The 122,670-nt window shown below is 33.5% G+C and overlaps 2 protein-coding genes and 1 long non-coding RNA gene across 3 annotated transcripts; 2 read left to right on the top strand and 1 right to left on the bottom strand.

Annotated features, from left to right (window-relative positions):
- Positions 1 to 40,987: 40,987 nt before the first annotated feature.
- LOC123542998 (uncharacterized) lies at positions 40,988 to 66,299 on the top strand. Its single transcript, XM_053531389.1, has 15 exons — positions 40,988 to 41,146; positions 43,423 to 43,534; positions 44,998 to 45,195; positions 45,888 to 45,978; positions 48,755 to 48,865; positions 49,957 to 49,985; positions 50,689 to 50,744; positions 52,561 to 52,657; positions 53,475 to 53,548; positions 54,559 to 54,709; positions 55,217 to 55,270; positions 56,129 to 56,281; positions 58,736 to 58,864; positions 64,189 to 64,341; positions 64,849 to 66,299. Exons 2-14 carry the CDS (start codon positions 43,459 to 43,461, stop codon positions 64,326 to 64,328), a joined length of 1,359 nt encoding a protein of 452 aa, XP_053387364.1. The 5' UTR covers positions 40,988 to 41,146; positions 43,423 to 43,458; the 3' UTR covers positions 64,329 to 64,341; positions 64,849 to 66,299.
- Positions 66,300 to 69,381: 3,082 nt separating this feature from the next.
- On the top strand, positions 69,382 to 72,709 carry LOC128551187 (uncharacterized). Its single transcript, XR_008368674.1, has 3 exons — positions 69,382 to 69,897; positions 71,377 to 71,518; positions 72,451 to 72,709. It is a non-coding gene; the product is annotated as an uncharacterized LOC128551187 (long non-coding RNA).
- A 30,498-nt stretch (positions 72,710 to 103,207) lies between these two features.
- On the bottom strand, positions 103,208 to 107,355 carry LOC128551280 (chitin synthase chs-2-like). The gene is made up of 4 exons (XM_053532051.1): positions 107,319 to 107,355; positions 106,794 to 106,990; positions 106,221 to 106,388; positions 103,208 to 103,378 (listed from the first exon to the last, which is right to left on the bottom strand). The coding sequence occupies exons 1-4, from the start codon at positions 107,353 to 107,355 to the stop codon at positions 103,208 to 103,210; spliced, it is 573 nt and encodes a 190-aa protein (XP_053388026.1).
- Between the last annotated feature and the right edge of the window lie 15,315 nt (positions 107,356 to 122,670).

The raw sequence follows: 122,670 nt of genomic DNA, 5'->3' as shown, positions 1-122,670 counted from the left end.
TTGATAATTTTAGCTAGAATATCACTGATTTGATAATTTAATATTAAGTTTTCGGTAAATTTATCATATTATGCACACAGTAGTCAGAGAGAGAGACTTTGAAGCTATATATCTTGGTTACATGGGAAGTAATAAATTGTTTCGTTGGCATTCATCTCGATTTTTTTCTAGGTTTAATATCATTATATATATTTGTATAACTTATTTATTTATGTTAAAACACACGTTGACTTGCAGTAGCATCAATGATTTTGTTGCAACCAAGAAAAAGCGCTACTATATTTTTTTACTACAGTTTTAGATAAATGGCATATCAGACTCGAAATTTTGTATAGAAAAATCTTGTATAGTTTAAAAGTAAAAAATGCCCTTAGGAAATATTCTGCGACGTAAAACCACTTTTCATGTATTAATTACGTTAAACCACAGTTTTCTATACATTATTTCTTAATTTGTATACTGTAAGTGTACTTATATCAGCTAAGCTAAATTTATGCGCAAACGCATTAAATCGAGTAGTTTCGACTCATTAACGCGTACTTGTATTAGCAGAGTATCAGCAGCGCTAAAATAATTTATTGGCCGTATGTGAAAAGCCGATTTCCGAAAACGAAATACGATAAGGCCCGAACGTGACCGTTGTATAACACATTTCTGCCCGTGACTAAATATACACGATTTTTCTTTTAAAATAGTACGTTATAAATTTTGTATGTGTATTAAGTCTTTTATAAATCAAAAGCAGTATACATGCATATATATTACGTATGTTGTTCTGTTTTCTTTTACATTTCATAAACTCATGTCTAAGGCTAGAAATGATTCTTTATAGATATATTTTTTTATCAAAACCATCAGACAATGGAGATTGATCGTACGGATACCACATTTACGAATCCTTATTCTTCGAACTTTCATTATGCAAAAGCTTTTGGCTGTAAATGTCCCGGCGGATGTCAACCATACCAAGGATATTTCAACATATCTACAGAAGGAACTGGACTCAGATTCAGCGATAAGGTGATATTCATTCAGAAAAGATATACAATCTTAAATAGTTGATTAATCTAAATCTTTCCTTTGCAGAAAACACGACTGGCTATGTCCTGTAATGTCAAAATTTCTTTATAAAATTTCAATAAGCGAAAAATGTACATGAAACAGAATTGTGTTTATTGCCTTGAAGCAGCCAACTGTGTTTTTGCAATAGTGTAGGTCTTAAAACTTCTATGTTCAATTAGAGTAATATGAATCGGAACGAAAAACCAAGTCTTTCCTTTTTAATGTCAATAATCTGCTTGATAGATTTTCTTAGTTCCATACAGTTGCTAAGTTTGAAAAATGAAAACAAACGGCTGTGAATCTGAAACGCATGCCTTTGCTTACATTGATGTTAGTCCTTTTTGACTGATGAAAATAACACACTGTCAGTTTAATGTATTATTCATAAATATTTATATACCTATTCATTGTAATTCGTTATACCCTTGCGAATTAGTAAGTTTTCATAGAAAAAATATATAATTTTTCTTGTCCCACTGTCACAGCTTATATATGAATATGATATGTCTGTATAAAGAAACTTAGAAAATAATCATATTCAAATATAGATAAATTCAGAAACCTCCTATACTTAAGATTTATTTTTCATGTAGCCGCTCATGCTATCAAGATGTTGAAAAATATTTAATCCCAAAGTGTAACTGGTTATTACGGGAATAAAATATATCTAAATGCAAAAGTTGTCAGATGCAAGCATTTTTTTTAGGTTAAAAAACCCTTTTCAATAAAATGAAATACATTTTGATCAACTGTTTGAGCTGAAATTTAGAAATAATGTAGCTTATACCATATGACATATGACATACCATACTTAGAAATAAGAAAGAGCTTTTCTGTCAGTATTTGCCATGAATATTGGTGTTACAATGAAATAACTTAGTACTGAGTGTTTAAGCGTACAATTACTTCATTGTCATTTTAAACTTGTGTCATACATGTTTATAAATACATGGAAGGTTAGATTATTATTTCAGTCACTGATTGATGATTTGTACTATATATGTTTGATTGATTCAAAGAAGTTTTTAGTTACTTGAAAAGAACGTTCTGAATTTGAAATCAATGGTTTGATTAACTAACATTGAAATAAAGATCACTGAAAATATAAAATTTGTCTGCTAATGTAACTGTTGAAATAATGAATGTTCAAACATTGTAAAATGCAGTAATATAAAGCAAAGTATTCATACGGAAGTAGACACTTGAGAATCGCGACAACTATAAATTTTGCTATTGTGAACAGGACATCATAGTCAAGTGAGTCCGTTAATAAATAGAAGTATCAGCAACATATACAAATACAGCAACAAGCTTGATGTAGCGATGGGCTTAATTAGACCGATGCAAATGAGAAAAGGTATTGCTTGCGCTATTTGAGATCAAGGAGCATTCATAACCAGTTTGTACTTATAGCAGTAAGAATGAAATGGCGTGTCCCCGTTAAGTCGATGAGGCTTAATTGAAACATTTAGAATATGACATGAAATAAAGCGTCCTGGTGAATTTTCGTTGCATAAACGTACTATAAAAGTTGTTTATTGAAAAAGAAAAGAAAGGAGGCAATAAGGGCAAAAACATTGACCGATGCAAACAAATCAAGTACATCAACAGTTGTTACGGACATGAATTTATATCCGGTATCAAACTGTATTGATTTTGATCTGAAGGTACAGTATCCGACATTTTAAATGCAGAAAAAAGTTCTGATATTCGATCATTGAAGTAGCGAAATGATTGATTGCAATAACCAGAATCGGAATAATACATGTACATTTAAATGACATTTTATGCATAAGCTTGCATTTAAATATAACATTTACATTTGTGTACATAATCCATTTTATTGAACAACTACACATACTCATTTATTCGGCATACTACGGGTTCATTTTGAGTCTTTTTCAATTTTTTTTTGTTTAAGACAAACCCGGAAGCCAAAGTTAATAAATAATTTGCAAAAAAGTTGATAATCATAAAGAAATGTTTTAGATAAGGTACTAAATCAAATTTTAATCATTTTATATTTATACTAGGTTAATTGGGTAGCTACTGGATGGAAACCGGGAATATCGGACTTCATGAGAAACAATGAGAGCACGATAATTTCTGCAAGATGCGGAGGATATTGCGGCGAATGTGTTCCTGACGGACCCTTGCGTCTGTATTATAATGATCGAGATGGTTAGTTAAACTAAAGAGTGTTTTCTTGTAACGATCAGAGCTATTGATTATACAGCTGCGTTAACTTTTTAATATTACCCAAATGTATTTCGAAATTAGTTGCATCAAACAATCATTTTCTAAGATGGATATCACTACAACGTTTTACCTTAGTTACGCAATACAAAGGTATCTGTCATCGTTTTATAAATACAAGACCTGTCCGTAAGACAGCCGGTGCTCAACTATTTGAAATATTGTCCCAGAAGCAAGCAGGAAAATATTACCCAAAATATTAAAAAATCTAAAGAGTTTCAATCCAGTACCTGCATTTCTAAACTTTAAATGGATGTTTTAAGTTCAAAAGAAGACATAATTTGACAAAAAATGCATGTGAAAGTTATGGGACTTCATGCAATCAACTAGTTTCATAACCAGAAGACATGTGTTAAGTTTCAAATTAATACCTGCATTTATTCTGCAGATAATAATTTGCATGCCAACGTTAACCAGAAGTCTAAATGGGGGCATAATTTGCCCAAAATATATGTCAGAGTTATGGGACTTGATCCAGTGAGGTTGGTTATTGATGTAAAAAAAAAGTTTTAAATCTATATGCCTTTAAGTTATAGCTGTATGTGCTTGCACGCAAAACTTTAACCAGAATTTTCTAACTCCAAAAGTCGGCATAATTTGGCCAAAATGCAGGTCAGAGTTATGGGACTTGGTGCTATCATCTAGCTTTAAAACCTCAAGACACAACTGAAGTTTCAATTTAATATCTGCATTACTTTTGGTGATAATAACTTGCATGTAAAACTTTAACCAGGAATTTCAAACAGAAGTCCAAAAGGGAGCATAATTTGCTCGAAATACATGTCAGAGTTATGGAACTTGACCCAGTGAGATTGGTAACTGACTTTGAAAAAGAAAAAAGAAATTCAAAGCTATATGTCTTTTATTAAAAGCTGTATGTACTTGCACGCAAAACTTTAACCAGAATTTTTTAAGTCTGAATGGGGGAATAATTTGCCCGAAATACATGTCAGATTTATGGGACTTGATCCAGTGAGGTTGTGAGGTTGTTAAATGATCTAGAAAAAAAGAAAAAATAATAAGTTTTAAACCAATAATGCCTGTAAGTTATAGCTGTATATGCTTGCACACAAAACTTTAACCAGGATTTTCTAAATCCAAAAGGGGACATAATTTTGCCAAAATGCAGGAGAGAATTATAGGACTTCGTGCTATCAATTAGTTTTATAACCCCGAAGACAAATGTGATGTTTCAATTCAATATCTGCATTAGTTTTCGAGACAGTAACTTGCATGTTAAACTTTAACCAGGATTTTCTAAGTCCAAAAGGGGGCATAATTTGCTCAAAATACATGTCAGAGTTATGGAACTTGACCCAGTGAGGTATGTAATTGACCTAGAAAAAGAAAAAAATAGGTTTCAAAGTTATATGCCTCTAAATGATAGCTGTATGTACTTGCATGCAAAACTTTGCCGACGCCAGGGTGAGTAGAACAGCTAGACTATTCTTCGAATAGTCGGGCTAATAACGGATATTCATATAACATTAAGCCTATCAAGACTATTTGTAACTAGTGACCTAAAATACAAAGCTTACAACCTTTAATTTTAAATGTATTTTATATACAAATCAAATCATAATATAAGAACTATAAAACTGTTTGTTTGTTGTATAAGATCGAAAGATCGTTTTACCGCGTCAGCTCCAGATGCCAAATTTCAAACGCATGGGGTATGATATCATAAGATATTGTTTGGAAGAGTGAAACATTTTCTTCTTTTTCTTGCTAAATAAGTCAAAGTACGTTTTTATACGTTTTTTTTTCGCTATGACTTCACCAAATATGCATGAAAACATGCATTAACTTCCATATTTCTATGGCTTTCAGACCTGTTAAAAGGAAGGATCAGTCACATAATAAATATATGCATAGATGGCTTTAAGAAAAATGTTCTTTGTGTCTAAGGAAGTGTCCTTGATCACGAATACATGTTCAAACCATAAGTTTAGAGATGAAACAGGCAGACACATGAATATACGCCGAGATGCATGGATCTGTCAGTACTGTGTAAAACACAATTATATCAGTATTGTAGAATATGAATTCCATGCATTTGTCCAATGCTCAAGATTCTAAGCAATTCGTAATGAATATCTATACAACTAGTACACATTCGGTACTACAATAAACGACGTTTATTAATTGTTAAAGACTGATAATTCTGAAAACAAAATAGCAGTGTTTGTACAACATATTTGAATACACATATACTAGGATGTGAATGTTAAAAGGAAAAAACTCTTTTAGCTCCAATATGCATTACCTAAAATAGCTGTATTTCCTTACAATGCTGGCTACACAACTACAATGTTTATGATTTTACTTGCATGCATATGTATTGTGGGTCGGTGGCCTTTAATTGCAAAATAAAACTTGTTGAGTTGAGTTGAGTGGAGTTACGAAGAAACTTGTATATGATTATGATTTTTGAATACATCATTTTAAAGAAAATGTTTCGAATTTTCAATTTGGTGTTTGCATTAATTTTGTCTTGTCAGTATCATGTATAATAACATGAATAATAAGATTTATTTTAAAAAACATTCACAAGAACGTGTTATAATCTTGTACAAGTAATTTTGTTTAAAAACATTATATACCCTAAACAGCGATTTTGTCGTTGTTTAAAAACCCTTGTTGGGGGTTCTGTTTTATAAAGGAGAGGGGATAGCACGACCCCCCAAATACGATAATAGGGATCAAAATTTGACGAACTTTTAATTTTTCAGGAGAATCCCCCCTCAAATGCAAAACCCACTTTTTTGAGAAACTCAAATTTCCCCGAGAAAATATGTACACCCTTTGACCCCTTCAACAAATATTTGCACCTGGGTTTTTTTTTTGTTTTGTTTTTTTTAAGCGCTTTTCCTTTGACAAATATTACAAAACCCAAGCTTTTTCCCGGTTTTCCCTTTTTTTAATAGAAAAGCACATCGGGTGGGTGTTTTTAGATAAATTTGATAATTTCTTTCAAAAAAACAAAAAAATTTTCACCTTATTTTTTGGGAACCCCACTTTTTCTTTGTATTAAAGTTTAAAAAAGACGACAGAGAAAGCTACCCCTAAATGAAATTTATTTTTAAAAGGGACATGTTGGGTTGGTAATAAAATTGCAAACTCGTCATTTTAATTTGGGTTTTTTTCCAAATTGTTTTATTGAAAAAACATTTGATTTTTTGAGTAAGGATGTTTAGTTTAATGTGCATTAATTGGAAGTGTATATGTAAAACTTCCTTTTAGTTTGAATACAACATTGTTTTTGGAAATATTGACTGGTGATTTTTTACAAAAGGTTATTTTTTAAAAAACCGATTAACTTGTGCTGTAGATATTTTAAAACACCACATCAATATAAAGTTATATTTTCCCTGTATATTGATCATAAAAAATTACGAATTGATTTGGATCGTGAATATGTGATATGGGGAAGGGGGTAAATGGTGTACGTTAAGGGCAAATCATGTTCTTTTAAGAAACATTGTCGGAGAAAAGGGAAAAACAATCGGAAAACAAATCGGGCTTTGTTTAAAAATCACTGATAAATTCAATTTTTTTAGGATGCAGATTATCTTGTCCTTTAAATTTTCCTTTGGTCAACGGGGAGACGACCTTTAAATTTAAAAATTTTAAATTGGTTTTTACATTTTTAAAAAAATTTTTGTATTACCCGGGACAAAATTAATAATTAAAATTTTAAACCAAAAGGTTACAAATGATAGTTATTTTGAAAAAACAAATGTTTTTAAAAAAATGAATGTATGTAAATTTTTTTTTTTATTAAGCGAAAAAAGATTTATTTTTTTGTTGTATTTTTGTATGTTGTTTAAAAAAAAAAATTGTAACATGAGTAATATGATTTTTAAAAGGGAATTTTGTAGAAATTTTTCCCCCCGGTAGAAAAAGGGGGGGAAAAAATTAGTTCAATATTGTCCCCCGTTTAAGATCTACGGTTTTTGTAAAGGAAACAAAACTTTTTTTTTAGCTTTCTAATTTTAGTTTTAAAACAAAATTTACACTGTTTCCATGTTTTGTTTTTTACAAAACGAAAATCATATAAGTGGGGTGTTTTTCAGAGAAGTTCTGCGCTTTGGAAATATTTACGTATTTCCCCTTTTTCAGTGAATACAAAAAGAGAAAAAAAATCGTGTGAAATTTTTATAATTATCTTTTTAAACCCTTTGTCTCCCCTTGAATAAAAAAATTATAAAATTGACACTAACCCCCATTAAAAAACAGTTTTGTGCCCCGCTGCTTTAGAAACTTTGAAAATCTTTTTTTTAATGAAAAACAAGGGGAAGTTTTTTGGGGAAAAACTTAAGTTTTATTTTTGGGATACCCAAAAAGGGGAAGTACTTTATTAACTACACCCCTTATTTTTTAAAATTTTATAACAGCCTGGACTTGATTGAATGTAGGACTCGTAAAAGGAAATACGTTTTCCCTTTTTGACTTTGTCTGCCCAGAACAAAGCAAAAAGGACTCTGTTAGAGGAAAAAGCTGATTTTTTAATGTGTCGGGTCGAAAAAGGGTAAACCCCAAACCAAATAAATAAATCTTTTTTTTTTCTTTCAATTTTTTTTGGCTTAACGTTGCACCGACCCCAATTATAGGTCATAGGGCGCCCTTTCCAGTTTTAATGGTGGGGAAGACCCAGCTGCCCCTCGTGCATTATTTCATCAAAGCGGGCCCCCTGGGTGAACCAGGGATTTTCCCGGGCCAACCCCGCAAAAGGGCCCTTCCCTCACATAAGAAAAATTTCAACGCCCTGAGTAAGGCTTGATGAGGGGCAATTAAATGAGGGGCAAGTGTTTTTTGAAGTCAGAAACCTTAACCTCTCTGCCCATGGAGGTTCCCTTAAATTTTTTCATCCCGGAAAAGGGTTCGGGCAGTACATAAAAGGGTTTAACAAAATTTGGACACCACATTTATATTTCTAGTTCAAAAACATTTATAAAAAAATTTAAATTTTTTTTCGGGCCCGAGACAATTTATGCCTCTTTGGGACAGGTGCCGTTTGGACTCCTCGGTTTTAAAATTTTTTCCCCTAAAATTTCAAAGCCCTTTTAAACCCCGTTCCCCAAGCTTTGGGGTTAAATTGTTTTTTCTCTTAATGTCTCATTTTGTCTCCCCCAATGAGACGGGGGAAAATTTTTAAATGCCAAAAAAAACCCGGCTTTTTGCTAAACCTTTACTGAAAAAAACTTTTGTAAAATGAAATTTTTCTTGATGTAATAATAAAAAAAGACTACTTTTTGGTTTTTTGAGTGGGGTTTAAATTTTATTTTAAAATATCTTTTAAACCCCTAAAACTAAAAAAATTTGGACTGAATTTTTTGAGCGGGCCAAAAATTTTTAAAAAAAATTCTCAAAGAGAGAGACCCGGGTTTTTGTTTTTGGCCGTTTTTTTGTGAATTGGATCAATTAAATTGACGGGGGAATATTTCCCGTGATTTTTTTCCCCAAAAAAAACCCAAAAAAAATAACCTTGAAACTAGATTTTCCCTTTTACCGGGGAAAAAAATATGGTTCTACTTACTGTTATATTTATAAAGTTTTATATGTACTATCGATGTTAACTCCAATTTGCATATCGTCCGCACTTAAGTTATTTTCTGAAGATATCTTATTTATCATTTTAGATTTAGCAACATCAACATGATTATTTTGATGATCAAGTGATACTGAACTCCGGTTTACGTTAAAAAATTTAGCTAATCGCAAAGTTTTTTGGTTTTTAAACCCCAATCCCAATATAAAAAAAGATTTGGGGAAGTAATTTTAAAAGGTTTAAGGATGACTAAAACGCCATATAAATTTGATAAATTTGGTCTTAGAAAACCATATAGTCACGAAATAATTTTTTTCATTTTTCGGTAAAAGGGGGGGGGGGAAAAAAAAAACAAAAATACCCGCATTTTTAAAAAAACAGTTTGATGGGGTTTTCTTTGCTTCACGAGTGGGAAAAAAAACGTAAACTAAATTCTGAAAAAAAACTTTAAATACAAACGCTTTGGGTAAAACAATTTTAATTTTTTCCCAGCCCATGAAAAAAAAAAAATTAAGGGCTTTGGGAACCATACCACCTGTGCACCCGGGCAGTCTGGACAGGACCCAAAACTTTTCATTAAGGGTTTTCTCAAAATTCTTAGTGTTTAAAAGGGAAAAACGGGAAGGGGATCCGGGCCAGCCCCTTGCAGGATGAAACGTCGGTCGGGATCCATGCTGGTCGCAAAAGCCCCTATTTTTGGGTTTTTCAAGGTTAAGCCATATTTAATAAAGTTTTTTTTAAAACAACGTTTTTTTTAAATCCTTTTTAACTTTTTAAATTTCAGATTTAAGAAATTCAAAAGGGTCTTTAATTTAAAAATAAAATGATTTTTTGGGGATTTTTTGCTATTTTTAAAATTTTTTTTTAAAATTTTTCCTTATAATATTGTTTTGTGTTTCTCCAAATTCCATCTAATATTTTTATTTAGAAATAAAATTCGTTAACCCAAAAAAGGGTTTAAAAAAAGTAAAAAAAAAAATTTAAGGTTTTAAATTACCCTTTAAGAAGAATTTAAAAATTTAAACTTATTTTTCTTTTCCATTATTTTTTTGGGGATTAAATTTTATCGGTTTTCCCTTTCCCAGAAATGTTTTTTAAACCCAGAATTAATACCAAGGTTTTTAGACCTGCAAAATTTGCTTTCATAGTTTTTTTTTTTTCCATTAGTATCACCGTGGGTTTAAAATAATTTTTTAAGGATTGTTTGGGAATATTTTTTGGTCGGGGACAATCCCCAAAATCTTTCAGCTTTTTCTCTTCATTAAATAGAAAAACCACAGTTTCATTCAAAAAAAATTTTTTTTTAAAAGATAAGGATCTATAACTTTTTTAATTTAAATCAATAACGTGATTTTTTATTTCACGCTAACATTTGACCCAATTTTTGATTAATAACTTTTCTTTTTTTAAAAACTTTCTTTTTATAAATTTTTGGGGTCGGGGGATTAATTATTTCCCCTTTAAAGTCCCAAGATTTTTTTGGGAACAAAATTTCATCTTTTCACCTTCTATTTAACCATCTTTTAATAATATACTTTTAAAAAAAAAAATTTTAAAAACGCACCAAATGAAAATTATATTAAATTTGGGGAAATTTTTTTTAATTTTAAACTAAATTTTTTAAATTTTTAAGATTTTAAAGTAATTTTTTTCTAAATTTTTAAATCAACTGAAAAAAATTTTAAAAACCTTTCTTAAAACTTTTCTTTTTAACCTTCTCGTGTAATTTTTGTTAGTTTTTCAAAAAAATTTTCAAAACCCCAACTTTTTTTTCCTTTCCGTTTTTTCTTTTTAAGTCCTTTTTAAAAATTATTTTTGGATGGGTTTTTTAAAATAAACAAACCCCATAAATTTGGGGTTTTTTTTCCGTAGGGTTTTTAAAATTTTGGGGGAACAGTTAAGAAAAGATTGTATACGGCCCACTGGGGGGTCATTTATAACACCTTTGTCGTGATTTGTTTTGAAAAAACTTTACTGTTATTTAAAATTAACCCAACTTTTAAAGGAAAAAGAAACACCATCAAACTGTTTAGCAGAAGAAAACTTTTTTAATAAATGTTTAAAAGTTTTTAGGAAAAGGAAAAAAAATTTTTGGAAAGGGTTTCCCTTGACCCCGAAAAGTTAAAAAAGGGTTTTATATAATTTAAAATTTTGCGAAGCGGGAAACCCTTCGGGCACGGGGATCCAAAACTTTTTGCCATTCGTAAATTGGGTTTTCTGGAATTATTTTTAAAATTGGGGATTATTTTCTTTAAAAATTTATCAAAAAAACGTATTTTTTCCTATGCAATTTTCCCTTAAACTGAGAAAATTTTTTTCCATTATAAAAAATATTTTATAAAAAAAAATTTTTAAATTAAAGTTAAACAACTTTTCTTTTTTTTTAATTTTTATATCCGTTAAGTTTAAAACCCCTTTCATATCCCTTTCAAGAGGGTTGAAAATTTTTTTTTCTTTCTGCATTTCTAATAGAAATTGGGTAAAAAATCCTGAAAAAAACTTTTTTTTTAGATCTTCTTTTTTTATTTTTCCAATCCGTGCGTTTATAAGTTTTTTATTTTGTGATGATGTGTTTTTAAAAAAAAATTTCTTGTCGTCAAGTTTTGTCTGTTAGTAAATTTTGGGAATTACTGATGGAACAGCACCAGAAACCTGCCTACAAATACAGGAATAGCGGGGAACAAGTACAAAGGGCAGCTGAAAAACCCAAAGAAACCGGCTGTAATATATAATGGAAATTACTCTCCCAAAAAAATTATAACTTTTTTCTGAAAAAGTAGCACCCTAGTTATTTTTAAGTGAAAAATTTAAATTTGGAGCTTTTGTTTCTTTTTCCATTATTATTAGAAAAAAATTTTTTTTATCTTTTATAAAAAAATTTTTTATTTTCTAAATTAAATTTTTTCAAGATCGCTAAAGGGAAACCCCAAATATTAAATTTTTCATTGAAACCCTTTTCCTTTTTTACAAAAAGTTTGGTTTTTTTTAGAGTCTTTCAAAAATTTTTTTCTTTTTCAAAAAATTTTCTTGTGTAGTAGGTAAAAGTTTTTTTCAAAAAATAAACCCTTTTAAATTTTTTTCCCCATCTTTTAAAAATTTTTAATATGTAGTTCGGGATTTTATTTTTAAATTTTTTTAAATTATAAAAAAATTCCTCTGCCCCTTTTTGGGGTTGTAAAACCCTTTTTTCAAAAGTTTTTTAATTTTTTACTTTAAGAAATTTCGTTCCACCTTTTTAAAAATTTTGCTTTACTTTTTGGGTATTTAAATCCCCCATAAAAAATTAAAGTAAAAAAAAAACCTTTTTTTAAGTTTTTTTAAGCTTGGGTTGGTGTATTTTTATCCTAGAATGTTTTTTTTTTGGTTTAAATTTATCAACCAAAATCCTTAAATTATCAAAAAATAAGTTTTAATTATTTTGTTTAAAATTTATTTCCACATTTTCTTTTTAAATTTCTTTTAAACCCTTTCTTTTTACTACAGCCTTTCCTTCTTTAAAATGTATGATACAAAATTAACTTTTTTTTATTCAAAAATGATTCAAATTTTTTATTAAAAAATTCTTTTCCTTCATTTTACCCATAATTTAGGGTAATCGCCCTTCTAAAATTATTTTTTCAACTGTTTCCAGTAACAATTCTCCGGTTTTATTTTTTAAATGGAAAAAAAACCCAAAAAGCATATTTCCCTAAATAAAATCAAAAACCGGTTAACAAGAAATTTACCCCCTTTATTATTTTTTGAAAAAGCTTGCATGCAATAAAACAGTTTGCCCAAAGTATCATAAATTAATTAAATATCCCCTTTCGTTTCCTAAATTTTTTTTTAAATTTGGTTTTTTTAAATTTCTTCGCAAATTTCCCATCCCCTCCAGCGGTAGTTTGGGTTTACAGGGGTTTGGGGGGGAAACCCTTCCCCCCTTTTCCCCTTTTTTTTGACTTTTTTTTTTTGTCAAGACCAAGTGTGTTTTTTCGGGGGGGGGGGGATGGGGTTTGGTTTTACAACTAAATTTTTTTGGCAATTTTTTCCCAAAATTTTTTTGGATTAGTTTTTTTTAAAATTTGGGAAAACATTTGCTTATCACATGTCCCCTTTTTTTAAACACCGGGCCTAGAAAAAATCATGGTCCAACATACGGCATCCATTCGTTGACCAGGGGGGTCCTTTAAATTTAAAGGGTTTTTCCCCTGGTAAAAAAAAATGGGTTAACCCGGGAAATGTTAAACCCTTTTTTTAGGAATAAAGGTAACTTTGCTTTGTAAATATCAAATTTAAACCCCTGTTTTTTAAAAAACCTTTGTTTTTAATTTTTCCAAAAAGATAAACCCAAGAAACCCTTTAAACTTTTTCTCCCTTTTTTTGGGTTGTAACATAATGAGGTTTTAATTACAGAAATTTTCTTTTTTTTCCCAAAAAAAAATTTTTATTCTGAAAAACCATCTATATCAAAAAGTATTAAAATTTTTAATTTTGGGGTTTTTAAAAAACCTGGGAAATTTTAAATTGGCCGGTATTGGTTATTTTGGGCCAAAGGGGGTTATAGGCCCAAGGGGGTTTCCAGATTTTTCCCAAAATGGGTAGTTCAAATATATTTGATTAAATTTGTTTTTCTTCTCCGTCTTTGAAAAAGTCTGGAATAGGAAAAATACAGCAAACAGTTTTTTGTGCGAATTCCCCAAACATTAGTTTAGTCTTTTGCTGGCAACTTTTAAAAAAATCAAGTCCCCTTTTTTACGGGGAGCAGGGTTTAAAGGGAAAACACCGGGATCCATGAAAACATAGAAAATTTTCGGGGCGATTAGTATCCCCCCGAGTGCTTTTTTTCGGACCCTTTGGGCCACAAATATTTTTTAAAAACAACCGGGGGAAATGCAAAATTGAAAACGGGAAAGCCGAAATGTATACGGGGGAAGGGCCGGGAAAATCGCATAGGAGAAGGGCCGAAATCTTTAAAACCGAGACAGTCGAAATGCATACGAAAAGCCAAAATCGCATAGGGGAGAACCCCCGGAATCGTATAAAAATGCCGAAAATGGGCTTTTACGGAGAATTAAAAATCGTAAAACGGAGAATGCCGAAATCGCATACGGATTTTTCCCAAAATGGGGATAGGGAGAATAGGGAAAACCCAAACCCAATTGCCATTAGGGTTTCCCCCTCCCAAAAACATTTTTTTTGTTTTTCTTTGAAAAAAAACGTTTTGAAAGTCAGTAAAAGACTTATTTTTATGCTTTAAAAACTGAAAATACTGTTTTTTTATAAAAGGAGAAAAAAAACCCCCTACCACTCACTGCATATCATTCCCCATAAACTATTTTTTTCCCGAATTCCTTGAAAAAGAGTATGAAAGAAAATTATTTTCTTAAAAAGGGGTAAAAAACTTTGAAACCGCACTTTTTTTTTGGAAATAGTATTTTTCTCAAATTCAAATTTTTTTATTTTAACTAAAATTTCATAACGTTAGGCAGCAAGAAGTAAAAAAAAATGGAATTTTAGCCCTGTCGTTTTTAACGCCCAAAACACTCTGACGCCCTGTTCGTTTACGCGCGCTGTTCCTGCTTTAAAAAATTAGAATGCGTTCCCAAAATGAATATCTAAACAAAAATTAACAAAAAAAAAAAAGAAAATGTGTTTTGTTTTTTTTAATAGGGAATATTTCTACAAAAAGGGTTTTTGGAATATTTAAAATTTTTCTCGCGTCATTTGAGATATATTCCAAATTCCCCGTGGCCCCAAAAAAAATAAATCATCTTTTTAAAAAAAATACGGGTGCAAAGCGTTTTTAAAAAAAAAACCGGGGTTTAAATGACTGGGTTATTTAACCTGATATTTTTACTGAAACTTTTTTCCAAAAAACACGAACCTGCCAAACGTTTTTTTCCCATATATTCTTTTAAAAAAGAAAAGGGCGTGTAAAAAGTTGCCGAACTGATGACATTTTGGGGCGTGGGGAAAACCCTTTTGACATCCACGTACTTTGCCATGGTTCAAAATTCATTTGGCCCACCTCTCTTTTTTTAGTAATCGGATCTTTAACAATATTTGTTTTTTTTCCCCCCCCAAAACCACTTTTTTATATAACTTTTTTCTTTCCCTTTCAATAGTTGTTTTGAAGATTCATTCGTATTTAGTCTTTTTTTTTGGTTTTATTTAACGCGTACCCCTTGAATTGAGTTTTGAAAAAAAGAAAAACATTTATCCATTTTAAAAATAATTTTTTGAAGCTACTTGAAAGGGCAGTTGATTTTTAATTTTAAAAATTTAGATCAAAAATTTTTTAAAATGCTCTTAGTCAACTTTTCTACCCCGCAATTTTTTTAGGACATTTGGGGAATTTCGAATACAAAGGGCCATGATATTTTTTCCCAATAGACGATCCAAAAAAGGGATTTCTTTAAAAGGTGGGCTAATTTTGGAAAGGTAAAGTTTAAAAAGAAAAGGGACCCCCGGGTTTATGGAAGAAAAAATACAGAACTAAAACCCAACAAGATCGGTAGCTAATGCCGGGAAACTTTTTTAAATTTTCTTTAAAAAAATTAATAAAGGATTTTTTTTGTAATTTTTAGGGGCCGGGTTTCACATGCCCAAAGCTTTTGTAACCAATGAAAGGCTGCCTTAAAAATTAAATAAAATTTTTAAGTAGTAGTTGAGGCGAAACCCAGAAAAATTCCCAGAAATAGAAGGTTTTCTGACAAAAAACTATTTTTTTTTATGAAAAAACCCCCCTTTGGCTTTTTTAAAATAAGTTTTGTTAGGGGTTTTTTGAAAAGGGGAATTTCATTTACTGTGACCAACTGCGCAATAATGGAATAAAAACATAAATATTTTGGTCCCAATTTCTCCCAAACCCTTCTCAACAAAAACAGCAGGAAAACCCCTTTTCGGGACAGCCCCCTACCCTTTTTTTCAGCTCTAAAGTAAAAACTGGAATATTTTGTATTTTTTTGTACAACCTATATTTATATCGCTATCAATTTTGGTAAAACCGAAAATTACTGTGTGAATCAAATTTTCCCGTATGTGGGCGTACTGAACGACATTAAAACCTTTTTGAATAACGTATTTTTTACCAAACTTCACACACTATTGGGTTTAGGAAAAATTTGGAATTTTCCGGGGGCCCAAGTCAATACTTAGGAAAAACCCAATAATATTTAATCCTCATACTTACGCTAAATTTTTAATTTTTTGCTAAAAGATGCTTTGGGTGAACATTTAAGTAAAATGTTTTGATAAATAAAAAACCCCTTCCCTCAAAAACTTTCCTTTATTGTTTTGAATAAAAATCACGGTCTTTTCTTTTAAAATGTTTTAATTTTTACCAGTTTTGGGAATTTTATAGTTTCCCACATTTTTTTCAAAAAAATGTTTTCATTTTTGATTTTTTTTTTTTTTTTGCTTTATAAATTTGGGTTTGGAAATTAAAACTATGTCATTTTAAAAAATTGTATTTTTCTGTATTTTTAAAGCCCCCCTTTTTTTTGAATAGATATAAATTTTGTTTAATAGATACATGTTTTTTTATCATTATAGGGGCCGTGCCAGGGAAAACCAACATAGTGGGTTTGGCGACCAGCATGGATCCAGCCCAAAGCCGCGAAAACCCGCAGTCGGGTCGGCCCCCAATGCGTTCGCATTTAAAGCCTTTTGGGAAATTTGGGGGAAAAAAACTGTTAGCGAACAGCAGGGACCCTAAACCAGACTGCGGGGAAAGCGCAGGCTGGTCTGGATCCATGTGGTCCACCCCAAATATTTTGGGTTTTTTCCCCATGGCACGGCTCATATGTTAATAAAATGTTATTGATTTTTTAAATGTTTTTCAAACCGGGGCGTGGCCGCCTTTTCCCAAAAGGGACGTAAAAAATTTTACTGTTAGAAAGCGCCTGGTTTGGGTTTGGGTTTAGTTCTAGGACCGGGGGTTTTTTTTTCCCCGGGGTTCGGGTTTTTAAAAAATTGTCCCGGTTGGGTATTGCCTCAGGGAAAAAAATTAGAAATCGTTTTTAAAATTATCCCCTTGAAAAAAATTTTTTTAGAACAAAAGGGCTAAAACACGCACGGGCAGGGGACTTTTTTAAGGCCCGCAGTACGTTCCTGGGCGGGGGCACGCACGGCAATGGGACACATTTTTCAAAAACTCATTTCACTTTTTTTTTCCAGGCACTTTTGGGAAAAATGATGTTAAATTTTCAGATTATTACCCCAAATCAGTTTCTTTACCTTTAAAGAGATAACCCAAAAAGGGGTTTTGTGAGAATTTATAAAACCCAAATTTTTAAACCAAATATTCACCTTTTTTTGAATTTTTAAGTTCTAACTATTTTTCCGGGTTTTTATATAAAAAAAAAAGGGGCATCTTCAGCGAGCATCTTGCAAATAAAGGTGACAGTGAGAACATGTAATTTAATAGAGAGGACAAGTATAGGTGTTTCGTTTAAAGGGGTTTTGGGTTTTGAAAAAATAACCCAAAAAAAACAACCCAAAATGAAAAGAAATTTTAGGACAAAAATTTTTCCGTAAAAATTAAACTACAAGAAAAAACAGTCAGTTTTTTTGAAAAAGTTACCCTAAATTTTTGGATGACAAAAAACAATAAAAGATAACATAAAATCACACTGATTTTTTTAGCTCACCTGTACAAAGTGACCCGGGGAAACTTTTTTTGATCCGGGGGGCGGGTTTTCCCTCGTCCTCCGTTCCCCTCCGTTCCCCCCCGGGGGGCGTCATCCGTAAACTTTTTTTCTTTTGACCCCTAAAAGGTTTACAAATTTTTTATGGGATCTTTATGAAAGTTGGTCAGAATGGTTTTATCCCTTTATGATATCTAAAGGGCAAGTTCGAAAAAGGGTCAGTGCCGTCAAAATCTGGTCAGTAGGTCCCCAAAAAAAAAAAAGCCTTTTGACCTTTTTAAGGCCATATATTTTTTAAAAGATCTTTTGTTTGGAAAAATTTGGGGAAAAAAAGTTCACCTTCATGATATCTAGGAAAAATTTGAAAGTGGGTTTGGCCGTTAAAAAAATAGGTCAGTAGGTCAAAAAATAAAAAGACAAATTTTGACCCCTCTAGAGGCCATAATTTTTTAAGGGGTCTGTATGAACGGTTTTGGCTGAATGTTCATCTTGATGATACCCAGGTTCAAGTTTGAAATTGGGGCAAAAAACGGTTCCAAAAAAATAGGGGCAATAGGTTTTAAAATTAGAAAAAACTTTTAAAACCCCTCTAGAGGCCACTTTTTTCAATGGATTTTAGAAAATTTTATTAATGTTTACCTTTAGATATCTAGGTAAATTTTGGGAAAATGGGTCCCTTTTGCCCAACAAAACTAGGCCAGTAGGGATAAAAAAGAAAAAAAATTGTGACCTCTAGAGGGGCCCTAAATTTTCATGAGATCTTTATGGAAAAATTAGTGAAAAAGGGTTTACCTTTATGATATCTAGGGAAAATTCCCAAAAAAGGGTCACGTACCTTTTTAAAACTTTGGTTTAAAAGTTCAATAAAAGAAAAACCTTTTGACCTCTCTAGAGATCAATTTTTTTAAAGGATCTCATGGAAAAAGGGGAGAATTTTTTTCTTGATAATATCTAGGGGCCCCGTTCAAAAATGGGGCACATGAGCTCAAAAACTAGTTTCCCCTAAAGTCAAAAAATAGAAAAAACGGAAAAACATACTCAAAAATTGGGCATGGGGAAGAGGGGAGCGATTTGGACCCCTCATGGTCCTCTTTTTTAAAAAAGTGGTCGAGAGTTTTTTGAACCGTGAAACGGGGATCGAAGTCAGACACCTTTTCCACCCCGCCATCGTGCATGGTTATTTATATAGGTTAATTTTTAAATATTAAAGATATTTTCAGGATCAGATATTGCGTTAAAAATATACTGGATATTTTTTGCCAACCACATTTTTTATTCTATTTTTTAATGAAAATTACCATTTTTACATAAGGTAAAACAGACATGTTTGCATGAAAAAATAAAAAAGTCCTTTTTTTTTCCATATAAATCTGTGATGAGTTTTACCAGAGGGAAAAAAGGGCCGTGACCAGATTATAAATTCTAAATCACAAATTTTTATGGTGGTGATCAGTAACCCAACCCCTCGGCCCCCTTTGTTTGTTTCATTTGGCCCTAGTTTGATCAGTGTTTTGCTAGCCCTAGAGAGAAAAATGAAGTTTTTTCGGGACAAAGCGCATGACCGACCTTTTTTAGTACTTTCTATAGTAGAGTTTTTTGCTTTCTATTGTCTGGACTGAAATTAGTTATATAAATTTTGGGGGCTTTCCCTTTCAAAATCCCCTATACATTCTTTTTATGAAAATCCCCCGACAATTTATAAATCATATCCCCTGTCAAAACAAAACTCCTCCGGGTTCATTTTTCCAAATATCTTTTAAAAGCAAGTAAAACCCTATATTTTAAACCAAAACTTGAAAAAGCTGGAAATCACTGCCCGTCCAAAAATGTTCAGTTTTTCCTCCATTTTGGAAAAAAAGAGGAAACCAAAGGTCATCCACAATTTAAAATACTTAAAAAAATTTTGTCATATTACCCTTTCTTGCTTGAAGAACCCCCCGGAAAATTTCAGGACCATCATTTGCTGGAAGTCGCCAAAGTGACATATAATTGTGTGTTTTAAAGTAAAAACCGAACAAAGAAAATTTAAAAACTAGATGGGCCCCCCGGGCAAAATTCGAGCCCGCCAAGGGGTTTTAAAAGGGCAGGAGAGGTTTTTACATGACACTTTATTTTCCCATTGAGGCCCAAAAATTTATGCCAAATAAAAAGGATTTCAAAAATTACAGTATAAATTAAATTTTAAATAACAACAAAAGAACGTAAATCTTTTAAAAAAAAAAAATAACAAAAAAATTCAGAAAGCCCACTGACATTTGACTTCTAAAATGTGACCTTTACCTTTTGATCCCAGGGGTCTGATCATGGGGCATGACACTCCGTCCCCATGGTGTTAACATTTTTTTGAAATTATATCAAATTCCTCCTTTCATGACGAAGAAAATGGGCTTCCGGACAAAATTTTTTATTCTCGTATCCTTTGATCTCAAGTGTGACCCTTTGGCCCCTTTGACCTATGGAAACCCGGCTCTTGCGCCAAAACACTCGTCTCGTGGCGGGGACATGACTAAAAAAACGTGTATACTTGTTTGGGTTTAACCCCCTTTTTTTAACAGTTTTTGCGTCCCCCTAACCCGGGGGGCAATTTTAAAACCCAAACCCGTGTTCCTGAATTTTGTTTCCATACAAAACCGTTCTCTGCTAGTAAAATGCCCAAATTTCCCCCACATAGATTACAGCGGGTTTAGGACGAATGATTTTTAGACACAGTGTCTTTTTTAAATCTTCAGGAGAACTACGCCCCCCCCCAGGGGATGAACTTGGGGGCCCCGCATTTCCCTAGACCAAAAGCTCTCCCACCGGGGCTAAGCGGGCGGCCCTTTTAAAAAAAACAAGCAGGGAATTTAAGGGAAAAAATTTATTTTTGTTCTGAAAACAAAAAATGCAGAATTCACCATGAAGATAAAGTGATGTTTTAAATTTTTTTAAACACTTCATTAATTTGGGGCGGTTGAAAGTGACAAAGAAATGTTTTTAGTGCCTCGGATTTTATTTTAAAAAATAGAATTTAATAATACAAAAATAAAATACAATTTTAGGGGGGGGATTTTTAAAACATAAATTTTTTTAAAATTTTAACCGAAACGAGGAAAAAAATTTATATTTTTTAAGTTTTAAAATATTTTTATGTTTTCTTTTTTTTATTTTAAAAAAAATCTGAAACATTTTATTACCTTTTTATTTTTGAAATTGTTTGTTTTTTTTTTGTTTTGGGGGTTTTAAAGCCGTTTTTCCACAGTATTTTAGCAATAAAGGCGGGGAAATTAAAACCCAACCGTGCTCCGGATTTTGTACCAGTAAAAAAACCCGTTTTTCCCCAAAGTAAATGCCAAAATTCCCCACAGAATTAGCAAGGTGGGGGACTAAAGGGGGGTTTTAGACACCTGTCGTTTTTCAAATAGTCACGGGGAACATACCCCCCCCGAGGACGAACTCGCGCCCCCCCGACCGAGACCAACGCCTTTCCCACTGAGCTAAAACGGGTTTTGTTTTTTGTATTGTTTGGTTTCCATAGTGTTTTCTATAAAAAAGACTGCATGTCATTTTTTTCCCGGTAATATTTCTCATGAAAAATTTCTACCCAAATTCTGTAATATGTAATCCCGTTTTTTTCAATGAACACCTCTTTTCCGATTTCCCCAGTTTTTTCTGTAAATAAAAAAGTTGAAAGTCAGCATGCCCCTTTTTTAATTATTAAAAATTGAAAAATTTCGACATCAAAATATAAACAAATTTCAAACTGGGCCAGGGGTTTAAAAATTACTTTTAAGGCAAGAGTTAAAAAGTCCCCAGTACTTTTTCGTGGGGTTTTTTTATTCTTTTAATTTTTTTTTTAGGGAAACCCTTTAAAAATAATACGTGAAAAAAATACTTTTCCAAAAAGGGCAAGTTTAATCAAGGCAAAAAAATTTTAAAAGTATTTACCGGGTGTGCACATTTTCCCAAAAAAAAAAAAAAAAATTTATAAATTTGGGATTTTAGGGAATTTGAATAGAATTGGGGGTCAGCAGTTTGTTTTATACCTATGTAAGGGAATTTGCGTTAAGCCGATGCTAGGGGGCCCTGAGGTTTTGTACTTTTCAAAACTTCTCATGAACAGACTCAAATTTTACTAGTCGGGTACTGTGTTTGGGTTGGGCATTTTGTTCTTTTTTGTTCTTTTAAAGGGCCTTTTACTTTTTGTTTTAAAAAAAATCATTAAGCTGAACGATGCCCTTTTAGTGATCTTTTGCCCAACAAAAAATTTTAAAATGAAGGACAAAACATTCCCCATGCCGGTTTTTCTAGAGTTCATCAGATATTTTGGGTTTTAAAAAAAATAATTTACCCTGGGGAAAGGGGATACATTTGTACTCATGAAATAGATTAATTCCGAAAATTAAAAAAAGTTTTAAAAAAAATGATGTTTTCATTGAAAAATTGGAAAAATGGAAAAATTTTTTAATCAATAATCAGAGTTTTTTTCACCCTTGTTTATGAAATGAAACCCCTTTTATTTTTTTAAAATTTTAAAAAACTTTTCGGTCTTTTTTAAAAAAGATTCGTTAATATTAAAAAATGAATTGAAATGAAAATTAAAAACTTCAGGTTTTGGGTTACACATAAAAAAAACTGCCTTTTAATTTTTTTTTTTATTCAAAAGGGAAAAAGCAAAAATCATGTTTGCGAACGACAAAATGATAGGGGTTTTTTTTGGTCGGCGAAAAAAACCCAAATTTGGGTTTTTCGGGGCAATGGTGATAAAAGTTTAAAAAAATTGGGGAAAAGGACCGTTTTTTTTCTTTTTATTTTTAAAAATTTTTTCTATAAATTTCTTAGTTTAAAAGGGGAAGGGTAGATTTGCTTCTCACCCTACATTTTTAATTTCCCCCATATTTCACCCGTATAAAAAGTACCATTTCAAATTTTTTTCAAAAGAGTTTGAGGAAGGACTTGCCAAAATTTCTCCGCGATTCTGCCCAAAACCGGGGGGTAGAGGGTGGACGGTAGCAAACATTTTCCCCGACCGTCCAAGGAAAAAGGCTCAGTCAAACCGAGCCTCAACATTTTTTTTTTGTTTTTGGGTTTAGCGACCGTGGAGTTTTCCCCATTTTATTCGGGTTTTAAACAAGTGACACGGGGCATCGAATGCAAAAAAAAGCTAAAAAATTTTTTTTCACAAAAAACCCCCCCTTTTATAATGAGTGGGGCATGAGGAAACAATGTCCGCTTAAACCATGTCATGGCAGACAGATATAGGGGGGAAAATTGGTACATAAACTCAAAAATGCATTTTTGAATTCGGGCCCCGGGGAAGTTTAAAAAATGTGGACCTGATAACATGGGTTTTGTGACCCCATAGTATGGAAAGTAGCGGTTTCTTTGGGTAAATTTGCAAATGTTTAAACCGGCGCTTTAAAATTTCAGCTTTCCCCCAAAAAAAAGGTGGTTAAATTTTTGAAAATTGGGGCGGCCCCCTTTTAAAAAATTTAGCAACACAAAAAGCCGGAGATGAGGAGGGCGCCCAATTACACTGGGTGCTCCCAAAAAACGAGCTTTTAACCGCACGTTTTTACCCCCGTTGAAAAACCACCCACTACAGTGACAACCCTGTATTGAGCAAAAACGCGTTTAAAGGACATTATGTGGGGCACTAGCATCCCGGGGCAAAAAATGGTAGATTTGTGGGAAATTTGTGAAGGGGAAAAATGGAAAAATATCAGGGGGGCTCTGGGGATGGGTTAGTATTCTCAAGGAACCCTTCCAAAAAAATTTCAGCCTCTATAAATAGGGTCTGGGTCCCGACAGATCGTGTTTGGAAATTTAAAAAACGGGGGTCCAAAACCCCAGGTGATTTATGGACTAATCGGGGAAGGTGAGGGTAAAAATACGGGGGGAAAAGAACATCCCGGCCCTTTTACGCCGGGTCTTGGAAATTATTTAACGGGGCCTATGTTTTTTGGGCATTCTTGGGTTCTAAATATAAACGAAACGAAAAATGGAGGGAAATTTTGCTACGCTACAAACCTTTAAAACTTTTAAAAATGTTATTTTTTAGATCAAGAATTTCTATTTAGAGTTTCAAGCGGATCTTTTTATAACCCCCCAATTTTTAAAAGGTTTTTTCATAACATGTTAATCAAGCAAATTGGAAACAACAAAAATTGGCTTTCACTTCCCAAAAAACCGGGCGGAAAATGGGCCCCAAAAAAAGGGGAACCCCAAAGACGGGAAAAGCCGAATTCAGAGAAAGCGGACGGGGAAAAAGTTTTTTTTGAGGATCAATACGGGGGTTTACTATTTAAATGGGCTGCTTTTAAATAGCTCCAAAAAACAAATGGTTTTTTTTCAATAGTTTATATTAGAGTGGGCCTCTTTTAAATTTGGGGAAAATTTTAAAGGGAAAGGGAAAAACCGGGACACCCGGGGGCTTTGCCGTGAACTTAAACATCTTTCCCAAAAAAACTACCGTTTCACAGGTAAGGACGTGCCCTTTTTGTCTTATTTTTTTTTAATGATGTGATGAAATTGGGCCCTTGTTAAAAAGAAATTACGAAGGGTGAAAAATTCACAGTTTCATGGTGGGGAAGAATAAAAAAATTATGGGGTAATTTTTAAATTTTTTAAAAAAGCTTTAATTTTTCATTCCTCCCGTAAGTTTTTTAAAAATTGTTAGACCTTTTTTTCAATTTTAAATTTTTAAAACCCAAACTTTCCAGAGACTTGTTCACCATTTTATGTATTTTTTTTCCCCTCAATAAACCCAAAAAAAAAGCGGGGAAAATTTATCAATGTTTAAATTTTATTGATCATGGGTTTTGTACAAATTTCCCAAAAAAAGGGTTTCAAAGGGAAATTTTCAAAGGGAGTATAAAATTTCAAAAACTTTTGGGGTAATTGAGAAAATAACTTTTCCAAAAAAATTGAAAAACTTAATATGACCCGTTTTATATCGAGGCCAGTCTCACCCAAAGGGGGCTGGGTTTTACAACATGGCCCAAAATTTTATACACAAAGAAGACCCAATTTTTTAGTTTTTCCCCCGGGCAGCTGAAACCCCAAAGAAAGGCCCGGGTTTATATTAATTGGGGAAGAAGTACCCATAAAGGAGGCCGATCCCTTTTTCCCAAAACGTTTTTCGAAAAGAGTCATTCATAAAAAAATACAGTACGTCATGAAATACTTTATATAGGGGAAAGTGGTCGGTTTGACCTTTAGTAATAGGTCCTCATGCCCAGTTAAAGATTTTTAAAAACAAACCACCACCGTTGTGAAAAAAGGCTAGAAATGGCCGTCCCTTTTGGGGGAAACGGCCATTATTAGGGAAAACGGCCCCCCTTTGTGGGGCCAGCCATGATATGAAAATTCATATATATGATCACCTTATATTTTTAAATCATATTAAAGTTTAAAACCAAAAATTGGTTTAAAATGAACAAAATTGAAAAAAGTCACCAAATCTAAAATTTAAGTGTGTGTCGTGGCAGATAAAAGTTTTTTTATTTTTGGGAAACCAGATTTCTTTTAAACTTTTCAAAACATTTAATGCGGGTTTTTATTATGAAAACCAAACCCGGATTGTATTTAAATTTAAAAATTTACCTCCCGGGAGAATTTAAGGAAGTTTCAAAAATTGCAGATTATCAAATAATTTAAATTATATTTTTATGTGTATGGGTTTCAAAATTTTTCCCTCCCGCAAGAAAAATAACGCAAAAAATCAAACTTATGGGGAAATTGTGCTAGTGTTTTTACCGGTTTTTTAAGGGAGAAGACCGTTTAAATTTTTTATATTGTATAGAGGTTTTTTTTATTTCATTATGTCCCTGTTATCATGATTTGAGAGAAATAAACGGTTTTAATTGAAACAAAATTTTTTAAAGACAGGCACTGTATAAAGCAGGCCCAAAATCCAAAAAACTACTTTTTAGACCCAAATTTTATGTTGGCAATATTAAACTGGCCATATTTTTTTTTTACAAAGTCAATGCTTTTAATTTGTAAAGTAGCCCAAATTTAAAGAAACTTTTTACACAATTTTGGATAAATTTAAAAAGAGATAAAAAAATATTTTTTATGGGAAAAAACCCAAATGTATTTCAGGTGTAAAAATTTTTTAAATTTTGTAAGAAAAAACAGGTAAAAAACAAAGCAATGATTTTGGGTTATTTTTTCCTTTGAGGGGAAAAATATGGGGTATGACCAAACTATTGGCGAGTTATCTGTAAAACTGGATAACGGTTTTCTTATAAAAAACTCTTTTTTTTTACAATCCACCAATGTAAACGGGGAAAAATCGTGTGCAAACAGGCAATTCACGTGCCGATTTTTTTTCGGGAAAGCTTTTCCCCGGGGAGTATATGTATTTTGGGGCAATGACATCTGGGAAAATTTCGTTTTGTTTCTTTATAAAAACCCCTTTTTGAAGCATGAAAGATGCAAACAAACCATAGAATGTTTTGCTGTGTCAGGAAAATAACGCCCAAAAAGTCCCCATTTCTTCCATTTTACTCCCCTTTAGAAATCGGGGCGATTTTAAAAATTTTTTAGAAACCGGAATGTTAAACAAAGCGGGCTACCAGTTCTATTCTTTGGTTTAGAAATCATTTTTTTTGATTTTTTTGGTAAGTATCATCGGTATGTTTTTTATCTAAATTTTTCTAAGAATTTTTATAAACAGCTTGGAAATTTTCCACTACGTTCGTAACATTGGTTAAATCCAACTGTGTCCGTACTCAAGATAAATCAAGTGTAAATTTGTTTTTTCTTGAAATTGTGCCAAGTGCACCAAATGTGAAGTAAAGAACATTTATGGGGCATTTTTAGGTTTAAACCACGAAGTGGGGTTTTGGGCCTATAAATTTTCCGTATTCCAGAGCTTTTCAAAAATTTAACCAAAACCCATTTTATTGGGAAAGAAGAATTTAAACCGCTGTTTAAATTTTTTTTTGCCCGTTTTTTTTTCGGGCTAATCGCCCGATTTTTTTTTGATATAAAAATGTTTTTTGACCATTGTTAACAGTCATTTAACATATGGTTTAAAACAATAAGTTTAAAGAATGCGTCCCTTTTGTAACAAAATTTTGTTTTTAAAGTCTGGGTTGGGTCCATGAGCATGGGTAAGTGAATAGCGAAGGTTTTATTTCCTTTTAAAAAACTTTTGAAAAAAAAATCCAACTACACCGGGGCCCCAAAGAAAAAATGCCGTGAAAAAATAGTTAAAAAAGTATAAAAAAAGATTTTTCTTTTTTAGCCTTAATACATAATCACGCGTCGGGGAATAAAAAAAGCATATGACGAAAAGAACCTTTTTTGTTGTTTAGGAAAAAGATTTGCCCCTGCCATTCTTCCCACCCCGTCCGGGTTTCGAATGACAAGGGGATCATGTATAGGAGTAAAACTAACGATAAACTGCTTTTTTTTTTTTAAAAGTAGTTTTTCTCACTGAATTACTTCCCTTTTTTTTATTTATCCTTATTTTTAAAAAAGGGTTTTTATTTAAAGACTTTTTTTTATTTTTCCCTTATTTTTTTTAAAAAAAATTTTTTAATGAAACCCCTTCAAAAATTTTTTTTATTTTAAAATTTTATTTTATCGGTTTTTTAAAATCTTTTTAAAATTTTATGTAAAAGAAGTCAAAATATTTATTTTAAAATTTACATAACAAGAAAATTTTTTAAAAAAACCATCAGGCTTTTGTTATTATAACTGTCTTTCCGAATCAATTTAAAAAATCCCTTTTCTAGAAATCAAATGCTGGAATTTTCGTTTTCCCCGACGTTTTATGTGTATAATTCTTTTTTATACCCCAAATCTGCATGAAAGTCGAAACAGCAGGATCTTTGGGGTGATGGCCACAGGGATAGTTTTTAGCTTTGGGAATTTTTCTTTTAATGTTTTTTTAAAACAGGGTCGGCGTTTGGACAAACATTTTTAAAAAGGTACAAATTTAAAGAAAAACAAACCCCTAAATAAAGAAGAAGGGGGTTTGGTGTAACGAATTTCTTAAGTCGTGCTCAGCACCCCTTTTATTTCCCAGGGGCGGTTTATTTTGCAGAAAATTTTAAATTATAGAACCCTTTTTTTCAAAAAAAATTTTGAAAGTTGGGGGGATTTTTGATTTTCGGGGTTAAATTTTTTAAAAAAAAAAAAGTTTTTTTATTTTACTCGAACTTTGAACATAGCTATATTGAAATACTTTTAAGCATGTTTTTACTTTTAGACTAAGTTTAGGAAAAGATTCTTATTCGGCAAAACATTTTTCTAATATCTGAAAATATGTTTAGGGGCCTGGTTTTTTTAAAACATAAAGGTTTTTCAAGAAAAACCGTTCACTCAAAATTAAAATTAACCCCTTTTTGAAAAGAATGGTGAACATAGCAAGCACTATTCATTAGGGCCAAGAAAGTGTTTTGGGTTTTTGCCTGCGGGAAATGTAAAAAGTTCTTTTGTTTCCGAAAAAGTATAACAAATGTATTTTTAAAAACCGACACTTGAATTAGCCCAAACATCCCTGGGAAATGAGCAAGTTAAAAACTTGGCGACTTTTTCGAATTTTGATACTTTGGGGAAGGAAACTTTTGGGGTCTTAAAATTTGAGGTGTTTTAATGTTTGGAGTTAAAAATTTTTTGTGTGTTGGGCCTTTCAGTAAGTGCATTCCCAAAAAATTTTTACGATGTAAATGGTTTTTTTTGTCTTCTGTTTTCCCTTTTTTTTCATTTTTCCCTTTTAAAATTTTCGCTTTAAAAAATTATTTTATTTTCTTTAACTATTACCAAAAATTTAGCCCAAATTTAGGGAAAAAAAGTTCAAATTACAATTACAGAGAAAAGTTGACACATTTTCAAACATTTTAAAAAATTTGGGTTTTAAAATATGTTTAAAACCCGATTATTGGATTTGGTTTGATACCCCCTTTTGAGCAGTAAGGGGCCCCAATTCCACTTTTTTTTTTTTAATTTTTTCTTGAAGGGGAAAACAGTTTTGGGAAAAAATGGTTGGTTTTTTCTTTTGAATAAACAGGGTTTTAAACGCAAAATGGGGATAGGTAAAAGCAGGGGGGAAAACAAATTTACTTTTAAATTTTCCAAACAGCTTAGCTAAAGTTTTAAAACCATATAACGTAGCTTAAAAAACCAGCGATATTTACTTAAAAAAAAGCAAAAAAATGAAAAATGATATTTTACATGAAAATAGGTTTTTAAAGGTCGGGAAAAATCTATTTTTAAAGTACTAAATTCGAAATAAAACCCCCCCTGGGGGATAAACCGGGGAAAAACCACCCCTGGCTTAAATAAATGCCCATAAACCCCGGACTTCAGAACAAACCCAATTTTTTACATTTCATATAGTCCGGTTTTATCGAAGTTTTAAAAAAAAATTTCCCGGGGACATTTCCGGGAAAAAAATCTTTCGGGAAAGGGGTTTTTCAAGTTCACGGGGGGGGAAGTGGGCTAAAATGCGAAGGGGAAAACCCAAAAAACGGACAAAAAAAACCCATTTTTAAACATTTATTGAACATACTGTCTTACTGAAAATTTGGGGGACCGGCCCTTCCTTTTTAAAAAGAAATTTTCGGGGCATTCGTTTTTGTTTCCAAAAAAAAAAGGGCCTGTGATTAGGGTTTTTGTCAGTAGTGTGGGAAATGATTATAATTGATTTGGGAACCATCATTTTTTGTTTTTCTTTAAATTTTTGAAAATTATGAGTTCACAAAAAGGGGTTTTTTAAATCAAATCCACATTTCATTTGGGGGGAAAAATTTCGTTAAATAATTTCCGCAAATGAGTTTTTTTTTTCCTTTTCTACGCGTTGTTTTTTTTCATGAATTTTAATTTAAATTTCCCCTAGAATAGTCTGCACTAGGGTAGGGGAAGTAATTTTGGGGCAGTTTAAACGGTTTTAAACAATATATCAGGGGTTTGAGGGGTTTTTTTAAAAGGTTTTAAAATTCAATTAAAAAAAAGGTTGAAATTTTTGCCCAAAGGGAAATTAAACCCTTTACAAAGGGGGCAAGTTGAAGCCAAATATTAAAAGGCCCCCTAAAAAAAATTTAATGTTATTTTAACTAACTTCTTATAGAGACTTTCCCTAAACCTTCTAAACCCCAAAGGGGAAAAATTCCCTTTTTTTAGGGGAAATTTTTGAGGGGGCACCGTTTTTTTAAACCTATTCCCGCCCCTTTTTTTCATGGCAAAGAAAAAAATAACCCTATCTATTTATAGATGTCATGTATGATTTTCACGTTAGGGAAACTAACCGTCTTGAAATTAAAATTCTTCCCATTTCTCATATTTTTTAAATAGGTTTTCCCCCTACTTTGAGCATGTATTTGGGAGTTGAGATCGTTTTTCTTTCCAACAGTAAATCTTTCAAAAATAATTTTTCCCAAATGGAATTCTTTGGGGTTTTTATTTTGTGAAACAATCGTTGTTTTTTGACAAAAACACCACAAAAAAAGTCCTACTTTTTCCCCCGGGCCCGCCCAAATTTTCTTGACCAAAAGTTTTTTATTCAGGTTGCTAAATTGGCAAGTATGCATGGGCTTTTTCATGATTAGAGGGAAAAAAAATGATAGTTTGCATGAGGTTTTTAGGGCCAAAAGTAAACCCAAGGGCCATCGTACCGGTTTTTGGGATTGCGCCCGGTTTTAGGCTGCATATTTTGACCTCCTAAGGTTTTTACTGGGGAAAAAGGTTTTTAAAGCTTTTTACACAAAATTCAAATTTTTAAAAGGGGCCCCAAATGTGTTCTAAATTTGTGAAAGACCCTTTGAAAGTGGATGTGGGAAAAAGCTTTTTCATTACCCTAGCTGACCTTTGAAAAGGGCAGATGCTTATAAATTCTTGTTCCAGCATTTTTTAAAACAACATACGCATACGTATACAAAAGATTGCCAGTTTGAATGCGAAATATGAAAGAAAACATTCTCTTGAAAAGAAAATGTTACTAGGCACGGAGTTGTTCATTCATCCGAACGTGAATATAAGTGTGATGATACTGACACATTAGATATGCTTAAAAGTGTCAATACTTGTAAGATAAGATACCTTAAAGTACAGTGGTATTTAACCACCCTGGCTTAGTGTATAAGAATTCTTATTGATTTTGCAAATAAATAATTTACCAGTATATATTCTGTTGACAATTGCGCAAAAATGGAATGAAACACATAAACATATAGCTACCAATTTCTGTTTTTACTATGATTTTGTTATCGGGTAAGTTTTCAATTGTTATCGGGTTACGTATGAAACAAAGATGTCCAATCCAACTGGTAGTGATAAATGTTATAGTGTGTCATAAAAACAATGCACTTTAAGTCTAGATAACGCACTGTCATATCTTATCAAATAATGATACTAAAGTTAAAAGCAATTTCATTTAATCAGATTAATTAGATATGAAATAACGGTGACGTGAAAAGAATATGCTTATGTTTCAATGATGAATGTCTAGAACAATGTTTTATGGACCGTAAAAATGTCACATTAGGGAACGAATTAGGGAACGAACTAATTAAGAAAGTACTACCTGAAGCATTTAAGACGTGTCAGAAAAGTCCCTAATATTAAAGCAATGCAATAAGGACTTAATTAATTTGTAGAAATACGTAAGAATACGGATACAAAATAAAATATGAAAAATACGTTGATGTTGTTTCATAGTAAATTATATTTTCAGAGTTTGCTAGAATATCCGCTGCTTCTAACGCCTATATGCCCCTGCTTAGATGTCTAGCTAGTCGGTTTGTGGAAGGGCGATGCTTCTAAGTACGTGCCTCGTTTTGTTGTGTCCGGCCAGGCAGGATATCAAAGGTTGCCTGAACAACAAAAACGACTAAATACGTAACCGTGTTCACGTAACAGAAAAACCGCAAACTACAATAGCTTTGACTAACACATTATCAGCAAATGATAGCAATATCTTTTTAAAAAAAATATATAATGTTGATGAGGTAGAGTTTATTTTGTTTTTGACCCGGATGTTCTCAGTTTTAATCAAAAACAATCTCAAAATTATCTATTTATCTTATTATCAGACAATAATGTATGTTCATTTACACACTCGATATTGTATGAAACAAAAGGTACAACATTACATTATATCACATACCATTCCGTATCTATAAAGGACGATGGAACAGCCCAACCAAACTGTGGTGTTATTTTAATTTTATGCTTCGAAAGTGAATACGAAAGGTAGGTAAATACTTTTTCTTCTTCTTCTTATCTTTTGAATAGATACTTCATGACTAGACAAACTATTTTATATGGCATTCACTGATATGACCGACGGAAAAGTGTAAATCAATGTTACTGTTACGGGCATGTTTCATCTGATATAAAAGTTCCCCAGTATTTTGACAAATACTGAAGTTTTGCATATCTGATACTATTTCATGCCCGATGGTTCTGGGACGATCTATGTATGAAAAGCATTGGAACTAATGTCATACCCTTGCATGATCATAAGAGACGACTCATAGGGTCTTAACAATTGTTTTTGTTGTAACTCAGTTATTCCAGCAGGTATACAGATTTTTATTTCATACCTCATGTTTTTATTTCGATGTAAATGAGATGTGAAACCAAAATGTGTAACATATAACCTATACTGTGATGGTGCGCCGTAAACCCCAAATCGAAAGAGAAAACATATTTCGTAAAATACAGCACATTATTCATTCTCGCATACAAGAGGTTTCCCTAGTTTTAATTTTGACGAATCTCTGATGGATGAAAATGCACTGTTTCAAAATTTTATATTTTTATAAAGTATACGGTCAAACTTGCCTTTACTGTTACTTCTATTAGGTAGCTACTTGTCTTAATCAGTCATCTAGTTAAGTTCCTAAATGAATATTTTGTTCTAATTGCCACTTAGCTTAAGCAGTCTACTTCTCTATGAAATGGAGTTCAACAAAAAAGGCGACATATGTTGAAATATATTTATTGTCAGTCTATTGGCTAGACTACCAAAATGAAATATGGTAGTTTCTATTGAGCTAGTCATGCAACAACGAAAAATACTTTACGAAACAAAACACCTATATAATACACTAGACTTAACGTTCGCAGAGAATTCATTACACCAATAATTTTGATTAAACAAAACTCTTCAAATGGAGGTACACTATTACTCCATTTGAGGTATTGAGAGATGCATAATATAAATAATGATGTGTTTTATTGAAAGAAATATTAAATAAACCTCTTGTTATTGAAAAGGTGTGTAAATAAGTTATCTAAAAGCAATAAGCTTGACTATTTTTATTTTTTTAAAAATCTACGTTGTTTTGTCGCCACTTGATCGTCAACGCCGGCCTCGCTGTCGATTTTTTTATCAGGCCTATTTTTCTAAAATAATGTAAGAGCTATATCTTAGGAAGTTGATTGACGTTTTTATGATCATAGATTAAGTTTGTAGGCTCAGACTCATAAATCTCAATTTCATTATGTCAGGACTATGGCTCTTGAAGTATTTTATTGGATAATTTTTGTTGTTGTTTTTTGTTGTTTTCTTTTATTTGTTTGTTTATTTAGATTCACTTAATTTAATTACTGTTTTTTATGATTATTTATTAGAGCCACAATTAAAAAAACTTTACAAACTTATTAGCCTAAGGTTAGTATGTAAAAAAAACACCTTTATTAAATAAAACGTGGGGAAGATTAGCAGCCTGGCTTGGACATGTCCAAATCGCTCAACATTTCCACTGCAGAACTCGTGCATATGTCTCGACACAAATCTGATAACCTATAAATGTTACAACCAACGATCAGAACACCGATAGTGCCACATGCATTAGTTTGCTTCTGCATGACATAGTTACAATCCCAAGAGAATTTTTTCTATGAAATACATAAATGTAATTAACATCTATATAATTACTGTAAACTGTCCATCGAAATCACCTGTGTTCCTTTTTAGAAAGACTGTTAGCATAAAACAGTGAATAAAACACAGTGAAGGGACTAGCATTCGTTTGTTTCCTGTTGCATTGCAGCATACACGGGATGATAGTAAATGTTATTAGTAAACGTTCTGAATCCAATTTCTGTTGATCCTTCTTTTTCCTTTTCATTTTTTACATGTTCACGTATTTTTCTATTTATTTTTTGTATGACTTAAAATGTTATTTAATATTTTTCTTTGCAGCATTAGTTTTCAAAATAGTATGGTAATACTTTGATATAGTGTCGCGTGATTTACAAGAAGATTGAAAACCGAAGCCGTTCATTCCATAATGAAGTCGCATTTCTACATGACGGTGTGAATTTAGGTCTGTTTTGATTGTCTCAGTTATTTTTAATATTCTCATAGTCTATTCCTTTTTCCTTTGTGATAATTGCTATAACTAAGTGATATATTACATATGACTTAGAATAGCTACAAAATGCTTTCCTGACCGAAACGCCTGGAAATACTTTTTTAATTTACATCCGCGTAAAGAACAAAAATCATTGTTAAAGTCCCTGTCACACGTACGGATTGTGATGGATTCGTCGATTATCCGTATCAGTCAGTAAAAGTTCGTCATCCGTGTCGAACTTTTTATCCGTACATCCGTTTTGTTTATGCTCACAATTTGTCCACGAATAAAAAAGAAAATCCATAAAATAACTGTATTCGTCCATCATTATCCTATTTTTCCAATATTTGATAACATTTAATTCGTACTGTATCCGACTGGTCTTACACGCATGAATAAATGATGGCATTTACGGTTTACCTACAGGTACAATGAGGACTAGGTACGACCTGTACGAGCACTCAAGATGTTCTTGGAACTGATTCTATAGAAATATAGCCGAATCATGACGGTTCTTTTACGGTTGTTGACACAAGTGTATCACAGTTTCACCAGAATTAATTTTGAGGCGATATCATGTTAAGTTTTCATGGCGTCCACAATTGACAGTGTATGGTACTTTAAGTAATTCTTTATCTTGCTTCCCTGTGAGTCAGATCATTCAACTAAAATGTATGATGAACTGATGTTACAGTGGCTTGTCATGAAATACCACACCGAAAAATCATGACTCATATGCCAGAAGTGGCAGTTGTCAGCAGTTCTTCTAGTTGTTTTGATGCACAATTCAATAACTGGCGGCTTATATTGTCTAAATACAGACAGTGTCACATCTGATGACAGCCTGGCTAAAACCCATAATTACCCATAACCAGCCGCTGCATTTAATATCCGACAAACCTCATCCTCTGCTTATTCGTTGAAATACCACAGAGACCTGCAGCACCTTGGTTTCCAGCTGTTTGTCATCTGCATGGTTTTTTGATTGACAAGTCTCAGACCTCTGCAAATCTGTATCAATTCGCAGCACACATTGGCCATCCGTGCAATGTGCAATGTGCATGCTAAATCCGTATTAATCTGCAACCAAACAAAACCTGCATTTATTTCCCGTATATATGTGATAGAGGCTTCAATAGTAATACCTGTATAATCCAGTTATATGTATATTTCCAGTCCAGCATGGCAGAAGGAAGCTCAGGGGCTCATAATGAGGTCATCACGCTTGCTGTTGATTCAAAAGCTGAGATAGAAGTGAAACAGATCAAAAAGATGTCAAATAACCCATCAATGTTTGCCGTTGTGATAAAATGGTTGTTTACCATAACATTTGGGATTCTTCTTCTAGCATGTCTCACCTTGAGCAAGACTTCTATTCTAGCTTTATCTGAAGCAATGAATCTAGACCCGAACTGGACATAAATCATGTTTCATTGGCAAATGTATGTATGAACTGGTATTGAATTTTCATTTTATTTGAATATACACAGCGAAACATGGAAACATGAAAACAAGACACATCTGCTTTGGCAATCAATTAGAGGGAACAAATATAGGCTTTAATGGTAAACATTGGATGTAACGAAACTGTTGCTTGAATATCACACCGTATACATGTGACATTATCTCCCATCCAATCACATTACACTAGCATCTCCCACACTCTAAGCTAGGCAACTAAGCTACATAGGCATTAAATGATACAGTTTACAGTTAATTAATCAAGTCAAGGCCCAACAATCACAATAGTAACAACTATCAGATTTTTATTTCAAACATGATAAACAGTTGTTGAAGTAACTGGTATTGTGGAGGATTATCTAAAACATACCTTTTTTTCTTAGACAGCTGTTGATCATACAATGAATCTATGCAGTTAGTATACAGTTCAAAAGCTAAAGCATACTATACAGTCATTCAAAAAGAGCCGTTTATCTTACTATACATATCTGTTACAGACTGTATCCAAATTACATTTATATTGATTTCAGTCGAAAATCTAATTCCTAATGTTCTCCATTCTATAATGATTTAACTTTCATAAATCATTTTTTTTTTCAAGCTGAAAGGCAATATTTAAGGTATTAGGCCCCTCATAGTAATGTTTAAGAAATGGCCTTTGCTTGGTATATTCTTACAGTTGACTGTGCTTTACATTGTGTTGTAAATTTGTAAAAACTTTTACCGTGCCGTTTGTAATAAATTTTGTATTATTAATGGTATTTCCTCAAGCTCAAGTGGGGATTCCAAATGATGGCCTTTATTTAAAACGTTTACAGAAAATTCATTTTACCATTATTTTTTATGAAAGAAACATCAAACTATTGGTAAACATATATAAAACTTAAAATAAAACTGTCAATATCATCTTTTTAGGGTGCCTCAAGTAAACGGGTTTAATGTGACAGAATTCTAACTCAAACATTGAAAAAATTAAGATCGAATGATGTGGGTCTGTTTTAAATTTTCTTTGCTTCATTCAAATATAACATTGGGGGCAGAAGTAAAACCTACCTAAATTTCTTCCACAATATGTAATCTAAAGATTTAAGGCAAAATAAAGGACTTTTACCGTATGTAACTCAGTATTTTTTAAGATGTCCAACTCTACCCCTTCTGTTTTAAGAGGTAAATTCACTTTGAACAGCAAGAAATCGCGTATCAAATGATTTTTCACATTCTTATGAAATAAATCATTAACAAGTCTTGAAAGAAATGAAAAATTACTAGAAGAAATGGAAAATAAGGAATAAACATTTTGGTCCCAGTGGGGTTTGAACCTACGCCCCCTGAAAATTGCAGTCAAAGTAGGTTGATGGTAGGAGCTGAATACTCTTCAAAAAGAAGGTACTCTATTATTGGCCTAATACCTTAATCAAAATTAGTTTGTCCTACTTGGAAAAGTGAAGCCGATGAATGATAATTACTTACTTACATGTTATATGTTTCTGGAAAAACTATTGTAAAAACATACAATTTCGGTGGGTTAAAATTCTGCGAAATTCAAAATGTTGAGTAGGTTCGCGAGGTTTGATTTTCACGAAATTGTAAAAAAATGTCATACTTGAATTTGAAGTACATTTATGCAAGGATAAATTTTTGCGAGATATAGGGTCCCGCGAAAATAGCGAAAATTAAACCCTCGAGTAAATTTCTGACTTTACAGTAAGTAATAGATAAAGCGAAGAACTAACTCCAGAAATATACTTTTTACTTCAAAACTAACATGTTTCGTCCATTGGACTTCATCAGAGTATAATAACAAAATAGTATGACGTCACAGGAAAGTACGACGTCAATGACGACGTCAAAAGACGTTACCCATTTTGGCGTAATATTCACATATAGTATAGGATCAAAAATAGATACTTATTCCCTGCAAAAATTGCAAAGCAAAAATAATATTAATACAGGCAAGGAAAACTAACTTATATGCAAAAATACATTAGGAAGAATCTGTGTGAAAAAATGAAAGACTAAAATAATATTTTAGCATTCATGCCATGAGGCCAGGCTGTATTCAATGTATGAATCCAACGAGTTTCTTTCAAGAGCCTAAACCAGTCATTTTTTACCAAGTCGATTGGCATGAAAGAAAAATCACTAACAGAGTGATTTTCAGAATTGAAATGTTCAGATACATTTGTAGGAGTATCAGGAAAATGTCTGATATCAAATTTATGGCTGTTCATTCTTTGAGAACATTTCTGATGTGTTTGTCCCACATATTGTAACTTACACTTTTTGCATGTGATTAAATAGATAACATTTTCAGACATGCAGTTAAGATTTTGTTTAACATCGTAAGTTTTTGAAGTTTGAGAGCTTGTAAACTGTACAGATTCAGTGATATTAGCGCAATGAGAACACCGTGTTCTATTACATTTAAGAACACCACCATTTACATCCGAAGACATCAGGCTACTGTGAACTAAGATATCACTAAGATTTGTAGGTCGCTTGTAAGCAATAATTGGTTTGCATTTAACCAGGTTGCGTACACTGCTTTTCTCAGATAGTTCAAAAAGCCCCCAATATTTATTAAGGATCTGACCAATGTTTGGTAGGGATGGGTTGTATACGCAAACAAAGGGGATAATATCATCTGTGTTCTGCCTGTGATTGGTCATGGCTTCTTCGGTTGACAATGCTGATGCTTTATCTAAAGCATCATCAAGGATATGACTTGGATAATTACGATTTTGGAAATACGTTCGCAATTTCTCCAATTCATTTGTGAACAAATCATCATTAGAAGTGAGACGCCTGTATCGCTTAGCTTGGCTATACGGGATCCCTTTCTTGCATGAAAGAGGGTGACAGGATGAGAATTCAATGTATTGATGTGTATTGGTTGCTTTTTCATGAACAGAAAAATCAAAATTACCATCTCCTGTTCTACCAATATTAACATGAAGAAATGTAGCTGTATCTCTTGAATAACTGTGGGTGAATTTTATATTGGGATGGACATTGTTTAAACTGTCAATAAATTTAAGTAGGTCTGCTTCACTGTGTTCCCATATAAAAAAAAATGTCATCGAGGAAACGTAACCAAAGCGATGGCTTAACAGTAGTATTAGCTAGGAAATCGCTTTCCAGTTTACCCATAAAAAGTGAAGCATAAGTAGGAGCCATACGTGTACCCATAGCAGTACCTAAAATTTGAACATAATTTTCATTATTGAACTGAAAATGGTTTTTAGTCAAGACTAGTTCAATAAGCTGGCAAATATCATTGACTGACTGATGTGACAAGTATGAATGAGCTTTGTCCAAATATTCCCGGCAAGCCTATATCCGGCTGTGTTTCCAAATCTACTTTAAGATTGATGTGCTGCCTTTCGAACGATTAACGTAAATGTAATCTGTAATTATAAAAAAAACAAAACATTTAATCAAAGAGGAGAAACATATGTCTATTTACAAAATTTACAGTCATTGCATCGTTGAAGGGAAGGAAACCTTATTTATAATTTCGAACCACTGTACGTTCTTATTAAGTTTGTTTTAATTTGGCACAAATGAACTTCATAATAAGACTGTCATGCACAACTTTCAGATCACTAGCTGAATGTTCCATATCATACTTGGCGGTAAAATGTTAACATGGCATGAACAGGGTCTGCTTCGTGTCCGGTCCAGATTTTTGTCATCTATAAAGGGATAACAATACTGTTTGGCATAAATATTCCTCATTATCAGAAAACGTGGCATGTACAATACCAAGAACCCTAGCTTAAAGGTCTAGGTCACACTTGGAAATCAAAGATCATAATGTTGTTCTTTTTTTTTGTTTTTCCATAACTTTGTCATGCGAAAAGTGATTTTGATATTAGATTGTACAAATATTCTCCTGAATGAGACTACATGTTATGTAAAAAGTCGGGGTCAAATCTGGAAGTCAAAGACCAACATGAATGTTTCCTGTCCGATCTCTAACGCAACAATCCTTGAAGGAAATTTAACATTTCTATGGAAGAAATATACCTCATAATAAGACGACATGCCATGTGGTGTGCAACACCAAGATCTTTAGCTCAAAGACCAATGTCACAACAGTAGGTTAAAAGTCAATAGGGATTTTTGCCTGCATGGTCAATTACTCTGTCATCCTTGAAGGGATTTTACTTTAAAGTATGTTTCCCATAATAATGTCACGTGCATTACGCAACACCGTAAACCTTATTTAAATATCAAGGTCAAAGTCAGAGGACAAAGGTCAAATGTCACAACAGTAGGTTAAAAGTCAATAGGGATTTTTGCCTGTATGGTCAATTACGCTGTCATCCTTGAAGGGATTTTACTTTAAAGTATGTTTCCCATAATAATGTCACGTGCATTACGCAACACCGTTAACCTTATTTAAATATCAAGGTCAAAGTCAGAGGACAAAGGTCAATAGGTTTCTCCTTTCTGGTCCATAACTGTCATAAATTTTGGAATTTTAATATTACTTGACACAAATGTTTCTCGTAATGTGACAATTTTGGATGTACAATAACAGACCACTAGACTAAAAGCCAAGGCCACAGTTGAAGTTATCAAGTCTGTAATATATTTGATTAAACTTAATGTTTCCTATGGACTCCATTAATAAATGTTGGTGTACTTTTTCAGAACGACTTTCCTTTATTAAGATGATTTCTTACAATTTTTCTCATATTATATATTTTTTTGTAATTATACATGTTATAAGCAGTCAACAATTGTAGATTTATGTTTATGCACATTTTATTCCAAATGTTGTGCTGAAACATATTGTATATGTTTGACGTCTGAGGGTAACGATTCTTGTTACTTGAAATACCTAAGGTAACAGGAAAAAAAACACAGCAACAACAAATTCATTTAGAAAAATAACAATTAAAATATCTTAAAATGTAAACTAGCCGGAAGCTCAGTCTAGTATGGAAGGATTGTCCAAATCCTATCCTGGTCAAATTCAAATCCAATAAGTATAAATCCCAAAGTATAAAATTCACACACAGTCCAAACTGAATTAAGTATTTTCAAAGAATCTAATTTCTTTCTTCAAAGATATTTTCAAATGCATAATGTTAATGTAAATCCTACAAATGTTAATTATCAAAACTGGTAATATTTTGTAATTAAGAAATACAGGGTTTACAAAGTTTTTCAAGAACATCTTACTGTAGTTACTCCCCTACCTCTTATTTAAAGCGTCATAAAGGTTCCAGAACTTTCATGTATCACCAAGAATTGAAAGAAGATCGACGCTTCAAAATAGTCTAAACACCCTGTTCATGGAACCTTCTAGTAAACAATCATCTAAACATAACTATCGAAATGCATGATGTCTCAAAACTAGGGCATGCTTTATCAGTGAACAATATGTCGTAAACATAAAGGAAATAATAATTAAAGGAAGCATAATGGAGAATGACATGTACTTAACAATATAATACAATATTGTTTAAAAATCAATCATTATGATAATAATGTAGTAGAGACAACTAGTAACATTCTAGTGGTGGATTTGGTTATGCATTGCAATACTTTTTCACATTGATAAATATCAATATATAAACGTTTCACGTCTTAAAATACACTAATCGAATAAGTAACTAGAAATGGCATATAATGTTTTGAATGTTCATAAGATAATATGTGTGTAAACCAATGTTTTTTTTTTTACTTTTGTGCTCTAGAACCTGGATATTAACATCATTATTTGTTTCAACCTTCAATTTCTATTCAGGCTTGTCTTTTGTTTAGGTGGCTTGAAATACGCTTGGAACTGGAACACATATGTGACACTCATCTTGCAAGTTATTATATGTACAGGCTTCATCATAATTTGCCTTAGAACATGCTCTAAAACACAGCTTAACGTAAGTTTATTTAAATCGGTTTCAGTAAGACAAATGTAATTTGTCAAAATCATTATAAGGCTGTATATACCAGTCGTTCACTAATCTTTTCGAAGCGCCTCCGAAAAGTGATAATTCCAGTTTTAGTATGTTTTAAGTTGCCAAAACATATTTTGAGATATTTGCTACTTTCTATTGATAACAATGAACGACGAATCTTTAAGCGAGATAAACCAATTGCATCTTTTATGTCTCTTAGATTTTTAATCCTGAGAGATAAAAGGTCAGTACTGAAAAGACAGCTACCTTAAACCATCCACCAAAATGCATTGGCTTTAATATACTTTTGTGTTTCCAGCATTTTATCATCACATATAGCTTCTTTCCTTTTATGATGAAAAGGCAATTCAATTACTAGTATACAAAGATTGATCTATATTCAGACATGCCAATAACGTTGATTAGACAAGATCATAGCATTATAACTAGACCGTTTGCTTGAGGTCCAGTTGTTGCAAAAAAATGTAGCAAAGAAAGAACATACCCCCATTATTTTCTCGTTTATGGCAAGCCTTTTATTGTAACTAGGACCACACTAGCGTAATATTGAAGATTCAATGTGCACTGCCGTATGAACATATGTGCGGATGTCTCTAAATTACATCCTGCTACATTTAACATGTGTAAATGTTGAGTTCTGCTCAACCCGGGGCTAGTGAGTGTGGACAGTAGCATGCATTTCTATTACCGTCCATGGACAGACCCAATCAAACTGAGCCTGCAGCATTTTCATGTTTGTCGTGTTAAGCGACCTGTGGAATTCCCCCGTTTTTTTTTTATTTTAGTATAACTTGATTCTTAATAATTAGATTTTACATTGTAGAAAAGCGTTGGTTCCAAACGAGCAGCACTACCTTATTGTAAACAAACTGTATTATCGATTATAAATTAAAGGACATAAAGGTGACTATTTACTGTCCAAATGTGAAATATACCCATTTCCTTTAATCAAAATACCCTTATGGCAAAGAATTTCAGAGGGCACATTGCGTGTTTACATGCAATACGTCGTTTTGCCATATGACAGGAAGCGTATGTTCACCGATATCGCCAGACAACGCATATTTTTAAAGTATATGAACAATTGGACAATAATGTACTAGAATTGTAGAAGCATAGTTTCTTTTAGCTGTAAAGAATGTTTTTACAATTTAAAGTCAACAGATAAAGCGTAGACTTCTTGCATATTGTTTCGCTTAAGGTATTAGACCCCGAATAGAATGTTCAAAAATTGGCATTTGCTTGGTATATTCTTAAAGTTGACCATGTTTCGCACTGTGCTGCAAATTTGAAACAACGTTTACCATGCCGTATTTGTACAGTTTGCATAATTTATGGTATTTCCTCAAGCTCAAGTAGAGACAATTTTCAATGTGATGGTCACTATCTAAAACTTTTGCAAAGAATTCAATACAGCATGAATTTCGATAAAAAAAAACATCAAACTATTGTTAACCAATAAAACACAAAATAAAACTGTATTTTTTTTTCTAGGATGCTTCAAGTAAACAGATTTAATGAGACAGAATTCTAACTCAAACACTGAAAAATTAAGGTCGAATCCTGTGGGTCTGTTTCGAATTCTGCTCACTTCATTCAAAAATAACCTTGGGGCAGAAGTAAAACCTACCTGTATTTCTTTCACAATATGTTACCTAAAGAATGAGGCAAAAAAGATAACTTTTACCGCATGGAACTCAGTATTTTTAAAGATGTCTAACTCTACCCATCTTGATTCAGAGGTAAATTCACCCTGAACATCAAAAAATTGCTGATAAAATGAAAATTTTCCACTTTCGCACAATAAATCCACAATAAGTCTTGAAAGAACTAAAACACTTACTAGAAAAACAAGGAAAATATGGAAAAAATAATTTTGGTTCCAGTGGGGCTTGAACCTACACACCCCTGAAAATTGTAGTCAAAGTAGGTTTATGGTAGGAATTGAATACTCTTCAAAAAGGAGGTACTCTATTACGGGTCTAATGCCCTATCATGTCGTTAAATTGTAACATAAGATCATTCTGATGGTGATAAATATTATTAAGGTAGTGGACCCGTATTGACAAAAGATATTTTCCGTTCATTTACGTAATTTCCGTAAATGATTTCAACATTTCCGATTGTTATGAAAAAAACAACAACAACAAGAACTCTGATTCTGAGGAAACGTATATGCACAGATATTGCCGATTTTATTATCAGTCCAATGCATTAATATGTGGTTTCGATTTCAGGTTGCAAAAGTCCTGACAGTTTTGTATGCTGCTGTAATGATTGGGGTCGTGATAGGAACTGCAATGAAGATCTCATTTGAAGTTCATGATGAGTCAGGATCTGAAACAAACTGTAAACATTTTCGAATATCATAAGTGCATTTATAAAAATAAGTGTTTACATATTTGAGCATGTAATTGATTCTCACTGTGTAACAAAATCTATAGAAAAAGATCCGTTGATAACATAGAATGTACCCAAGTGAACTTATATAAGACTCGACTTGATTGTCAGTTCATAAAGCGTAATGAAACGTGTAGCACCACTTTGCCAGCTAGCAATAGCTTAGGGGACGTAGATGTCAGCTTTCAGAATAGAATATAAAGTGGACGCCATTGTGCCCATTGATACAAATGTAAACAAAACATTTTAGAATGGGATTAGCATTTTATATTCAAAACATGACATTCACTAAACTTCATTCTTTTAGTTCAGGTATATGAGGTGCTTCACGGGTCTGATGGCTATACTGCATCATGTCGATTACTTGAAACTGTATAGCTGATCTTTGAAACATGTTTAATTATATACTATTCACATGGTTTTTAATTTTCCCGCGAATTCTAGGCGATTCACTATTAAAAGAATTACAGCGTTGAACGAACAGTTACTCTTACCATACAGCGGGAGACAACATAGGTGGTCGCACATGCATTTTAAAAAAGAGTAGATGTTTATTTTTTCTTATCTTATTTAACATAAGTGTCTTAAAATGTTTAAAATCATTCCGGTTTTAGTATCGAGGCACTTCCGACATAGTTCTGGACAATAATAACAGTTCAAAATTAATCAATGGATTCAAAATATGAATTGATTGCTACACAGATCGGAGTAAGTGTTGTTGTTAAGACAGCAATCTACTTGTTTGTTACATTCTGAAAAAAAAAAACACATTTCATAAAATCTTTTAAGTACATGTTTGGTATTGTTTCCACATCTTGTCTAACACCGATGTTTTATATGAATGTGAGTAGTTTCGTTAAACACATTGAAAACAATAATGAATAATGAAAAAAAATGAATAATACTTGTATTGTTTTTGTCACTTATTTTTGTTAAGTTTGATATTTAGTATTTCCGGTGTGTATTTATCAGCCATTCCTCCATATGGAATGTTGTATGGGCGGCTGCGTTCTTTGAATGTGGCTGTTCCTATTGTACTATTGTCAATTTTTTTTTTTTTTTTTTTTTTTTTTTTTGTTCTAAACAAACGTTGTAAACAAATTTTCTGAGAAATTAATTTATACTAACTGTTCAGTTACCCGTACATGCACCTATGCGAATTCAATTTGCAATTACTTATTAAATATTCATTTGAGTAGTATCTAAGAAATTGTTACGCAGAAGAGGTATATGACGTTCTAAATCTGGCCAGTTATTATGAGATATATTGATTGCTTGTTACTGCATTAAAATGGGCGATTCTGGATGTTTCATGTATTAATTTATAAGGACAAAGGAACAGGAAATCTACCCTAAAATAGCCTTAAATCGAACTAGTTGTTGGGGCCATAATCATAGCCGTTCAATTTCAGTTATAAGCGACAGAATCAGAGTATCAACAACCACAGCGTACCTTTCTACAGTTGTCGGGGTTTTTGTTCTCACAGCAATACTGCACTTAAAAGAATGTATCTACCTTTTGCATGGAATATGGTACCTTTTATGTCTACCTGCCGGATACTTGCTGTTAATGATATACAGTGTCTGCAACATAACAGACAGATCATGGGGTATTTTATTAAACAGATTCCTGTAGCTAAATTTTACAACTATTGTATGTTAAGCAATTTCTAAATATCCAACTTTGGACCAAAGTCATTGTAATTCTGTTTCAAACAATAAAAAGAGGATATAAATAACTGTAACTTATGCACAATTTATCATATTTATGAAAAAGTTGTTTAAGATAAAAACATAATGAACAAACAAATAATTTAGTTTATCATGTTTGACGCCGTAGGCGTGAAATATAGCCATTACGTAATTTTGGTATTACACTTGTGTAATAATTTAAAAGCTTCGACGATGACGCCGTTTTAAGCTTTAGGATGCGTTGGTTGAATTGACTTGTCATTTAATAGGTAAAGAAAGAAAGTGATGTTTAAGCAGAAGCTAACATGTAATAATATGAATATTACATGCGTGTCTTTCCACATTTTATATTATGTGAAACTTGAGCCTGGCATTTTATTATTTTATTCCACTCCTTTAATATATTCAGTGTGAAAAGGCGTTTAATTCAACTCCTTTCTGAAAGTACACTCATGTAATATCTATTATATATACTATAAAAGTATATGTATATATGAGATTTAATACATGATATGCCAATACAAGTACTGATGTATATACTGCTATTGGAAAATGTGGACGCTGTGATTGAAGATATTCTGTCATTTAACTGGTCTGTATTGTCTTTCAGGAACAAGAGAAGAAAATCGTGGGTCTGATATTTCATTCGTTCAGCAGTTTTGGTGTTCTCTAATCACAAAGAGATTCAAGTCTTTATGTTGGTAATGTCACAAAATCTTAATTAATTGGCATTAATATCTAAAATATGTTCAATTTTTTTTTGATAAACGGCATTGAAGCGTGACTTTATTGTATTATAATCTGTGATTGAATTAAGGTACTTCCGCCATCTTAAATTTAGGGTGACCTTCATTTGAGGTGTAAATATATAGTGAAAAAAAGCATTCAAATGCAGCTGTTCCAGAGTACAAAATCAGCTCAGTTTGCAAGACATGAACTAAAAGTAGCTGTTTAAAAAGTAAAACTAAAATTTAAAAATAAACAAAGAAGAAGTTTTACCTGTATTTTTCGAAATGTTTGGTTAGATTTATAAATCCTTTCAAAATACTCAATTAAAAATCATGAATGGCAAAAGTTAGTTCAAAGTTTCAATTAGTGAATAGGAAAATCTTCTTACTGAATAGAACTAAACTTAGTACAAAATCTGTTTTCAAATCTGACCACCTCGGGTATTTTAAAAAACGAAAATAAATCATATTGCTATTTTCAGTATACTTAAAAGTAGTGCAATGTGCAGACAATGATTTTTCTATGTATGGTGTACCAAACTCCCTAAAATTGTAAGACATTTCCAAGACTTAATGTGAACAAGATTTGGCAACGATCCAAAATTCTTTCCAAGGATTGTGCAAGTATAAAAAAGGTTTAATTTATTATAGTGGAATTTATGTACTTACGCGCTGCTTATCTCACGGAAAGTTTGGTGGAAATGGAATTTTCGCCATTTCCTGCAGTAACTACCGAAATTACTTAACGTAACCTTCTCATCCATGCGTGATTTTATATTAAAACGATGTATGCAAATATTTTTAGACAATCTTGAAACATTTGGCAACACTATTTCCGCATACTGGTCCGGGACAAGTTCGATGTGTATAGTGATTCCTTATTAGATGTTTCATGTGTCATATACTAACTAATTTTTATCTATCGACTTTTTATACAATATAAGAATTTTTGCAGGATGTTTTTAAAAACACACTGAGAGTAAATCGCAGAAAAAATGTACAGCCAAATATGGTATGAGGTAATACAATTTGTATACAATTGTAGATAACTACGAAACATTTTACAAAATGCAATCAATTGAACTTCTCACGCGAAAACCTGATGATTAAAATCAGCAATATCTCAAAAGTAACTTTTCTGTATCTTGGTTCTTCGTTAAACAATGATATTTTTTCACATTTTCATAGATTTAAACTGATAATAAATGTGTATTGAAATTCCGGCATAGAAATGGACACTGACTTTACATTAATGATTACTGCGGTGTTGACAGCGGAAGCAGCGGTCCAGTACTAAGACTGTCTACGAAAGCAAGGATAACGAGTTCTTTATCTGAAAAATACGAACATTGGGATCAGTGTTCAGTATACACCTGAAAATAATAGACTTGCTATTTGCCGAGTGCACACTTGTTTTCTATCGTCGTGAATATAAAGTAGACTAGTAAATATTCGTACATATGCATAATCTCATAAACACTTCTTTAATGTATGTTCTCTGAAATTAACAAATAACTGGCTCAACTGAGACACCATACTTTAAAGTAAATTCAGTTTATTTACCACGGGGTTCAAAATGCAGGGGAGTCTCGGGATAGACCATGCCTTTAATTTCACATGGTTGAAGTGTAAACAAATAGTTAAATATGCTTCGTTTTATTTCTCACAGAATAGATCGGAGGTTTATTTTATATTGGAATAATTATAGAACATATATGCATTTGAAGTTGAAAGTTGGTTGTTTTCTTCAGGACGTAAAACTGAAACAAGTAAGCACTTTTACTTTTTCAGCAATGTTCCTGAGGTGAACTTTGACATTGTTTACGAAGATAAATCAGTTGTTTTTTTTTTCATCTTGAAATGCGTTGTTCGGCTGAAACGTATAGTTCCCGGAAAAGCTCTAAAATGGTTTATTTTGGGGATTTTTGTTTTATTTATAAATTCAACACAATGTGCAATATTTCCAGTTTTTGAAAATGATTAAAATTCAACTTTATTTTAGAAAAAGTTCCGATCTTTCATTAATATTTTGCCAGCGGATGCTTACAAATTTTAAGTGAAACGGCTTTCTTGTCCAAGAGAGGTGTGTTAAGCGAAAAACTATCATTACATATTGCGTTTATTCTTTAAATGTGAAGGATCGGTAACAGATTAAGGAGATCGGACAGTGAAAAACTATGCTAAACGGATATCTTTAACCATGAATAAGTAGACATACATATTTCAGTAAGGAAATCTGAGATAAACGAACAATCATATATTTTATTCCTTGAAATAAACATGGCGGCGAAATATTTTAGAAAAACTGTGCATGTGTTTTATGCATTAGAATGTTTAACGACATTTTCTTGAAAAAGTAACCCCGTGTGCACTATTTTGGCATTTCTTTGATTTGAAAATAAATATTTTATAGCAATTTAGGTTGCATACGATACCAAAATTTTGCACCAAAAATTTTCACTCATTTTCTTCCAAAGCACTGTGGAGATAGGGTTCAGTGTAGCTTTCATGCTTGCAAGTTTACCTACAGATATATCTTTTCAACTTTTATCGTATATATTTTATGTCCTTGCATTTCGAAAGCTGTTCCGAGGATTCTGATTTTTCACATGAAATCCTAATTTCAATTTGCGGAAGTACCTTAACTGCATAACATAACAACAGGAACGAGTGCACGTTCAGGAAATTTGGTTATGTGAAAAGTCTGACAAACGTAGAATAATTCCGGCTTAATCTTTAATTATTTAAGCAACATTTCGACTGAAGAAATGACCAATCAGGAGCTACAACAAGATGAATCTGACACTACAGCAGAACTAACAGATGTATTGGTTGGTGAAACAAGAGGAGTAGATTCAAAGTAATATTTCAGTCTATTTTTATAACATTATTTGCTATATTTCATTTTATTCTTATCAGCCTTAAGACATCCTTTTTGTTTAGATGAATCTAAAATACTTAGATAAAAATAATTCGTAAAGGAAGAAATCTATGTCATCAATTAATTGACTTTATCGTTTCTTACAAGTAAAAGTGGATCAAGAAATTTCTAATATTCAGGCGTACTCTGTGCCACTTGAGTTCCAATATATTAACCCTTATCATGCTGGACACGATTATTTCTGCCTTTGAGACCAGAGTAGATCATGATCAGCCTGCACATCCGTACAGTCTGATCATAATCTGCACTGTTTGCAATTCAGTCTGCATCTTTTTTATATGCACCCCTGTTTACAGTTACTGGTACTGTCCGAATTTTAAGATGGACAAGTTCATTTTAAACATTATGTGAAAGGTTAATAATTTGAAAGTGACTTACTTTGTTGATTTACATGCGGAGGTTGTCGTCTGCAATTTAGCGTCCGCCCGCTAACATAATAGACATATTTCAGTGATATAATTATTGCACTGCTGGTGGAATATCTTGCGTTACTTAAGATCATACATTAGCTACTGTCATGTCATATAAGAAAAAAAAGAAAATGATAAATGAGAGGCCTCCTAGGCCTAGAGGTTAAGGTCGCTTACTTCAAATCACTTGCTCCTCATCGACGTGGGTTCAAGCCTCACTCGGGGCGTTGAATTCTTCATGTGAGGAAGCCATCCAGCTGGCTGACGGAAGGTCGGTGGTTCAACCAAGTGCCCTCTTGTGAAGAAATAATGCACGGAGGGGCACCTGGGATCTTCCTCGACCATTAAAGCTGGAAAGTCGCCATATGACCTATCATGTGTCGGTGCGACGTTAAATAAAAAATGATAAATGACTGTTGGTTTATAAAATCTACTTTTTTTTAATTTGAACATGTGACTAAAGCTTTATTTTTGTCTTTGAAATAAAGCAACATTTATTATACACCTAAATTTTGCTATTTAATTTGCACGAATGAGGGATAAATATTGTATTTAGCAATTCATTTATCAATACACAAAAGGTGTAATCTTTTTTTCCAGACGGAGTTCATCTGGAGTGGATGATGCAGGTATGCAATTTTTGATAATCAATATTACTTCATGTTATGACATAAGCATTCAATTCAAAAATTAAACCGAGTTAATGCATATGGCTGTGACTTAAAAACAGAGCTGGTGCGCCTGTGATATATTGCAGAGTCCGGTATATACCGGATTAACTAAATTTGAACGAAAAATATCTTAAATATATGTATTTTGTAACCATGATGATACTAACCCTAACCTTTAGTCATTATATTATTCATATTATATACTAAATGCGTGCGGACATGCAAAAAATGAGTAATATTGCCGTGCGCTCCAATTGAATTTAATTCCGGGCTTGCGTACCAGCTCTGCAATGAGAAACATTCAATGCATACTGGTGTTTTTTTCTTTTAAATAGAAACAATGTATAATTATTGTAATAATAATTCGCTGCTGCTTCATAACTTTTTTTCGACAGACCAGGCAATTTATTTGTAGGCTATTTGTCAATAAAATGTAAATCACTATTGCTAGACGAAATGACAAGCACACATTTCATAGGTATTGAGTGAAACAAAGCACTAAGGGTATATTGCAAAATATAACTTCTTTAAAAGTGAAATAAGGGAAAGAATGCTTATAATCTGACCTGTATTACATTTTTATTTGCTACATATCCTTAACGTATTGTAAACATATCGTTTATATATCAGACATAACTAAAATATGTTCATTTTATCCAAGGCCGGAGTAGCTACACAGGAGTTATGGAAGTTAGTGATTGGTTACCGGGCAATATGGTAGGTATATTGAAGCAAAGGTAATAGATCTATGTAATATTTAGAATCTTATTCAAATTTATTTAGTTCAAATAATGACTAAAATTAATTAAGAGCGCATATTCTTGTCATAATAGCTACATATTTCATACGTCACGGTGAATTTGAAAAAAAAATCATTTTAAGGACACAGTTCTATATAGCCACCTTTGGGTATCAGATGCTACCGACATTCCCATCTCTACGACAGGTTAGCTATTGTTTAATATAGAATATATTATCTGAAGAATGTGAAGTTTGGACTATTTATGTTAACGCTCTGATATTTCACATGTGCTTTAATGCCAGTTTACAGTATATGAATTTTATTGACAATAAGTGTAAGTAACGTTTTTTAAAACATTTTTACGTTTCCTATTTTTATGAAGTAAGCTGTTAATATTTTGCACCTATCTGACTTTCATTTTGTCTCTTCTCTAAGTGCTAATCTCAGGCTAGGGGCCTCCGTGGCCGGGTGGGTAAGGTCGCTTACTTCAAATCACTTGCCCCTCATCGATGTTCGTTCGAGCCTCACTCGGGGCGTTGAATTCTTTATATGAGGAAGCCACCCAGCTGACTTACGGAAGGTCGGTGGTTCTACCCAGCTGCCCGCTCGTGATGAAAAAATGCACGGAGTGGCACCAGGGATCCTCCTCCACCATCAAAGCTGGAAAGTCGCCATATGACCTGTAAATGTGTCGGTGCGACGTAAAGCCAAACAAAATAAATAAACAAAATATCTCAGAGTATATTGATGATTATTATCCTTCGATAAGGTTCATGATTATTGGTGAAGTACAGAAATATTGAAAACTGTCGGTGGAATATTTCCCAGTCTCAATCCCTGTGCCGGAACATCTTAATATCTAAAATCTTTTCCGTTGCAATATGTTCTTTTATTACCTCCTTTTGTTTGGTTGTCCCTATAGAAACTGAAAGCCTCCGGAACATATAATAATGCTTAAATCGTACATGTATTTTACATTATACAAGATTTATACAGCGCGATTTTTTATGAACACGCTCAAAGTCGCTTTATATGGAATAAAGGCAGCCACTCAGTGCGCCAATTCATTCTCTTCTAGTACAGACACAGAACGATTTGACAAGATTGACGGAGCGAGAGGATGCCTCCAGAACAGAAAGAATCCTTCAAATAATGGCCTGTCCGACTATTTCAGCCTATTTCGTAATGGATAGGCAGTCTGCTTCCTTAACAACGTGTCTGGTGTATAAAACCGATACAAGCGAAGCCATCATTCTCGAGAAGAATCTGTACTGGCATCAAGAGCATCTCAGAAATTTGCTGTTCCTGGACTTGGATTCGAATCACGGACCTCTGGATTGACGATTAAGTGTGTTACCACTAAAACCACCGGGCCTTCTTTAGTCAAAGTAACGTAATCAATCACTTCTTCAAGCTGGAAACCGGTTTTCGGCCAAATGTTAGTGGCCTGATATATTATATACATATTACATAATTACGTCTAAGCACACAAAATATATATGGAACAAAAATGTGAAAATCAATGTCTTTGTATTCAACTGGACGTGTTGGCATTTTGGAAAGTCTACTTGTTTTACATATGAAAAACAAAGATAAATATCTAATAGGGAAAGCCACGATCCAAAACAGCATCCTCACTAAACGCCAACGCAGTACGCGAACGCGCACACGACAAACACACACACAAACACACACACACACACAAAGCAAAGGAACACAGTGTGGCACTGCCTAGGAACGGTCAGTGGCAAAACAACCATATTTGCGCTATTACATCTTTTGTGTTTTCAGAAAAGGTATACCGATTTGTTTATTCGGAAGGGCTATGAAAACACGATTTTCATCAGTTCAATGACAGACAAAGATCTCCGTAAAATTGGAATAACAGGTAAATGTCTATTAAAAAAAAAAGAACAAGGTTCAAGTCTGAATAGCCAAGTTCAAAAAGCCAACCAACCCCACTAGACAGTTGGCTAACTGGGAAAAGAGGCCTGGTTAACAAATCCGTAGGCATTTTTAGTACAATATGGTATCATACCTTAAAACGTTTGTTATTGTTATTTCTATTTAAAAAGGGCGGATACTAGGCTCAAAAATCCATTTTTGTTTTTTTGTGAGGCCCCAAAAGGGATAATTCGTTTTTTTTTCTCAATTTTGACCATTAGTTTAAATTCATTTTCTCGCATTCTGACCACAACTTGGGACCTTAAACCATTTTATTGCACAAAATCAAACGTGAACCGTCACTCTTTACCTTATCCCTACCTGGTGCATGACTTACATACGTATTGTTAACTATATGCACGATGTGTAAAATATACCGGTATAAACGAAACCCTTAAATACCAAATACGCATGTATATAGTGAAACCTTGGCAGGAAACAGAGCATGAAGAGAACCACATAAATTGGCCAGAAGACAAGTATGAAAGAAGTTTACTTACACTTTTATGTACATATGCGTAAATTATTACAGTCACAAGAATTAGAACTAAATCATATTGATTTAAATGAATGAATAAAATGAATTAAAAACTAACCCTAACCCAAAATTCTTACTAAAATATCCGAAACAGATGTTTCACGTAATATGTTATAATAAAACATTCAGAATGAGATATCTCCTTAATTAATATTAATTTACAATGCTTCATCTACTTAGTAAAATAATTACAGATGTCATTATGATATCACTTTTATTTCAGCCGACATTGACAGAGTAGCATTACTGTCGCAAATACAGAATTTACCAGCATTTGAAATACCTCTTTCGGTTCCTGTAAGAATTTCTTGGTTTGTTTTACGGAAAAATCAATTCCAAATCTTATTTCCATAATTAACAATAATTAAACAGACAATGGGATTATTATATCTGAACGTACACTTGCCATCTGTGTAACTATGTAAACAAATATATATTTAATCGGAGCTCATCATCCATTTCATAAATAACTGGATATATCAAATATTTGTAAAACATAAAATACTTAGTGTTATATCCTAGTCTTATAGTTCACAAACTGCATTGCAGACCATTTCAAACTGACTTTACAAGGATTATCTGCACATACGATTTGATAACGTTACGCTAAATATTTGCAGTTTAGCAGGTGACCAAAGCCTTCATCAACTTACTCTTTGACGTGTTAAAGTTTATAAAAGTAGTATGAAATGTTCCACGACGTAATGAAAGTTCTAAAAAGAAGAATCGAATCTTTCCTTTCTGTGATAAATAATATACAGTGCAACCTCTGCAGAGCAACACCCTCTGGGAGATACAAATATTGATTCTCTGTTGAGAGGTTGTTGCTCTATAGAGGTTGAACTGATAGTAAAATTCTGCTATGGGAAATTTCAATGATGTTGTTGTGGAGAGGATTTTGCTGTAGAGAGGACCGCTTTGGAGAGGTTGCACTGTATATCAGAACTAGTGTTACAATTTTGTTTTTGCTGTCCTGCTTGTTGTTGTTGTTTTTTTTATCAGTTTCCAACAGACTTGATGCAAGCCGCTTAAAAACAATGGTTATTTTGGCATATTTTTATTAGTATTGTATATAAAATCTTGCGAATAATACCAAGGCTAGAAATTATATATTCCTCAAAAAAGCTATTGTTAAGCATATATTTTTAGAGCAATTTGAGGTATTTATCTTTAAACCGATAGGCATTTTATTTTATGCAGTACTAATGAAATTTTCACAAATCTATTAACATGCATAATCAAACTGCCTTAGTTGACTTTATGCTTGTAGGCACGAAAAAATACACATTTTGTTACTGTATTTATAGACTAACTTACCCAGATGGTTAGAGGAAATTGGACTTAAACGGTACAGTCGACAATTTAAAAATGGCTCATTTGACACCAAAGATGTTATTGAAAGGCTAAAAATGTACGGAAAGGATCAAATAAAAGCCGAACTAAGGATAACAAAAAGAGGTATGATATAAATTTCAAGATACTTTGTCATAAATTAAATGATGCATGCAAACTTTTAGTTAAACAGTATGTAAGAATGTCAGAAAAATATTCTAATTTACGTCTAGTTGTTCGTTAATATATTACATTAAAGAAGCCATTTGATTGTGATCAAAGAGTGACTCACCTTTCATGGTTGGGCGAAACGTGTGTAACCCGTTGCATAATTTATCTTACATAGGTGGTTAATGTTTTGTACAAAACACTCCACGGATGAACCGGCTTCTAATATGAAGTTTGAAACTATTTTTAAATGAATATGATATTAGTCTGCATCTCTCTCTCTCTCTCTCTCTCTCTTTTATTTTGATATGATGTAATCTTTTCATTAAAAATATTGATTATTTCACTTGTATAAGAATAAAAAAACATGCATTGAAAAAAGTACACAGGGGGCAAAAGCCCGTGATTTTGTAGCGGTTACAGTAACTCTCAAAGAGATATATCTAAATATTGTCTTTATTTCAGGACATGTCAAACGCGTATTGTACGCGATAGAACAAATGCGTGAACCGTCAAACAGTAGAGTATATTCAATTTATTTTATGTTTACCAATTAAAAAAATACTCATGCTGCTTTATCTATGGCCTAGATGCATGATTTATTTAATTTTTTACTAACTAATTATAGGGAAACAGAAAGAAACTGTTCCTGTAATTAAATTCTGCCATCGTAGTCGCTAAAAGACTTTATGTGAAATAGCGGAAACATCTGGCAAATCGTCCAATTCTGACTCTGACAATCTTTGTAATCAAGTTATCATATCTTGTCTTCAGTAAAAATGAGTAAAATTAATAAACGAAAAGTGGAATGTGACATTTAATTGCAATTTTAGGTGATACCCTAACCATGCATACGAAGGACAGTATAGCAAAAAAAAACATGGGTATTGCGCAAACGTAATATCATAATAGTGAACCTTATTTTGGTACGAAGCATTTCAGTGAAATGTAAAAAAACAAAAACAAGAAAAAAAAAGTTTTACAATAAAGGAATTTTACCTGAGTATTCCATTAATTTTGTAATATGATAATAATACATGTACTTTGAGCAGTTTTGTACTGTTTCATGTTAGTGGTCGTTGGGGACATTTGGCCCCACTCATACTCCATTTAGTGATAAAAAATTCTGCATTAATTTACAGAAATGTATAGATCTAATTGTCTATATTTTTGGCCAATTTGTTTTTTTTTTCATCCGGCTTAAGTTAGTGGGATGGCAGTAAAAGCGCAAATACTGTGACGCTTATTAGCAGTAAATATTCAGAAACGATGTCGAGCCCAACCAATACAATGAACAGAAGAGCAATCAAGTTATATAAAAACATTAACTTTTGAAGAGGTACTTTCAAAGAGAATTATTACTATCATAATTTGCAGGAGAGAAGAAAATTGAAAAAGTAAGAAAAGACATGAAAACTGTGCACTTTGGTGAAATGGTAAATAACAAGGAGAAGCAATTCTGGATTAAGCTTATTGATAAGTGTCTTCACCCACAATCATGCGCATTTGGGTCAGATAAAGTATTAAAAGGTAAGGGAAAGTACGGAGGGTTCAATAAATATCCGGAAATTGTTAAAAGGTAAGGGAAATAACGGAGGGTTCAATAAATACCCGGAAAGTATTAAAAGGTAAGGGAAAGTACGGAGGGTTCAATGAATACCCGGAAAGTATTAAAAGGTAAGGGAAAGTACGGAGGGTTCAATGAATACCCGGAAAGTATTAAAAGGTAAGGGAAAGTACGGAGGGTTCAATAAATACCCGGAAATTAAAAGGTAAGGGAAAGTACGGAGGGTTCAATAAATACCCGGAAATTATTGAAAGGTAAGGGAAAGTACGGAGGGTTCAATAAATACCCGGAAATTATTAAAAGGTAAGGGAAAGTACGGAGGGTTCAATAAATACCTGGAAATTATTGAAAGGTAAAGGAAAGTACGAAGGGTTCAATAAATACCCGGAAATTATTAAAAGGTAAGGGAAAGTACGGAAAGTACGGAGGGTTCAATAAATACCCGGAAATTAAAAGGTAAGGGAAAGTACGGAGGGTTCAATAAATACCCGGGATTTTTAAAAGGTAAGGGAAAGTACGGAGGGTTCTATAAATACCCGGAAATTATTGAAAGGTAAGGGAAAGTACGGAGGGTTCAATGAATACCCGGGATTTTTAAAAGGTAAGGGAAAGTACGGAGGGTTCAATAAATACCCGGAAAGTATTTAAAGGTAATGGAAAGTACGGAGGGTTCTATAAATACCCGGAAAGTATTTAAAGGTAAGGGAAAGTACGGAGGGTTCAATAAATACCCGGAAAGTATTTAAAGTTAAGAGAAAGTACGGAGGGTTCAATAAATACCCGGAAAGTATTTAAAGTTAAGAGAAAGTACGGAGGGTTCAATAAATACCCGGAAAGTATTTAAAGTTAAGAGAAAGTACGGAGGGTTCAATAAATACCTAGGGAAGGAGTGTTTCCTTCTTTCATAAAACATGAAAAAGACATGTCATATCATTTAGATAAGGGAATTGTATTCGAAATGTGATGTGATCATCTCAGAAAATTTATACTTGGTAAAGGCGAATAAAGTCGAAACATTTGTGTAAAACAGAGTTGTCTATTATTAATTGTATTCGAAATGTCAAATTCATTTTTGACACAACTAACACACAAACATAGGTAGCCATGACAACGCCATGTGACGTCATCCGACCCTTGACCATTAATTAATATTTCATTTTATTCCAGGCTCCGTTTTCTTATACAGATAAATACTCATGTGAAATGAAAGCGTTACACCGATAGAGAAAATTGTTAATATCACATTATTGAAATGTTTGACAGGCCTTATGGGTTGGTTATCGCGTAAAAAGCAAATCAGTGTTAAAAGGAGTCATACGACAAAATTGACTTTTAAATACTGTCCTGAATTAGGTATAAGGGACGATGTCATGAAGGAAAGCTTTTATCAGCGGTATGACAGGTTTAGAAGTGACCAGGGGGGTATCGCTCAAGACCGCGGTTCATACCTTAGAAGACAATGTCGTTCACTCACAAAGCTTCTTGATATAGATACGTACTTCACAATCCAGTATCCCATTTTAACAGTACTACAGAAATATATTTCATGCTATTTAAAGCAATTCAATTTGTTCAAATAAGAAAGATATAGAAATTATAGATATAGAGAATGCATTTAATGACAAGAAACACAAAGCAATTAGAAATCAAGAGTTATATTGATAAATTTTGTTTGATATGACAGCCTTATGAATTTGGACCTCTAACGTGGTATTGTCATTGCCTTAGAAACGGAAAATAAATAATGTTCATTTGTTTGTTTGTATGTATTGCGCCGATTTTCAACAGTAATTCAGTCATGTAACGGCGGGCAGTTAACATAACCAGTATTCCTAGATTCTGTTCCATGTACCATTATAAAACTGTTCTCCGCAAATAACTGCCAACTTCCCCACATGAATCAGAGGTGGATGACTAATGACTTCAGACACAATATATCCAATAGTAATGAAGAACATACGCCCAGCCCGAGGATCGAACTCACGACCCGACGATCCGTAGACCAACGCCCTACCTACTGAGCTAATCGGGCGGGCAATAATGTTCAAAGATCTGAAATCTTTAATTTTAATTTGCTCTTACTATCACTATTTAAAACTTAACGCAAAAGATGACCTGAAATTAAGGTATTACAGTCTTTTTTTCGTGTAATTTTGAACACTCCTACGCGTAGCAATTCTAGTTTAAAATGACATTTTTGAAATATATTTTCTTAATATAAAATCCAGAATTCTAGACATCATACAAATGTTAATTGTTTAAAAAACATTTACAATTCTTAGTAGTTTTCAACAATCGGTGGATCATGATGCGCTCAAAATACATAATGCCAAGCCTTTTAAGACATAATGATTAAAATAATATACTGTTTTTCAGACATGTCTAATTACGAGGGGTTGTTTTGTTATTTTTTGCAGAGAAACTGTGCGCCCTACGTAACACATGGTTTATCGTCTTTGTTTTGTCAAATATTTTGTGGTTGATACTGATAACGACTTTGTCTGAGGAGGGAAACTTACTGGGTGTGTTTGGAAGCAATCCTGTTGGTAAGAACCATATTTAGAGTTTTGATGTCATAAAAATGGTTTTTCTTTTCACTGATGTAAAACACTATACATTACATATACCTTATAGAAGAGCATTCGAACACAAACCGCAAACATAATCATAAATGCAGAAAGATTGATCTGTTATCAAATCGTTTTTATACATATCTATATTTATTAAAAGCAGATATTTAATCAATCATGTGATGCACAAATCTATATTCAGAAAAAGATGGCATTAAACAAATCATGTTAGCACAAAGCTGCATTTATTAAAACCTGGCATTAAATAATTCGAGTACGTACACATCTACATTTAGTTAGTTTGCATCGAACAAATCGTGTATGTATTGAACTGTTTTAGCAATAGTTCGCATTGATCAAAATGTGTATATACGATTCTACAGTTTGAAATAGTAAGCATTGAACTTAGGAATAATCTGCTCTTATTAATTCGTACTACAACAAATATTTGGGTAAATATCTAAGTAAAGAAAGTGCTCGTAGTTATATTATTTTTCAACATATTCATAAAAATAATTTAGTGTGATTATTTTGTGTTTTACATCCAGCAGTTATAATTGCACATTGGAAAATATTAGTAATTGCTTCATTTTTAACTGATTAATGCAAGCACTGCGAGCTGCAAACTGTCATTCACAATTACCGGTGATTCTGGAATGCTCAATTTTGTAATGATAATTCCTCCCCTGAAAATATGTCCTCTAGTATCTCGAAAATAAAAGAAATATAGGAAGTCTTAACTTCAAACAACAGTTTCTGCCCGCTTAGGTGTAGGACGTTCTTACGGAAGTTGGTGGTACTCCCCAAGTTTCCGGCCATGCTTATAATGTTTTTTGTCTTCCGCTACAATCTTATGTATTTGACCAATTAGTACTGCAGTTATTAGTATAGGATTGAATATATAAGTTATTGAAGCATCATGCAGATAAAGTTGAATTTGTAACAAAATTCAAAGGGATGTTCATCTCAATACGGAATACGGATTTTCTGACACTTACCGTCTTAAATGAGGAGTTGTAATATAGTCTGCCAATATCTTGGGAAAATGTGACTTCTGATGGCATTTTTTGTTAATGCTCGGATATTAGTATTAAAGTGTTCCTTAGAATCGAACATGAAATTTAGAACGGGCTGTCGCCTTCTAGCGTTCCTCATTACAGTACAATGGGGTCAAAGGTCAAATAAGTGCATTTACAAATAAACTATGCTGCTGTGAACTCGTTTTATTTTCATATACCATCTAATTTGGTTTAAAAAACTGTGTCTCAATGCCCTTTACTATTTTGTAAATAAAACTGAAGATAATACATAAAATATTTATCTAATATATATAATATTATATATAATATTATATAGAATAATATATATCTGGGGAAAGTGGCATATGATGGCAAAGTATGTTTTACTTGATATGTTTGCTAATCTTTATATGTGAATGAACTAGTGAAATATTTTTGAAAATGTTGTATCATAGGGTTATTTCAATGTAATTTCAAGGTCACAGATATTTCAAGGTCAAAACTGAACTTTTACAAATGACTTCTAAGTTATTAACGGTAGCAAAATGGTGCGTATATTAACAATATACACAACAACCTCTCTGACTCCATACCTGTTTTTCCCTTTATCGCCAAATTTTGACAGATTTCAATGAATGTTTTACACGATGTTAAATGATTATTCTATTATAATATGACATAAAAACGATCATAGCTTGATGTAAGTTCATTTAACTGTAAGGGTAACAAACAGCTAACCCTTAAATTAAAAGTCATAATAGTAAATTCCAAATCACAGTAGTACACATTGATCCTATTAATTCAATGATATTAAAATTATTATATTTTGAATATTCAACTTTGTTTAGTTGTAATGGAACATCTGTTAATATTTTCAGTATGTAAATATTATTTTTTATCAGGTTTGTGATGTCATTAATGCCACCAAATTAAAGATAAAATTGTTTAATCCCGCAGATGACAGTACTTGCCGCATACAAACCAGCACCAAATTGCATTCATTCAGTGACTTTTTTTGGTAGGGGATGTGGGTGGGGGGGGGGGGGGGTACCTTATTCAAACAGACATGACGCAACGAGTGTACGGACAATTGATATCGTTGTTATGTTTATTTAATTGAACTGGTCATTAATCAATGTGTCCAATTTTCTGTCAAAATTTGGCAGAGATAAAAACAAAAGTCATGTGTGCAGTTAGATAAATTGTTGAGAAAATGATTACAAAATGACACTGCAAATGCATTTCTTGTATTTCAGGCAGCAATAAAACTTGAATTTAAGCTTTGAACTGACTATAAAAAGAATGTTTACATATTGTACACATTTTGAGAAATGTACATGCGAAAGAGAAAATATGATAGGTTTTGTGGAAGAAGACAACAGCGGAAAATGAATTACATATAAATGTATAAAATTCTCACGTAAATATTATTTTTAGCTCAATCGGTAGATCGCAGATCTAAGGATCGCGGGGCCGTGAGTTCGATCCTTTGGAGAGGTGAATGTTCTCCATGACAATTTAATAATAGACATTGTCAGGAGTTATTTCGTCCTCCACGTTCCAAATCATTTGGAGATGTTGACAGTTACTTGCAGGGAAAAGGCTACTACTTGTAGAGACTCCAAACACACAGATTAAGTTAACTGACCGCCGTTACACGACTAGAATAATGTTGAAAGTAACATTTATAATATTATATGAAATCCATCTCCAGCCCCTAAAGAGATGATTTCAAATCTGGTCATGATTCATTATATGATATATATTTATGTTAATTTGTCCACGTGATGATAGTTAAATATGATATTTTAGAAGAATAACTGAAATATTGGTCAGAGCATTGGTTTACACAGTACATGTACGGTAATAAACTAATCATAACAGATCTGTAGGATTTCAACTAGTTAATCTATACACTATTCCCTTAATTTATTGTGATATAGTTCCTTTTTTACTATAAGTCAGGCTTTTATCATCATTTTTTAGGTATTTCCAATTAAGTAGCACATTTCAAGAACTAGATTTTCCTCACCGAAGCTCTTAATGCGATATTAGCATCATTTTTAATTTAACAATTCACGACGCTATTTTTGTTTTGATTTTTTTATCTTCAGCTTTGCATCTTCACTCTCACTTCTTATTCCAAACAAAGTTGAAAAACGAATCAGATCGTTACAATTTTCATATCTGACTTTTGGTTTCAGACAGGATGTCCTTGATAACATTGGGAAAACAAAGCTTGTGTCTCGACACTGAAACATTAGTCATTCAGATGTTTTACAAATAGAAATGAAAAATCAAAGATATAAAAACATCAGAATGTTGCTTTTGAATTTTTTATAATAGTAACATTCAGGCTCGTTTAATGATACATTGAAGTTATACCTTCCGATATTTTCATGATTACTGACATATGATGGTTCAGCTAATAAAAATGATGAAAGTGGTTCGATAGTTGCTAAGAGATATAAATAGAGTAAAAATAGCTTCCTTTAGGATGAGAAGAGCATGAAGAAGAGATTTGAAATTCAAAATGATAGATTTATAATAAACAAATAATGCCGATTGATAAATTATATTAGGCTAACCCGTCTAAAGCTTGTAAAGTGATATGGAGTTTATTCATTTTTTTATATAAGGGTAGAAGTTAATTCTATATAAGGGAAATTCATTCCAACATTATATTTTTACACGTTTAAGGCTACAATAGCATTAGCTCACACTTGGTTATATTATAACATCAGTAGATTCCTTCATGATACATTGGTAAGTTTGCTCCACACGGTTCTATCACCAACCAATCACTTGGAAATCTAACGGTGTTGTAACAGGAAAACAAACATTCTTTACCCCTATATTCACGGTGATAAAGATCATACTAATAACATTCGATATACTATAGAATTCACTGACAATTATCAAGCCTTTTTAAAGTTATGACATCTAAAGAACCAACATAAACAAATATTTACAAAATTGTAGATACTGAAACACTTGAAAAGCGGTTACAAGTTCTTAATTATATAATAGCCTAATATCAGTGTGCAAGGAATAATTTCTTAGCTGATTCAAAAATATGAAAAGTACCATTTTTCATGCTGATGCACATGCGTAAACCAATGGAATAGAGTTTTGATTGACAGCATGGACAGTTTTAGATAATGCTTGAGAGAATTTTCACATTTCATTTGATCTCACAAACAGACTTAATCACACCGAGTTTGCTATTTTTACGTTCTGGAGTTCTATGCCTCCGAAGGAATCTTTAGATCTGTCAACATTTAGTACAGTCAAACTGTTTTCGCTAGAGTTTGATAGGACAAGCAACATGTGTTCGAGATATCAGTAGTACAAGCTAACGTGAAGTATACATTATATAGACCTTACATCGAGTTCGAGCGAGCAAAAGTAGTAATTGGATAATCCGAATTTGAGCAAACGAAGTTTGACTGTACTAGTCTTTATAAAATACAGTCAAACCTGTCTATAAAGACCACCCTTGGGAAAAACAAAAAGTGGTCTTAATTGACAGGTGGTCTTTGTTTACAGGTAAAATATAGTGTAAATGTTAAAATATGAAACAAAACCAGTAGTCTTTAGAGCCAGGTATTCTCTGTTCAGAGGTGGTCTTTAGCACAGGTTTGACTGTACGCGCCATAGAATGTTTCTATCTGTACTGTTCATACAGACAATCATACAGGTAACCAACCAGCCATTAACGAAACTGTTAGCCAGAAAACTGAAATTTTAGAGGCATGAGAAAAATAACTTCAATAAATAACCAAATAATAGAGCGTACGAAAATTTAAGCTCATTCTATAGAAATATCTTTAGTCGTTTTGAATTCTGCCAGTCTCAAATACAATAAATGAATTTGAAGTAATTTATTTTACTTCTGAGATTCATAATTATCACCGAAAAATTACAAGTTTGTATTAAAATGTAGCAAAAATTGCACTGTGACCTTACTTTGACCCTTAGAAGGCGACAATCCCCTGAAAAAGTTTCCAATTTTTATAAAGTTAACTATGAACATGGCTGTCGGGCATTAACAAAAATGCCATCAAAGCCGATTTCTAGGCCTCTTTTTGGGATATATAGGCAGACTAATAAGTAAAACATTGTTTTAAAGATATTCAATAGCATTGCATTACATTTTAATAAATATTCAATATTTTCAATGCCTTACACCTAGTTTAAATGTAACGTAGCTTAATGTTTATGGCATTCCGTCCAACTAAATTGCTATCAATTAATTTAGCAATTTTGATTATGTTTTAGGTTTTATGGTCGTGCTACTCTTTGGCTTCATTCTGATAGTACAATTTTTGGCAATGATAAGTCATCGATTCTCTACATTGAAACATTATCTAGCAAGAGCACCGTACATCTGTGGGAGCGGCAATAATTTGGAGTGGTAGTATAACAAAAAAGGTGTGTTACCACTATAATTATTTTGTTCTGTGTTCATTTTCTATTTTGTTTTTTGATTGGTTTTCATATGAACTACAAACTGAATTACATTGCACTGACAATGACAGGGCTTATTCATAAATATTAAAAACATGCTTTCCTTCAGACAGTGACGCACAACACAATTTACACATTATCCAAACAGACTTTAGGCTCGCAACCGACTAGATAATCTTACTTAATTTTTTTAAATTACGTATATTTATCATTTGAGACACAGAACAAAACACAGGCTATGCACAAAGAAAGATCGTACAAAGATTGTTTATATTTTTCAAATGGGAGGGCGGTTAAAATATATGATATTAGCCTTAAATCCTAGATTTCGAGTTCACGGCAATTGTGTTAATATAGTAAGCAGCAATACTAGAAAGACACTAAATCTAACTTCGGTATACAATTTTGGCATCTACATGTAGGTAAATAAACAAAAATTAATGTTAGTGTATAACTTGTTTCTTGTTACAGGGAGCAAAGCATACAAGCAGGTACCGAAGGTAAACAAGATTAGTATCGTATCGATGATGAACACACAGAGGATTCAACCAGTGACGAAACAACATTATTGATCAAGACAAATGCCAGTGCAAAAACAAAGGGAAAAAGATCATGAACAGTATCATAGAACTGATAAAATCATTACTTTTAATTGCTTGATATGTTCTGGCATTTTGGTATACATGTAACTCTGCTGAAAGATTGGGGTTATATTTTATGTGTTAAACACGCGCAACAGAATAACAGTATTCTACTGTATTTCCATAATAACTGTGTTTTTAGTTGATTTGTATGAATAAAATGAAAAATACAACAATCTCCATACAAAATAACAGGATAACCAGACAATGTGTTTAATGTCTAAATATTTAATTGAATAAGTGTAGCAGTATGCTTAGTATTTGATATAGTAAGATAAGTTTAGATAACATTTTATTTTGTCTACAGAGTAACATAATTAATTATCTATGTAAAACTATAGTGAAAAGAGATTAACTGAGTAAGTCTGTAGATGATGTTTTGAAAACACATTTGATTAGAAAGGGTCTAAATTGTACGCCTGCTATCTGGTAATATAGCTGAATTGTACCAGTATTATCAGAATGATTTTCACGAAGTTTATGTTGGAGGAAAAAGTAGGTACCTAGGTTGTTGTTGGTTCTTGTTGGTCCTTATTTTGACGCGTCGAGGAATAACTTTCTGGTAGAAGGGGCGCAGTCTTTTGGCTAGATTTCAAGCAAGTGCACGATTCGCAACTGTTTTCCTTTATAGGTTAAACGTACAAAAAAGAGAAGTACTTCTGCTTTACATTGTGATATGGCATTATGGTAAGCCTCAAAATGAAAGCATTAATTTTGACCCCTGTGGTCACCTTTAAAAGGAGTAGACATTACAGCCTACCCCTAACCCTTCTTAAAATCATGAGCATTTCTTCCTTATTTCCAACACATGCCATACACTCGCCTGTGTACTTTTATGTAATATTACACCAGGTTTTCATACAAATCAACCCTTAGGCTGCAAAGTCCTGCGAAGCAAAGTGTCTGTCAACCACTAAGTTTCAAAAGAAAAGGCAGGTCATAAACACTTACTGTCCGTTTTGCTGTAGAAAACACCTGATTCGTACAAATCTGCCTCCAGAAATAATGACTCACAAAATTTATGGATCTAGGTGTAGCCAAATACTCGCAACACCTATTTATAGCTACATGCATGTACACATCGATTTCTTTTAGAATAAACTTTCAATAATTAAAACATTAACATTAATGCACTTTGAACAAAGCTACCCTAAATATTTAAGAAATCGACTGGAGCCATAATTCGAAACTGCTCCCCTGTCACCTTAAGTTTTTTATGTCATTTTTAAATGTTCAATATGTTATATTTTACAGATTTGTTCTATTTCCAATGTAATAAAATAAAGAAAACTTAAATTCTATTTTGTTTAGTTTTATATACAATTTACAGTTGTGACTAGAGTAAATGTAGGTAACCTAAGCTTTTCCGACTGGTGTTTTTAAACATGGTATTGTATGTTTTCTAATTTAAATAATGGAATGTTGCCTATTCATTTATGTATGCCTGTCTAAAGCAAGGACCAGCTTCAGCATGAGCTGTAGATCACCTGTAACCCCTCCCCTCATCCCCTCTACAAACACACCAAAAGGCAATCAAACCAAACAACAGTTCTTTGTTCTTTGGCAGCAGCTGAAAAATATGATAATTTTATTCAAATTGACCATTTGTACTACAAAAAGTGATTATAGTATCAATCTATAGCAGTGAAACATTCACAGTGTCTATGCCATGATAGTGACTCATCTCTACAGATAAAATTATATTAACTATTATGCAGGGGAGGCAAGTATTGTTCAAATACTCTCACGGTAAGTAGAGAGAGAAAAAAAAACAGACAGCTAATGAAAATTTGTATATCATCTGACACCAAATTCTTTAAATCGGCACCCACTTCATGATTCACCATGAAACTTGCTTCCAGTTTGCGTGTGAGAATTCGGTTGGAGCTATCGTCGAAAACAGTCTGCAAAGGTATGGCTAGTTTCATCCAGACTAAAACTGTATAATTTGATTAAACGCCTATTTTTATACAATGATATATTCCATGACGTTGTACATAATAATAATTATTATTATTACAACAATATTAGTAATGACAATAATGATAATAACAATCTTATTGTAACAAACAGACATGATCGCACCCCTCTCCTTGAGGTCATTTTAGTTCTATTGCGAATACCAGTGCTTAAAGCATCACATGGTACGCCCAGACGGGCTGCATATAGTGGTTCAAACATAACGACATTCAGAGTTTTCAGACGATCTCAAACCTTGTCTACTAGGAATATACTCTGTAAGCAATTCTGTTAAATACAGAGGTGCTTTGCTTGTTTAGAACTGTCAAATTTCCTCCTGTTAAGGACAAGTTTTTAGCACATGTTTTGAATACGTTGCATCTTACGCACCTACACCACACCATTGCAATAATCAATGTGAAATAACTAGAGACAAAACTAAAACTTCAGTTGCTGCTTTTGTTAAAAGTATTTTCGGATGTTCTTAATTCGTAGGTAATTCAACATGACTGTATGACATTTGCGATTTACATGATCTTTAAAGTTCAAAGTTTCGTCAAGAAATGCACCGAGATATCTGATTGTGCATTCACGTTTGCCACCATCACCAGCAATATTAATGGAATTTGTAAAACATTTGTTCAATTGAGGTATGCTACCAAACATAATAAATTCAGTTTTGGAAGTGTTCATTTTCAGTTTGTTTCTATTCATCCAGTCATCCATAAAGCACATGCCTCCAAAACAATATACTGGATTGCTTCCACGGTAACCACACCCTCAGTCGACAGAAATCTGTATTGTGTACTGCTCATCTATAAAGAAAAATTCACCTTATCATGGCACATGTGAGATACATGCATTTTTGTGCTCAAAGGCATGCCGAGTGACAAAAAGTAAACAAGCCGATGTACTCTGACTTTTAATCTTTTCCTCCGAAACGTAAAGCTGCTCAAACCATAGCCATCTGCTGTACACGAGCCGGTCCAGTTAGAACAGTTTTCATTGAAATATGTGCGGCTTTTAATAAATTCAGATATTTTATGCCTTTCGCGTGTTTCTAAGTAAGTCTGAAAAATGTGCGAGGCCAGTTAGCATGATACCAATAGATAATCAAGAAGAAATAAGTACTTTTTCAAGCATAAAATTATCTATTTTATTCATAAAATGCATTCAGAATGTGTTTATCAAATTGTATATCATGTTAAATGTACCTCTAAATGGTTTGAAATGGGCAACGGTCACTTGCCCTGGTGTATGAAAGGGTTGCGTGCTAATAATTTGATAATTTCATTGTACTAAGATAATTACCTTCCTTTTCATTTAGAAATTCTCAGCTGCGGTTTCTTGCAGCGGCTAAAATTCTTCGAATAATTTGAAGACAATGCTTGTGTAATACATTTATCTGATAAAATTGAAAATTGGCTTACTCGTCAAATTTGCTTACAGTGGCAGGGGAGCAGTTGTTTGCTAGATTTTAGGCAAGTCCACGATTTTCAACTGTTTTTCTTTATAGGTTATAAGTAAAACAACGTACAATATTTCTGCTTTACATAGTGATATGGCACTAAGGTAAGCTACAAAATGAAAGCATTAATTTTGATTCATGAGGTCACCTTTGAAAGGAGTAGACATTACAGCCTACCCCTAACCCCTCTTAAAATCGTGAGAATTATATTCTTACTTCCAACACATGCCATACATTCGTTCGTGTACTTTCATTCAATTACACCAGGTTTTCATACAAATCAACACTTAGGTTTTAAAGTCCTGTTAAGCGAAGTTGCTGTTAACCACTAAGTTTCAGGGAAAAAAGCTGGTCAAAACCACATACTGTCCGTTTTGCTATAAAAAACACCTTGTTTGTAACTTAAGAACGTTTTGGCCTACAGGTGTCAAATTTTATAGGATGCTTCAAAACTGAAAGGTGTTTTTTTTACTATTGTGTTTTTAAATGAATTTTTTGACAAAATAAGGAACAATGTTATAATGTTTAAAGCATCGGATGAAAAATGCTTAAATTGCAATTGAAGAAACTTATATGCTATATTTAATGTTGTGAACGCACTGTATACTAGGTTATAAAACATAAATGAATATTCAGCCTGGCATTACAATGAATTTGATTGATCATTGTGCTTACTATTTATATTGTTAACAATTTGAAAGCTCAAATCAGCTATTAATAATTCAAATGGTACAGAAAATGACTTCTGTTTACTGGTATATTTTACATCATGTTAATAACAAAACTTGAAATACGACATTTCATATACCTTACTACGAAAAAGCCGTTGAAAACGGTAATCGGGTATCATTTAACAGTTGCTCACGGTGTCACCCCGGTATAGAAATACTTCCGGGTCGTTGTATCCTAGAAAGTAGTTCTTTGAAATTTTGAAGTTCCCAATTTAACGCTATCCCTACTTTGACATGTTATATTCCAAATGTATTTATTGATACTGTGTACATTTTTTGTCATTTCTGATGTCTTTAACAGTTGTTTTATGTGTGTTTTTCAGGATTACATTTCTGTGCGGAAGGATTAAAAAACTACACCAGACTGGTGGCCATGACAGATGTCAGTGGGAAATTTAAACATGGACTAGATACTTTGATGTGTAGCAAAAAAGTTCATCGTTGATGGTGGTGTTTTTCTGTGATATATTGACTGGGATAGTATTACTCTTCAGAAATACAGAGCTGTCAATGCTGCAATTTTGTTGTGAAATTCACAATCCATGTCCAAAAGTGCTTGTTTTACTATACAGCAAAGAAGGAGAAATTGTACCGGGCCGACACCAATATGGCAAATTCAGAAAGTGGAATATCTCAGCAACCATAGGGTTTACAGTCATGAAACTTCACACACTAGTAGCTGATAACAATACAAATTAGTGGCTAAAAGGATATTTCCAAGGTTTGTGAAATTTTAATTTTATTCAAATTTTAAAAATTCAGTAGTTGAATTTTCTTTGAAATTTGAGTAATAGTTGTCTTCTCTTGATTTGTCAGTCTTCTACTATAGTGCAAAGACACTGAACAAGCAGGAAGCTTTAAAAAGGCTATATAAAAAGAAGACACATAGTTTTTCACTTTAATTTTAAGAAAAAAATATAAATTTAAATTTCTTAAATTTTTAAAAAAAAAAATTCTATTTCGCATAGCGTCTCTTTTCCGAAGAATATTTATAAGTATATATATGTGAACATGTTACATAGTGCCGCAATAGACCGTGGATGAACAGTGTCGTATGTGTGGAAGCTTTACATTTTGGACCGGATGGGTTTATAAATGAGGCTATAGTCGGTTTCATAACAGGAGTCGGAGAGACTGACTGCTTGTCGGGCCTGGATCTCGAACGGTCACGGTGTTATTACACTGATGTTAAAGCCAGTCAGCAGGCGTCTCATATATGATATAAAGAAATTGCGTGAATGTTCGTTCCCTTGCGTATGAGACGCATAACTAATATTACACGAAATAATTATTTTTCTCATTTCAGTCAAATCCAATGTGCTACCGGCATTTTGGCATTGAAGGACATTGCTTACCGGTGTGCCGAGTGCATTTGTCGGCATTATTAATGTATAACAAGTTTTCTTTACACTGACAGGACATTGGTTGTATTACACAGGGAATTACATGGAGGTTGCTTCAGTGTGATAAAATAGTTGTTGTTGTTGTTGTTTGTGTATTATTTTATTTATTCATTTGTTTTTTTCTTTCAGTTTAGAACATATTCCGAGCTTTCAGCTTCAGCCCGCATCAGGCCGTCGTCAGATACATTCTACCTTGAATGGGATGCTTCTATTCTGATTTGCTTTTCAGGTTTACAATGCAGGTCTGTGTTACTAAGAAAATATTTAACGGGGCTGATTCCCTGGGTCGGCCTCGTGCAGTTTCCTTAATATGTATTTATCCTGGTACCGACTGGAAACACAACTTGACGGTATTTGTATTTCAGTTTTGCTCGATTCATTCTACTTCATTCTTTAGATAGGACTTTTCCTGTTGGGACTTTTATTCATGTTTTTCTGTATGTTGTTTTTTCATAGCATTTATGTGTTTCATTTCTTTTAAATGTGCATTTCAGATACTTTGTTGTCTGTGCTGAAAGAGGTTGTCTGGTAATAGTTATTTTAATATTCTTTTCACTGTTTCAGCTAACATATATGTAGAAAATTATTCAGTTGCAGTGTTTTAATGACAGACTTCCTGTAAAGTTCCTGACCAGTTGTATCAGAATGATAAGAAATGATAGATGGTACCAATCTGTGAATATTATGTCACTTTTTTCTATAGGTGTTCCTGATCACACTTAGAACTATACACACACACTCAGCTGTTTCTCAAGAAAGGCCGACACGGTTCACAATCTTTCTTTTGTCATTTGCAGGCGATGAATTCCATATGTCAGAAGGAAATTTAGAATCGTACAACCAGTCAGCAGCTACCCATAAACCAGACCAACCTATTAAGTCGAGCGGGCAGAAGCTGTGATTCCCAGTGTAACACCGCAGAATGACGGCTAGTTTTCGGTAAGCGATTTACATGTTCCACCGGTGCATTGCCCTCTGGTCCTAATGTCTTCAGTCAGAACTGTAGCCTATAATGTCAGTAACTGCTTGACAGTTTCAGGGGTACCCTGAGCTGTGTCTGGCTCCAGTTGGAGTTCTTGACCTTCCGCACTTGCCTGCTTCCAAGATGGCGCGGATCGGCTTTGCATTTGGCGTTTCAGGCATTGTTCGGCTTAGCCGAAGAAATAATTCATTTTAAGATAGGCTGTGATGTATTGATCTGTTTTACTTCCAGTAATTGTCATAAATATAATCACATATTGGTCCTTGCTTGTGGGTTTTGGTCTTTCAATCATTAACAGTTTCATTTTTCTGCAATTGTAGTGGGTAAATTATGCATTTTTTACTAAAAATTGCATATTTTTAAAGTAAATACTCATTTTGATACATCATTTTTCAAAATAAATAAGTTTAAAGTTACATAAAACATACTATAAGCATTAACTAGTGATATCACAGTTGATTTCATGAAAATCTGATTGAAATTTTCAGAAGGAAGGCAAATTTTGTAATGTGCCTTTTTTTCTTCAAAATTCCGGTTTCCGAGCCAATTTCTCAGCAAAGTAGGTCTAATGTTTGAAATGTTTCTGCGGGACAAAATTTTCTTTGCGATGACAATGTCTTGTGTAACTTTTCTCGCAAAACCCTAAGTTACAAGATTTTATGGGGAAAATTTGGCTAAATTAAAAATTTGATAAGATTTAGGTGTCACCCCGGTATAGAAGTACTTCCGGGTCGTTGTATCCTAGAAAGTAGTTCTTTGAAATTTTGAAGTTCCCAATTTAACGCTATCCCTACTTTGACATGTTATATTCCAAATGTATTTATTGATACTGTGTACATTTTTTGTCATTTCTGATGTCTTTAACAGTTGTTTTATGTGTGTTTTTCAGGATTACATTTCTGTGCGGAAGGATTAAAAAACTACACCAGACTGGTGGCCATGACAGATGTCAGTGGGAAATTTAAACATGGACTAGATACTTTGATGTGTAGCAAAAAAGTTCATCGTTGATGGTGGTGCTTTTCTGTGATATATTGACTGGGATAGTATTACTCTTCAGAAATACAGAGCTGTCAATGCTGCAATTTTGTTGTGAAATTCACAATCCATGTCCAAAAGTGCTTGTTTTACTATACAGCAAAGAAGGAGAAATTGTACCGGGCCGACACCTTACCTTTGTTTACCAGAACCTTTGATTCACATCTTGGATTTGACATGGCCAGCGGAAACTCTACCACTGAACTATTGAGGTTGTGCGATAGAAAAAAAAGTTTTCTGCAGTTTAAAATGGCTACATTTATTGTTTTGTATTGACTGATGACGCCACTAACTGTACTGTACAAAAAAGACAACAATATTTGACACAGTCGTTAGGTATTCTTGTATAAAGTCTGTTAATAGAACATCTCATACACGTTGGACACATACTTTCATATTAAAGTAATAGACCCTTAATGACGCTCGGCATTATACATGCGATTACGTATATTCCGGCATCCTTCAGAACAGAACATTGATTTTTCATAACAACCGGAAAAATGCAGAAATCTGAGAAAGCGGACGGAAAATGCCGAAATCTGAGAAAGCGGAAAATGCCGAAATCTGAGAAAGCGGACGGAAAATGCCGAAATCTGAGAAACCTGAAGGAAAACGCCGAAATCGGAGAATGCAGTCGGAAAGCGTCGATTATCAATACGTGTTCACTACCTTAAATGTCTGCATTCTAAGTAAGACAAATACAGGCGGTTTTGTCAATAGTCAGATTAAATGTGCGTCCAATTAAACTTGGGAAATTTGAAAGGAAGCGTAAAACCTTCACACACGAGGCATTCTGCATTTTACTGGAATCATCCCTAAAAATAACTACCTGTTTCACAGGTAAGGCGTGACATATTGTCTCATATATAATGATGTGATGACATTGGAACCTTGTATTCATAGACAATAATATTGCCGAAACATTTAGTCATTTCATAGTTGAGAAAGAATAAATGTATTATGGGTAATTTGACTTTTTAAATTAGTTTTAATGACATTCTACTGTAACTAAGATATATCAGAGTTGTTACCTTTTTTCAATTTTACCGAAAATTTCAAGAGACTAGATCACATATTTTAGGCGATTTTTTGTCTCGAAGAGTGATAAAAAACTGTTAATGTGATCAATGTTACAATCTTATTGATACATGATATATACAAGAGACCCTAATAAATTACTAAATGGATTGTCAGAAGGGAGTAAAGAATTACAACACTTTTGAAATAATTGAGAAAATCAACTTTAATACCCCAGTCACACATACGGCACAGATAGCTACGTTTAGCTACGGAGAGAAACGTAGTTATTCGTACTGATCCGTACCTGAGCCGTACCTCAAAGTATTAATCCGTATCAATCCGTACCAACACTTGGTCCAAACGTATTCAAGACTTATCCCAAACATGCAAGTTTCTCCTACTTTGAACATGCACAAAAGATTGAGCGATCCATAGCCATCTGAGCGTGATTTTAATCCAACTTGGTTGAAACGTATTCATCCTTAGTTAAACGTACTGGACTTACAATGCCGTAGTTTGATATGGTTTCAAAGATAATCGTAATGCAAACGCTGGCTACACATGGCCTATCTATATGAAACTTACCGACACGTTACTAATCCTTAATGCCAACGTAGTCATTCGTATTGATCCGTAGCTAAACGTAGTTATCCTAGGCTGCCCGTACTTAAGCATTGTTCAACGTAGTTTACCGCAGACCTGTCCACGCACCGGGCAAGTTGCCAAGCGCAGTTAAACGTAGTTTAACGTAGTTCTCCGTACCTATGGACTGAATATGGAATAAATGCTGAGTATACTCTACTGTGTAGTGTGATCGACGTGTGTTTAATACGCAATATTGTAATTTGCACTGTATAATAATTTTCTATAATGTTGATGGGGGCACCCATGGAAACTCCCCTATTACATTCCTTTAAAAAAAAACGTTTGACAATTGAACCGGTCACATCACCGACAAGACACACACCTCGTCGGTCCGATTGTTCCAACTATCTTTTAACAGAAAGTAAGAACATATATTCAAACCAAAACACTGAAAATGCTGTAAATCCACTGCCCGTCAACATTTTCTAGCCTTTATCCTCCATTTTGAAACAAGATGAACCACACTCATCCACTACTTTAAATATAGTTTAAAACAATTACGTCATATTACCTTAAATAGAAGAATGGACATGTGAGACAATAAATAGGGAAAATGCATTTTTTCCAATCAGTCCTTCCTTTAAAAGCTGGAGAGATTTTTAAAGGAAAAACAGAATACAGATGAATTTCATTTGCTACATTTCTATGGGAGATCTCAATGTTTAACATTCTTCCCTATTGACAATACAACATCACACCAAATCCCTGTCAGTACATATGAATGCTGTCTCAAATTGGCAAATTGTCTCAAATTGGTAAATTGTCTCAAATTGGTAAATTGTTGTGTTTTTTTCTTTTATCTACTGTTATTTCTGACAAACATCAGTTTTTTTGGGTTAAAAGTTGGGGAGGGGGGTTTTTTGGGTTAAAAGTTGGGGGGGGGGGGGGGACAAAGCATATGCTGCCCCCTTCCCCCCCTGCTTCTTTGCCTATGATTTCAATATTGTCTGAAAGTATTTTTGCAATGCAATATTACATTTTTCTTTGTTTTTTATTTATTCTCGTGTTGGGATTTACGTCACACGACCCAATTATATGTCACATGGCGACTTACCAGCTAATGATTGTACTGAAAGTTTCCGGGTGACTTCAAGCACGGGCGGACACATGACTATAAATAAACTGTTTGTTTGTTTTGGGTTTAACGCCGTTTTTCAACAGTATTTTAGTCATGTAACGGCGGGCAGTTAACCTAATCAGTGTTTCTGGATTCTGTACCTGTACAAACCTGTTCTCCGCAAGTAACTGCCAACTTCCCCAAATGAATTATCAGCGGCGGAGGACGAATGATTTCAGACACAATGTCTTTTATCAAATCGTCACGGAGAACATACGCCCGCCAGGGAATCGAACTCGCGACCCCGTGATCCATAGACCAATGATCTTCCTACTGAGCTTAGCTAGCGGGCTTATAAATAAACAAGCAGAAATAAGAAACCATTTATTTTCGTTCTTAAAAAAAAATGCAGAATTGACCATGAAGATGATTGTTTTAATTTATTTTATAACACTTTATTATTCGTCAGTTGAAAGTGATAAAGAACACGTTTTTAGTGCCTCGGATATATATTTGGAATATAGAATTAGATAATACATTCTAACATACTTGTGAAAGTCAGAAAACATTATAGAGGATTATTAAAAGCATAAATGGTCAACATTTAACCAAAACTACAGAGCGACTTATATGTAGACAACTTCTTATCCAACCTTGACAAAGAAACAGATGTCATCAGTTACTTCCATTAATCACGTGATCTCATGCCAGAAGCAGGATTCACACTTAGGTCATGGAATTCTAACAGTCATAAACTGAGAGATACAGCGAGACAACTTAACATTCTAGACAATGATGAAGTTACCAAACTACAAGGATTGCGCTGGGAACCAGAGACAGATATTATGACATACCCAGAAATACCAATACAGACAACCGCAATTACGACCAAAAGATACATACTGCAGAGCACATACCGGATTTACGATCCACTTGGTTTTCTAACCCCAATCACAGTGAAAGCCAAGATACTACTTCAAGATATTTGCAAAGACAAGTTCGATTGGGGCACGATGCTACCAAGATACTACCAACAGAGGTGGTTACAGATAGCAACAGACTTGAACACAGCAATTCCAGAGATATTACTTTGCCGAAACAGACGACAATCAAGATGCAGCAGACGACACAAGACTTCATATATTCGTCGACGCAAGTACTCAGTCCTACGGTGCAACAGCCTATATTTGCAGAAGAAATCACTCATCATTAGTGATGGCTAAAAACAGAGTTGCACCATTGAAACCCCTCAAGCTACCAAAACTTGAACTTATGGCAGCTGTAATAGGAGCTCGAGGTTAGAAGTTCTTAAATCCCACCAGGACTGAGCTATTTTGATTTCCATCTTCTTGCCTGTTTCGTCGGGCCCTAAAGGGTGTTTCCCTTGTTGCTCTGTCTTCTGCAAAGGCACTGAGTGCATGCGTTTCAGGTTCTTAAGGATTGCATTTTTATATTGTATCTATAAGGGCATCTTTGTGTTTTACATCACATACCTTCTGTTGCCTTAACGTATTTTAGGGTTTCACCTGGCGGGGATTACTTTTACTTACACTGTCTTGTGACTTTGGAACATGGTGGGGTGGGGTGGGGGGTAAGAGTGAGGTTAGGGGCACCATAAACCGGTTTAAACTCCCCAGTGGTGGTTTTGCCACTAACCGTTCTAAGGCGGTGCCCCACTGTGTTCCTGTATTTGTTTGTTTTGACCTTTTGTGTTCTTTTTTGTGTGTGGTGTGCCAGAGTTGTTCGTGTGTGTCTTTGGGGAGGCTGCGTTTTTTGAACGTGGCTTTCCCTGTTGGATATTCTTCCTTGTTTTTTTTCCAACATCTACGAAAAGCACTAGAAATAGAAAAGATAGATTACTGGTCAGATAGCCAGATTGTTTTACACTGGTTGAGTAACCCGAAAAAAACCAAGAAATCAGACCGGAACCGAAAGTTGGCGAATATGTCACACACAGAACAATCCCACAGATCTACTTAGGACCGATTACACCAAACCGGAAGTGACTAATCAGTGTTACATATGAAGTAGTCCAAAATGTAGTTCCATGCTATGGATGAAATCTGGTATAATGAGTGACATGAGGAGGTGACAGTTAAATTTTTGGCTTATGTTTATTGCTTATTGTATTGAGAAAAGATCTAAACCATTTTCATTGTAAATTTCCTGGAATAAGTTTTATTCTTTGCGAAAAATGTCTACCTACGCGTAATTGCTAAACGGCTGTTTTCATGGGGGCATTTTTAGAGGGTGATGTTTCTCAGAACAGATTATTTTTCTTATATACAACATAACATGTCAATATTTTTCTATTTTTGATAAGAAGACATGTTATACTAAATGACCATATATGGTTTTTTTATCATTGAAATGCTCTAAAGTGCTGAAAATGAGGCCTGAATGTTTTGTTATTAATATGAAATAAATAAGGAATTGAAATGGTAGAATGTAACCATACCTGTGGAATATCGGCAAGCCAATACCAAGACAACAAACTATGGTTTACAGGTCCGCCTTGGTTAACGGACGAGATAAAGTGGCCAACATGTAAAATTCAAGACACCACTGTGCTATCTACAATACAACCCGAAGATGACAATCATACCTGTAATTCGCGACAACCAACAACCAAGATTCCAGATACGATTGACGTAAGCAGATTCAACAATCTTCAGAAGCTACTTCGAGTTACGGCCTACGTCCGGAAATTTATTAACAACTGTAGAACACAACACCAAGATAGAATGGTTGACGCTATCACTGTTATGGAGCTAAGAGAAGCAGAAATGACCTTGATTCGACAGTGTCAGTCTACAGTCTACAATGAAGTTAGTGAGAACCTTCGATCTGGAAAATGACGACTACCGCTGGTACGACAATTACGACTTTACATTAATAGAGAAGGCTACATCAGATGTGGAGGTCGTATACACAATGTACCCCTTGATGAATACACCCTATTTCCTATCTTATTACCAGCGAAACATCCACTTACGCGACTTATCGTACTTGATGCACACCAGAAACAGCTGCATTCGGGTATCAGTGCAACTATATGCCACTTACGACAACGTGTTTGGATACCGGCGATACGACAATATGTCAAATCTCTACTACTGAGATGTATATCATGCCGGAGGATCAACTCACTACCTTACAGTGCTCCAGACCCACCACCGTTACCAGCTTACAGAGTAGAAAGTTCGCCACCATTTGCTATCACAGGGGTCGACTTCAGTGGTGCACTGTTTGTGAAGTCAGAAACTGGAAGAGAATCGAAAGCTTACGTATGTTTGTTTACCTGTGCAGAGCCAGAGCTATTCACCTTGAACTTGTGCATGAGCTCACCGAAAATTCATTTATACAAGCCTTCAGACGCTTTGTCAGCAGACGTTCACTACCTAGAATGATCATATCAGAAAACGATGCAACATTCCACGCAGCATCTAACACATTGAAGACCATGTTCCAGTCCAAAGCCTTGAGAGACCAGCTAAACAGATCCGGAACCGAGTGGAAATTCATTCCTACTCGAGCACCATGGTTTGGAGGATGGTGGGAGGGAATGGTTGGGCTCGTAAAGACATTCCTAAAGAAAGTGTTAGGTCGAGCATTCGTCACCTTTGAGACGTAGAAGCTATCCTCAACGATAGACCTCTCACATACGTCACATCAGACAATACAGATCCAGAGCCGATTATACCCATCACACTTATTAACTGGACGGAGAATTACAGCAATACCAGATGCGACAGATCCTAGCACCATAATCAGCAATCAAAAAATAATAACGAAACGAGTTCGAGTCCAGCGTGAGCTGATTAACCGTTGGTGGTGGAGATGGAAGTCAGATTACCTTACATCACTACGTGAACGTCATACACAAAGTGGTCGCAACGAGCAGACGATACGTGCTGGAGATGCCGTGCAGGTGCATGATGACAGTTCTCGGTTGTAATGAAAACTGGCCGTGGTGGAGGAACTTGTACCCGGACGAGACGGACTGATCAGGGCAGCAAAAATCCGTACCGGAAGTGGGCATACTATCCGACCAATCGTGAGACTTTACCCTTTGGAGATCAATGCAAATGAGAGACTTTAAATAAGTAGAAAATACGAGATCGATGAAAACTGTGCTTTAATTTAAGAGTGTTCTTCAATTTCGTGAAATATGTGATTTAGAGACATGAATAGAATTATTCAATCGGGAAACGAACGGTATACATTGATAAGTGTTTTATTATTGTTTTAATATATTTAAGAAATGAAACTTTCAGTACTTTCACTTTTCGCTGGCCCCAGAATGTCGGCTATAGCGCGAAATTACATTGACATTATGTTGACGCCAGCTTATGCGTGACGTTAGACGTCACTTACGATGTATTGTTTTGTAAAGGATATAGTTCATAGAATAGATTTGTATGAATCAGACGTGAGTTTGTTTCATTAAATACAGAGATTACCCGCAACCCCCACCCCACCCCCCTCCGACACACACTTGCCATGGCAGATTTTCCTCAGTTGACCAACCATGGCAGTTTTCTTGCCATGGCAGAATTTTTATTTTAACATATGATAGAGATAATGATATTAAAAGTTATGATTCTACCTATACATATGTCTGGAAATAGAGGAAAACAGTTTTTTTTAAAGAAAATTAGACAAGAATTTGCCAAGACAATTTTGAATTGGCAAAATAATAAAATGTCTCGCCATGGCAGAATTATTTTGCCATAGCAATGCATTTTGCCATGGCAAAGTACAGATTTGTCAATACAAAGTCGTTTCTGTCATGGCTAATGCAACCTTTTCATACAGATTTACAAATAAACAATACTGATATGAAATAAAATCATACGTACTTTGAAACAGGTTAACTAAACACAACAATCTTTTTTTTGTGAAGCGCGTATAAATATAGGCTTACTTTGCCAAATTCCGGTGTGGCAAAACGAAACCGGCTGCTGTTTGAAGGTAATGCTTCTCATGTACTTTACTGCTCAGACTCTCCGACATTTCAAGATACAGACAATAACAATTCCTTGTGTTTCATTGAAAAAAAATAACCCAATAGCATTGTCTGCGATTCTTTTCTATTCAAAGTTTCCTGTTTTTCAATAGGCTTTTATATTTAATTGCATCTACTGTAACTTGTGTTTTACTACAAAATAAAACTGTATGTCATTTACTTTGCTATTGTACTGAAAGACAACTATCATAGCCCGTGTTTACTATAGAATAAAAGACTGCATGTAATTTATTCGAATACTATTTCTAATGACATCTATCTACCGTACGTCTGTAATCTGTAATCCTGTTTTATCAGTACCTGTACATATTGTATAAGTAAAATCATTAAGCTGAACGATGCCATTATAGTACCTTTTTGTCTAACATAAAATTAACAATGAAGGACAAATACATTCACATGCCGTTTATTGTCTTTTATTTTCTATTTTAGATACTCATCTAGATGTAGACTAGCAACTAGACTAATAAACAAGAATTTGTCACAATATTTCAGATTTTATTTTATGTAAATGTGTCAAATGACAATCTATAATAGAGATTTTCTAAGAGGACTGATTAAAATTATCAGTCTAGAATCATCCAAATGCAATAGCAGAGTTGATTGGCACCTACGGCTATCGAAGTACCCCTAGCATGCAGTTGGTCAAGAGGTATGTAGCAAGCCTTTGATATGTTTTGTTTAGAGATTGTAATTGTTACGACTTTTCCATTTAAGAGTTCATCTAGATATCTGGATAAAGAAAATAATCTTACCTGAAAGGAGATACATTTGTATCTCATGAAATAGATCTAATTCAGACATTAAAAATGTTTGTAAAATAATCAGTTTTCATTGAAAGATTGACAATGGCTAACTTTATTAATCAATAATCAGAGTTTTACACCTTGTTTATGAAAAACAAGACTTATCATTTAAATTTCAAAGTAACATAACGGTTAAAAAAATGATTCGTTAATATTATGAATGAATCTGACTGTAATTAAATCTGCAGTGTGTCGGGTTACACATAAAATAAAACTGCCTTTTTTATTTCTTCTTTTTATTCCAGGAAAAAGCAACATCATGTTTTGCGAACGACAGCTGATAGCGGTTATTTCTGATCGAGCGCAAAGAAAACAATTAGCTTTCTTGCGCAATGGGTGATACAAGTTAGGAAAATAGAAAAGGTGACTGTTTAATTTCTTTCTTTTTCAATTTTGCTATAATTGTTTAGTTTAAAGTCAAATGCTAAGCTAGATAACTTGCTCATCATACATCGTAATATCCGGATAGTTTACCTGTATACAAGTACCCTTTCACTTGTTTTGCAACAAAAATTTGTTGATAAATGTGGGCACTGTACTTTTAATCATACATATTTGAATTTTACGCTTTATGAAATGGATAACAACTAGAAATATGTTTCTTACTACGGACTACGTCTGACTTTGGAAGTACTTTACACGTGCAAATGATCAAAAATCGGCTAAGTGCAACCTGTGTGAGACTACCCTTGTTTATTTTAGAGGAACTTCTAACCTCCGAAATAATCACAATGGAAAACAGCCTTCCAGTTACAGTGGAAATGCGGACGATACAAAAAAGCAAACATCTCTGTCAGCGTTTGTTTCAACACCGAAAAGAGTGTCATCGTCTGAAATTGAGAAAATAACTCAGTCCAGAGCAAATATGGTTGTTATGTATTATATGCCACTAAGTGTCGTTGAAGGAGAGGGATTTTAAGTCTGATGTGTATAACGTGCCCTTAAGGAATACTATTCGTTCTCGGATTGTTAAGCGATATGATAGAGAGAAGGACTTGCCACAATTATCTCTCGCGAGTCTTCTTTTGCTATAACAAGTGACATGTGGACATCCAATGCAAAAGAAAGCTACATTTCGGTCACAGAGCACCATATCGATAATGAGTGGCGCATGAGGAGCAATGTCCTCTTAATCATGTCATGCCAGAGAGACATACGGGGAGAATTTGGTACATAAGCTTCAAGAGTGCATTTCTGAATTCGGCCTCGTGGGGGAAGTTGAAACATGTGTACATGATAACGCAAGAAACATTGATTGTGCTGGACGCATATGTGATGAATGTAGCGATCCCGGTTGCTTTGGACATACATACTAGAACTACAGCGTGCTTCAAAAACGATGGCTAAATGTAGGAAACCTGTCAGCCACTTTAAACATTTAACAACACTAACAGCCGAGATGAGGAAACGCCAAGTTACACTGGGTGCTCCCGAACACGAACTTCAACAGGACGTTGTTACCTAGTGGAATTCCACCTACTACATGTGACAACATGTATCTGCGTAAATGCGCGTGTTAACGGACATTATGCTGGACACTGGCACCACAAGCAAAAATGGTAGTGCGTCTCTGTTGAAGGATAAGAATGGAAAAATATCAGTGATCTCTGTGATGTGTTACGTATTTTCAAAGACGAGACAACTTACACGCGCTCTGATCAGTATGTGTCTTGCTCAAACAGATCGTGTTTCGATTAATAAACGGCTGTCTCAAACTCACAGGTGATATTAGTGGACTAATCGCGAAGATGAGGGTCACCATACGAGGAGAGTTTATTAAGAAGTTTTACGCCTGACTCTGTGGACACTGCTTCAACTGTGCTTATGTTGGCGCCACTTCTTGATCCTAAGTATAAACTTCTCGGATTTCTGACACTTGAACAACGCAAAGCAACTCATAAAATTTTGGAAAGTAAAATTGACGAAATGCCGTAACGGGTCTAGATACAATGTTTGTGCTATTTAGAGTTTCGAGCAGATCAGTAACTACTGATTATAATACTGTTTAAATGAGATATTAGGTCCATGCAATATTGGCAAACAAAAACTATCTCTGCCTTTATTGAATTTCTTTCATTTTTCGATTTTTTTTACAATTATACCACATGTCAAAATTACAATATTGTCCTCGTGTTACATTTTGCAACTGTTCAAATTTTATGACAGTGTAAAACAATTTACATTGTCTTCATAAACAATTACTTTAACAAACTTATTTTTTATCTACTTTGAAAATCTGGAGGAAGTCTAATAACAATTAACATGGTTTTGCCAGCACTTAAGAGTTTAATATATGCGGACAGTATAAGCAGTTTATAGTATTTATATTTTCATAGAAAACCTTATTAATGACATTTGTGTAGCTTCAGACCCACTACTTATATTTAACAATTATTTAGTCTTGATAACTGAAACTATATTTTATGAATTACAATGCTATATTGTGATGTTTAAAGAACCACCATGACCTAGTGACCTACTTTTTATGCCCACTAAAACTTCATTAAAATCATTGTTATAATACAGGTAATATACAGCTATACTACAAGTTGTCAGGTTGACAACTTCGGTCCTATCTGAATAAATATGTTCTCACAACTTTATCTGTAAACTTATTCAGTCAATTTCATTTCAGCATAGTTTTATGAATATAGATAAATAACTGGTCTTACATTGTAGAAAAAAATGTGATTGAAATTTAACTAAATACACTGATTTATGTACATATTACTACATTAATTCAATAAAATGTTAAGACATTACACAGGTTGTCTTGACCTAATAAATGTCACTGTCAATATGTTAGTAGATACTTGTATTTCTCATACTGGGTTTTAAGAACGATTTAATACGCAGATATAAGAAAAACAGTTTGGTAACCTGAGGGGGGCATGACCCATCTTTATTATCATTCCCCTATCTTTCTCCCCCCTCTGGATCCGCGCATATAAAGAATTGAATGATCCCATTCAGCAAACAATAAAACTTCTTGCATCATGATCTATCATCTGGAATGATCTGTAGAAGTCACTGAGAATGCAATCAATCAGTTTATGCTCCACTGAATTGTAACCAGGTCCCGCCCCTCCCTGACCCGGAGCAGGGCGAAGACAGCGGGGAACCCGCCGTGGTTTTACTACCTACCCCGGGGTTAAACCTTTCACTGATGGGACTTACCGCCGGGGTTTTACCTTTCAATTGTTCAACAGGGCAGGACTTTTGCAAGAGCTTTTAAAAATGAAAATTAAATAAAAACATTTCAGTTAATATAATTTTCGCATGGATATTAGTGCGATTACGATAAAAAAGCGAAACATTGTGAGCAATGTAAAACCTCGTTGATGCTGCTCCAAACATTTAGATTTTATATTGTGTTTCGTAAATGTTTTTTCACTTTGAATTGGTCTTTTTTACATCGAATTCCTTAAAAGACGCGTTTTACTTGTAGATACTCATAAACAATGTACCTGATAAAAAATTAACCTTTTAAAGAATATGTTGATAGCATGAGCCAATATACACAAGTTATAAATAAATTTAACAAGTGAATTGAAACAAATGTAAGATACTCTGGTGATATCATACGTTTTGGCATCATGACACTCTGCATGACTCTGAATAATGCCAAACTCTCAGACAGCACAATATAATCGTGCCAAGTCACCTTGTGTCCAGCGAAACAGTTAAGAAATGTTAGGTGGAGACGGAAATTGTCGCACAAAATAACATGTGTAAAGCATGTGCATATCCCGGAATTTCGGTTAGGGGGACACCAACTTTAAAGAGGGAGTCACCCATTTCAGTGTGTGTGTGTGGGGGGGGGGGGGGGGGGGGCTTACCAAGTTTCCAAGACCGATTTTCTTTGTAAAATGTAAGAATCAAAGGCGGATTGACCCACATTGCCCCTCAGCTAGGCTCTAGGTCCGTGCATGTAAAGAATTGAGGTATCCCATACGGCTAACGGGAAGCTTCTCGAATCATGTTATCATAGATCTAAACTTGTCTGATACTTTGGAAGAAGTTTCCTTCATACTAGTACCATTTTATGTTGATAATTAAAACTCAACTGTCGTATAAAGTGTCAGACAACGATATTATCGGAAGTGAAAAAAAATGTTCACAATGATAATCGCGCTATTTATTTCAGTAATGTGTCTTTCATGTCTATCATACTTCCAGGTTCAATTTAATGTATTTAGTTAAAATTATTAGCCGGACAAAACTTTATTATTCTTTTACTTATTGGTAGTGTTTCGCATCAAATTTAGTCTAATTATAGCCTTTTTCTTCACATGGTAATAAAGAGAAGTCTTGGGCTTACTTGATATTACATAGAAAACATTAGTAGCAACGTCTGATATAAATAACATACACGCATATCGGTGACCCCAAATATATATGAGAGATGTTGAAGGGGAAGGCAAAGGTTGAAATCTCAAACTCTCTATTATCAAGTATTTACCTGTTTACTTTTAATAATCGATACTACTGTCGCAACAGCGTGTTTATATTTTTGTTTGATTGTTATGGTTCTCATGCATCGTTGAACTCGAAGAGGTTGTCAATGATAGAAGTTATTAAGTACCGCATAGTATTATGGCGTTTTTATTTTTAGCAACATGTAAATAAGCAATTAGTACTTAGCAATCTCTTTTAAAAGGAAGGATATTGAAAGTAAGATCGATAGTTGCCTTGATGGCGCAGTAAGTTAAGTGAATAGACATTTAATCATTTTGTAGTAATATTTTTGATAGTCCGAACCTTTTATCCGTCGTTTGTTTTATTTTGCATTTTATTTATATACTTTGTGTAAGTTTGTTTTCCTCTGATTTCTAATTCATTCATGAAAGCCTCAAAAACATTAGATCATATTAAAGATGAAGCATATTTAAGCATGATTACGTGTTAATAATGACACATAAAGTAAGTGAACAAGTTAGTACTAGATTAACAAACTTTTGTTTGTTTTCGTTGAATCGTATTGAAAAAAAATTAAATACAATTTTCAAAATACCTTTTACGGGTCCGGGAATCGAACTCCCGACGAAAAAGTATAAGACGGATACTAATACCGCTCGGCCAACGAGTAATTACTATTTGCAGAGTAAACGTTGTGTATTGGCTTAAATTTATGCCATTGTTTTGTTTGTTTACATTTCAGAGCGCCTTATTATGTGCGATATAAAAGTACCTATAAGTGCATACTGTTATGTTATACACAAATATTTTCTGTATTGATTATCGGACATGTTATCGTTTGCGTTATATTTAGGGGTTTATACGACACATAAACTAACTAAACATAACACAAAGGAAGATTTAACGTATTAACATCTGCGCATTTATCATTGACGTAGGGCTATCAAAAATGTCGACCCACAATCAGAGTTTGTATTGTTTGCTGAGTAATGGTGAAGATCCAAAAAAGGATGGAATTATGGCTAAGTGTCAGTCTCTTGATGAATATCCCATTAATCATATTAAAGAATGTTCTTCTTCAAACGGAATATGTCATTGGGTTTCTACATGCGCGAACCAAGACGCCCTTAAACGTTTAATAAATCGAGCGAAGAGCAAACTGCCAAAGGAAAAGCAATCATCTAGCAATTTCAGAGTAGCAGAAATTGACAAGCAGAAAGTTGTGCAATATGCTGATAAATGTAAATATAGTATCGAAAGAAATGAGGATATCTTTGAGGTTAATATGTATGATGATAAACCTGTCCGTACTATACCACGCCGAGAAATGACTGGGGATATAGAAATTGTACTGGACTTAAGTGACAAAGAAATTTGTGAGAAGTATCAACCACAACTCCCCGAGGGTAGATTTCCCCTTAAGTGTGTTAGGGAATATGAAGAGATTATAATTGAACGTTTCATTCCACCGCACTGTTGCATATCTGTCGAAACGATTGTGTTTGACAAAGACAAGTTATTGTCCAAAAGAAAACTCATGTCACCATGTAGAGATGTTTATTTTCTTTCGGAAAGCGAGCTAACTTCTACTATGCTAGAACAAGTACGATACCGTGAAGCAGAACCGAAACTTTTTCCACAGCAGATGATATCTGGAACTCTTCAACCTCTTCAGCAGCAAATATTCCCTTTATGTCCTTTCCTGCAGCAAGGCTATCAACCGCAACCGATGTGTTTGCCTCTCAATCAATCCCAATTGCAGATATATTCTCAATATCCTCCTCAATATATTGGAACTGTACTTTCCCAACCGCAGTTCTAAACTGGATTTTAGCTACAGGGATGGTTTTGATGTCCTCAACAGCAGTCACTGTATTGGAGGTGATAATATGGTCTTGAATGCAACGATATTAAGCCAGATTTATTTGTATATGGGTTGTAGTGATAAGGCTCAATAACACTAGTGTGATAGATTTAATTCATGTCATAATTATATGAATCGCGCACGTGAATTTTCATGTCATTCCTGACTTGATAGTATGTTATATTATGTTTAGCTGCATAAAACTGCCTTGATATTGATTTAAGGAAACGATTTTGTTCGATCCAGTTTAACAATTCTTTCTCATAACAATTTAGTTTTTCGTCTCATTCTATGGTATGTATATTGTTAAGATAATGCATAGTTCCTGGAGCGCGAATATTTCAAAGTCATTACTTCTCCGCGATTGAAGCGTAGCGCAGGCAGGTTTTGAGCTTAGGGGATGCACTTTTATTACAGTGGATTTTACGAAAACCGGACCTTATATAAACCGGACACCTTTGAAAACCGCATATTTATGCTTATTTGTTAAACATGTAATGCGAGAATTTAAGTAATTTCCTTTCTGTATACATACTTTTCTTAAACTGTGTCTACTATGTACCAAATGAATTTAATAACATTTAAGTAACCAGTGTAAGTCCATGCATTACGAATTCTTGTTCGTTTTTATTTTAGTTAAGAAAGAGAATAAAGTACCTTCGTATAAGTCCAAGCATTCAGAAATCTTAATCCATTTTGATATCAGCATAAGGAAAATGTACTTTCGAACTTATTTTGTTATTACAATTTACGATTAGCTCACGATAGTAGCCTCCATTCATAAACTGTACACGTGGATTCCGTGATCTTCGCGCGCCCTGCAAACTCGTCCAATCAAAACAGAGTATATGCATACCTAGCTATATTACACATTCACAAAAATAACGTGTCATATAATTTGAAAGCAATGTTTGTTGGGTTTTTTTTTTGTTGTTTTTCAACTTCGATTTTTGCTTTTGCTTTTTATTTCTACTCGCTATTTAAATCTGACATTATGTTATTGTCATCGTATAGTATCATTTGTTTTTCTATTTAAGGTTTAGGAGTATATCACCAAAACACAGAAATATTTTATAAACGAATAACATCGTTACCAATATTTTACTTAACCATTACATGTTCTGCCGTACTGTCCCGTACTGAAAATATTCTGAAAAAGTTCATTTCTTTACAAATGGCATTCATTTTCAAAGGGGGACAACTTTTTCAGAATATTTCCAGTACGGGACAGTACGGCAGAACATGTAATGGTCAGGTAAAATATTGGTAACGATGTTATTCGTTTATAAAATATTTCTGTGTTTTGGTGATATACTCCTAAACCTTAAAGTGTCTTCCTGATTTAATTACTTCCTCTTCAGAAATTACCACTCCTGTATGAACTTTATCAATTATGTGTATGTATTTGTTCGCATGCGTCGCATTACGGTTAGATGTGTGAAAAAGAAAATGAATAAAACTGTGTATAGGATTACTATCGAGTTGAAAATTCGTGGTAAGTTTTTGGAATCGGTGTTGTTCGGGTTTCTTCCAGTACACAATGCTCATAGTAATTAATCCTGACAGTAAGACGTCAGTAGACACTTGCTGTTTACGGTTGACAAAAACGTTTCGCTTACTGCTTTGAACGTTGAATAAAAATGTAAATAAGCGCCTGATAATAAGAATTTAGTGCTAAATACATTTTCTACGAAGAAAGAAAAAATAAAATACAATATTTTCAATGCGAAACGATTTTCGTCACGCTGCCATAGCTGAAATTTATTATATATACATATATTTGTGTTGATGACGCCATACTGCCACATTGGTGCAGTGGTTAGCGAGGTCGATCCTCACCAGATGCAGTTTTTTTTTTTTTTTGCTTTTTTTTAATTTCCTTTTTTTTATTTCAGTTTTTTTCTTCCTTTTATTTATTATGGGTTTTGAAAGTATTGTAAAAAATAAAGAAATAAAGTCATTTATGTGACATTTAACAAGTGTTTTGTCAGTGATGTCAGGTACCAATGAACTGTCTGTACAGTAGTCAGTATATTAAACTTTTTAAAAAAAAAAGTTTTTGAATCAAAATTTGCAGGCATTGAACTGTGAAAAGCACAAAGTGCTCCTCTCACTGTTCACATATATTTTATCCACAAGCTTAAAAAAAAAAGCTATTGGCTATGAATTATCAATAAACATCAAAAAGGTTCCTACTACCATTCCTGTTCTATACCTGTAGTGCTAAAAGATTAAGCATAAAAATGTCATAAACTGTTAACTTAGCAGTTCAGTAAATAAAACAGGAGTTTGCGAGAATTTCGGCAAAAAAAAGTGATTTTCTCTGGGTAAAATTCTCATCATTAACTTTTAAAGATGACTAGTCTTTTGGTTTTTAAACAAGCTTTGTACATGTAAATGATTTTAATTCTCCCATTCCAGACGTCTGACATAGCAGCATTTTGGCCTTAATGTTGGACACATTCTTCCTTCTAAAAGGAACCGTAACTTTCTTTAGTTCGTATATAGCATATTTGTAGAGTTTTCGCATGTCAAGATTTAATCTTAATGCATTCTAAAACATTCATTCAGAAGTCATGAATTATCATTAAGGCCTAAAAAAAATCTTTGTTTCCGGTAACATGCTCAAAGAAAAAGGGTAGGTAGGTCGCAAAAGTTTTTTTTGAATTTGGAATTTATTAAAGGAGAATTTACGGAAATTACTTTTTGGCAAAAAAATGAATACAAATAATGGCATTATGCCTTTAGAGCATCAGGAAGTTGATTTCTAACATCACTGACCATGTTTTAAGCATAAAAAATATCTCCAAGGCCATAAAAAACATTTAGGGTCGGGCCGAAAATTTAGGGTAGGTCAGGATACCGGAAACAAAGATTTTTTTTACGTCTAATTCTTAAAATTTTAATAGATCTTAAAGAACATAAACTTCCTAAAACGGTTTCATAATTCCAGATAATTCAAGCAGCACTCCTTTAATTTTCAAGGGACACTGGTGATTTTTCAAGGGAGCTCTGCCTTCTAGGTAGCACCTAAGTTCGTATTATTTTGTAAGTTTGTGGTAGTTACCCACGTTTTAAGTATAAGTCTTAAACTTTATATTGATAAAATTACTCCCCCTTTATCTTTTTTAAGTTATGTACGGATTTTAATGAATCTTGACATGTTATATCGCATAAACAACAACAAAATTTCAATAATATACATATACAAAGTAAGGTGAGGTAATTTAAGTCTTTAGAGGTTTAAGTATAAATTTTAGGCTTAAAACAGTGATGAATACAGGCCCTATAGTTGACCTAGGGTGATGAGTGAATTCAATATGATTATTTCATAAAAAAGGAGAGAACATTACGTGTCGTAAATTACTCAGCTGCCTATGCCCGAAATTTTCTGTTGTTTCAATTCGCTCTAAATTTGTCTCAATCTATGTTTAATAAGCCAAATAATACAAAAGATAAAAGCTACGGGTAGATTTTTTGGAAGCACAGAGCACTAAAAACACAGCCTCAGAGCCACGCATTTGCAAAGTAGGCCCACAACAAAAGAAGCTGTAATGGAAAATATTGCAGATGGGTTTCTTAAAAACTCTAACAAGTACATATTAATTTAAATAAAGATACAGGGGGAGAAAGTAGTAAGGGGTAAAATGATATTAAATCTTTAGTGGAATATTAAGGATACTTAAATATAGTGTTTGCCTTTCAACGAACTGTTAACATATTAACAAGATTGAGAAAAAGACATTTTTAGTTTTCTAGTAAGAACCGGTAGGCTATATTTAGTATTTTTAATCTTTGTTAAAAGCATCGGGGTGTTAAAGTTTAGAACACAGGTGTCAAAATTCAGAACATGGAATTTCTAACTAAATCTAACATATATATTTCTAAACCAAACTCGTCGGCATTGGAATTAAAAGAGGCTGAATACTAAACAATTGTATTCCAAAATCAGGAACAAGTAAAAAATTTCAAAGGGGATTCTTAAAAAATGCATGCACACAATGTTTTTGTAGGTGGATGGGGAACTTGATAACACCAATATTTGTTCAAAAGTCATAAACAATTGCAGCCATTATATATTAAATTCTTCTTGGACTGCTATTGAACAAAGAAATGATACTAATATTTCGTTTAGTTGATTTATTTAATATCAGTTTGCAGTACTTTGTTTGATTAAATTCTGAAGGAAGCTGCCCTTGCACATTATTTTCAGAGTTTGGCTATGATTTCTTAGGAGGACATTTTTTTCCTGTACTGCATAAGTAACTAAAGATTTTGAGACATCAATAAAGCTTTATATTGGAATTAGTTTAAGGTTATAACACTATTTCTAGTGATATAACCGGCCGCCTATGTATTGCAAAATGTATGTTGTCTGACGAGGCAGTGAATTGTACATGTGCATAAATTATCTTAATATACATCCGATGCGACATTTTTTGTCGAACTGTGTAACTTTATATCTTATGTATATACATTTTTTTAAATTTCTAATGTTTATGACTGTGAATCAGATGTTCTGCAAATTTTCATTGCAAGCAATACAAATAACATTGTTTGGCAAATTGACTGATTATGAAAGGTTATTATTACAGTTCATAGATATGCAATGTTGTATTCGGCTCGATTGGATTTTGCCAGGCCTGTATCCCATAAGGCTCTTGCGTCGATTGTGATGCGGCCTGGCAAAATCCTTGAGAGTGGAAGGCATCACTGCAGATTAAGGTATTGTTTCAATGACCCTTTTATCATATACATACACCTATTTATTTTGTTTATATCAGCCATAATTGACAATAATGTAAGATGAATAAATTGAAAACTCGTTGAAAAAGTAAACTATTTGACGCACGGATTGTCGAGACGCCATTATTACGCCATATCTGATTGAATATTTTCCCGTATCCGATAGGTTAAATATAGATTTTTGTATTCGTCCGTGAAATATTATGCAGTATTTGAGACAGAAAATTCCTAGATATGATAAATCATTTCATCCAATTTTAATGTATTCAAGACAGGGGCGTACCTGGGCATACGCCGATACGCATGTGCGTACAATTAAAATTCGACACCGGGAAAATGAAAAAAGCAATGCAATAAAATGTAAAACCTACAGGGAGTTAGGCGGCTATTTCAATTTCTTCGTTTAACAATATCATAGTTATGCATGAGATTTATCAAATTCGTTTTTGAAATAGATTTATTTGTTCCTGTAATTATCTTGTAATTGGTAAGGGTAGATTCCTTGCATCCAAGGCACGGCAAATACAGTCAGAGCCACACATCGCCAAATAGGCCCACCTTAAATAGAAGCACAGAGGCACACATACATGCATGCACACAAACAGAGTGCGATGAAAAAAGAAACACATGAACGGACAATAGCAACATCTTCGATATTTTTCTTCATTTTAAATCATATATTGTTTACAAAGAAACAGTTTTATTGATAAACGCTGGTCCTACTGACAACATTTCGTTTAATTATTTTCCCCAGGTGCTCCTCCTTGCATTATTTTATCACGGGCGGACACCCGGTTAGAACCAACGACCTTCCGTAAGCCAGCTGGATGGTTTCTTCATATGAAGAATTCAACGTCCAGAGTAAGGCTCGAACCCACATCGTTGAAGTGCAAGTGATTCAAAGTTAGCGACCTTAACCACTCGGCCATAATAGAGGACAAAGTAAAACATTGGTATTCAAGCATGCATATGGAGAACAAAAATTCTTGAGTCATCCATGGTCTCGCGTAAAAAAAGCTTGCGCTTAATATAACATTTAACGTCTATATCGATGTGCAATTCAATCTATCAATTTACATCCAGACCAAGATACCGAAATACCAAAGCAATTTACGCAGTTTGAATTTCTGTTTGCAAAAAAAATGATGTTGTTTACGTTTTCTTAAAAATGTTTACATTCGTGTGAGAAAGACATATCAATGACACATTCGCAATGTATGGGTAGACGCATTAACAAAACCTGTCAAAATGCGGATGTAGAAGTCATGCATGAAATTTAAACATTATGATGATTTCAAAAACGATAACAATAAAAAATAGAATATCCTTACACAAACAATCGAGACTGTTTCTCGCAGCTGCTCCATACTCGCAGCATTACTTTGTTACTCAAAGTTTTGCTGCTAGTCTGGCGTACAGTTCAAAATCATCCAGGTACGCCCCTGCAAGATTACAATGATTAAGTTGATGGTAAGGAACACGTTTTTTAGTTTATTCAGGTTCCTAGACGGCATTTCTGATTGATTGAAATAACTGAATAAACTATATATTTTGCTACTAAAAATAAACATGTTATAGTTGCTGTTTGATGATCTCTTAGAAACGGCATTGTGAGAATGTTTGCTAACGGCATTTACATATTTTGAAATTGAATACTTTCTGCTTACAACAGTTCCAGCATATAAATCATGCGGTATACCATATGACAAAATGACTTTAGTAATCTAACTCACGCAGGCGAAAGACTATGACTTTTGAAGAATATTTTGTGATTTTCGCATGGCTGTGAACATTTATCCTTTTCTATGTAAATATAGTAAGCAAATTAATCCTAGCAAGATAATTTTAAACAGCATTATGTAAGAGCGTAACAAAAACATGTTTTCATGAAAAAAAAAGACATTTGGTACAAAAGGTAAGTAAATGATACTTTTGATGGTTAATTTATTCATAAGGATCATATATCCACCCTGAATGTTTATTTGATGTCTTATTTTAACACCTGTATTTTAGCATTTTAAATATCATATAACCTGTACTGATATTGATTCACACATATAAAATAAAATAAAAAAGTGGAAACTTCACAGGTCGCCCAACATGACAAAAACGAAAATGTTGCAGGCTCGGTTTGAGCCTGTTCATTTACGGTAGTGGAAATGCATGCTACCGTCCACGCCCTCTAGCCCCGGGTTGAGCAGAACTCAACATTTACAAATGCTAAAAGTACAAAAAGCAATTTAGAAACATTCGCACATGTATTCAAAAAGCGGTGAACATGGAACCTTCAATGATACTCGTGTTGTGGCGTGTAATTCCATGAAGAGCGGTGTTTGGTCTCCAGATAAAGTAATGGGTTTGCCCCGAACGAGAAAACAATTGGCAATACTAGTTTTGCGTAGGAACTGCTTCATTTATAGTCAGAGGTAATACTTTATTATAGACACATGCAAACACAGGCCCGCACACACACGTAAGCACACACACATGCACGTACACACACAACACAATCACAACATATTGCACACATACACACAACTTATGTACACACACACGCACACATACAACATACGCACACCACATGAAACGAACACAACAAAATACACTTGCAATGGTTTTACTGTGATTTTAATAGTGTTACATTTTATGGTATGAGTATTATATTCATATAGTCTTTTGTAATTCTATATAGAATGGCCATTTACTTGTATGATATGTGTTATTCTATGTTTGTATATGTGTATGAAATGTAAATGAATGAGACTGTAATAAATGATCTATTTCTGTTAGCTTTAATTTCGTATCGTGTAACAAACCAAAATTAAACATTCTAAGACGACCCGATTTATCTCCCTGTAAAACAAAGAAGACTAAAATTACATGTTATTAAAGCAAAACATGTAGAAGTACAGTTTATAAGTCACAATTATTATATCATACCGTCAAAACATTATAGCGGGGTACAGGAAAAGAAAGCAGCTATTTGGTGAATACAATCAAATACCGTTACTTCGATATTCAAGTGACTGCAAAAATTTCATCGACGTATCCGATGTTCGACGTGATGATATCGTCTATCTGGGACTATATTTTGTATCTGACGTGTGTATTGTCATTATAATTCCCATGCTTCTTTTAGAGGACTTGAAGGTGGAAGAAATAATATAAATCATAAATACGTCATTTTTAATGGGTTTTGATAACGAAAATTTGTCATTTAAATATGCATATTGTTTCTCAATCAAATATTGTAATATTGGAAAACAAATTGCCCACTTGCAAGCTGCTTTAGACTAACTATTGAGAACTAAATACAAACTTGCTAACATTTAAATTTGATTAAAGATTAAATAACAAAAAAAAAATATATAAAAAAACACACACACACAAACTAACCTGATTATAATTAATACACCGCAGGACAACAATAGGTCGGTTTTCACACCTTACAGATAACATCGATATTTTTGACACGCTGTGATATAGACGAAACCAGGTGTAGAAACAGTACAGGTAATTTGACGGGATTGAAAAAAAAAAAACCCATCGAGCTAAACGAAATATCGAGCTAATGATAAATAATACCATTAAAATCTAAAGAGAAAAGTCGAGACCGACGAAAGCACATCGTGCTAACCGGAGTATCGAGCTAACCGATATCGAGGTAACGATATTCAAGTGTATTTCGAAATCATGGATCGTGATGGCAAAGCGCGAGATCACGATAACGAAGTGTGAAATCGAAAATTTTTACATGCGCGAAAGCACGATGGCAAAGCGCGAAATTGCTAAAGTTTCGCAATCTTGCCATTCGCCATCGTTATCTTGCGCTTCGCATATCGTTAGAAAAAGCGACGCATGAAGCGCGAAGCACGAGATCACAATGGCGAAACCGCGAAATAATTTAAAAGGTGTAAGAAACATTTTGTAGAATACTGTCTTAGTTTTTTTTAAAAAAAATTAAGGGAAATACCTATAACGAAGTTGACGTAATGAAGACGCCGCTATACCGGTTGCTTTCCCTATGCAAGGTATCAGTTTCAGATTTGGTACAGTTGTTACATTTGTATCAGTATCATGAAACTTAGCATATCTTTGTTGACTAGTCTAGTATTCAGTTTGGAGTAACGGCAAATTTCTTGTAACAACTATCGTATATATACTTACAGACATATCTCTTGAATGATATATCCATTCATAATGATATTTTCAAAGTGTGTCACCACTAATCATTTGTTTTGAGTTAATACTTGTACATATATAACGTAACATTAAGATTACACGTGCAATATTACGCACATACATAGTAAAATAAAACATTTTAGATAAACAGTTAACAAAGAATAAGGTTTTCGTGCAATATTTTTGCTTCAAATACACGCTAAAATGCACCATTTGCCGTTCTTACATTGATAAATAATCAAGGGGAGAATAAACTGACCCCCACCCCCATTACGTCTGCGTACTATGAAAAATGCCCTAGCTACGCGCCTGAAGAGTGTCAAATTTATAACTTTTTCCCTATTCCTTTAATATTTCCGATTTTTGGGAAATATATCAACGGCATATATTTATTACCTGTATGCTGAAGGTAAATTCTCACGATTTTTTTTATTTCTTTGACTATCTAGATAAATATGTTTGGTCACAATTGTAACAAACGCCGTGGAAAAAAAATGCTTTAAGTACATTTCATGTTCAGTATGAAATGAAACAGATTATGTATTTAAAACGCCTGTAAATGAATAGCCTACCAAAATAAACTATAAAATAACTCTCTTGTTCGTTTCCTTTCGTCTTTGCGATGAGAAATTCTGATGTTTGAGCTCTTAAATCAAATTCTAACACAACTCACATCAACTGCTTTTTACAGATATAGCAAACAGCCTGAATATGTTATCTTCGATTACTTTAATGATTACTTCAGCCAAATCATCAACTCGTTTTTTTGTGGCAACATCAGAAGCAGACAAATTGTCAACAGTAATTTTTGTTCTGACATATTGTGTTTCTTGTTTTAAAAATGCATATCTTATTTCTGTAATTGCTTCTGCATTTGAGGTAATTGAATCTCCTTGTTTAACTTATTTTTCAGTTAAAAAGTCCAGATCATTTTCTACTTTATTCAATTTTAGTTTTACATTCACTGATATCTTTTTGTAATATATCTGTAAGAGTAATTAAATCCGCGTAGTTTTCATTATGGCGTACGTTTTTTTTATATATTACCGGTATACTGTAACAGCTCATTAGTTAACATTAGAAAGACTTCAAGATAAGAAGTAAATAAAATATTTCTTCTATTTTTATTTCTGGTATCCTCAGTCTAAAAGTGAACAAGCGTAACCATTTGAGCAATTTTGCATTAGAGGACTTTCCAATGTCACTCCACACCAGGTTGGATGAAGATCCAGCAATAGGTTCATGAGAACAAGTCAATTTAAGGTATTTATATTTTTCTACAGAGCCGTACATACTGGCCCATTTTAACAAAACTACTAGTGGTGCTACGTACCAAGTTTGATGAAGATATGTTAAGTTTTTGTTTTGTTTTGGGTTTAACGCCGTTTTTCAACAGTATTTCAGTCATGTAACGGAGGGCACTTAACCTAACCAGTGTTCCTGGATTCTGTACCAGTACAAAACTGCAAGTAACTGCCAAATTCCCCACAGGAATTGTCAGAGGTGGAGGACGAATGATTTCAGACACAATGTCGTTTATCAAATCGTCACGGAGGGCATACGCCCCGCCCGGGGATCGAACTCGCGACTCCATGATCCGTAGACCAACGCTCTTCCTTAAGCTAAGCGGGCGGGCTATTCATGTGGATTCGGGGTATTCTTAAGACTAAGTCGCCCAAAGTTTGTTTGTTCTGGGGTTAACGCCGTTTTTCAAAAGTATATCAGTCATGTAACGGCGGACAGTTAACCTAACAAGTGTTCATCCCCACATGAATCAGAGGTGGAGGACTAATGATTTCAGACACAATGTCGTTTATCAAATAGTCACGAAGAACATATGCCCGTCCTAGGATCGAACTCGCGACCCCACGATCTGTAAACCAGCGCTCTACCTACTGAGCTAAGCGGGCGGGCTAAAAGTCCTAAAAAGGAACTGACTGCATGTCCCCATTTCAACAAAATTTTGAGATAACATTAAAATGGAACAAAGTGCCCCCACTTCCAAAGATATTGTAAAACATGTTATAAGGATGATACCGACAAAGTTAGTTGAAGATCCATATAGCAGTTCATGAAAAGATTTTTCCTGCATTCAGTTGTGGCAGCCCATAGGAGCTAATGTGACCACTTTAATTAATGAACTTGATACGAGTCCATGCCAGGATGCTAGTTTAGGGTAATCTGACCGGTAGATTCAGACTAGATGATGTTTAAGTTAACATTTTGAACTAGGACCAGGACCCCTGACCATCCATGTAAACGAATATGTCAACCTAGTTCACGTGAGCTAACAAAATGGACATAATGGACATCAGGTGAGATTTTCAAAGCAGTTCCTATCATCACTCCAGTCATTATAGCAGCATACACAAGTGTCAGGACTTTTGCGACCTGAAATCTAAACCACATATTGAGTTATAGCGGCAATTTCTGTTCGTTTTCATATTTACCTCTCAAAGAAACGAAAAACATATTGAATCGGTTACTGTGAAAATTGGAGAAGAGAACATTAAACCATCTAAATGTGTAAGGAATCTTGGTGCTTTTCTAGACTCCAAAATGAGCATGGAAAAACATATAAACTCAATTTGTAGATCAGGGTACGGACAGCTACGTCAAATAGGCCACATCAGGAAATATCTTAATACAGATGCTACAAAATCTCTAGTAAATTCACTCGTCACTTCACGTCTTGATTATTGCAATGCGCTCTTGTGTGGTATTCCGAAGGTTTTGCTGAATAGACTTCAAAGTCTTCAGAACACTGCAGCTCGAATTATAACGAGAATATCGCGTTATGATCACATTACGCCGGTATTAAAAAAAATTGCATTGGATAGCAGTAACTCATAGAGTGGACTTTAAGATTCTAGTTCACACATACAAAGCATTGCATGACCAATCACCGGTCTATGTTAAAGACTAGCTGGAAGTCTATCAGCCAGCAAGAAATCTGAGATCCAAGAACAACTCAAAACAACTTGTTGTTCCAAAAAGCAAAACTGTGAGGTACGGTAATCGTAGTTTTTCATCAGCTGCACCGAAGTTATGGAATGCTCTTCCGGCTACCATTAGAGACGTTAAAAGCTTGGATGCTTTCAAACGATCATTGAAAACACACTTTTTCTTCAAGATTTATTGAAACTCACTTTGCACTGAAAACAAGCTTTGCAACTGGAAATTATTTCCTATGGTTAACTGTTCCTTAAAATAAATATCCAGGACAATTAAAATGTAGAGTAAAACCTGATTCAGGCTAAATACATTTTATTGTTGATTTTTTTGTGTGTTGTATTGTATGTCCATATCATTCTGTGATATGTAGTTTGTACAGCGCTTTTGAACGTTTATTTTATTGATGAAAAGAGCGCTATAAAAATCTGGTAAATAATAATGATTGTAATAATAATAATTTCCGTATGCGATTTTATCATACTTCGTCTAAATTAGAATTATTTTTTCTTTCGAAATTATTTAATGAGAAAATGTAAACCAACGTTACGAGTACATTACCTTAATAATATTTATTGCAATCCAATTGCCATCAAAACTAGTCCTATGTTTAGCGACATGCTTAAGAGATTCATGAAGTCTAGTTATTATCTATATGATTACAAAAATAGTGAAATACATCTTTAACATGTTTAACAGTCAACGCTTAAATCTATGGTTCTACCATCCTATTACAGTATTTTCTCAGTTTTCCTCAGTGTAAATAATATTTGTAATCGGTCGATATCTGGGCGCTTTTTCGTATGGGAAAGTGACGTACTTCGTACAGATAATCGTAGTCATTACTTCGTTGTGCCCTTCCACCTCTGGCTTTACTTTGAGGGTTAAAGTATACGTAGAAATTGGTATACATCAGTTGCATACTACGTCATGTAATGAAACGTTTTTGAACAGTATGCATTCTTTATATCTTCTAATTTAATCTACATTTTATAAATATTATTTTCAACAATCGATATCGCAGTTTGTTTACGTTACGGCAAATCAGCACGTTCGGACCAAAGTTTGCCGACGATGTAAAATCTAACGAAAGCCTAACCTTTTAAGTGTATCGCGGAATATTACGACAATAAAGCAAAATTTGTGTTTTCACTCCTATGATAATATAAAGCTGGTTTATTTGTTTATTTATATTGATTGGCAAATTCATAACTGGAACTCTTGTACTGCGCTCCCGGCATTGAAATTCATATTGCCACTAAAGAAAGATTCTTCCTTCATAATTATAAACAGAAAGTACTCATTCTCTCAAAATGTGTCTTGGCAAACATCAATGGAAACATCACTTTCTGGATACAGTTCGAGATAAATGAACGATGGGTATACCACCACCTGGTCATCTGATAAACTTTAAATGCTTTAGTAAAACAGCATTAATTTTGTCTTATTCCAACCGACTACAGCAATCATAAATTAACTTACGTTGAGTTGTGTCTTTGATGAAGCAGTGAGGCAAATTATGATGAATGATTTACATATAATAACTTGCAAGATGAGTGTCACATATGGGTTCCAGTTCCAAGCGTATTTCAAGCCACCTTAAACAAGAAACAAACCTGAATAGAAAATGCAGGTTAAGACACGTTAGGATAGTTATAGTTATATTGCGAGGATACTTATTTACAAAATGTATATAAAACGCAAAGTAATATCAGCTATTGATTTACGCACATTCTGTTTAAAATTCAGTCGTTTCTTCACTTTTTTATTTCAAATTTGAGCTATGTACCTAAATATAAATATTTACTATTGTGAACAAAGCTCAAAATCATAAGTAAAATAATTTTTCACATACATTGATCTTTAAACTATTTAGAAATTTATTCAAACTTAACTTAAAAGCAAAACTGACAAAGAAATCATTCCTTACCATTCAAAGCACAAACGACTTTTGTTGGTTTGTTTTGGTTTTTTTTTTTTTTTTTTTTTTTTTTTTTTTTTTTTTCAAAACTAATCGTGCTAAATCACCATTATGACTTTTATTGGCTTTCTCTAATCATTTGGCACAACAAAACGAACAACGACATTTAAAGAAACAAATGATAAATATTTTGTGGCTTGTGCGTCATGTTTTCATGTATCGTTTGTTTCGCGGAGTATATATATGTACATATATACATAGAAAGACACTTCAAATAAATGCCATCGACAGAATTAAAAACCAAGCGACACTCTGTGTTTGCCAATAAATCATTTTATGTGTTCGCCAAAAAAGTTTCGGTATGTCCTCCTTACGAGATTTCGTCGAAGACACAAGAAATGAGGATGAATAGAATTTTTGTGCTAGCGTTTATTCTAGGCAAAAAGGCTATATGAAGCATCATACAATACCAAAAGGTATATATGCCAATGGTTGTCAAACACGTTCTAAACAGACCTGAACGTCATCAGAATTTAAACCTTCTAAACTGAACTGAACGCGGTCAGAATTTAAAAAAAAATGTAACAATCAAACACGTTCTAAACTGAACTGAACGTGGTTCGAATTTAAACAATATATTACAGTAAAACACGTTCTAAACTGATCTGAACGTGATCAGAATTTAAACAAAATATAACATGACAAAGTAAATTTTATTACACACAATTTAAAGCATTGTATTTTAATTCATAAGCTTTGTACTTACCACATACGACCAAAATTACCGAACTAGGTCAAATCAACATTGCGAAGAGCAAAACAGCCTGATAAACCAAGAACACAAACGAAACGCGATGGCTGAATTCGTGAACTGAAACAATAAATGTAAAGGGTCAGCCACGAAATCCACAAAAATTAGTCCCCCATGAATATTAATAAGTTAACAGAATTTCAAATTTTGAGGAAACGAAATACAATCAGGTCAACCTTTAGTTTTTAAATTATGCATGCTTTATGATTAAATATTACAATGTAAGTAGTTTTTTTGTTAATGTTGCATTTAGATTTAAACAACAATCTTATAACGAGATATACTGGATATTTTTCATGAAATGACGGTTTTAATTAGTCATATAATGTTTAATGTTGTGACGGTTACAATAAGAGTTTTTATTGTTATCGTTTTGATCTTTTCACATGTGTTTTGAATAGTTGGCCAAAACTTATATATACTCAATGTTGGTATTTTAGGTAACGTATCTTAAAACATTATAACGAAAGAAGTGAGGTGGTGCGTGAACTAAAATAAAAGCTGTTTACAAGGTATCTTGCAGAAATAGTATTCTTACCATATAAGTATTAAAAATCATAATAGTTGTTGAAGATATCTAAAGGTTTTAAGGCAGTCTAGTTCTTGACTGTTACTGTCTTATCGGGCACGTTTTAACAAGTCTAACAGATTATGTCTTACGGCAGACAGTCTCGAATTTCCGTCGATACCATAAGAAATTTAGCCTTAACAAAAATGTTACATTTTTGCCTCAGATTCCAGTCTAACCCGCCATATCGCAATCTGCTGTTACACTTTAAAATCACACACATTTGTGCCTTCAAAGTTCTTGTAAATCTCTCCATACAAACATATGAACGTGTATTTATCAGATATACCACAGTCACACATACGGCGCGGATAGCTACGTTTAGCTACGGATAGAAACGTAGTAATCCGTATCGATCCGTACCTGAGCTGTACGGACTGGTACGAACTGATACGGGTTACTACTTTAAGGTACGGCTCAGGTACGGATCGATACGTATCGATACGGATTACTACATTTCTATCCGTGGCTAGACGTAGATATCCGCGCCGTATGTGTGACTGGGGTATTAACAAAATAATAAAATTATATTTTTCATTAAATATCAAGTAACTTTAAGGTTACTGAAAATATAATGCGAATACAACTTCAGATTTCAAATACCAAACCTTTGTTCCATTCTTGCAACAACAACAACATATTTGCAATTGTTGAAACAACCCAAAGTCTTCTTTGTTTGAAAAATTCATCGAATGAATCTGGACAATGTGTGCTATTCTCGGATGCAGCGCAGTATTCAATAGTTCTTCCGGTTTGGACCTTTGTACAAAGGATAGTTTTTTTTTTACATTAGACATTTACTGATAAGGTAAATGAAGCTCTTATATTCCTTTTGGAACAAATTTTAATTGGTAATCGAATGATAAATTGTTACCTATACCGCTTTAGAAATATAAATGACTAAATTTTAATATACTTATTGGCTTTTACTAAAAGAGCAGAATAACACAAAAGATTTAAAAGGAGTGTTAAAGAGGAAACTTAATTGAATATAGTTTTAGCTCTATAAGAATTGGTAGAGCTATTTGATCAAAATGATTTTAAATTACCAAGACAACACATTCTTTACTAATTTCGACTTTCATTACTTCGTCGTTGTATTGTTGTCAAAAATAACAACGTACAATACAAAGCTACTGGACTCACCCAAGCGTCGGTGTCTGCATCCCGATTTCGTAAAGTTAGTATCTTAGTAACAATTTGCGGGAATATTTTGAAACTTCATACACTGATTTACTGTGATAATTGACTTACACTGCACAAGTTAAATAACTCTTTTTTTTACCAAATGTCCCTTTTTCTACTTAGAAAGTTTCTGTATGTAAACTCTAATCTCAGTACACACTAATGGAAATGGATTGAAACTTCTTACACTTGTTCATTGTCAGGATGTGACATGCAGTAAACAGGATCCATAACTCTATTTTGCACTTTTAAAAAAGTATGTCCCTGTTTGAACTAGCAGTTTTTGGTTAAGTTTCTGTATGGAAGCTGATATCTTTTTACCCACTGATGGGAATGGATTAAAACTTCACACACTTGTCGATTGTCAAGAGCTGATATGTGTTGTACATGTTCCATAGCCCTGGTTTGCAATTTTAAAAAGTTATGCCTCTTTTTCGACTTTTACATTCATTCAATTGATAAGATTGTTGAATAGTCAACCGTTGCTGTTCTTCGACAGCCCTTGTTTAATAATTAGTGAAACAAATATGTCATCATAAATTGCAGAAAATTCTTCAACGCGATTCAGTAAGATTCCGTTAAGTTCTGAACCGGTGTACATTGCTTAATAAGAAAAAGTAAAATGGCACAATCTAATTTAAAGAAACTAGTCTTTGTCTAGTACAACAGTAATATCTCGACATTATCACCAACGATAATTTCAGAAGCGGAGCATGATTAATTTGTTACTTGTTTGGTATTTGATTTATTAGATTCAACTAAATTGTTCAAATTCAATTAAGCTTGAATTCACTTGTTTCTGAAAAGTCTAGTCGGAGCCCCTTACACTTTTTATAACATAGAACGGCTATGTCATTGGATTTTTAAAAATATAGAGAAATATATCATTTAAAAAGCTCAACTTCTATAAAACAATAAAACATTTCAAAGTAAACATGTTTCCCGTTTTCACAATTGAACAATACCTATTTTTTTAAAGTTAAATCTTCCGGTTAAATAGGTATCAGTGAAATAGTTTTTAACACTTCTCAGAAAACAGATGATGGATTATTTATAAGTATCTTAGTACCACGTTTACATTAATTGAGTTTGTATACCAATTTTTTATTCCTCATTTCCGCTATTGATATATACGAATACCATAAACATGGAAAAAATTGCAATTTGTATATCAAATTGGATTATGAATATTATAAAAACTGATGTTTTGTGCATACTAATTTAAAACTTAGTACATACAGGTCATACACTGCAAACAAACCAATTAAAACAAAAGAAGTTTCTAAGTCAAACAGAAACGGTAATTTAAATAAAATAGAGAAAAGTGGAAACTTCACAGGTCGCTCAACACGACAAAAACGAAAATGTTGCAGGCTCGGTTTGATTGAGTCTGTTCATGGACGGTAGTGGAAATGTATGCTACGTCCACGCCCTCTAGCCCCGGGTTGAGCAGAACTCAACATTTACACATGCTAAAAGTACAAAAAGCAATTTAGAGACATCCGCAGATGTATTCAAACGGCGGTGAAAACATCATGCAAACATCATGGTTTTCGAAGGGTACCTTTGTGGCTGTTTACATCGAAATACTTCTTTCATAACTGCAAAGGCAATCTCTACGAATAAGAAAAATGGAAACGCTCTTTCGCTTTCGGTTTAAAAAAAATGTTTCGAAAAGTACGAATACAACGAATTTTTGTTGTAGTGTTAAACTTCCAAAGATGTTTTCAAATCAATCCTGCAGAACGTGTTGACATTGAAATTATTTCTATACGTTTCGAACAACTATCTCAACTTGTCTTCTTTTTGTGTTGTTTATTGGATGGGCACACTTTTCCACCAGTATTTCATTAATATACCGGATATTTCAACCAATTTTTTTCCGTTTAAAACGGCACGACATAACCTAGCGTGATGTGTGGTGATTCTAGATACAATTCCTGTTAATAATAAGCAATTGGATTGTTACTAAACAAAAAGAAAATACTCTGATCATACTGGATCGAGAGGGATAATATTATATGTGTGCTAATCAATAATTCTTTGATGCTTGGTGATTCTAGCTAAATGCTTTTTGGATTATAACCAATTTCATCTTTTTAAACAAAACAAACAAAATCTATGCTTTTACTTTAATAGTCCAGGGGACTAATACTTCATGTGGGCAAAGACCATGTACTAATTAATAATTATGTGAGGTTTGGTGGTTCTAGCTGAAGTACTTTTAGAATTATGTGCTTTGATAATCGCGGACGGTTATATGCACGGACGCACGCACAGCCGGACAGGCATCGCCAAATAAGATTCCTCCGCCTTTGGTAGGGGAAAATGAAACAAATCTGATGAAAAGACAGTCAAAGTTGACATTAACATACTCTTTTCTTACAATTGGTATATATACAAAAGCTGTCTATACCATTAGTGTACAAAGCCATCTATCTTCTCCCATGTCCTTTGTAAGAAAGTCAAATGCATGCTCTACATCTGATGCGTAGGTTGGTAGAATCTCCCGTATTGCTTTACATCTATACACGCTGAAACATCCAGGCGAACAAAGAACCGAGCCAATTACATGTTCAGCAGCCTAAAACAGGTTCAGCCAAGTTTGGACTGATTTTTCTAATTTTGCCGAAAGTTCGACATCAAATATACACATAAAACTACACATATGCACATTTTTTATCAATTTCAGCTTGAATAATGGTCATTATATAAAGCAGTACTTACCTTTGATGTTTAAAGTCATAGTCAAATTATTCCGAGGATCGTGTCTCCCGTACCGTCCGTGATAAAGCGTATGATAATGTGGTAAACAGTGTACCTAAAATTTTATTGCCTGTACTGCTTTAATACATTTTTAGAAGAAAACATTCTTATACTCAATTAATTGTTTCCAAGAAACATGTAAATACACGGACAGGTAACAGACAAACACGATTTTACCTTTCTTTTAATGAAATGAAACTATGCACAATGAAAATAAAATAACCTTTTGAAACCAATGACCAATGGCGTACTCAAAGGCCTGATACCAAACGATTGGACCATTTCCTAGAGGCAAGGTGCTGGCACAAACTGCACCAACTTTGCCGTCATGTGCCATCAAATCAAGAAGGTATGCGATGGAATCCGGTGTAAACTTTACATCAGCGTCCGTAGTCAGAATGAATACGTCCTCGTCAGTTGCTTTAACAAAATTAGTTTCATAATTATTGTATATAAAACAAAGTTAGTTTCATATCATCGCATATATAACAAAGTCAGTTTCATAATTATTGCATATATAACGAAGTTAGTTTCATAATCATTGCATATAACAAAATGTTAGTTTCATAATTACTAGTATTGCATATCGAGAACACACCACAATTGTTTTGAAAATTATATCAATAGCCAACAAACTATATACAGGCTGAACAAAAGAAAAATTATTTCAGGCACGAGCGTGTATCTGGTAGAACTACCGGTCATCAGTAAGCCAGCCGAGTAGCTTCCTTACAAGAAAGAGTTTTACATCCATGCGAGGTTAGTGAGAAGTGATTAGAAGTCATTGACCATAACCACTCGGCAACGGAGGTCCCTTGTTAAAAAATGTATACTATTGGTTGCCTACGAAATAACATGTAGAAAAGAAGGACCATTATCACAGAGGAACAACTATATTCAAAAATTTAAGCTTCATGTACACAGAGAATGCCAATTAGATATTTACTGTATCATCATTGCAAACATTTGTAGCAGAATTTGGCATATGGTTCTTATTGTTATTTTGTCTCATACTATTGTTTCGAATTAATCACAATAAAAAGATTGCTGTTTACCTTTTAGTTCCTTTAGAAGTACATCTAATACATAAGACATATACATCACTTGACTCAATCGTTTTTTGTTCTTTACCTATCCAAAATAAAAGGGTTTTATGTATCAAAAGGACGTTATACATATAACGTCTACATGCAGCCTTTATAAATGGCAAAAAAACCGTAATGCTACGAGAAGTTATATTTACAAAATGTTTCTGTAAATTTACACTGCAGTTAAATGTAAAAGATTGCAGCATTGTAACATATATACTTACCTTTGTGTTGTCTTTCAAGTGAATGGTCAGATCCATTTTATTTTTATCATTTTTCTCATTGTCTTTATACAGAGTCCATTTCAGAGACTTCCCATATGGTGTATTACTCTTTGTACACTCAGCATTGTTAACACGAACTCCTAGAAGCATAAACAAAAAACCGAATAATTATGTTTCTTTGTAAGAATGGACGTATGCTTAATTAATATACAAGCACTTTAACTTTTTTAAGAAGCATGTAATGACATTTTAGAAAGAACTAAGACATGAATCAGCACCTTTTTAGCAGATGTGACATCTACCGTGTCAGAAATATTCCACATGGGATCTATATTTTAAAGAGAAAGGTTTGAGCATGTATAAATTTAAAAGAATATATATAAAGATATATCATTTCATTATAGTCAGATCTATTTATCTCTTAAGTGTTGTTTTGTTTAAAAAAAAATCCCACATCTTCTTATCATACGACTGTAATGAAAATGCACTGTTTATATATTGAATGTTTTTTTTTAAATACATATACATATTAAGCTACCCAAAACATCTTCTACAAGATATAATAGCTGTAAGGTATGTTCTGTCGGCTCATTACACTTTATGGCATCGTCAAATATTATATGGGACTCAAAATTCTTCTCCTTTTTGGTTTGTACAACACTGCGTATTGATTCAAGGAGTTGTTACATTTCGTGTGCATCCTGAAACGTAAACGTTGGATAGGATATGTATTTTTGTAGTTAATAAGGTGTGTCAGAGCGTGTTGTCATTCGAAAACTTCATACAAATTACCAACACACTCGTGCAAGATTTCCGTTATCACAAACTTTGTCTTGGGACTAATTTTAATGATGTTTGTAAAATTCTGGGTCATATCAATACTCAGCTGGGAAATAACAACCCTCCAGTATCGGCATAAGTTGTGGCCCTCCGTTTCGATTTGATCATTTGATTTTCCTTATGCTAAATCAAATTTGTCATATCCATTGTATGATTAATGTATCTTTTGTCCTAACTATGATTAAAAACGAAATTTCCAACTGTATTTGGAAAATTACTAAAACGTTTAATTATAACCCGACCATTTTGGGACACACCGCGTGTTAAGTAATCAGTCCTTTCACATTAGGACCCTTCACTTTTCTCTACGATTGTATGAAGTTTAAAAACACTCGCTCATTCGTCGCCGTCCGCGTCCGTGTGAGCGTCGTAGTTTATGTTGGTGTCCCGATTTGGTTAAATTGTTGTATGAAAGTATCGGGAATGTATCTCAGTACCCACTATGGAAGTGGATTGAAATTTCAGTCCAGAAAAAAGTTCATGACAACAAAACTATATGAAGGGCATATTAGAATCGAAATAATGAATAGCAAAATCGTGTTTTACCTAAATTAATAAGCTCAAAATCGGTTATAAGCCGCCAGAATAATTCACTCTACGCCCTTTCGAAGTTATTCCGCTGACGTATAACCTCTTTCCGTGTATTAATGACGTTAAAACACTGTTTTTTTTCTTTTATATATCTTTTTTTTTAATGGAAAAAATGGTGCACACTAGTTATGATTTTTAGTATTTAGTGCCTATTCCCGAACATAATAATTGTTTCTTATATTATTTTATTCTAACCTCTGCACGAGTGTTCTTATAAACTAACTCTGAAACAAATTCCATGTCTGGAATTGAGTTTGATTTTCATTCATCACTTTCTCGTTATAGTTACCTCTTTGTACATCGTTGTGCAAATAATGACTTTAGCACGATTTGTTTCTATCACTCTCTCGTGATATTCTTTGTCACCAAACTCGCTCCTTCTTATTAACATAAGCCATTGTTCAAGTAATGCTGGTGTATAAACTGGCAGCCAAAACAACTAAGCAGAATGGAAAAAAAGGCGTTAGATTAGCAAAAGTAATAAATATTTCTATGATTTAAATTTCGTTACAATCAATATGAAATAAAATGAAATACTCCTGGACTTACACACAAATCATTTACAATTCAGAAAAAAATAAACAATTTTCAGAAAGGGTCGCCAAATGAACATTTATGTACAATTATTATAAAATTGAGTCTGCTGTTCCCGACAAGAAAATGTCTGAAAGTTACTAAATATTCCCATATACATGTAGGAAACCCCTTGCGGCCATTTTGTTCCGAATCGAAATAAAGTGAACATTTTTTTCAGCTTCTACTATATACATATTGGGAAAGTGCTATCCTTGAAACAAGACAGGATATACAGTCTGTGTCACTTTATCATTGTGGAACTCCCAGTGGTTTTGCTTTAACAATTTTCCATCATACCTAAACGTTCTTCACGCATCAGCAAGCTTGTTTAGACATCATGCAATCCAGGGTTAGAGTACGACCAAAGCCTTGCTTTAAACTGTTTATATCCATCTCCAAGCTGATACAGTTGTCGCAACTTGACCGCGATGGCTGACCTTAGGCTGATTATTCATATCGATTGTTTCATTGTAGAAATAAGGAGGTGCTTAGGGTAGCCGTATATATTATATGGAATTAGTTTGTACACAGTATGTATACTTACATTTGATCAGTTTTATAAACTTTCCAAAACACTAATTCATATTTACACAAATTTATTTTTCCATGTTCTCGTGCAGCTCGTGCTTTTTTTAAATGCAAAGAGATTAAGTGTTTTACGTACACTCCTTCTCACTAATAGGCTGTGCCTCATTATGTATTATAATACAAAGGTCAACAAATGGGGTCAAGTTGCGTCCCCTATACATGTACTAGTATTATTAAAAGGTGGTAACTCTCAAATATACTTACTATTAGTATTCAACAGCAATACTTCGCATGTCTCTGGTACTGTTAAAAGTATCAATGACGGAATCATAGTTGATACCAAAGGTAAGGCAAATGCTCCAATTTGCATACAAGTAGAACAAGCCATATACCCGGTATAATAGCCTATACAAGAAAGAACATATCAGATACGCATTACTTTTTTGCATATAAAAATATGTGAGCCGTTCCTTGACAAACAGTAAACAAAAATTAAGATAACAACATATTTATGAAAAAAATAATTCTACTTTTGCCTTTCAATTCTACAAATATCAAGGAGTTCCCTTCACTATTATATAGTTACAGTATGTAAATTAACGAAGGCGTTTAGAGAAGGGGCGTCATGAAAGTCATGGAAGTAGTATAACGTCGTCGTGCATAAATATGCGGCAAATTATGTATTGCACTTAACTTGCATTTATACATTTGTACATCTAAAGACTTGTGAAAACATTTTACGGAATTTCAACTTAACGGTTTACACTTTATTCCATGATCATAGGTCATTTAGTAAAAAAAAACAAAGAAAAATATCAAACAGGGAATGCCACGCACCAAAAACGAAACCCCCAGCACGCAGACGCGTGCACCACAAACACATACACACACACACACACACACACACACACACACACCCAAAGCCAACACATAAGGACAAAACGAACAACACACACGCACACAAAGCCAGCACATAAGACGAAACGAACAAACAAAGGAACACAGTGGGGCACCGCCTTGGAACAGTCAGTGGCAAAAACACCACTGGGGAGCTTAAACCGGTTTATGGTGCACCTAACCTCACTCTTACCCCCACCATGTTCCAAAGACATGGGACAGTGTAAATAAAAGTAATCCCCTCCAGGTGAATCTCTTACACACGTAATGGAAACAAAAAGGCATGGCATGTAAAACACAAAAATGCTCGTGTATAAATATATAAAAAAACAAACCTTAAGAACCAAAAACCTATGTACTCAATGCCTTTTCAGAAGACAGAGCAACAAGAGAAACACCCTTTAGGGCCCGACGAAACAGGCCAGAAGACAAATATCAAAACAGTTCAGTCCTGGTAGGATTTAAAAACTGCTTATCATAGAGTCCTCCCCCTCTTCCGTCAGACGCAATCAAAGAGGGAAGCGTAATGTCCAACTGTAAACGGGTTGAACACTAAACATGCGGTATGTCTCAAAACAGTTGGGTCGTAACCTCTTTTAATAAAACGTTTGATAATCTTTCCAAATACATTTGGAAAATTACCGTGACCCAAGATCTTACGAAGTTTGTAGACCACATCCCCATAAAAAACGGGTTTAGAAACACCTTCTCGCAGAAGTGTCTTTAAATTACTATTGAATTTTAAAACTAAATCAGAATTACGATAATAAAATTTAGCAAAATATTTACGCAATTTGTAATAACGGTAGCCTTGCTTGAAATGCTTGACATGACTACACGCTCTGGCAAACCGAATTAACTGAGAAATATATACCCCATAAGATGTAGCCTGAGGTACATCCCCATCCAAATGGGGAAAATTAACAATATTAAAATTAAAATCATCCCTCTTGTCATAAATTTTGGTATGTATAAAATTGTCATAAATAGAGAGATGTAAATCTAAAAATGAAGCATCAGTATTCGAATTGTTAGTTTTAATTAACTGAAGCTCCCTAGGATAAATAGTACCCACCAACTGACCAAAAAACGGATTATCCATATTAAGAATATCATCTAGTTAGCGTGATGTATTATTAAATGCCGTTATAATATATGCCTGCGTATCTGGAGAGAGGCTCAACATAAAGTCTCTTTCATAACAATATAAAAACAAATCTGCGACAAGGGGTGCACAATTTGTTCCCACGGGAATACCAACAACTTGTCTAAAAACTGCATTCCCAAACCTGATGTAAATGTTGTTCAATAAAAAGGAAAGGGCTTTACAAACTTCGTCACAGGTCCACATTGTATAATATTTAATAATATTGTTAGTAAAAAAAGCTTTATCAAAATTGCAAGCAATAAATGTAGCATTCTCTCTGGCAAAAGTCTTTTGAATTAGGGCAGTTAATTTGTCATTTATTAAGTTATGTGGTAAAGTGGTATATAAAGTAGAAAAATCGTATGTACTGACTGTAGATACCTTGTAATTATTAATTTTCAACTTATCCAGGATTTCACCAGAATTTTTAATCGACCAAAATAAGTGTTTACCAGAGTTTTCGTATACTTTATCGCAGTATCTTTCCACGTGGGCTTTCACAGCAGTTAGACATGATGTTAATAGTTTTGAAATATTTGTAGTTGTACAAGACCTTGAATTAGCGACGAAGCGAGCTTTATATGGCTGTTTATGCAATTTAGGAATCCAATACATGGTCGGTAGTTTAATTTGTTGATCGTCTATACGAACTTTTAAATTAGAAACTTCAGTGATGTGATCAGTAATCAACTTATTTTCAACAGAAGGACTCAATGTATAAGTGTTAGTGCTATTTAGTTCGTTTTGTAAAACATTAATATAATGTAGGCGTCAAATGATGATAATATTGTTTGCCGCCTTGTCTGCTGGAACTAAGACATACTTAGAATGAAATTCTTGGATTTCCTTTTTCAAATGTCTTAAAGTAAACTTGGGTTTTGGTGGAAGTAGGTGTTCATTAGTTTGATAAAATTTTATTCGAGAATCAACAATGTTAAAAATATTTCGTTTCCAAGACGTTAATGCATTGGGATCAGCGTTCTCACGACGACACCATTTAACACAGAAGGTTTCGATGGATTCTGCAATCTGACCACGACAAGCATTAAAATCAATAGTTGAAGAAATTCTATATTTAGGTCCTTTAAAGAATAAATTACGAATACGCTTGTCCTTAACAATATCAAAATTACCAGTGATGACATGACCTGCATCTGAATAGCAAAATTTTGAGTTTTTACATTCGCAGTAAGAAGGAGTATTTGTTTGAACATCTAAGTCGGAAACAGTTTTATTGTAATTGAAAATAACATTTCTTACAGGTGTTTTATATTTATAACAGATAATAGGAACTTCGGAGTTTCTGAAATATTTAGGCACAGAATCAATGACACGTTAATCACGAAATATACTAGGAACATTGATGAAGTCAATACCTTTGTTCATGAAATAAATTTTAAGAAAATGTCTCTCATGATCAGATTGGGTGTCAATATGTGGACGGAGAACATGTTGTGTGTAACTTTGAATAAGGTATGATACAGTGTAAAACGGATCTGTTTGAATAACATACTGGTCCGCTTCTTCGTCTAGCTTTTTAAGAGACTGTACAGATAAAGATGTAAGACGAGAAAGCATTGAATGTCTACCAGAGTTTGAAAGAATTAAATCGAGGTCAGCAACAGATATATTGACTTTAGATTTGCGTTTAACATTACCATTACGTCTAATTCCATGAGACCTGGATTTACGTTTCCTAATATTTAAAATAGAAAAGATATCGATGTATACCCATGTCTTTTCATGGTACATGTACATTGATATTTTGTACACACAAAGTTGTAAAAAGTCTCCCCGTACTTGGAATCTGTGTTGTTGTATTTTCTGGTCCTTTGTGATCATGGAGTCCTTTCAACATAATAGAATTAACTTGTTTTAGACCCTTAATTAAGCCCAAGTCACACTGTCAGGCAAATAAGGGTTAATTATTAGTGCGTTTTCCACCACTACGGACTTCAAAGTTTAGGCCCAATTATGGAATTACACTATAAGTAAGGATTTACATAGATTTCTAGTAAGTTCACATTACTTACATGCCTAGTCAGGTTACGTTTTACAAAGTATTGCTCAGTCTGTTACGTTTTACAAAGTCTTGCCTAGTCTGGTTACGTTTCACAACGTTTTGCCTAGTCTGGTTACGTTTTACAAAGTTTTGCCTAGTCTTGTTACGTTTTACAAAGTATTGCCCAGTCTGGTTACGTTTTACAAAGTATTGCCTAGTCTTGTTACGTTTTACAAAGTATTGCCCAGTTTGGTTACGTTTTACAAAGTTTTGCCTAGTCTTGTTACGTTTAACAAAGCATTGCCCAGTCTGGTATATAACATAAGAGGCATAGAGTGACAAATGGACAACCGGACGTAAGCAATTTGTCTCCCAAGAATTGGCAACCGAAGTAAAACAATTTGCCTCCCAAGCTTGGGACATAATGATAAGTAAATAGAATATGTAAATAGAAACACATCTACTTATTAAACTACTGCATATATGGACACCGAAGTAGTAGTGTTCCTTACGTCTCGAATCATTCCAAACTGAAAATGTCCAACCAGTGGAATAATCGCCAATACTAACTGAAAACAAGCATAAAATGAAATTAATAAACACATTGAATCAAATTACCAGTCGATGGTGCTATGAATATTTTCTGATTATTTCGAATCATGGTTATTTCAATTTAAACTTGATTATTTAAAACATTCGATTCATTTTTGGAGGTTTAACGCTAATATGTTTTAATATAAACAAATATCCAGTTTTTATAGCACTTGTGTAATTTAGGAACAACTAATTTTGAAGGTACAATGTAATACAAACTATAGACATAGTACTAGAGAACATTCGATGACACATATAATAATCCTAACCTACATTTACATGTACACCTCTATGACACAAGTTAAAAGGAAAAAATGAAGTAACTATATGGTTAAAAACTTAAAGATAAGTCATTTCATTGTAATGTTAGATTCCATAGTAATTATTAAAGAGCTTTTTCTTGGTTTTACATATGATGTGTGATATGATACAAATAACATTATAACTAAATTTCAGCTTAAATAATTGATCTGAAATTATTCTATTGGACATTTTCTGATTCCATATCTTCACGCAAATATCAGGTTAATTAGTGTTTCAATATCTATCAATGACTTTAAAGGTAAGACAATCTGCAACAGAAGCTACATAGAATAAGAAGTTTCAGAAAATTTGAAAAGAAATGCTTCGAAATGATCAAATTATGATTGGTTTTGAATGTTTAAATGTTATATATATGCAACCAATATTTTTAATTGTTTTCATAGTTCAAAACTTGTAGGTATTATCTCCACAGACTATGAATTTTGAATGTTTTTAGTCAAATCCAGAAGGCCTAAAAATTCTTTGTGTCCGGTAACATGCAAACAAAAATAGGGTAGGTAGGTCGAATAGTTTTGTTATTTTGTGAGACTTTATGGAAATTATTTTTGTGTCAAATATGATAACAAATAAAAGGGTTGTTCCTTTAGAGCATCAGTAAGTTGATTTCTAACATCGCTGACGATGTTTAAAGCACAATGGTGCAGTTTTGCAACTTTGTGTTAAAAATATTTCTCAAGGTCCTAATACATTTAGGGTCGGGTCAAACTTTAGGGTAGGTCGGGATTCCGGAAACAAGCAGTTTTTACGCCTAAAAGAGAAGCCAGAAATATAGCATTTTACTTAAAAGTAGTTGCGTAAAGCAATGGCCGTACTGGTATATTATGATCTAAACATGCACTGTTTATATCGTTTAATGTATGATTCTTATTTTCCGTAAGAAGGTGCTCACTAAATTCTCTTGGATAATAAGACGAATGCATTGAAATTAATCACTGTTTTACAGCATTTGGAAAGCTGTAGTTGTTTCATGTTGCGTACATTGTGTGCATCCAGTACTTTGTCCGTGTCCCTTCGGTTTTGTGTATCGTACTCTTTGTATGCAGCGTGTGATTGAACGGATACGAAATCATTTAGATAATCCGTGTACCAAAGATAGGATTAGTCATATAAGTGTGCGTAAAGTATAAGTATATGTTCATTAAAGCCGAGTAAAACAACTTCGACAACAGGAATGTTTGCACCAAATAGGAATTTTTTACTCAGTGTTACACATACTAGGTCATATGGCGACTTTCCAGCTTTTTAATGGTGGAGGAAGACCCCAGGTGCCCCTCCGTGCATTATTTCATCACGAGCGGGCACCTGGGTAGAACCACCGACCTTCCGTAAGCCAGCTGGATGGCTTCCTCACATGAAGAATTCATGATAAAATAAAATAACGGGTTATTTAAAGTTGAGGGAGTTATATTTTTGGCTTAGTAAATCTAGAACATTTAGTTGGGAACTTCTATGTTTTAGTATTCTTCGTTAAAAATGTCTACATACGCCTAATTGCTCAACAGCAAATTTCATGCAAGCAGTTTCAGAGATTATTGCATTCAAAACACATTATTTTTCTGATATGTAGCATAACATTTCAATGTATATATATTTTAATTTTGGTCGTAAGAAATACTGTAAAATCATTTAATTTTGTCGGCACGATATTTCGTGATTTGGTCAAAACAGGTGTTTCGTAAATTCGCGGATTTTCACTTTTTTTGTAAGAAAAAAAATCATAATTTCCACAGGAATAGTTCAATTCAATTCAATTCAATATATTTATTGCATTAAACATGTTACACATATTTATAGCAACACAATACATTAAATACAGAAGAAGACATGGATTTCTTAAACAATATACATTTTTTGCAAAAGAGCATAGATGTTTGTGGATATTGGAAAAGGGTTCTTAGTTTCATGTCAGATTGGCATAATATATAAATTTACTCAAGTTCTGTATAATTTTCCGATTAGTTACTGTTAGTAGGTTGATAAACTTTTGTTTGGTGGGCCATGTATAATAATAACGTTTTAAATATTTAACTCTAAGATCTCTAAGTCTAGGACAAATTAGAAGAAAATGATATTCATTTTCGATTATTCCATTGTTACAATATGTACAAATTCTTTCTTTCCTTGGTACATTGTTGTAACGCCCGCGTTCTATTGCTAAGTCATGGGATGATGTCCGGAATTTCGTAAAGGATATTCTGAATTTAGGCTCTTGTATAATGTCAAGATAATTTTCTACTTTAAATTCATGCTTAAATAAACAATACGTTTCAAGACGGGGAGAGTTATTAATTGATGAGTACCATTGTTGGTTTTGCCAAATGTAGGTTAAACCGTGGTCATCAAGGATAGTTTTAATTTTATGGGCCCAATTACTGCCGTTGTAAGTGTCACCTGCCTCAGCATCGTTCTTCAACATATTATATGCTTTAAATAATATTGACTGATTGTCTAGAGTTAGTAATTGTATCCAGTATTTAATTAAAAGTATTTTTCTCTGAATAATCATTGGTGTTCTTCCTAATTCTGCATAAAGAGCATCTACGTTTGTGGAGCGTTTAACACATAAGATTTTTCTACAAAATTTAATATGTACAGTCTCAACGTTTGGTCCGGCATGGTGGCCCCATATCTCGGCGCAATAATTAAGGGTTGACGACACAAGGGTATCAAATAAGTATATTTTCTGAGAAACTTGTAGGTCCAACTGGTTATATACTGTAAATAAATTATGAAGCGAGCATTGGGCATGTTGTGCGATTCCAATTACCGTTTTTAAACAAATAAACGCCAAGATACTTAAAATGACTGAACAATTTCAATAAGTGAATTATAAATGTAAAAATTAAACGATGTATGACGACCATTTTCAAATATCATTATTTTCGTTTTATTTACATTTAATCGAAGTCCCCATGTATTGCAATAAGTTTCAACATCATTTAGTAATGTCTGTAATGTTTTGGGATCATGAGTAAATATGGCCCCGTCGTCAGCAAATAGTAGCAAAAATAGTTTTATATCTTCAATACTAACAATTCCATTCATATTACTATTTATATTTTCTAAAATATCATTAAAACAGAAAAGACACAAGATGCTGCTTGCAGGATTTTCCTGCTTTACCCCGATATATGATGTTATAGGATCCGAGTTTGTAGATTTATACCGGATAACAGACTTAACAACTAGATACATCGATTTAATAGCTGTAACGAGTTTTGTACTTACGTTTGATGTTATTAATTTTTGCCATAACATTACTCGATCAAAAATAAAGGTTATTGTATAAATATTGCATAGCGGGGCCGAAAAAATCTAATAACAGCCGTATTATAGTGCGGTTGGCACGTGACGCTATGTCAAAATGCTATTTTTAGTATCTACTTGAAAAGCATGTCATGAACAAACCACGGGTACATTAAAAAATGAAATAGACAGTTGTGTTTCCAAGCATACCTATCTTTATTGTCGAAAGCTGCAGGTTAGTACTGCCGCATGCATACCACTACAGATCATATCGAACGGCTATGTTTGACGACTTTGCGTACAATTAAAATCATCTTGGGCACAATTTGTTCGTTGGGACTTTAATTCATGGTTGAGTTCAACCACGAAATCAACGAAAATTAATCTCCGCGAATAATAATGATTTCACGATATTTACTAACTGGATGTATATGGTTTTCACACAATTTAAAAACTCTAAAGTACTGAAAATGCTGTGTCAAATTGAATTGTTTATATTAAAAATTATACATAAATAGTCTATCTTTTGTCCAAGAACCCGCTGGTCCCTCATTCTTCTAAATAGGATTATACTTTAAAATATTTATAATGATAAAAAATGAAAGTATAACATTTTAAAGAGAATTGTGACTGAAAAACCTAGTAAAAGTAGATATGTGCGTTCCAAAAAAAAAGTTTCTTATACATTTCAGAATGAATTTATATTTATTACATCAACTTGCTCGTCTATAGACCAGCTCGTGCTTTTTGTTCGTTAAGGTGTGGTATATTAAGTATATGGTATATCAAATTGCAAGTATACTCTTGTAAAGTGAAGCGATAACAGATGATGATGATGTCGTAAATTAATGTCAGTTTTGTACTATGTCTATATGTTTAGCAGAAATGTTTATCATTGTGAATTCAATTGTAGATGTATTGATTAGCATTATATAATAAAAATTAGAAATTGTTGCAGTGTTTTCCTTTATACTTAATCAATATGCATAAATTAATCTTAAAGGTGACGAGCATTACTCTGGTAAGTGCAAGCAAATCGAACATCACAACAATGGAATCTTGGCCTGTTCAAACTACCGGACAAATCTTATGGACCCTTCAAGTTCGAGCGAACGAAGTTAGACTGTAAAAGAATTATATACACAGTAGTTTATAGGCCATCGTTGCTTAACGTCTCAACCTCTTTTATCCTAAAACTTAATAATATTCTTTTCAGCTACGACTTGTATTGTTACCATTTTATAATTTTATTTTTATGCCAAAAGTATAATGATCTTCTTACCATTGCTATTATCCGGGAACGGAGAGATGTATTCAACATTAAATATCAACAATGACGTTCCAAACGTTGAAACTATTTTCAGGGCCGACATGATTATTGTTAATTTCCATGTTACTCTTTGTTTGTTGATTCCATTTGGATTGAGGAAGCCAGGTTTCCACTTATCATTCCTTGAATTATTCTGCTTGACGTGACTGTAACCGTCTTTCTGTATGTCCGGATTAGCATTCAAATAAGAAAAGATATGAATAATATCAGTAATGTTTTTAAAACTTACACATCCAATATATATCTACAACATCTGTCCGAAAGGTATGTTGTCAAAATCAAATCATTTTGCAACGGTAGGAATTTATATACACATCCAATATATATCTACAACATCTGTCCGAAAGGTATGTTGTCAAAATCAAATCATTTTGCAACGGTAGGAATTTACATACACATCCAATATATATCTAAAACATCTGTCCGAAAAGTATGTTGTCAAAATCAAATCATTTTACAACGGTAGGAATTTATCTTAACAGCACAAATTCCTCTTTTGATAATCTATAGACTTTGCGATAATTGGCATATTGTGAGGTACATATTCGGAGATGACAATATATCTGATGTCAGAAATATCCAGTTGCCTCCGTGTGGCTGAAATAAAGGTAAGGCCATCTGTGGTATTCCTCCACCATTAAATTGGTAAGGATTATTTGACCTGTGTTGATGTTATTTAGAACCTATAGGGAAACAAAATTCACAGACTACGATTTGATATAGCAGGTGTAGTAAGATATATATATTTGCATAAAACTACTTTTTATTAGCTTTGTGTATTTATTAATGGAAGAAAACATTATGTTACAAAGGCAATTCTAGTGCCGTTAAGTATTTTTATTTTTTCAAACGCTTTGCAAGGGCTAAATATTTCTTGTTCAAAACGACATAATATCTACGTCTTTTCCTTTAAAGATCCTTTTTGTCGCGTAGCATGCAAGTTGAAATCCAGTCTATACTATGTCTCTAGTTTAATTACCCCCGAAACGCACGTGCATATTCCTCATTGATTATTTCCTTTCGAACATGACGTCCGAAAAAAGAAGTATTTTATTTTTGTTTTTGCTGTGATTTTATTGAATTGCACACTACTTGTTCTTTTATAGTAGTCACAATAATGATGGGAAATATAATCGGTTTGTCTTTTTAATTTCTCACAAAATGTACATGTATATAAATGTTAGAAGTAGGTCATCTCCATTGTACTGAAATAGCTGTTCATAAACAGCACATATCGTACAAAACATTGTTACTCTTGAAACTGTTATTTTGTAACAAATTCTTCAACAATATGCAAATGTACAGCTATGCAAAACTATTAATTTACCCCGTAATATTTCAAAATAAATCGCAAACAACGTCATTGTCTTAGAGCGATAACATCGCTGGTTTTAAGATCAGTCTATAAGTGGGCGAGAACAATTTATACTGTCAAGCTGGCTCAAGAGACCATGTCTTTTCAGAGACCACTTGCATTAAGAGTCCACATTTTTGTTCTTTTAAAGTTGTTATAAAGTGTCAGTTATGGTGCATCAGTGGCTCCTTTGTGTCAAGAAATCGCTACCTTGTTCTTCCCCTTAACAATTTAATTTCCTAATACATAGCTGCACTGCACTGTATAAACTTATCAAAAGATGCATAAATTAAAGTTTAACATACCTTATTAACATATGCAGGTTCTGATTGTGTTATTTCCGATTCAAGTAGATATATATGAACGGATGGCGTCCATGCAAAAGACAGAGCAAAGATTCCAGCTATTGGCATCCATATCGTGCCTGTTGGAGAATCGCGTGACACGAGATATATAGAGAAACCTATACCAATAGCTTCTAATAGATGAGCGATGCCAAAAGTCACCGTCCGTCTGAATTCGTTTGTTTCGGTTCGTTTTCTACAACTTCGGTAGATGTTGTCAAACAAAGGGACGATGAACACACAGTTCATCAATAGAATGGTATAATGAATCTTGGTAAGACTCGGAATGTTGAATATGAAAATACACATTCCAACTGATTCCAGTAGCAGAACTAGGTATTGCCTGAAATGATATAACCCACTTATTTGAATTACGCAGGGTTAAAATATTTTGTTTACATGTAGCTAATAACAGAAAAGTCACGAGAAATCTTCATTAGTCATTCAAAATGTTTATTTTAAAGTATGTACAAAATATACATTTGTATTATATTCCTATATAAATTCTGTAAAAAGGCTTTTATTGCACAATTAGATATGATCAGGCAGAAAACGGTACCTTATTGTACCGTTTGAATTCCGTATTGCACATTCCGCATTGTATGCTGCTGGACTACTTTTATTAATGTGCAAATAGCGCACATAGAAATTTCGCTTAGTTCCATTTTAAGATAGATAAACATTGAAGATTACGTTCAATAACAAAACAACAAATAAAAGGTATATAATAAAAGGGACTTTGGAAGGCCCGATCACACTCGGCGCTTGCCAGCCTCGTTAGATTACATCTGGCAAAAATCAACTACAGCATCCCAAATCGAGCTATTGTTATAATGACCCGATCTTACTTCCTAACAGTAAACAACAGATTATTTTGTAGCTATCGTTTTCATCTTAAAACTTATTTGACTATTTCAGCCGAACATCATTAAGTTAGACATAACTTGAAAAAATTTGTCAATAATCACATGTTTATGTATTACTTATTGCCGAGTGGTTAAGGTCGCTGACTTCA

This window comes from Mercenaria mercenaria, chromosome 19, assembly GCF_021730395.1.
Source record: "Mercenaria mercenaria strain notata chromosome 19, MADL_Memer_1, whole genome shotgun sequence".
Classification (NCBI taxonomy): Eukaryota; Metazoa; Mollusca; class Bivalvia; order Venerida; family Veneridae; genus Mercenaria; species Mercenaria mercenaria.
The sequence above is the reverse complement of the archived record's forward strand: the minus strand, read 5'-3'. Positions and strand labels throughout refer to the sequence as shown.

What these genes read in the sequence shown, in the direction of transcription:
- LOC123542998 (XM_053531389.1), top strand. Translation starts at nt 43,459, where the DNA reads ATGATTGGGGTCGTGATAGGAACTGCAATGAAGATCTCATTTGAAGTT. An exon ending in ACTAAGGATAACAAAAAGAG is followed by an intron (nt 54,710 to 55,216) that starts GTATGATATAAA and finishes TCTTTATTTCAG; the next exon opens with GACATGTCAAACGCGTATTG. An exon ending in GTTTGGAAGCAATCCTGTTG is followed by an intron (nt 58,865 to 64,188) that starts GTAAGAACCATA and finishes ATTATGTTTTAG; the next exon opens with GTTTTATGGTCGTGCTACTC.
- LOC128551280 (XM_053532051.1), bottom strand. Translation starts at nt 107,355, where the DNA reads ATGACTTCTAATCACTTCTCACTAACCTCGCATGGAT. An exon ending in CTCACTAACCTCGCATGGAT is followed by an intron (nt 106,991 to 107,318) that starts GTAAAACTCTTT and finishes ATTTTGTTAAAG; the next exon opens with CAACTGACGAGGACGTATTC. An exon ending in GATGGCTTTGTACACTAATG is followed by an intron (nt 103,379 to 106,220) that starts GTATAGACAGCT and finishes CTTTGTACAAAG; the next exon opens with GTCCAAACCGGAAGAACTAT.